The sequence below is a fragment of the Anoplopoma fimbria genome, chromosome 17 (assembly GCF_027596085.1).
Source record: "Anoplopoma fimbria isolate UVic2021 breed Golden Eagle Sablefish chromosome 17, Afim_UVic_2022, whole genome shotgun sequence".
NCBI classification, from domain to species: Eukaryota; Metazoa; Chordata; class Actinopteri; order Perciformes; family Anoplopomatidae; genus Anoplopoma; species Anoplopoma fimbria.
This window is the reverse complement of record NC_072465.1, coordinates 15,369,465-15,491,360: the sequence shown is the minus strand read 5'-3', so window position 1 is coordinate 15,491,360 and position 121,896 is coordinate 15,369,465. Positions and strand designations below refer to the sequence as shown.

Sequence of the window (121,896 nt, the reverse complement as noted above, 5' to 3'; positions counted from 1 at the left end):
CTCTGTGAACAAAACTCACGGTCACAGCAAACACGCTTCTCCAACTCCCACAGCTTAAAGCAGGACTGCACACCATGGCATACTGAGCAGATTCCTGATCCAGCATGAGTGGAGATCAGCGTTATCTACACGTTATGGTGTTGAATGAAATCTAAATCTATAAAAAGGAAAACTATTTGATAATGTTCTTGTCACAATAATGTATGCAAACTTTGTCTCATTCAACACTATGCAGTAGTCACCCACCAACTTTATGTTCTTTATTCCATCGTTCAACTTTTCATCCTCCCACTCTCCAACAGGGCTGCAGATGCTGAACCTGGCCCTCATTCCAAAACAGCAGGAGCTCGAGTCTCCCAGCTCATTAACACACAGAATTGCCTCCCACCCCCAAACCACATTTCATTCTCCTCAAACATGCACACAGAAAAACAGAGAGAAACAGATGAAGTTTTTTCCATAATTGCTTTATTAAATATACATTGACTGGCATTTGATAAACACAATGTGGGAATAATTGGACGTTAGTGCCTGGACAGAAATGAGCAGCAACACAATAATGGATGAGCAGCTCCGTTGCAAACCCTGCTCATCGTTAGTCCTTCACTACTGGTCCTGTAAGTGAGCACACACAAAAAAATCATGAAATACGACGTGTAACCAATACTCGTTTCAAATGCGTTTCAGCCTCTGCACTCACCTTAACCATGTTGCCGTGAATGAGGTATGGTGACTTAAAGTCATGCTGGCAGTTGGCGTATCCCATTCCAAGTCCCAAACCTGAACCAAGGGAGACCGGCCATGTGCGACCTGGGTGGGGGGGCATTCACCAGTAAATTATGTTTTAAAGGAGCACTTACAAAAAAACAAATGCATATACCAGTACAACTTAAAAAAAGCACTTACGTTTAAAGAGAAGTACGGAGAACACAACGCCCACAGCGAGGCCAGTTACTGCAGAGAGGAAGAAAAAAAAAATAAAGTATGTAAAGTTAAGTGACTAAATTACACATCCAAAAATGATTTAACTTTAGTACTGAGGTAATGTGATCATGTCTGATCCACTATAAAAACTGGCTGGCATAGATGCAAATCTGTTGTAATGAGGTCAGTGGGGTGCTGCTATTATGTCTGATGCAAGAGTTGGTAAATAGCACAAGTTAGCACAAGACATTGCTCATTAGGAAAAAAGAGGGAGACAAAAAGCAGCAAGAAAGCACAACTTCCCAGAAAGAGCGAAAACAGTAAAAGGGGTGCAAGAGAGGGGGGAAGTAAGTTAAAAGGAGCGGACAGTGTCCATGAGGTGGAGGGCAGAGGAGGTAATAGGTCAAAGAGTGCACACGTGTGCAGGTAAGCAATGTCTGGACGTTGTGTGGTCAAGCAGAAGGTTGGTCTCAGTGACGCAGATGTTGGGTAAGTTGTTTGAAGTGCTCAGGCCGGAGTGGGATCTTGAGGAGGAATGTGTTTGTTCGCTTAACTTAACTTCACCTCGCTGCAGGCCACACCACACCCAACGGCCGGCCAGCCAGCACAGAAAACACATTTGAAAAAAAAAACAGCCATTTCGGCCCCACCGACTCTTAATTGAATTCAGGGAGCTATGCAGCATGACGGTTTGCCCGAACCAGAAACCTCAGATTCGTCTCTTTTGCACAACTTAACAATGTCAAACAAGACCACAAAAGACCTCTCACAGCCTCACTATCAGTGCAGATCAACAATAAACCCTTGTTCTCTGGGTCCTTTTCAAGCAAAGATTAAGTTAAATTTAAGGTTCTCCGTCTGTTGCCGCCTCAGTCTTTCTTTGCTCTTCAGCCAGAGCAGTTTTGAAACCCCTGCTCTTCCACTGACAGTAATACAGCAAAAGCATTGGCAAAATATGAGGGCTGATCAGCATCTCATTTTGGCTTCCTCTCTCTTCGTCTTGACGTCTCCAAGGGAGATGGTTTATAACAAAAACATTTGTGCTGCAGTAGAATAAACTGAATAACCCACAGGCCACAAAATACTCAGTAGGTTTCCCAGAAAATGAAGTCCGGGGCCAGTTAATGTTATTGTTATTCATTATTTCAAGCATTTTTTTGAATATAGTGTAAAACAAGTACAACTTCAGACTTATAACTCACATTGCAAGTTCAAAATGATTGTGACAGCAGATTTCTTTGTAGAGCTAATGATGTGATGTTCCTGTGTGGTGGAGGAGACATTGCTCAGGATTTGCAGAGCTTGAGTGTAAAGAGTACTTTTACTTAATATGACAAGGTGTCATTACTGTAACTGTGAAGTAATATTAATAATGTTAATTCAACTTTGCAGCTCTTCTTACTAACCTGTACAGGCATTTATGGTGCCCAAAAGGGATAATTTGCAATAACTCTGGTGCCCTGACAATTCATCTAGTGCCATAATGAAGTCAAAATTTAAATTTGTGCCATAATTTGGTTTACGACCTAAAGTAGTGACATTCCCATCAGCCTCAACCTTTGTGTTTTGTGCTAATTAGCAAACGTTAGCATGCTAAAATGCAAAAGTAAGACAGTAAACAGGTAGAAAATGACACATGTTAAACATCAGCATGTTAGCATTGTCAGCATGTTAGCCTACATGTGTTGAAAACTATTATTGGCCTTTCTCACTCTAATATTGTCCCTCAAAATGTTTCCAAAAAAGACAGTTGTTTCCAGTTATGAAAAGGATGTTTCTAATTATTTTCCTCCCTGCCATCAATGCACATGCTTTCCTTTCACTTTTATCACTGGCCAGCATATATCTCCTCTCATCTTTTGTTGTTCAGTGCATATCCTTTGTAGGAAATCCAAAGTTTTACTATATAATCTGAAGCTTTGGAATTAAACATAAAATTACATAGAGAGGCAACAGAGGATACCAACCTTTTATGTAATTGTCTACTGTATGGTATTTCTAAAATGAACAATTTGCAATCATTAATACACTTGCACAATTAACACAAATATATGCTTAACAATATCTTCCTGAGAAAACATAAAAATTTACAACTAACAAAAAACTGAGTAGAACATATGCTGCAGACAGACTTCCTCTGTCTACCAGAGACACCTACACAGAATGAACTCAAAGAAATGCCACAATGCAGACGTTTTTCCTCCCAGCAAGAACCATATTTTATTGTGCCAAAGTTGACGTCATGAAGTGTCTTTTGGGACAGATTGTTTGCCAGTCTAAGTATTTAAGTGCTGGACCAACACTGTTCCATATACAACTGACAAACTCTGCATAAGGACCACATGGTGATCTGCTCAACACTGTAACTCTGTGTAGTTTCATCAGCGTAGATTTGTTGAGAGAAGGCCAGAGTCCATGGAGGAAACCTCTAAACCAGGAAACATCTTTTTTAATTTGATCCGACTTTCTGAAAATCCCTGTTATACTTAGCAGATGGTTTTGGCAGTAAATTCAACCACGTCTGCTGAGTAGTGTGTATTAGCTATATATCAAAGTAAATGTTACACATCAGCTGTTTTCAGTGCGAAATGAGTTTACAACAATAAAAACTTCTGTCTGAAGACAGAAAAGAGACTTGTAGTAATACTGCTCAGATTGGTCTTTTCCTTCACTACTTCTTCTTCTGATAAGGGGCTAGACAAAGCAAAATATCTCAAATATAATTTTAAATGTAGAGTGTATTTGTTGATCAGGGTTGTAGGGTGTATGCGCCATGATCAAATGATGTACAGTTCATTTGTTCCTGGATCAAAGCCCATGAAGCTGCTACAGATCTTATAGGTTTACAGGTTGTTTCTGTTTTCCAGTTGTTGTCTGAACTGCTGGTGCATCAGTGGCAAAGATTTATGGTTAGAACTGGAGAGGACTCAGAAATCATAACATCATATGCCAAACAAAAGTCCACACTAAACTGGGATATTCTGATACGGCACCTCAGTCTATGCTGTTCCAGCATTTGGTCTCCAGAGTGGATAAATCTGAAGAGGCTGGGAAATGTTGACAGGGAAAATCTTTTGGAAAACAATAACATATGTTTTCCCAGACAGGCCCGGAGGCTGGAAGGAAGGAAGTTATGAACCGTCCAATCTCTGAACCCATCGGCTATCAGTCTGACAACAGTTTAGAAAACGACATATGAACGCAGAATCTGTTTAATAGAGATAATGAACCATCTGTCACATAGCACAGCTGACGTCATTATGCTGTATTTACATGTATAAAACATGATTTCATGCTCAAGAAGAACAACACATAAATTAGAACTAATGTGTGACTTCAGCTGTATTAAAAACACAGAAAACAAAGAGTAGAAGGACTTAATAGTGATTAAACTGAGCAGAGTAACCATGTGGTCTGTCCCACTCATAGATTCAGCTGTTTTTGAAATGGTTTAGTGTGATTCCGGGGAAACCTACTTCTCAGATTTACCCAGTTTGTGGTCTGAATTGAATCTGCACCTTTTTTGATACATGCTTTAGTTTTAGGGGACAGAAAATCGTGATGAGACAGCCTGAATCAGGAGAATCGGTCCAAGGCTGAAAGTGGACGGAATGATCCTTCACGGTTGTGTTACCGATCCGCCATTCGTATAATCTGTTACTCTTTGTTCACATACTCAGTACAGTCTGTTAATCAAACACAGCTTGTGTCCCAACGCTATGTGGTCTTCTTCAATCTAATAAGTCCTCCCCCAAATAACCAAACCCGTTAGTTTGACCTATTTAGCAGGTTTACAGTTGACCTCAGTAAACTGTGCCAGGATGGTCTGTCAAGGTCTTTTCCCCCAAAGACCTTGACTGGCTTGTAGCACAGCTTATCAACCACGTGTAATATACTATAGAATACCTTATGGAAGCGATACATTATAATATGACATTTATGAAAAGTCATTGACCTGTTTTCACGGCTGTATCAGCAAGACAGCGGTCCCATTTTCGTCCATGTTCGTCTGCCATGTTCTCAGCTGTCAGGAAGCTCCTCAAAATATCGCGAGAGAAATGTGGAGTCACGTGAACTCACAATTTCCCGTTTTTTTCTTGCAGTTCATGTTTCTTTGCCCTACAGTTTCTTTTTTGGTTTTCATCTTTCATTTAATTAGGCGGCACAGGACATACAACTTGTTGTGTTACAAGGAGTCTAAACAGCACCTTCCTGTTTACAGAAATCACAGACTTGATAGGAATAACATGTATTAGCCCCCTAGATTTATGTTATGTAACTTTATTTTTCACTGTGTTAAAGTGTTAATCCTTTAGATAACATAATTAAAACTAATTTGCCGACTTTTCTTGCAGTCATTTTAGTAGGCTGTTCTATACTTCTCACTTTACCTGATAAACTACTGTACATTAGAACTTCTCAGTTGTTTTCAATGCTGGTGAAAGTGTCCCCAATATCACACAGGATATATGTAGGCACAGGAAGTGATGCATACATGCAAGTCTATGACAACCTTTGTAACAACCTTTTCTATATTTATTCAAGCATCCTTGCACTCTGCATTATTGCACTATTATCTCCATTTCATTGTCATTATTTTTAGATTTTATGTTTATATACTTTTGCATGTATCTTTATGTGTACAGTAGTTAATGTTTGTAGAGTTGTACATGACATATTAGTGAAAGTTTTCCACTACTACTACTACTAACACTTATTGTCAATAGGTAAGGTCATTTATTCCCACTTTCAGTAGTCTTGGTTAATGTCTTTAATGTGACTGGTTCTCAGGGGTTAATGAGCTCCCATGTATTTTTTTAATATTATCTATAGATATTTCTGATTTATTTATAAAATTCTCCATATCTAAGTTACCATGGCATTGTTCAAATATGTGTTTTGCCCCGGAGCTGCACGTGCATCCTGGATTGTTTGTGAATGGGCAACTTGCCTGTACACCCTTCCAACATCTGTATAATATTGACTGAGAGGAAAACAGCATCTTACAGCATCTAGTCTGCTGGAATTTCATAAGAGGAGGAGAAATCTAGCTACAGTCTCAAAAATGTTTGCTATTATGGACACAATATTGTGTTTTTTGCTAAACGAAGATGAAGATGTGGCTCAAATTCCTTCTCAAAAAAGTATATCACAACTAGATTATCTGTGAGGCAAAACATATTCAAAGAAAAAAGGTGCTAATCAGGTGTTAAATGGCTACTGTTAATGCCTGCATAGCACTACATTGGAACTCCTAGTATGTGCCATATTATTATTATATTCCTTTATTGATCCCCATGGGGGAAATTCGAGTGTTGCAGCAGCTCAACTACACAGACACAGACAATAAATACACATACTATACAACTACACAGACAATAATAAAAATAGCAGAAAAAATACAAAAGTAGCAAAGCTGGTAGAGAGCTGCTGCGACAGGCTGCCGACCTCTGGCGCCATTTTAGATGTAATATAGACTGTATGGTATGTGCAAACTTAAAAATCAAAATCAGAATCAGCTTTATTGGCCATGTATGCGTTGCATACTAGGAATTTGACTCCGTTTTCTTTTGTTGCTCTCAACATCCATACACAGAAATAGACAAATAGAAAAAAAAAAAAACAGGACAATAAAGAAGAACAAAAGTTGTACATTTAACCACTGAAAGTCATGAGTCTGCAGCTCTATCCAAACAGAATTATGACTCACTAAGTGGTGGTTAATCCTGAGGGAGAAAACCAGCAAACCAAAACATTTAATTTAAGGGCAGGGGAAAGAGTTGGGTATTGATTATCGGGGCAATCAGCAGTAGACATCATTTTACATTACAAGGACTCATTTCATTCTGTTTTAATATTTAAAAAATAGCATTAATGAACCACCAGTTAACCATGATTGATCATTACCATCAACACATTTAGGTATTGTAAACATCTACTACATCATAACACATGCTTGTATACTTGCATCAATGTGCATAATGCAAACAATGGAACATTATATTCCATTCAAAACCAATCAAACTAAACCCGAGGGAGTCTTCAGAGTATAAAATAAAAATCCAGTAATAGTGACCCGATAATATTTGTAAGTAATTGATTACGTTATTTGACTATATTTATGACAAAGGATATGAAACCTAAATGTATTATAATTACACTTAACACAGAATTTATGTCAGACGATATGTGTCTATTAAAAGTATTAGAAAAGATATAGATGCAGAAAATAGTAATATTTTTTAGTAATATGAATACATTATTTTGTTTTCATAACTCCTCACAAAAACAAAGTTAATGAAACGAGTAAAATGGAATATGTACAGTACCAGTCAAAAGTTACTTTACAAAACACAAATAATGCCTGAGACTCTTTGATTCTAATAATATATACAATGTAAAAGTGTAATTTACAGTACGCATGTCTGTAGTAACAGTATATAAGTGTTGTGAATAGTTGAGGTCTCTGTTGAATGATTAAATGGATTTGTGTTTTTATAAACAAGTTCTTACTTTTTAAGAATACAGTTGCTTTATGATATGATACAACCTGTGGCTTTGATTTGAGTTTTAGACGCTTAAATAATCAAGAAACAGTTAAGTTAAATTTTCAGAAAGCCACATTTGAACATGAACTCTATTAGTATAATCCTACAAACCCCTTATAAAATGCTCATGTAGAGATAAGATCATGAAATCACATAGTCAAGCATTATATAAATATATATATATATATATATATATATATATATATATATATATATAAACTTTTGACAGTACCAGTCAAAAGTTTGGACACACCTTCTCATTCAACTACTTTGAAGAATCTAAAATATAAAACATATTCTGGTTTGTTGAGCATTTGTTTGTTTACCACATAATTCCATATGTGTTCCTTCATAGTTTGGATGTCTTCAATATTAATCTACAATGTAGAAATAAATAAATAAAAACATTGAATGAGAAGGTGTGTCCAAACTTTTGACTGGTACTGTAAACATTACATTAACAGCAGTTTCCAGTCGTTGGTGAAGCAGGGATTATTTTTGTTTTCAAATATATTAGGCCTATTTGTCTTTCTGCTGCCCTCTCTGAGTGCATATTTTCTGCACCACTCCTCTCTTTCCATACTTGGCAATGCCTTACTTGCTCCTTCGCTATTGGCTGCTGCAGAGAAAGCCCGGAGTGACCCGGATGTGCAACGGAGGCCTGTGTTTTCTGACTGCTGCCTCCTTCCTGTAGCCCGGTTGAGGAAGTGAATTTCGCTGACAGGGCTGGGTTCAGAGAGGGAGAGGCGAACAAAACATCTTCCGCAGGGGACTGTAAAAACAACACAACAAGAAGAGACCCCGAGGAGTGACTTGTTAAACCGTAGTGAAGCTAAGGTGTACAAGCATCGGTGAAATCGTGCTCCCCTGCCCCGCTGAGACCGCCGCAGACATGGTAAGGGCCGCGGCAGAGCTGCAGACAGGGACGGGGGTGAGAGGGCTTTGGTGGGGCTGCAGCTAACAGCTAAGGGTGCTAAGCTAGGCTAACGCTAGCTGGAGGTGTTGGCTGGTAACCTGAGAGCATAAATCACCGACGCACATCTAAGTTGCTGTGTTTGTTAAACTTCCTCCCCCCCCCAACCGAAGACGAATGAATTAGCTCCGATGCTAAGCTAGCAGCTGCTTCTTCCTACTAAGTTAGCTGGCAGCTAGCAGGTAGCCAAGCTAGCTGCCCCGTATGCAGAAAGTTAGCGCAGGATGTTTTGGATTTGACAAGATCGTGTCTAGTATAAGTGGGGAGTCTTAATATAAGGTGTACACACCCAACCCCCCTTACCCCGACACACACACACACACACACACACACACACACACACACACACACACACACACACACACACACATTCCTCCAGTCGTGCACCACACACGCACACGCAGGCTAATATAGTCAAGCGCTGGGTTGCCTGTAGCTAAAATAAGACTTCTTGCTCCTCCTATTCCTAACCATGACAAGCCGTCAACCTCCTCTCTTAAGATTGTACTGCCTTGCAAGATTACTCTTAACTTTGCAAAAATTAAATAAAAAGGAAATATCAAGCTCTGACATTCCCTTCAAATCATAGCAGCAGTTATTATTTACTCATTGCATGTTTTAGAGCATTTTCAGTTAATATGACAGTGACATCACTGTGGTTGATCGTGTATTTATGCTTGAAAAATAACATTTGACTTGAGCTATTCTAGCATAAATGGTGCACCATTTTGTACTCGCATTGTGTATAAAAGTTTGTTTTGCAGTGCAGACTAAATTGTCTTATTCCTGAGTTGGGAAGAGCAGCTGTTTTTTCTCCGCAGTCGCCCACTCTCTTTGGCCTCACCTCATCCATTCTGCTGGCTGAGCCTCAGCGCCTCTCCTGACCCCGGGGGTTGTTGGTCTGAGCTGGTGTTTACACAAAGACAGGAGCACTGTTAAACACTGTGTCAAGGAGATGCAGGTGTCTGGTGGTGCAGACTGATTCATCAGCTGAGAGAGATTTTAAGACAGGCAAAAAGCAAGGAAATGGCACTGGAGACATTGCCTAGAAATTTCTGTTATGTTAAGGGTCAACCTTAAGGAAAGTGTTTATAGGAAAAGGGTTCTCTACTTTATAACATGCCGTTGTCCTTTGACCAGCGAGCTGTTGAATGAGTGTACTTTGTTAGGCTTTTGCACTTAAGAGGAGTGACTTCATAGATAAGCCAAGGGGGAGAGTATTGTCATCATCGAAAAGGGAGGTGAATATAAGGAATAAAACAAAGGAATAATGTAGTAGGGCAAAAAAACATTTATATTTCTGGGCTTTCATGCCGATTGGGACGTTTGTAATGATAAGTCTATGTTGGTAAATGCAGTTATACAACATTGAATTTAGCCTAAATCCAGGTACTGTAAAATGTTATCTATGGTAGAAGTGACTTCTAAGGCACTGTCTGATAATTCTCAGATAAAAATGATTGGGGCATATACCTGTTATTGTTAGCTTGATTATGTGTTTGTCCCTCTAGTTTTACTCAACTTCCTACATCTTCTTACACATTCCCCAGAGTTTCATGTTGTGGCTGGTCTGGTCTGTCCTGCTCACTGCATATTTAAGGGAGGGAAACAGAAACCCTTGGGGGAAGGCCATTCCATGTAGTCCTGTCTTTTCTGTGTCTTCTACGGCTGTCATTATGAATACGTTTATTTAGTCTTACTTGACTTACCTGCTTAAATAAAAGTGAAATATTTTCATTTAATTCATCCTAAAACTGCCGGCAACAAAGAGACTGTTTTTTTTTTTTTAAAGGAATGTTTCCTCCGGGATAAAACATACAGGAACATACAGCCAGCTGCTTCACAAACTGTAGTTTATTCGGGGTGTTGACTTAGTACATAACAAAACAATCCCCAGTTAACAACTCAAACGTGTAACCAGAAAAGCAAATCAAAAGTCTCAGGTTGTATTGTAGATTGTGAATTGATTGTGAGCTCATGTTATGATAGTGACACAGTGACACATAGTGACTTATGACACTTTACAGTATTTCTGACCATTTAACACAACCTACCATCAGTTCCTTCATTGATATAGTCAGTGTTTCACATTTATAAATTGACTGATAGATCAGTTATATTGTACGTTTGCTTTGCAGTAATTAATCAGATCTTCCGGTCACAATGTCAGGGACGGCCAGGTGGTACTGTGTGAGAAAAAACGCAGGACAATGTATTGTGGGTCACACACCACCAGGCTGAAGTTAGTTTGATAATCACATGTGGCCATGTTATACAGATGTCCTGTGAGAAACCTTGAATCTGATGCCTTCCAAGCCCTTTGTTCAGTCAGTTTATTCCTCTGTGAATCTGTCAGCTTGTTCTTGTTCTTCAAACACAAGTGACGGTGTTCACTGTTTGGGAAGACGTTGAGGGATCATGTCACTGCGACTACTGGTCGGTCAGGATGTCTGGTGGAAGGAGAATGGATCAGAGATTGATACCCAAGTCAGTGATATCTGAGAAAATGTTTTCGGTTCTTTGCGTTGCTCCTGACAACTCGGCTGCCGCGGACGATTAAGTTTTCATAGGAACTAAACTGAAGCACTTAAACGTCAAGAGTCTGTTACTTGAATTGACAGCTTTGTGCAGCAAGAAAACAAAACACCTCGCCTTCCAAGAGCATGATACATGCGTTAAAGTCTTGTTAAGATTTATATTTTACTTGTTAACTTGTCTGATGCAAAATTAAAAAGCTACTCAACTGTCTTTTTACTGGCAATATATAAAACCAGGCGGCAGCCTCAGGATCTGCTGAGTGAATCTGATGCACAAGTTTCTTAAAACTTGCATTCTCTCTACTGACCAGCAAGGGGCGACTCCTCCGGAGGCAAAAAAACAACATGGCAACGGCCAAATCAACGAACTAGAAGAGTCATAGCGGCACTCTGCAAATCAACGGGTGACGTCACGATGACTACATCCACTTTTTAAAAACAGTCTATGTATAAAACCAAAGATAAAATTGAAGTCTGGCTTAAATTACAGTTGTGTTGACATTTACCCCTCTGCCACACTACCTGCTGCCGTTTGATGATAAGCTGATAGCGATAATGTGCCTCCTGTTCTTTGTGACACACGTCTCACAGCCAAATGAATACATCCTTAAACAGCTCATGCACAATATCTCAACTGACCTCCTTTATTTGCATATGGTCATTTGTGCCACACATTAGTTAGTTAGATAGCTTTCTGCACTGTGAAATTCAATTTGGTCAAACGTTTGACTATTTGGCGGCAATTACTATTTCATCTCTACCAGCTTTTTGCTTTGCAAATTCTCACATGACAATTCATGAGTGCTGTTCAGTCTGTTGAGCTGGAAATGTTGTTTGTAGTCTCACAGTGCAAGGAGAGTTTGCCTGCAAGGGTGTGGATATTTTCTGCACAGCAACTCCTTTCATACCCTCATACAGAATGTAGCAGGCCTTTATCATTGGGCTGTTTTGGAGATGGGAAGGAGCTTGTAGTGGTCATTTCTTATAGAGAGCATACCAATACTGAGTCCTGATCCAATACTTGTGTATATTTTCCAACATAATACAACTGCACAGCGCACACTAATTCAGAGCCTGCTTCAAAACTTCTGAGTTTTGAAAGTAAAGCTATAACCTCATTAGCGTAGCAGGGCTTTTCTTTAAAGGATAGGTTCACATTTTTTCAAGTGTATCTTTAAACAATGGTCAAATTTGCCATATGAAGGTTTTGTCTGATTTACTCATTCCTCCTGTTTATACCTCTTAATGCGCTTACAAAGTAAATGATGGGGAACAAAATCCATAGTCCTCATTCTGTGTTAAAATGCATTTCAGAGTTTAAGTCTTAGTTAGTCTGAGTATTTTTAGCACAAAAGTTTGTTTTCTCAGGCAGTGTTTACTTGTTGAGCTGCAGAAAAGGGATAGGAACTCGAAGAGGACATTTTGTCCTCAAAAGGAAGATACCCACTTGTTTTGACTAACAGACTGCTGAAGCTTTATATTATACTCGAGACAAGACAGCACCTCAGGGGACCGTGGAGACCCCCTGCTCTAGTGTTTTCTGTTGTTGTGGCAGGAAGATTCTTAATCCTCAGCATAAACATAATACTGAAGTGAAACAATCAACAGTAGAAGTTTAGAGATGTGGCAATATAATCTACAAAATACTTTTTTTATTTGTACTCAAAGTGGCTCTACTTGGTGTCACTGAGGGTAACTTCATTAAAACTGCTTGCAAATATATGATTTTTTTTGCCACTCTGTGTTTCAAATGCTTGTCAGGCTCCAGTGTAAATCTGTGTATTTTGGACAACTGGCCATTTATAAAAAAGAACCTACAGGAATTAGATTCGGCTTAAAATGAAAATAAACAATACAGATAAATTACATTATAATAAAGGCCAGGTGCTATAGAATGTAAACACTCATTGAGAGCAGCTTTTTTTCAGGACATTACAAACCACTTAAATGTTAAACCAATTTCTTAATTATGATGAAACCATTAATATTGTTGACTTACATAATTACAGCTAGGTCTGTTGGCTTTCTACTTCAGCTGTAATAATTAATAGTGTTGTAACTTTGCCCACAATTAAAATGTATTGTTGTGCAAGCACAATAAGTTTTACCAATTATTGAATCATCAACATTTGCCTTCAGCAGCTCTGACATACACGGTTTAACACCACAGAATGTTTTATGAGTTATTCACTTTTTGCATCTGCCTTTAGAAACAAAACAAAATGACCACTTTCTCTAAATTTTCTTTCAATGTTGTGAATTTAAATTCTTTTTTCTTTCTTCATAAATACCAATTTCATAACTCGTGTTGCCTCACAAATTACACATTGTTATAACTTTTTCAGTTGTTTGAAACATTGTAATATGGTGTTATAAATTACTTTTTATTACAGGATTTGTAAAATAACAAATGTGTGGATTATTTTAGGAGCTAAAATATATATTTATTTCTGTCTTACTTTTATAAATCAATGATATATATTTATACTTTGCAAATTGAAACATACCAGTAAACAGTAACACACTCAATGTGACACAAACTGTTTAGTCTGTAGAAAAGCTGCATGGCTGCGGAGCTTTGAACTGATGTATTTAACTATAATCTGATAGTACAGTGTTATAACTGTTGTCTCTTTGTTTTCAGAATGACCAGCAGCTGGACTGTGCCCTGGACCTGATGAGGCGTCTGCCTCCTCAGCAGATCGAGAAAAACCTCAGTGACCTCATTGACCTGGTGAGTTACTGTCATGTTTAACTATTGGAGTGTAGATGTCGCTGATGTCACCGTAGCTATAAGTGCACTGGAGGTTCACCACATCACGCTTGTGTAAGTTCCATATTGGACCACAATGTGCTTCTTAATAGGGCTGGGTGATCATTCAATATGATAGCTTATCGTCTTTCAATGGAATCATATCGTGATGAAATCATATTGCAAGATATAGAAATAAACACTTGTATAATCTTTTCTTGTCATACATTTGCTCAGTATACCTTTGTGATAATAAATATTATGCATTTCCTACCTTACATATTTTAGGAGACTGTCTATTTTCACTGATTACTGTTATTGATTTCTCACAATCATTATTAATGTTTTACCAAGTGATATTAGGAAAACAGAAATCATAAAACGTGTATATATATTCAAAAATGCAAGTTTAATGATTTCTCTGTTAATCTCAACAATTATTTGAAAGTCATACAATATCAAAAAAAAAATCCAGCTAAAATCGCCAGGTAGATGGTATTTATTTTATTTATTGAAGTCATTTAGGTTTGATCAAATTTGGGTCAATTTCTGCTTAATGCAAGAAAGATATCAAGTCATAAGTAGGGATGAACGGTTATGAAGAAAGTTCCTCAACCATTTTTTCCTTCCCAATATTATTATTTTTATTATTATTATTATAAGGTAATGCGTGGAACAGGGTTTTTTTATCCTCTGCACACATCCGATCTGTTAAGAGACACAATCCGCACAGATCCCGACCAGCAAACTGTCAACTTTATTCAAAGTAGTAGCACAGTTATCATGACTTAGAGACAAGGACAGACACCGTCTCCTGGGAGCTCTTCTCTTCTGTTGAGCAAATACAGCTGGAGAGCTTCAGAGCGCTCTCCTTCTTACCCACTGTAGTGGGAAGTTAAAAAATGAAGTAGTTAAAATGACATTGTTCCATTTCAATCAAATTTAAATTAATTGTTAAGCCCCAGTCATAAAACCGTATTACACTCAAATTGCAGGTTGCCTAGTAAACGGTTCTCCACAATTACAGTAACAGTTGTGCTGTGGTTTGTGTTCTGGTCTGTGTTTGGTACATGTCAGAATTGTATGTGTGTGTGGTTGGGTTGGGCTCTTGTGGTTTTGTTCTTGTTACAATATTTGTTACTGTATTTGTTACTGTACATCAGTGTGACATCTGGGTCTCTGAGGCTATTTTTAGCATTTGATGAGTAAAGGTTTTTTTTCTAAGTCTTCAGTGCAACAATTCTGCCTGTTAATTAATAATTTCCTTCCTTTTCTACATTTTTCTACATTTTGTTGAAATTGTTAGACCTGTTTTGTAGATTTTAACAGAGCAGTGCCTGACAAATTAAGCTTTAATCAGACACAAATCAAATCACACTTTTACCAGTTTGCATGGCACCTTGTTTTTTTGGGGCACACCCAGACCCCCCACCTACTCAACTTCCTCCTCCCTCACCTTTAACCTCTCTCTACCCGGGCATCGGCTCTCTCCTCACCCATTTCACTGTGTCCGGTTGTTAGCGATTATTATCACAGCTGTCAATCACCTCCACTGCCGGGCCCTTTTTGGCTCCACCATCTCTGCTCAAACTCTTCCTGGTGACACAGAATCACCTGAAATCACCTCTTTCTTTCCTGTTTGTCCCACATCTCTCCTGTCTCCTCCCCTCTGCTCTCTCCCCTACTTCACTCCCCCCGCCCTTCCCTTGTCTCACCCAGTCTGGGCTGCCAGGTGTGTGTGTGTTCGAGGGTGTGGGGGATTTTTTTCTTTTTAGGGAAACAGTGCCTCCTTTGTGTCTATACTCTGATGTAGGAGGACATAGAGAGGGGAGCCCATGTCAGTCTGTGAGAAATAATTTGTACCCCCTTATCCTTTAGATATTATGTTTCCTGTTCATATTTCATTCCAGCTCCACTCAGTAACCTCTGCTCATTGACTGGAGCTGGAATGTGAAAGACATGAACTTCCAGTTCATTGTTGACCACAATGAGAGGATTACATAAGTTATTTTGTTTCTACTCTGTTTCTACAATCCTGCAAGTTTTAGAAGTTGGCATCTCATGTTACGTTTGTTGCTGACACTCAAGACAAACAGAACACTTTTACTAACTTGGCTGAGGAGTTGAGATGTGTTACAAACTTTGCCAGAAATGTCTGCGTCTGAGCACATTTAAAGTATCTGTGCTGTGGAAAACGCTGTGTTGATGTTGAGATGTTGTTTGTGTCCAGGTGCCCAGTCTGTGTGAGGACCTCCTCTCCTCTGTGGACCAGCCCTTGAAGATTGCCCGGGACAAAGTGGTGGGGAAAGACTATCTGCTCTGTGATTACAACCGAGACGGCGACTCCTACAGGTGGAGTTTATTATGCATTACCATCAGTCCATTTGTCAAATAAACCAAAGACAGTGACTGAATCTAACCTTTTAGTTGGCTTTCAATGAGTTTTGTAATTTCCTTTTTTTAATACACCAGATCCCCGTGGAGTAATAAGTATGAACCCCCCATTGAAGACGGTGCAATGCCTTCAGCTCGCCTGAGGAAACTTGAGGTCGAAGCCAATAACGCCTTTGACCAGTACAGAGACCTGTGAGTTCACAGGAAGCAATCTCATGGGATGTTTTTAATAAGCGGTGAGTGTTGCCCTCTTGTGACCTCTGATATGTTTTTCAGGTACTTTGAGGGTGGCGTGTCCTCTGTGTACCTCTGGGACTTGGATCATGGCTTTGCTGGAGTTATTCTCATCAAGAAGGCCGGGGATGGATCCAAGAAGATCAAAGGGTGCTGGGACTCCATCCATGTGGTGGAGGTGCAGGTGAGAATCCACTGATATGAAATAGGTTGACATTTGAATTTTATCCCGCCCGGTCTTTTTTTGTTTTCTTAGAGGAAGTCAGAACGGGCAACGACAAAACCATGTGGTTTAAAACTTCCAAGTTTAGTCTGGAGTGTTGTCTCATTGCTTGCTGTGTCTGTCGTGCGAGCAGGAGAAGTCCAGCGGTCGTACTGCGCACTACAAACTCACCTCCACCGTCATGCTGTGGCTCCAGACAACCAAGACCGGCTCCGGAACCATGAACCTGGGCGGCAGTCTTACGAGACAGGTACGTGTTGAACTAAACATGAAACCACTGCTGACACGGCCAGCCTCTCTGTAATCATTCATGGACTCAATTTGTCTCACCCTTTTTTTAACAGATGGAGAAAGATGAGACAGTTGGAGAGTCCTCACCCCACATTGCCAACATTGGCCGCCTTGTCGAAGTCAGTATATCGGCTCATTTTCTGCTTGTTTAACTTTTTTGACTGCCTTAGCATTGATTCAGCTCACCTGCAGTAAGATTACTGCATTGTTTTCTTACTCGAAAAAAGGTCTCCTACACAGAATTCTGCAGATCCTCATTGGGGTTTAATAGTTACATATATTATATTATATCTCCTGTCTACACCAGAAACAAACTGAACTCCTTCTCACTCACAGTGAAAGACGAGATGTTTGGGCTGGTTATGAAACGATAACATTAACATACTGCTTTTGTATGATCGGCACAGGAAAGGGCTGTGTAGTGATTAAACTCTAGCTGGTTTTATTGACATTATAGATCAACAAAAATGCAATCCAGAATTTCCTACATTGAAATAGGATGAGATACATTCAGTTTATTAGGTACAACTAGCAGAAAAAAGGTTACGTTTTTGTAGAAGTTTTAGAGGCGTTTAGTGGCGACTTCATGATCATTTTGAAGGATGTAGTTTGTGGTGATATTGATGTGTATTGTATCATAATAACAGGTATTTCTAAGTAGCAGACCACATATCTGTATAATATAATACAATAGGGCAACACTAGTGGAGAAAAGCCTCATGTTCGTCCTGTTCAGCACATTTCACACGCCTCCATATCTAGTCAGTGAAGTAATTGTCTGAAAATGTTGTCGTTGATAACCGGAGAATGGAGGCGGACTTTAATTTAAGAATGTCTTGATTTTCGTTCCAGGATATGGAGAACAAGATTCGCTCCACACTGAATGAAATCTACTTTGGGAAGACCAAGGACATCGTCAACGGCCTAAGGTAACGCGACATGAGTGGTTTGGATGACTTGTCACCCTCTCTTCTTTTACAGGACTTCCTGTCAGCGGGATCTGCAGAAACTCTGTATTTCTGGTTGTGCCAGTCTTACTGAGAGAAGAGTCCCTTTACTTCTTCGTCTCCGTCTGTTGACCTGTCCAACTGTTATTTTCTTACATCTTTTGTCAATTTCTGTGATTGTTTTTATTTGATATTTCATTTAAGCCTACCTTTGCTTCCCCTCTTTTCAGTTGATTTTTTTTGTTCCATATTCATTTATTCCTCCTCCTGTCCTATGATTCAATCCCCTATCCCTCTCCTATGATCCTATTTTTTTTTTTTTTACTGCCTTCTGTCCCACATTTCTGCTGCCATTCTTCTCACTGTCTGTCCTCCTGTCAATCCCTCTGTCACCTCTCCTTCCCCGCTGCCTCTCGTCTGTGCTACAGATCTATTGAGTCTTTGCCTGATAACCAAAAGTACCGGCAGCTCCAGAAGGAGCTGTCGCAGGTCCTCACCCAGCGTCAGATCTTCATTGACTAGGTTCAGAGGTACAACCTCGCATGTGTGTGTTTGTGTGTATTTTAGTGTGCATCGGTAAGTACAAAATTAAATGTTGCATATTCCTCACTGCTCCCTCCATGGTGCTCCTCTGTGGTGCTCACCTCAAACTGCATGGGATTAGCATAAACTGGGCATGTCTGTAAAGAGGAGACTAAGGTACTTATAAAACTCATTTTCATTAGATATTTTGAGGCATGAGGTCAAGGGACCCCTCTGAAATAATATTGAGTTTAACATCAACACTTGAAAATGACAAGGTGCAAGCTATACTTTGGTGTTTCATTTTTACCTTTTTTACATAAGAAAACTTTTTTTTCCTTCTTTTTACAAAATGTAACAAACACACTGGCAACGTGGAAGCTCTTGGGTGAATAATACATGAGAGAGAGAGAGAGAGAGACACAACACTGAATTGAAATGCTATTGACTCTTTCAGCCCATGAAGAATTCATAAACAGCCACTGAATGGTTTGGGTTACCCTTAAACAAATTGCTCTTTTCCTGGACTGACGACAAATTAAAAAAAAAATAAAAAATGAAAACAACTAAATACAGACAACTAAACAATATTAACCAAAAGCAAAACATTTAAAATGATCTCTGCCCTCACCGAAGCCCAACTTTGAAGCGTTATTCAGCTTCCTAACCAACAAGCTAACAGCTCATGGATGGTACCAATGGATTCATAATGTCGTCTAGCTTCAAAACTGAGGCATCAAAGAGCGTATGTCCTCCAGGATCAGCAGCTATCCAGCGGGGTCTCAGATGGTTAGATGTATGTTATGTGCTCGTGAGGGTTCAGGCTCCCAGGTGACTCTCGTGCGTGTGTGTGTGTATAAGGGACTGTATGCTTTATGAATCCATTTACATGCTCCTCAGAGTGTTGATCATTGAGCAGCTGTGCAGCCATGTTGTGCATGTTTTGTTTACCTTGTAGTCTAACAGACGATCCCTGTGAAGGAGCGACACACAAACCATGTCAGTGTTCAAAGCACTCACCACCCCTGATGTTTTTGCAGTTTGTTGCCCAAATAAGGTTTTCTTAAACTGTGTTTATTCTGAGTGCAGCTCTTTTTCCTATCAGAAGAACCAGTGGGTGAAAGCACTGCATTGTAACAATACCTGAAACATCTGATTCACATTAGTATTCACACCCCTCTGTTTAACAGAATGATTTTCTTCATAAACTCAAACTGATTTAAGGTATACTTCACCCACAAAATGACCATTGTAGCCCCTTTTACTTCAATGTGAGGAAAACTGTTTCCTTTAAGATTTAAAGAAACATGGGATTAGTAATTGCTAAACAAATAATCCTTTTGTTGCTGAATTATTCCTAGAGAGCAAATAGTCACCTTTTTGATTTTATATTGGCACATCAAATTCTCAGTTAATTATACAATTTAAAATAACTTTGTTCAACAAAATGTAAAGGATTGTGAATCCTGCTCCAGGAGAGATTAGGAAGGTAAAGCACATGATTCGACTGCATGACATAAAGTAACTAACTGTTGGTTTTTATTTGCCTGATATTAATGTTTGCAGTGTGCATACAGTCAGTGTGTGATATTACGTATTCTTCACCATCTTCTCTGCACACAGGAGTTGGACTAACTTTGCTCCTGAATTTACAGACGGTGTTTCTGTCTCGCTGGAGGAACTTTTCCAGTCCCTCTCGCTGTATTTTCACATTTTGATCTTGACACTGATCGTGTCTTCTCTCTTTTTGTCTTCTCTCACACAGGAGTGTTCAGACTCTGGCTGACAAGTCAAAGCAGGAGGCTCTGAAGGTCGACCTGGTGGAGGCACTCAAACGCAAACATACCAGCTAGAGCTGCTACTGTTTTTTTTTGTTTCTTTCTTCTGTCTCTCACTCTCTCTGCCTCATCTACGCCATCTTTTCTCTGTTCCTTTACTTCTCTCCCTCCACACCTGTTTCAGTGCTGCACTCTTGTTTATTTGTGAAAAAACAAAAAAAGGAGAAAATGCATAGCTTTTTAATTAATTTGTTTTTTCTGTCCGTTTTTTGTTTTCATGCATCTCATCTGCCATGAAGCCATTCACTCACGCTCCCTCTGTCTCTCTTCACCCCTCTCTTCTCTCCCATGTTATGAATATAATGATAGTATTACCACGGTTAATGATAATCTTACAGTGTGAGGGTCATTGTAGTAATAATCCCTGATGTTCTCACAGCTGATGTGTCCTTGGTCAGGTTCAAATGAGCGATTTTGGCCCAGCTCTTCCTCGGTGTTGAGGAAAAGGACACTGTGCTGTAGGTGGAGTCGGCTCCACGGGGCTGTCATTATTATGTACATCAAATTTATTTCAAGCACCTACTTTTGTCTACGGCACCCCCTGATATATTTGTATAAAATTATTACTGTTGGTGTATAACTGTCATTCTTCTGGTTAAACGGTGTGTAACCACAAGCTTTTTACTTTTTACTCAACTCTGTCCGCATGCATGTGAGCCTGTGTGGGGCTGCAGTGAGTGGAAACGTGGACTTATCAAACATGGGGATGGACTGTTATAATCACCGGGTGATTACACCCACGTCGTCAACCCAACCTCCCCCCCCCCTCCCCCCCCCCCCCCCCCCCCTACACTGTGTATAACATGACATGCCTCCCCCTCTGTTCAGCTTATTCAACTTTTCTCTCCTCACCTACTACGTCTTTGTTGGGGGTCACAGTTTGTCATTGTGTCTCAGTGGAAACCTCTGTCTGTTTCCATTTTGGAGGGGAATCTTTTTGTTGTATTTTTGTTTTGTTTTTATTTTGTAAAGCTTATGATTCATATTGTATTAGAGCCTCCAGCAACAATAAAACAGTAAAAAGCTACTCTTATTTGTTTCTTCTTCATTTTTATGAGGTATGGCACAGTACAGCTAGTGGACAACATTAAAAAAAACTACATTACCATATCAAACACTTTACTATTAATCCCCTTAAGCATTTAAAAGCAGAGTATAACTTTTTAATTAATTGTGTATAAGCACAATTGTAATTATATAAATATATTTATAAGATTAGTTATAATTGTTTGTAAATACTGTACATTAATTAACTCTTTAAAAGTAACAATGATTCCCATATGTCCTGAAAAATCCTGGAAAAAGTTGACCAATTTTCAAATCATTGAAAACAGAGAGAACTATCTAATATCCTCAAAAATCATTAGAACATCCTTTGTTCCTCCGGCTGAGAATGAACTCCTCAGAACGCCCCAAAACAGATCACACTGCCATCTAGACATTCAAATAGTTAGGGGATGAGAGTATTTTGATCAGGCTGTTACGTTGTTGAAACGCTGTTAGTTATAAGTTGGTTAGCATGTTCGGTTGTTAACTTAACGTGATGTGATTCATCTCTGCATAGGTGCAACAAGGTTTTAAATATGTGGGATGGGATTGTAAAGACAGATGAATAATGAGTGGGAAGCTGGGGGGAACTGAAGAGTCTAACTCGACTAACTTTAAAGTGTACAATTAGCTAACGTTATGTGAAGTTTAGTCTGCTAGTAAGTCTGCTACTATTTGTGTTATTGGTGTTCAGGCAGCAATGCTTAATGTAATTGATAAGAAAAAAGGAATTGATGGCCTGTCTACCAGCTAAATCATCACTGAAAACGTCTAGACCCTGGTTAAATGTTAATAACTAAATTATATTGGGTCCATTTAAAAGTTTTAAAATGTTATTTTACATCTGTTATTGGACCTACACTGTATTTTTCAGACTGATGGAATTTTAACGAGACTAAGACTGTACATGCTCTCTGCTCTGTGAGGCTTTAATGAGGTAAATGCTGGAAACATCTTCACAACGACGTTAATGTTTAGCAGGTGTAAAGGCTCACCTGCTGAACAGCACCATATAAAGTAAATAAAATAAGCCCCACATTTATGAGCTGCAGCGTTTAAGTTATTCAAATACACAATTATCTTGGTATAATCCAATATCATACATTTTTCTAAAATGGGCCATTCTGCAAAGTACTTTTAACTTTATTTTGATGGTGATACCTTTGTACGCTACTTTTACCTACTGTAAAATTACAAATGCATGACTTGTTTGTAACAGATTACTTCTATATTGTGGTATTGCTACTTTAAATATCTGAGTACGTCCTCCACCACATAATAGAGATACTGTACACTAGATATCTGATCAGCTCTAATATCTGACTTATCCCTATAAGATGGTTTCAACTTTAGACTACTTTTCCTCTTTGTTGTTTAAGTTCGATATTTTGGGAAATTTTAGATTCTTAGGTATTGCTATTCTTTTTACGTCCTCTAATGTCTTAAGAGGTGCAGTTAACTAAAATGTCACCTTCTACATAAACTGGAAATTTTCCTCCTATTTTACCAAGAATAACATCTCTAAACTCTTATAATCAGATATCATTAATCGAGAGAGCTGTCGGTTAAATGATCCTATTTGCCTTTATTACATAAAGATGAGATGGAAAATGATTTATATACTAGGGGAAAGTGGGTGATGCTATTTAAACAAATCAAAGTAGGAAAAAACATATTTTAAATTAACATTTTTATTCCTATGCACACTTTTAAGAATCATGACTAGCATAATTTTATCCATGTAAAATATTTTTTAAAGTTGGAATTAGTCACATATTTTCTTCAACTTTGATGTTCTTTTCACTTAAGTCACATCACTATAACTTAATTACAATATTCATTTTTTTTCCATTCCCGGGTCCCAATGTTGTTTCCAAGGTCAAAAATGAAAGAAATTGCTTTTACCAGTTTTGAAGTTGATCATGAAGTCCTTATAGTGTTCAGAAAAATTCAACATCTATCAGTGACAACTAGGAAAACTTCATCTACTAATGAAGATTATCTGACAGAACAGTTACTAAATGGACTTTGTGTTTGGATTGTTTTTCTCAGTAATCTTTTCATTATAAGACCAGATGTAGCATGCAAGGATCACCTAGTAGATTTATTTTTAACTGAGTTAAAGAAGAGCCTCATTCATTCATGCAACACAATGTCATCATGGACATACTGTAGACAGACAATGAGCAGCACAAATCATCACTGTGCTGGAAACAGGCCTCTCAAACTGTGTGACTGCCGCTTGTCCACTAGGTGTCAGTGATGCTCAGCACATCAACGTCCTTTATCAAATATTTCACTTGTCTCTACTCAATCTAAATGCAGTTATATGCTTTATTCATAATGTATCTTACTCTAACAGAGTTGACCTCATACAATTTTTTTTTTTACAGCTCCCGTTTTGAAAATAGAAAAGTGTTCTGAAAACAAAGGATGAACACAAAATAATGTAATTTTTGTACTAAGTTTAAATTTAAAGTTTAAATTGTCCTCTTTTCAAAGTTTTCTGAACGCTTTGCATCTGGTGAATGAACAACTTCTACACTGTCATTGTGTTGGTTTAAAAACAGTCCCCACCTACCATTTGAGGAATGTCTGCCAGTTAATGAGTAAACCCTTTGTGGTGATGAGAGGTGGTGGCTAAAGCATATAGGTGAAGTTACTGATGAAATAATAGTGGTTTGGGATTGTTATGTGCTGCCACAGAGCTCACTCTTTGCCATTTAAAGTGTTGTATTTTCTTGGACTATTAAAAACTGAAATAAAAGCAAAATAATGTAAATATAACGCTGGCGGTGCATACAGCTGAATTATTCAAACATGGCAAGAAATAAGATAATTAAATGCAATGTTTTCAAGTCAACTATATGAAAGTCTTGCTTTTGCTGCTTTCTGTTCATGAATGAAGCTATTTAGGAAGTTACCATTTATCAGGGTTATCTGTCAATTCCTTGGATCCCTAAGAGCTGTTTCTCTCTCTCTCTCAAACACACACACACACACACACACACACACACACACACACACACACACACACACACACACACACACACGCACAAACGCACACACAGGTTTATGATAATGAGGAGCCTCGCAGGGGGAGCTGGAGCCATTTTCACCATTCAAGCGGAGTTACGCGGATCGAGCGGAGGTGCTTCTGCTGCTGCTGCTGCTGTTGTTGCCGGTGAGAGAGACTGAGTGTGTGTGATCCGCTCCGGACAAGGTGACTGCGGGTTTACCTCTTCAAACCAGCCGGAGTGACCGGGAGAGAAGTGCGCCCGCCGAGAGCATGGCTCTTCTGCAACAAAGGGAAACTCACAGGCGGAAAGTTTAACGGAATAGGGACCTGCGGAGATTCCCACCCGGAGACCCGGTTGAACACAAACTGAGGAGCGATGCACTTCGTTAAATGGGATTTGTTGTTGATTTTCTGGTGGTGTGAACTGGTTTCGCTGGCGCGCTCTTACACCGTTCACATCAGTGAGGATGCGGGGCCAGGGACGGTGGTGGCCGGCGCGGAGCGGCGCGCACGGTGCACTTTGGATCAGGTACTTGCTCCCAAATTCACGGAGCTGTTTCTGGGGACGGACGCAGCAGCAGCGGGCAGTGTGTTTGTTTCGGACTCGATAAAGTGCGCCTCGCTGCGCTCCAACCCCTTCACCGTGTACACCGTGGCCGACTGCACGGACTCCGGCTACAGGCACCTCCTCACCAGCCAGTACGACGTGCATGTCCACGGCAGGAACTGTTCAAACAAGCGCAAAAGAAAACCTCAGTGGGACATGGAGGTGCTCAGTGTGTTTAGCACCCACAGCCACCACCGCTCAGAGTGCCACCAAGCAGGCTCTGCTTTATTTGCAGTGGGGGGTCTGCTACCCGGAGCCCCGATCCGCTGCAAAGTCACCAACAGTCGGGACTTTTACTTCTCTGAGGGGGACTTGTTTGTGTCCGAGACGCTTTGCTGGAGGCAGGAGACCCTCCTGGAGCTGGACCTGCTCTGTGATGTGCTCACAGGAGAGGGACAGAGCGCTAAAGTCAACCCCATCTCTGTCCACTGGCGTGTGGGGCAGGGCCCCTTCAGGCAGGACCACTTAGGGAAGCTGTTGGAGAAGGCAGCTCGGTCTGATTCAGGGATTGTGAGCCGGAGGAGGAGAAGTCCCAACAGCAGCCCTCAGTTTCAACCTCCAATGTACCAAGTCTCTGTGGCAGAGAATCAGCCAGCTGGGACTTCGGTTGTTGTTTTGAAAGCAGTGGATGTGGATGAGGGGGAGGCGGGGAGGCTGGAGTATTTTTTAGAAGCTCTCTTTGATAGCCGCTCCAACAATCTCTTTGCAGTGGACCCGGCCAACGGTGTCGTTTCCACAGTAGAGGTGCTGGACCGGGAGACTAAAGACACCCATGTGTTCCGTGTGACCGCAGTCGACCATGGCACGCCCCGGCGTACGGCCATGGCCACCCTCACTGTCACGGTCAGAGACACCAACGATCATGGACCCGTGTTTGAGCAGCAGGACTACAAGGAAAGCATCAGGGAGAATCTAGAAATAGGCTATGAGGTGTTAACTGTGAGGGCCACAGACGGGGACGCACCTGTTAATGGTAACATCCTTTACCGCGTCATCAACAACAACGGGTCCAATGATGTGTTTGAAATTGATTCGAGGTCTGGTGTAATCCGCACCAGAGGGCTGGTAGACAGAGAGGTGGTGGAAGCCTATATGCTGCTAGTTGAGGCAAATGACCAAGGTCGTGACCCCGGGCCCCGCAGTGCCACAGCTACTGTTCACATTGTGGTTGAGGATGACAACGATAATGCTCCCCAGTTCAGTGAGAAGCGCTATGTGGTCCAGGTGCCAGAGGACATGACGCCTAACACAGAGATCCTGCAGGTCACCGCCACAGACCAGGACAGAGGGAGCAACGCCGTCGTTCACTTCAGCATCATGAGCGGAAACACCCGGGGACAGTTTTATATAGACGCTCAGACGGGTAACATGGACCTGGTGAGTCAGCTGGATTACGAGGCGAACAAAGAATACACCCTAAGAATCAGAGCTCAGGACGGAGGACGGCCCCCGCTCTCCAACATCAGTGGTCTGGTCACGGTGCAGGTGCTGGACGTTAATGACAACGCCCCAATTTTTGTCAGCACTCCATTCCAGGCCACCGTGCTGGAGAACGTGCCACTGGGCTACTCCATCATCCACATCCAAGCCGTGGACGCAGACTCTGGCGACAACTCCAGGCTGGAGTATCGCCTCACTGAAACCACGCCAAACTTCCCCTTCGCCATCAACAACAGCACGGGCTGGATTCTAGTGGCAGCCGAGCTGGACAGGGAGAGTGTTGATTTTTACAACTTTGGAGTGGAGGCCCGAGATCACGGCTACCCTGTCATGTCCTCCTCCGCCAGCATCAGCATGACTATTCTGGACGTCAACGACAACAACCCCGAGTTCACTCAGAAGGCGTATTACATGCGACTCAATGAGGATGCAGCGGTGGGGACCAGCGTGGTGACGGTGTCGGCTGTGGACCAGGACATCAACAGTGTGGTGACCTATCAGATATCCAGCGGAAACACCCGCAACAGATTCTCCATCACGAGTCAGAGCGGAGGGGGGCTCATCACACTGGCGCTGCCTTTGGACTACAAACTAGAACGCCAGTACGTCCTCACCATCACCGCTAACGATGGCACACGACTTGACACCGCTAAAGTGTTTGTCAACGTCACTGATGCCAACACACACCGGCCCGTGTTTCAGAGCTCACATTACACCGTCAACATCAACGAGGACAGGCCAGTCAGCACCACTGTTGTGGTCATAAGTGCCACGGATGAAGACACTGGCGAGAACGCACGCATCACCTACTACATGGATGACAGCATCCCTCAGTTTGACATTGACGCCGACACAGGAGCTGTCACCACACAGATGGAGCTGGACTATGAGGACCAGGTCTCCTATACGCTGGCCATCACTGCTCGGGACAACGGCATCCCACAGAAGTCTGATACCACCTACCTGGAGATACTGGTGAACGACGTCAACGACAACTCCCCCCGCTTCCTCAGAGACCACTACGTGGGCTCCGTCATGGAGGATGTGCCGGTGTTCACCAGCGTGGTCCAGGTCTCTGCCACTGATAGAGACTCTGGGCTCAACGGCCGCGTCTTCTACACCTTCCAGGGCGGTGAGGACGGCGACGGGGATTTCATAATTGAATCCACCTCTGGAATTGTCCGCACATTGCGCAGATTAGACAGAGAGAATGTGCCTGTTTACAGCCTGCAGGCGTTTGCTGTAGATAAAGGTGTTCCTGCTCTGAAAACACCAGTCAACATCCAAGTGACAATCCTGGATGTGAATGACAACCCCCCTGTGTTTGAGAAAGATGAGTTTGACATCATGGTGGAGGAGAACAGCCCCATAGGCGTTGTGGTTGCACACGTATTGGCCACAGATCCAGACGAAGGCAGCAATGCACAGATTATGTACCAGATAGTGGAGGGAAACATCCCAGAGGTGTTCCAGCTGGATATCTTCTCTGGAGAACTGACTGCATTAATAGACCTGGACTATGAGACATGGTCTGAGTATGTAATCGTGGTCCAGGCCACCTCCGCGCCTCTGGTCAGCCGCGCCACAGTCCACATCAAACTCGTGGACAAGAACGACAACGTTCCCATGCTGAAGAACTTCCAGATCATCTTCAACAACTACGTGACGGAAAAATCGAGCAGCTTCCCCACTGGAGTGATCGGACGCATCCCCGCACACGACCCCGACGTCTCGGACCAGCTCCACTACAGCTTTGAGGTGGGTAACGAGCTGAACTTGGTCCTGCTGAACCAAAGCACGGGGGAGATCCAGCTGAGCCCGGCCCTGGATAACAACCGGCCTCTGGAGGCCTCCATGAGGATCTCAGTGTCAGGTGAGACCGCTAGATAACTCTTTGTTATTGCTCCACCCAGTGAGTGACACATAATGCAGTGAGAGGAGAAGGTGTGTTCCTACTCTATTGCCATTAACATGTCCTGTCTCTTCATTTGCATTTTCGCTTCACTTCACCGGATAATGGAAGTGATGACGACTTAACTGTCTTTCTTGGCTTCAGTGGTCCAGAGTGATTTCCCTATAATAGAAATATTCATGAAGGAGGATTAATTTTCACTGCATATAGGATTTGTAAGCCACTCCACTCCCCCCCCTGTCAAAAAAAATCACTCGGAGCACAAATTCACAGAGATGTGTTTAAGCATTTAAAGTCTGTTAGGTGAATTCTGTCATTTGGTTGATGCAGGGGGGGGGGGGCTCTGTAATTTTTTGGACCCTCACTGAGGAGCTTTCTTGTTTACACAAGTCTGATTTAGCTTCGTCTATTGAGCAGATTTAAATAGCTGTTTGTCTGAGCATGTCTCTTATCCTGTGGGATCCACACTACAGTGGCAGACTGATAGTGTCCCATAATCGCCCATCATACCCCCTTGCTTTTTCACACATACAATGAAAGACCTAATTTAATAATGCTCTATTTCTGTCACTTGTTTAGAGGCAGAATAAAAAGTCCATGTTCTTTAAGTGTTGTATTGTTTGGCTGGCTTGTTTTTTCTTGTTCTAATTGGAAAGCAAGATAAATTGTCAGCTGTCAGTGTTCCCCGCTCGAATGTTGCTGAGGATTCTGGTTTTGAATGAGTATTTAAAGATAAGAGTTGGTTGTTTTTTGGTCCACTGTTTTGGGTAAACAAGCCTGGCTCTTCTTTTCTGTTCATCCTCAGTACTGGTGTTGTCTCTCCTAACCTGCAAGTCTTAAACTGCCTGCGTTCCTTCTACCTTTTAGTTTTACATGCCAGCACAAATTAGAGAGTTTTATTTTCCCTAAAAAATGTGACTGAACTTGAATTACACCCACTGAGAGTGTGTGTGTGTGTGTGTGTGTGTGGGGGGTGTGTGGGGTGTTGTTTTAGCCCTCTGTTGGAGTTTATTTGACGCAGTGTGAACCGCTGTAAATCTGCCTTCACTTTGACCTTGGCACAACCCGAGAGAGCGGGAAACAGAACCAGGGAACATTATTAAGAGGTTGGTTTAAGATGAAATCAGATACGAAAGGCGAGGATTAAGGCTGGTAGGAAGCTTAAGATTTCTTTGATTTTACTGAATGAGAGTGGAAGTGTTTTCGTATTTATTGATGAGTTGACACTAAATAGCAGATACTGTATGGATTGAGTGAGTAGTCGTTATAGTAGATTGGAGCTGAGCTTTGCCTCTCTGGAGAACAATAGTGGGTTGTCGATTCAGGGGCTACAGCTCATACCAGGCCGTGGTTGGGGGCAACAGCTGTGACTCCACCAAGGACCAATTAGAGGCCGTGTCTCCTCAGCGCGTCCAACACCTGCTGGGGTTTATGTGTCAGCACCCCTGCAGGAGACAGAAGGAGATGGAGGGAGGCAGGAGGACAGAGGGGGAAGGGGGTGGAGGGTGAGGTTTCAGTTGAGTAAACTGGAAGCATGTTGGAAAATACAGTCGTACTGTAACAGAGCAGGAAAGCCTGTAGACGGGCTGTTGGAGGAGGAGATGGTGAGGTTGATGAGCTCCCCCAATAGATGCTGCTGACCCCAATTTTCAAAGGCATTTTCCCTCCAGGGACCTCCCAAGTCTTCCTATTATCTTTCTCTTTATGCCGCCGTTTAAGAGGCCCCTTATGATGGACGATATTTGATGGGCTCTTTTGTATGTTGTTTGACTGTGATTAACATCGTTTCTGAGCACCGCTCTTGAAACTGAAATAGATGCAACGGTTCAAATGTAACTACACGTTGCTTCAGGTTTAAAGAGTGTCCAATGCAGTAGCTTTGGGAAGGTGACCTTTAAATAATCCACAGACTTGATGATCTTCTTAAAGTTGAATTCAGGAATATAATCCATTGTATTGCCCCAAGTCGTTGATTTACAGTAATTAGTTTTCAGATACAATAAGATCGATTTGGTTAAAAAGTTATTCAGTTTCACTAAAATTATTATACCTAAACATCGTAACTAAAGTAACTATATTGTTCATGATTTATTTTGTAAACATCAATACAAGGATGTAATGTGTTGTCCTATATTCATCGAAATACCTTATCAACATGTTCAACATATAATGCTTGATACTGTTGTCAAAACAACACAGACATTTAATATCCTGGGTAATCTCAATATGATAAATGCAAGTCGTATGATTTTAAATGTATTTAAATACAATAAAAAAACTATTTAAACTCCAAACTGGTTAAATAGTTTGACTAATCCTCTAAAACAGAATATTCCAGTTCAGATTGGCACTATAACCATTCAAAAACAATAAGCAGGAACTAAAAAAACACATCTGACAATCACATAACGCCGGATATCCTGCATATTTACTGTGTATTAGCCGTGGGCAATGCATAAATTAATGACTATAACTATTTAATGATGTTAAGGAGTCAGATTTCCAGCAGTAGTATGCCGATGTTGGGACTGCCTCCTTCTAAGTGTGATGAAGGAGAATGCTAAACTCATATTAGAGTGATGTGTGAATTAGTTTGTGTAATACTGAAACTGATTCCAGATGTTTGGGATCTGTTGAATTATAGCTCGCATTTCTCCCATGTTGACAACAAAACCACCATATGTGATGATAGTAAGAGAATTGTGGTCACACTGCAGAATTGAGAGGCTGGTTGTCGTCTGAAGGATTAGATTTGCTGCATCTGTATCCTGGGATCTGTCGGACCCCTGTTGACATACTCAGGAGCTGATCTACTGCTCCCAGGCAAGCGTGAGCCTGCATTAATAAGTGTTTGCATTTGATGGCAAAGAATTTCCCCCCGCCCTGCTTTCCATTCATCCCTAAAGCCTTGTTAATTTCCGTATAGAAACTATAGCTAATCCTTCATTATCCTTCATTTTGAACATGTTATGCTTTTTAATTTGAATATGAGGTCAATTTATTGTCTTTTGTAGTTTTGTCATTATTATGGTGATGTGTCAGTTCCTGTTTGCATTATACAGTGACTGTAGGAGCGATACACTGAAATTTGAGCCTCCTGGGTGGAAAATATAGAAATGTATACATTATCATTACTATGTCACGAGTACACTTTGTCCTTGTTTTAATCAAATTCTGAATCCAAGCCAATACCGTGCCCTGCATGCTTACTTTGCAAACACCAATGCAGAGATTTAGCAGACAAACACGCCTCCAGAACTAATGATGGCAGTTTGATTCAGCTCACATCACACTGCAGGTTGTACAGACGCTCAAATTACATGGTGGACAGGAGGTATTTTCTCGCTCTGGTCACAGTGAGGAGGGGAGAGAGACCCTTTAAAGTTTCAAGTGTGTGCGTGTAAAGTGGCTGTCGACGCTCCAAGGTTAAACCACTTTGTTGTCAAACTTGCCTGAGCCAAACTTGCCTGAGCCAAACTTGTTGGCGTTCATCCCAACTAACTGGAGCGAACAATGAATATGATTATCAAGTTTTTGTTTCTCAAAGATCATTTGGTGTTTTCAAAAAATATTTAGATGCTCAGTTTTTTCACCAATGAGATACAGTATAGATGCCAGTATTCTTTGTGGTTGAATGGGTTTTTATATTTTATTAGACCCCCTTTGCCATCCTTGCATACGATTATGCTACAAGACTGGAATTTTATTGGAGACTCTGTTTAAGTATAAGAGCCAAGACATTCACAGCCAGCGTAATTTCATTATAATCCATTAAACCTTTAGGCCGTCTGTGGAGGGACTTTCTCAGGGGCTTGTTTTCTGTAACACTAGCCCTTCAAGCTGCACAAATCTGGTGTGTGTGTGTGTGTGTGTGTGTGTGTGTGTGTGTGTGTGTGTGTGTGTGTGTGTGTGTGTGTGTGTGTGTGTGTGTGTGTGTGTGTGTGTGTGTGTGTGTGTGTGTGTGTGTGTGTGTGTGTGTGTGTGTGTGTGTGTGTGTGTGTGTGCGTGTGTGTGTGTGTCTTCCAACAGCTGGACCTATCTGATTGCTTTTCTCCTCGCCATCATATAATTATTTCACCCAAGCGGAGCGCACCTTGGATTTGTGTGTTCTTAATGGTTGATGAATTTCCTGTTTGCCTCATGGTTGATTCACAGGATTCAGAGTCGCAGCTTGCAGACGCTCGCCCGTGTTCAGTGCAACCGGAGTCATCCGTAATGCGCTCTTTTCATTCTTCGTGTGCCTCCCAGGATGGCGTTAGTCACACTTGCAGCCTTGCTTGGAATGTTTGTAGCATTGTTTCTCTTCTCTTTCCTCCCTTAAATGTCACCTATCACCTTGATCCTGTTTCTCCTTCCCTCTTTTTGTCTGCCTGTCACCATTCCCCATTTTTCTCCTATCTACCCGGGTCTATAGCTCTCACCCCTGCAACCTCCAAGGTTCCCTCCCATCATTTCATGATCCTCCACCCTCCCTCTTTACCCCTCTCTCTCTCTCTCTCTCTGTCTCTCCCTCCTTTGACTGTTGTCCCCCCCTCTCCCCTGTGAAAGGAAGAATGCCTAAGAGAAATGCTTTGTTAAGCACCCAGTTGTCATGGTGAACCTAGCAATGCCTGAGAAATTCCTTGTGGGTGGGGACGAGGGGTAAGGTCCCTTTTGTGAAGTGAAGATGGGGGGAGGGGAGGCACATAAAGTTCTAAAGAGCGACTGTCCCCCTCTCCCTCTTTCCAGTGAAGCATGTAAGGCTTTCTCTGGACCTGTAATGCTCCGGGACACACTGACCTGTCCTGCCGGCTGCTTTCACTCTGCAAGCGTTTTTACAGGACATGCAGCAGGTCAGCCGACACCTGACCGCACATAGAAACTTTCCATATGCAGGATAAAGTCTAGTCTTGCATGTGACAGATGCCAGAGGCCCCTTGTTTTGAAGGCTCCCAAGAGTTGAAAGCTCTCGGTGATATGATAGTGTCGTCTTTAAGCTCTTTGATTTGTGACACAGATGTGCTCAGAGGGTATCCGATTTCTCTCTGCCGCCTTGTTCCTCAGCAGCAGAACATCCTCCTGTGGGCCTCTACGCTTGGTCGCGTTGAAGTCCGGAGGAGCTGAGGTGGGGTGCGGGTGATAAGGGGGGAGGATGACATCATCTAAAACGTTAGGAGGGGAAATCGTGTTTGGGATTAGGGTTGGTGCATCGCTGGGGTGAGGCCATGTGGTGCTTGCATATATCTCAGCGTTGTCCTGCATTGTCCTGGCTATCCCAGCAGACAATGGGAGTGGGCTTCGTCTGGATGCACCCACCACCCCCACCCCCCGTCTTTGTGTCCACTTGTTTTTCCCCGGTGCTTCTGTCTTCATGACAGTTTCACCGGACCTGCTATTCATCCGTGAACTATCCTACTTACTGTACAATCTCATGCAGGCCTCTTTTAAAGTCCTCCCTTCAGTGAGTCACTAAATGACAACATGATGATGATGATGGAGCTCTAGTACAGTGATTCCCAACCAGGTGTTCTTAGACCTCAGGGGGTACATGGAAATATTGTGGAGCAGCCCTAACTAATTTGAAAAAGTAAAGAAATTATGCTTTGACTAAAGAAATAAACACATACATTGAGTCTGCTGTAACTCCTGAAACACTTGTTTTTGCGATTGAGAGTTTGAAGAGAAAGCAAGAAGAGAAAACTAGATAGTTAGATAAAAGTATCGGCTAAATGGATAAATGGTTGAAAAACTATGGACATGGTTGAAGTATCGGCTCCAAATGCAGTGTGAATGCAAAGAGTAACAAACCGACCTAAAGACGGACAGTAAATTGCAGAAGAAAAATCTTAAAAATATCCACTTTTATATTAAGTAATGATGTTTAATAACCTCCAGCTTAAAGGAATACTTTTGGTCCCCAAACTTTGTCGATAACTCACCCAGTTTTTCCAGGAATTCTTGAAGAAAATGTAGTTTCCATCTCATGCCACCACGGTGAATGAAGAATCCAAAAAACTAGAAATGTCTTTATGAGTTGACGTTAATGTGGGTTGCTTTTAACAACAGCATAACTTTATTAAAATTTGTTTACAAACTCACACAACTCGTGCAATATAATCCAAGTCTCAAGTCGCATCTCACTACTTCTTAAACAGAGGCAATAAACCTTACTACTAAAAATCTTTGCTGTGAAAAATGGCCCCCGTTCACTTCAATTCATTAAGACTTTTCTCCTTTTTATGGATTCTTCGTTCACCGCGGAGGCACGCAAGAATTCAATGTAAAACAGGGTGACTAATTGATTTTTAAAAAAGTATCATTTATGGATGAAGTATTACTTTAAAGAGTTAGAGTGTGATTAACCACTTTTGCAACATGACGTTTGCCGTTGTTGAAGGCATCACTACAGTACATGCTTCTCACAATGTGAATGGGACGGAACTTTAACAGGCCGTTACCTTTACGCTACATTGCACTCATTTAGCACTGAGATTTCACAGTGACCTGGTTCCATGTGCAGACTGTCAACATTAGGCTGTTAGACAGGAGGAAAGAGGTGTGACTGGTAGAGGTGGTGAACCACGACGTGCAGGAGTTTGAGATGTTTCATCGACGTCTGATTTTATATTAATACTGACAGGAAGGCGTCAGGCTAACCAAACAAATGGTTTCGTCGTCAACAGTGGTGTGATTGTGCTTTCACTGTTTGGTGGCACTCAATGATTGAGAGCGACTATTTATACTATTCACTAAGATGAGGTGGATCCTGTTTTATTATTTTTAACTTTCATCACTTCTGTTTTTATTGTCTTTCCAAAAATAACTTACTTGTGACCGTGTTCAAACATTAAACTGTCAGGATTAGTTAAAATGATTGCCCTTGAAGGTTTTTTTTAGGCACTGGTTTCAAACCTGGAATATGACTTTGAGTTATAGCCTTCTGTTTTAAAGCTTCTTAATAAATCACAATGTCATTATTGTGCTGCTGGTTGCTAAGTATCCAATATCTATCAAATGACTATTGGTATGTTTGGATAACGGCCTCATGCTTGGTCACATCTCTGCATGCTAATGTCTCTTTACTATTGCGCTGACAGCAGTTTTTCCTTTGATATGCAAATGATCCTATTGGAGGAGTTCAGGTCCTTTTCTGTGGCTCTAAAGCTCCTTCAATATAGTGGAAGAATCTGAGGAATGTCCTCTTCTTGTGGTTTTCCGATACAGCAGAAAAATGTCATCAGGGGATGCTGTGGTGGGATCCGCAAATGAGTACGAATGGCCTCTCTCCGACGTAGTCAGCTTTCCTCCTGAATGGAGGAATCAGGGATTGTGGGTTTGCTCTGACTGCCCTGGATTTAAATCCTTGGGTTGACATTGAGCTACAGCAGCATTTTTCACTATTGACTTCACAGGCACTGTAAAGAATTAGGTGTTGCTGTGTTGTGGTTATCATTAAAGCTGATCTTTGTTCTTTTTGCTAACTACTAAAGCCTAATTGCTCTGCAGAAAAGATAAAACAGCAAGCACTGTTTGATTTATTCAATTATTACTTCAAAAACAAGGTCAGAGATGTATGAATATTTATTTAACCCTTTTTATTCTTAATTTGTGAAACAAATGAACACACACAAACATACACATACTTGCCGTAGTAGAAGAGCACATTGTGACGCTCTGTGTAATTTGTGTGTTGATGTAACATCATTCAGATACAGATAACAGCAGATCTGCTGCGTGGGAGTTCGAGCATGCTGTCTATTCCCTCCTTGTGAGATTTGCAAGTTCTGTTTTACGCGAGCTGTTAGTGTTAAGACGTGTTTAATTTGGTGTTACTGCTTTTTCCCAACAATTAAACCAACGACACAGTTCTCAAACTGCTAGCGGTGAGGAGCTTTATCCCGAATATACCACATATCCGTTGCAGTTTGAATTCATTGTGCTCTGAATTTTCCCCAAGCATGAGTTGTTGAAGAATGTTTTTGGTGATTAGAAAATATTTAACATTGTCTCAGCCCTCATGGCATGTTTTACCCTCTGGGCTACTAATTTTGTAACAGCCTTGGCTTCTAAAACGAGACAGTATAGTGTTTAAATTAGAGTGGATAATAGTAGATGGTAAATATTGTTGTGTATTGTAAAGAAGCAGTGAATAAAAAAAAAAGTTTTTCAAGTTTAAATCTTATATCACTGTTTTAAACAAATTAAACAGTTAAAGCCCGGCTCAAAGTCTGCAACAAAAATGGTAGACCAGATAAGTATAAAGTAAATAATATGCCTCATTCCATTTACCTCGTAAATCTGAAGTCTGTGCTGGGAATTACTTCACACCAGAGTTGACTGTTTCTGGTAAACATTGCATAGTATAAAACCTAATGGGTTTTTTCTCCTTCCACGTTAGCCATTGTTAACCATACGGTTGACGCTGGTAGTTTGGCGCAAACTTGGACAGCTGATTTAATTTGACACAAGACTGAAAGAAACGCTAATACTGTTTTTTTTTTTTACTGTTGACGCACAGAGCAGCCATCTTGGATTTTGGGGTAGGAGTTTGTTGGGTTCGTCTGACTTTCCGAAACAGAAATCCAACTTCCGGCGGTATTCCAGTTGAAATTTCCATCTCTAAATGGAGCGCAGCAAAAGTCTCTTCCTGTTAAACATCAGAATATTTTTAATGACTCATCTTGAACTCTTGCGTTTAAAGATAAATGTATCCAATAAAAACTGATGACCAGTTAACCCTGACCATTACTTTGTGGTTCTGAATAGTTTCAAGTTTGGATGATGGCTACTAAATAATTATTCTAAGTGCTTAGGAGGGCTTTGCTGGGGGAATTTGGACTCATAACCTGAGTGTTTTTTAAATAAATCAACAGGAAAGCATGTTGTAGTGATTGAGCCTTGGTCTTGATTTCTTATGGTGATGTGTGCTGCTGTCGGTTGGAGGCCTGACGGGAGTCGTTGGAGTGTTTTATTCAGAGCGTGATGCTGATGGTGGTGGTGGGGTGTCAGCGTCGACCGTTGCTTGTCTAGTGGGGGTCAGGAAGAGAGGGGGAGGGGTCGGAGGGGGTATCGGGGTAATGAGATGAAAACCTGTCCCTTTGCTCTACTCGGCCTCCCTCCCCCCCAAACCAGTCATCAGTCTCCTTTCAGGCAGCAGTTGAGTGTGTTTCACCTTTCAGCGCTGGTTAATTCAAGCCGGCCGTCCCCCCTGGGCCACATTTTACGGCTTCCCTTTTGATCACCAGGACTTGGGATTCCAGCTTTTAAATTAAATCGACACCAAACAGAGTGCACTCAGTTTTAATGAAGAAGGCATCTGATAAGATCTACAATATATGAGACTGTTTTAAACACTGAGCCACAGAGCTCCGACATCATGCTAAACTTCTGCTCTTAAACCCACATCAGCTCTCATTAGTGTCTGATTTTTTTCTCTTCATCCTCTACTGGAGTGTTAATTCAACCTCAGCTGGTCGACTGGTGATGAGGATTAAACATGCCGTCCCGCTGGGTGCTTTTTGTTCCTGTAAGTCCACAATCAGGTGGAACAAAATCTTGAAGTTAATTCACATGAAAACGCAAAGAAGCAAAGAAAAAACCCTTTAAAAATGACTTTGGTTATATTAGTCTTTTGTAATTTTTTTTGGCTTTTTTTTTTTCAATGAACTTTCATAGAAATAGTTTGGATTTCACAAACATTACAGAAGCTACACTTTTCTTTTGTTTAAGTTGGTGTGTGTTTGAACAGATGTGGCTCCAGTTGTCTTCTGTAGTCTTAAACTAGTGTTTGAGCCTCGTCTCATTTCACTCTTGACCAGATTTACAGTTCAGTTGACGGGTCCCAGCACCTGTAAGGTTTAATCTCAAACTGGCCATAAACGTGTCAAGGTAACTACATAACTGAGCTGCTGAATGTGGAACGCTTCAGAAAGAAATGTGATACATTACTCAGAGTCTCAGACACAAACAGCAGCAAAGCACCAGTAATTGAGGTGTGTGGTTCTCAGGCTGATCCAGGGGCAGAGTATTTAATAGTAATTAAATTAAACTGTGTCCTGTTGTCGTCCCCACAGGGACGTACTCTCAGGTCACGACTCTCTGGTTTGTTTGGTTGGTGTGTGTGTGTGATGTGGATGTGTTGTGTCTCTGTGACCTTGTGTGGAAAAGGTTGTGTGGTGTTTGTCAGCAATATGCAAACATGATACCTTTGACAGTAGCTTCAGACTGTAGTTGCTCGTTAACATTGTTTCTTTCTGTTAATAACTACTGCAGGGACGGCTGTTCTTCCAGTTATAAAAAGCATACAGTGTTACAGAATAAGGTCCTTTTAGCTAACTTTCCTCATTTGATTTCCATATTTGAAAGGACGTGTCGTTCTCCTGATGTGCAAACAACAGAAATAAAGCAATTATTTTATTTGCATTCACTTTCAATACATATTTATTGTCTGCAATTGTCATTGCGATACTAATTTCTTATTATTCTGTTTTAATTATATGTTCCCTGTCAACCGGCAGCAGTTTCCTGTGCATATCCTGTGTTACTGTGCACCTGCAGACAGACTTACTTGTAGATATTGACCCCTGCCAGAGGCTTATAGTTGTCAGACTGATAGTTGATGGGTTTCAATATTGCTGTACAGACAAGTTTCTTAAGTACCATAATTGCCTCTAGAGCACCTGTTCCTTTCACCTCACACAGCAGCCTCCTTCAACTCTTAATATATCACTCTGCATTACAATATTATTTATTTCATGTTAACTTGTACTAGAAATATAAAGGATTTTACACAAACAACAAATAGGAACTTTTAAAGAAAATTAATGTGCATATGTTTTTGCATATTCGTAAGTAAAATCTAAGGATTTTTTAAAGGAGGAACATTACGGCAGATGAAGGGTAAAATACTGCCTCTGATTGGCTCTGAGCAAAATCAATCATGTGATCACTTGAGAGCTGCTCTTGAAGGTTACTCTTACTCGTCACTGTGAGTAGGAGTATGTCGCTTTATAAATGCATCTATTCTTCACTGTCAGCAAATCGTATTTTCCCCCTTCGTCTTCTTAGAGCTTTTTAAATGTAGCTTCTAGCAGTTTGAGCCCCGATCTCACTGAATCCCTCCTGAAACAAACAACCACACAGGAAGTAACACTCTGCATTCCCATTCTGAATCATAAACTCATTAAAAGCTTGCAAGTGCACAGCGGCTCTCTGGTTGGAGCTTTAAAGGCTGTGAACTGCAAAGACATCCACAGGCCTTATCCCTCCAAGTGATTTTTAATTTATGATCTCCCTATTGATGGAAATGGGACCCCGGCTTTGCGCTCTTTGATGTAGTGAGTACTCGGTGCGTGCTGCACATACTGTAGTGTACTGACGCTGAACAACTAAGACAAGCTCTGCTCAACCTCATTACCTTCTTACCCGGAGGTTTCCCCCCATCATGACACACTTCTGCAGAGAAACACGCAGCCGCCTCTCGGGGAGTATCGGCCGCTCCGGATCATAGAATTAACGGTGTTTTGTTTGATTGTGGCGTTCCTTACGTGGAACCGTTAGACATGTGATGAATGGCTGCTTGAGAGAGCTGCTTGAGTGCGATTATTTATCCTCTCTCCACTGTCATGATGATTAATAGTATTTTTATAGTGTCTGTAATGTGTTCCCCCTCCCCACAATAACTGGAAGGTGTTTTCATTGGCTCTGTGTTTAACCTGCACATCAGGAGGCGGAGCAGCCAGGTTTTGAGGTCTTGTGTTTGTGAGCAGCTGCCCTGTTGAAGGAAATAGTTGTAAGATAAAAGTCTATTTATGATTAGTTTGTTGCATTGCTTGTTTACGTTACAACTCGTAAACCGGCTGTCATGGATTAGATTTTCTGCTGTTTTCCAACCACTTTCTCTGTCATTTGAATGCAGCTTTCCGATTATAGTTGATGACGACCACTTCAATGCTCCAGTAGATTTTAGTCTCTGTGAGGCAGGCAGCAGAAGGCAGCATAAACCTGCATTGATGCTGTGTTCAGTTCTCTGCAGGCTTATCTTAAGAGGAGGTGCAGGTTCAGCCCACTAACCTTCAGTCCTCTGAAGGTGAAGCTGCATCCTTTGGTTGCTCCATCCTGGATCGGGACACAGTTAATGAGGCCACACAGTTGTGGTTTTCAGTTCAGACCCCTCAGTCTCTTTCCTGTCTTGTTGTCTCCATCTTTCTTTAATTTTCTTCTCTATACACGAACAAAAAGCAAAAATCCCAATATAATCTAAAAACAGAGAGAGAAGAGCATAAATAACCTGTGAACTGTCACAGGCAAAGCTCTGAGGGTCAGGGTTTCTGTCTGTCTGTACTGGGTGATGTCTCTGTCCTCAGTGATTTGGTCACGCAGTCCTTTCTGATCTTTGTCCACAATGACTTTGTTGACATTTTCTGGGATTCAACTGGGGGATCCGATGGTAACATTGTGGTCTAATTAGGCCAGTCTCCCTGATTAGTTCTCTCTCTCTCTGTCTCTCTCAGCAGTTTATTAACACCAGTCACTAAGACCCCTAGTAGGTTTTAAACAGGAATCAATACATCCTGGTTTAACTAACTGTTTTTATAGCAATCAATTCATCCCTACGGCTCTCTGGGTTTGTATTATTGTCAGTAAAATATTTGTTCATAATTCTCTTGGCGGTTGAAACTGGGTTTCATTAATATTTCAGAGATAAAAAGCTGAACACCTCCCCTTGTCAACCCCCTGGCTGATAATTTATGTTCTCTGTGTGGAGCCTCAACCGGCAGTCAAACATGGCTTTTGTGTTTCTCCGAGTTGAGAGATTCTTTTTTTTTTTCTCTGTAAATCATAATGACTCAGCTTGTTTACAGGCCTCAGTTTGTTATCACAGAGGTCTTGAAGGATTTCTTGGCTCTGCATCAGCATGATTTCATATGAGGAAAATGAACCTTCAGAGCATGCTGAAGCACAAAAGCACAAAACTCACTAAAATCAGTGAGCTTTGAGCTTTTTCAATGAGTGATCCCAGTCTTTAATACAGACTTAGCTGTTTAAATTTTAACGTCATGAAACTTGTTTCAACTTCGGTGATGACTAAACCTCCACGGCTGCAATGTACAGTCTCTTCTGTATTGACGTATGGATCATCGCCACCACCCACCCACACACAAACACACACCCACAAACACACACACACGCACACAGATACAATGCCGTACACAGTCTTGGCAGTTCTGCAGCCACACTGTGTGTTTAATCTTTTCCCTGGCGCCACTTCCTAGCTGAGAGCATTCCTGGCACCCAGAGGCCCGGAGGGGGTCGAGCTCTGGGCTGAGAGTAGTGTCACACTTCAGAACTGGCACCTTGTCTCGTCACCAACTAAGCATCCCCCTCTTCCTCCTTTTTGGCCCAAAACGCTCCGCTTACCCTCCGTTCCTGAGCGGAGGATCCTTCCGTGGAGAATGACCTCTTTGAAGGATGGTCTGGTTCTTTTCAGACGAGATTCTCCTCGCGCTCAGTTTCCCAGCGCTGCATCTACGTCTGGAGCTCTGCCCGAGCTTCAGACCAAGAATTCGTATTGGCAGAGGAGATAATTAAGGCGATGTCTGTCCTTATACTTGGCCTAACCTTTAAGAGCCCCCGTTCTCTGAGAGCTGTGTGTTTTCTGGCTACTGTTGCTGCAGAGTATCGGTTATAATATGAGCTGAATGGATGAATAGAAGGCTTGCAGAGGGAGCGATTAGATTTTTGTTGGTTTGTTTCTTCGAGTTAGAAAGGATTTCAGTGCCTTCAGTCAGTTTAATGTTGTGTAAGTGTAATAACAACGCTGCGTTACTGTACAGCAGTCAGTATTATATTTGTCTTCCATGAGGCTCAGCAGTTGAAACTCTCCTCTGTCTGAAACCTGGAAAAAATGATTACAAAACAGTTTTCACAGACAGACTGAAACTGCATGTTGAACTCACCTTTATTTGAATTAACCTTTATATGTGTGTGAGTGTGTGTGTGTGTCATATGTGGCTGATTAAGACGCTTTCATGTTAAGGTCATTAAGGTCAATGTTTAAATCTGACTGATCATTCACAAATATGAAACCAAAGTACTGTCATCCACAAGGTTTATGTTGTAATTAAAGCCAAAGTGATTAGTGATCAGTCAATGGACAGAAAATATTAATAATTGATCATCATTTGATACCAAAATGGAAAATATTCTTCCTCAGCTTCACAACTTTTATTATTTGCTTTTTTTTGCAGTTCTTATGTTATTCAACTGAATGCCTTTAAACTTCTGACTATCAATTAACAAAATTGACTTGAAAAAATAGTCGGCACATTCATCCATAATTAAATGAATCAGTTGCCAGTTAAACACATGTTGAGTTGTGATTAGTGCCTAGAAAATGAATCAAGGAATCAGTTTGCTTGAGTTGTAGATTTCTCCTCTTTTTGGAAGAACTATGGACTGCTCTGTCTTTGTCGTGTCTACCTGTTATGTTCTCCCCTCTTATATGCAAATTCTTTCTTGTGTACACAGGTGTGTGTGTGTGTGTGTGTGTGTGTGTGTGTGTGTGTGTGTGTGTGTGTGTGTGTGTGTGTGTGTGTGTGTGTGTGTGTGTGTGTGTGTGTGTGTGTGTGTGTGTGTGTGTGTGTGTGTGTGTGTGTGTGTTTACAGTAAAGTGTGACCCAGCTCGTCTCTGTACTTTGATTCATCCCCACTTCCTCTGCTAAGGCCCTTTATTATTACTGTGCTGGAAGTGCTTGACTGAAAGCAGAAGGATTAAAGCCGTGTCAAACATGCTTCTGTCTCTTTTTCTCTATGACCCCCCCACACACCTCTCTTCCCTTTCCTTCCCCTTCCCTTGGCACTCAGTGTTTAAACTCGCCCAGTGCCAAAACAGGGATCTGGTAACTTTGGGCCGTGCTGTTTGTTTGTGCGAGTCCTGCTTGAAGGTTCTGCTCTCTGGCCGGCGTCCAGATGCCCCACAACAAAGTGTTCATTGATTATCTTCGAGGTGGAGGCTTTTTTCTGTGACACTTTTTATTTCATTAAGCCTATTTTGTGTTTGCTCTTGAGGCGACAGAAAACTGCCGACATAGACAAAATTATATAGTTCTCTCTGTGACCTCAGAGTGAAACTAACTTCTGAGAAATGACAAAATCCTCCACTTACAAATAAAAATATTAAATTGATTCGCAATAAAACCCACACTATTTGCAGTTCATTATACTCAGATTTATATCCTGCCAGTTAAGTAGTAAAATTCTGTTCAAATAAGTGAATTTATCCTCTGGAAGAAACTTTAAGGCCCTAATGCCACTTTTCTCCCCTGACCATAAACGCTCCGTCCACAGATGAGGAGATAAACATTAGATTACTCATTATGAGAGAATGAAGTTAGGGCTCAGTCTGTGAAAAACATCTAAACAACAGGAATTGAAATAAACTGGGATATGACATCAGGTAAAGGGAGGCATCACTTTAGACTGTTTGTTATGTGACGGCCGGACGACTCTGTCTTCTTGTTGTGGGGCAGAGAGCTTTTATATCTGTGGCTCAGTGATCCAGGTCAAGTTATACATTTGTTGCAGACGTTCTCAGTCTGCTGGAAACAGACTCCGAAGTTTTGTGCTTGTTAGCAACATAAAGAACTTCCCTTTGTGCTCTTTGTGATTGGATGGTTTAGGATCGAGTCTGTTTTCATTATAATTTTACTCCTCAGTGAGCAGGACTCTGACTGCTGCTGTCAGTGACTTTCAGCTGATGAGCAGTTTTTTTTTTTTAATCGTAAATGTGGTCAAAGTAGAAAAACAAGCAAAAAAATAAGCTTGACTAAATTGAAATAAATGGGCCACATAGGCTTTAGGACACATAATTAAACAGAATGATTTTGTTTTAATCACCAACAGCAACATCTAGATTACGAGGATGACTCGGTTGATAAAGATTTAACACGGGAATTAATGATTGTACAGTCAAGAGCTACTGTATAATAGCAGACAAAACATTACATGTCTTCTGTCAAAGCCAAAGGACTGAATGTATAGAAGATTAAACATTAACAGGATCCAAACGACAAGATAAAAGACAAGGTTTGCTGAGCTGAAAAAAATGCTGTAACCGTTGAATTTGAGACTTAAGGCTTTCAGTATAGCATGTATAATGAAGTAGCATCTCCGCTTCCGGACAAAGAAAAGAAGGAGGGAGTTGTGAATACAGGCGTGAAATTGCTGATTAGAAACTTGGAATGTATTGAAAGAAAACATACACTTGGTCTTGGCATGCGTCTGTTATCTTTCTGGCACATGAGAAAAAAAACAAAAAAACACTTGTCCAAGCCAAGAATATGAGCAAAAAAAGTGTTGAAGTGTCATTTGTGTACAATTCGGAGCTGTTAAATCCTTCATTACCAGCTGCAGTTTTACAGTAAAAACAGTGTTGTTGAACTGAACCCACTGATACGGGAACAGCTGTTGCATGAATCCTCCACCATGCCTGTACCTGCATCCATCCTGCATTTACTGTTGTAGCAGCTGTCACGTGTGTGCTGATGCTGCAAACGCTGTTTTTTATTGCCAGACTCAAGATTATCTCATCTTTTAATACAATATCAAATAAAAACACTGGTGATATTCTATATGTTTCTAATTATTAACAACTCCTAAGACCCCAAAAGGCCAAAACCAAGAATTTATTCATCCCACTAACAAGTATTGACTGTGTTTCCAAAGCCTGACATATATTATATTTTAATCAGGAGAGACAGATTCAGATAAAGAAAAGATAGATTGTTATTTTTAAACAGATGATGTGTCACAGAGACTTCACACCATCGAGTCCAGAAACTGGTGATCGCTGATGAAGCTGATGAATATGCTAATGCTCGCGTGTAGCAGCAGCCTGAATGTAGTGAATGCAGATAAACAAACAAATTTAAATAGAGACTGCACCTAGATGATAGGCTAACAATTTAAGTTTGTCACCCTGTTATTGGATAGAAGAGACCAGCTGATCAGAACAGCTGATATCATGATTGACAGCCCCAAACAATGACAGCAAGGAAATTATGAGTGAGCATATGTGAGACGAGTGAATGGCAGATGCATGACAAACAAACTACAGGCCTGCAAAAGAATAGTCTTCCTGACTGAACTTATGCTAGAGCTTCATGTCTCCGTGCCATAGAGCTCTGTTGTTGAACTACATCTATTAAAAACACATTAATGAGCCACATCAGTGTAATGAAGGACATGTTTATTAATTGAGGAGTACATCTTCATCCCACCCATCATCATCAAAGGTTCACCATTGTCCTCACTACCTTCATATAAAATACTATTTTGGTCCACTAGCTAAGAACTGTCCAAATTATGAAATAAAATGTCCATTTGTCTGACATTCTCTTTTCCTTATGGTCTTTTTCAGATGGTGTCCACTCAGTATCAGCCCAGTGTCTCCTCCAAGTCACCATCATCACGGATGAAATGCTGTCCAACAGCATCACGTTGAGGCTGGCCAACACCTCCCAGGAGCACTTCCTCTCCCTGCTGCTCGCCCAGTTCCTGGACGGTGTGGCCCGCGTCCTGTCTGCGGCCCCCGAAGACGTCGTCATCTTTAACATCCAAGACGACACGGACGTCAGCGCTCGAATCCTCAACGTCAGCCTGTCGGTGGCCGTTCCTGTGTTGGGGGACGGACACCAGCGGCCCGGAGGCCTCAGCCACGCAGGGGACCGACCCGGGACAGCGGTCGAGAGTGGAGGTGGAGGAGAGTTTTTCGGCTCGGAAGAGCTGCAGGAGAGGCTGTACTTGAACCGCAGCCTCCTGGCCAAGATCTCCTCACAGGAAGTTCTTCCCTTTGACGACAACATCTGCCTTCGGGAGCCGTGTGAGAACTACATGAAGTGTGTGTCCGTGCTGAAGTTCGACAGCCTGGCGCCGTTTGTGGCATCAGACACCATCCTGTTCAGACCCATCCACCCCATCGCCGGGCTGCGCTGCCGCTGTCCCGACGGCTTCACAGGAGACTACTGTGAGACGGAGATCGACCTCTGCTACTCCAAACCCTGCGGAGCTCACGGTGCGTGTCGCAGCCGAGAGGGAGGCTACACCTGCGAGTGCTTTGAGGACTACACAGGTGAGAGCCCTCATTTAGCATCAACTAATTACTGATGAAGCAGGGCTGTTTTTTTCAGTTACTTTCATCCCTTGGCTTCATTAACCACTTGACCTTCCTTAGTTACTGTTGCTATGACTGTCGAAGTTTCCAATCTCATATGGCACATGATGCAGTTTACAATAATAATAGTGATTGATTAAAAAACAATCTTTGGTCCTTGATTTCACACAGAGGTAGACAAAAGCAGGCTTTTGATTTCTAGCGGGAACTTGTCAGCTGAAATGACAACTGTAACTAGCAGATGTCACGAACTAGCTGGCTAGTTGACACTAACCTTGTTAGTTGGCTGAAAAGTTTATCTCCAGCTGACTCATAGAAAGGTATTAAATACTCAGCTGATGGATACGTGATATAATTTTAAAAGAAGCTAAAGTTTACACGTCGCAAGATAAAAATCAGCATCCTCACCAGTTAATGATCCATGAAGAAGATGCAACGAAAGGAGCCGCAGTGTTCTCGTATTGCAGTGTAGAGCTTTATCATAATATATGAAAAGTAAAAATGTCAGATCAGACTTTAATAATTAATTTTTTTGGTTTTCATATATATAGCAAATGCCATGTTTTTATTTTATGGGAGTCATTGAACACAGGCCTTTAGGTGGCAATCTGAATCACTTCAAGGGTCTGTTCTCTGCCCCCCACCCCCACCCCAGTGCAACCGCAGTGCCTACATTGTCTCTATTTACGCCCCTGTAGTAAGCTAGATAGAGCGGATTATCATAACATCTATACAATCCTTACATTTTGCTGTTGTGTTTCCGGTTTTGGCCACATGCAAAGTGTTTTGTGGAGAAATCCAGAGCGGTTAGCCCACAGTTTTTTGAGCTATGATTGAACAATCAGTTTTTGAGGCGGGGGGGGTTGCTATCTGTCCCTTGTGAGTTCCTCCTGAATAATTTTCCTGTCTTCAAACGTCCTTCCACTAGGAGGTAAAAGGGCACAATTTCTGCCAAGCTGTGTCCACATGTAGCCTTCAAAATGTTAATTTCTTCTCCTTCACAAAGATCCCATGGGGACATTAAAGTCTACATCTGTCCCACTCACTCCCCTGCTCAGCTCTTTATTGAACCTGGCCCTTTTAAAAAAAGCAGACTGTCCTGTACGCTGATGACTGTAGCTCTGCAGACAAAGGCTGAGTGATGAGTTATTGATCCGGTTGTCGGCCACAGCGGAAGTAAACAGTTGCTATGCATTTCCGTGAATTTAAATGTAGTTTGCCCTAATTGGACCTGAACGCCACATAAGTTAAGTCTGTTTGTTTGTTCTTTATCTGGTTCATTTACCAGATCAAGTTAGAGCGGGTTCTATTTTTAAATACATTTAAATTATTGTATTCTGAATGATGAAAAACCTTGTTTTATGCTATTTATGCTACCGTTGAACTACGTAGTTATTCACACCTACACTCAAAACTTCACCCTGAGCTGTAGGAGAGGACTGTGTTTCAACGAACAGGAAGAAAGATGATATAAAAAAAAACCTCTGTTTACTCTCTGATGTCTATTTGGTGACTGGGGATTTCAGAGAAATCTTTACTTTGTGAAGAAAAACACAGCAGTTGTATCGCTGAATGGCTAAGGGAAGTAAAGTATTAATTATAGAAGGCTGCAGATGGAGAATGTCCCCTGGCTGTAAAATGCCCTGTGGTAAAAAATACCTGAGATAAAAAAACATATCACAAAGCACACAATATGTTGAGACGGGAGAACAGAAGCTTCCATTTGCAGCGATAATGAAGAATTAATTTATCACTGTTGGCAGCAGAAATATTAACCGGTTGAAGGACTTGTTATTCAGTCTCCAAAAATGATTCAGGTCCTCAAAGGGTTAAAGTCTGTCTGCTCATACATTTTATGGTTAAGGGGAAAAGGAAGAAGTTGAAAAAGAGTTGAAAGAGGAAGCAAATTAAAATATGCTGATTTATACAGTATGCATATTTGGGTAGTTGCCCCATCTTTTTGTTGAGAGGTTAAGTGGGTCAAACCTTGACTTTTAAATGCGATTTGGAGTTTCATCTTGTCTTTGAAGCACAGAGCTACTTGGTTTATTAAATTAAATGATGATAAGTAACGTAAAGTACATTTTCTCAAGCACTGTACTTAAGTACTATTTTGAGGTACTTTACTTAAGTATTTCAGTTTTATGCTACTTTATACTTCTACTATTTAAAGGTCAATATTGTCATTTTTACTCCACTACCTTTATTTGACTTGAGTAAATAGTTACTTTACAGATTCATATTGTTTATTATGAATACAGTTATCATACTGATTGTTAAGATATAATCAACAATTAAATTCAGATGTAATATTATAGATTGTTTTACCAAGCAGTATATAACCTGGTTACAATTAAGTGTTCCTTACACATTTTAAAGCCTGATTATAATCCAGTTTTTATAATTTTCTGAAATGATGTGTACATTTACTTTTTGTACTTTGAATACACTTTGCTGTCAATGCTTCTCTCCTACTTAAGTCAACTTTGAATGCAGGACATTTAAGGAGAGTATTTCGAGAGTATTTCGAGAGTATTTCGACACTATTGTATTGGCACTTTTACTTAAGTAAAGTGCTTCATCCACTTAAGATTATTGAAAATTGAAATAAAGTGCTATGAATTAGGCCATATAGTCGTGAATAATACATATTTATTTTCTTATAATGGTCGTTTGACATGATACTTGAATCATTTTGGAGCAGAATTTTTACGTTTATGTGCAGGTGTTCAGCACCTGTGACTTCATCTTATATAAAAGTAGAAGTTCCACATTTAAACAATTTACTTAAACTAAGTCTACAGTCACATTTGCTGTAAAAAGAACCCCCCCGGTATAATAAATATCTAAACTAGAAAGCAGAGAGTGCAGATATATTCACGCTGTTGCCTTTGTGCTCTCTGTAATGGCATCACTTCCATTATTCCTCATCAAACATTAAAAGGTTTTTTCACCTATTTATGCCGCTGTTTATGAAGCCTGAAATAGTGTCGGGCATTTGAATGTGTGAGCTCAGCCACTCAGAGTCCGGGTTGAGTGACACTTACATATTCTTATGCACAGCTGTGGGTGTTGGAGCTGAACTATAGGTGCTTTTAACGTGAATCGGCAGAGACAGAGGGAGAATGTGTGAGTGGGTGAAGTGGGCATATTTTCATCCTGCAGCAGGGACCACAAGCAGCCACTTTAATCTCCATCAGAAGAGAACCAGTAGAACCAGGTGCTGTTAGATCCAGTATGCAGGACTTGTCGAGCTATGTGAGAGTGAACGTGATTATGTAGCTGATGATTTAAGATGTTTGAATCCTGCTGTCAGACCGTCTGATCACACAAGGTCGTGCAGACTTCAGGTTTTTATTTGATGTATTTTCCTCTGTGATCTACAACTCCCACTGTTCTGCCTCAGTGAGCGTTGAGTTCACCGTTCTCCACACCATGCTGGGGCCCGGGAGGTGTGTGTGTGTGTGCGTGTGTGTGTGTGTGTGTGCGTGTGTGTGAGTGCTAAATTGCTCACTCTGTGTGATTCGGTTGGATAGCTAAGTGCTGAAAAGCTGCGATTATGCTTGTGAGAGAGTTGGATGGACAATCTGAGGAATGTTTATGTGTTAATGGTGCATGGATGGATGTGTGTGTGTGCGTGTGCGTGTGTGTGTGTAACTGTTGGACCGTAGGCGTTGCCAGATGGTGGTGGGGAAAAAAATATATATATATATATATATATATATATATATATATATGTATAACAGCCATCATATTTGGTGTTTTTCAAAAGGACAGATTGAATGATTTGCCTCGGCTGAGTCATTCTGTAGATGCTGAACAACAAGATGTCATCCTCCTTTACTTCTCATGTTTCTCTTACTGTAAAACACACAGCTTGAGCTGTTCACTTTTCATCCATTTGTATGAAAATAAGTGAATCGCACCATCCTGCATGTGTTTGTGATGATCATTCATCAGCTATCTGCTGACCTGTGATGAGAAAGACCCTTTTTTCCTCTGGTAATTCATTGAATTATCAAGAATGCATTTGTGGTGTTTTAATGTGAGGGCATGCTTTTGCAGCAGGAACTGCTGAATTCTTTCACATCACCTCACAAAGATATTTGAATGATCACATGGAGAAGCCCTTGTCTCTGAGAGATGACTTGAATAGACAAACATTGTCAGACACATTCAGTAGCAGCCACACAGATTCCTGAACCAGCACCAGTAGTCTTTTTTTTTTCTCAAATTTCAAATCTGTATACCTCACCTGTGAATATTTTTAAAGTAAGTGACATGGCTTGACATAATGATGGCATGAATTGAACTGAATTTGGATCGGTCACATCTGGTGCGATACCATTCAGACGATAGAGGTGCAGGGATGACGTATTTCTGTAGCTCAACACAGAAGTTAGCATCGAACTGGTTCCCTCTACAAAAAGCCAATAGGATTTTTAGACAAAGACCTCAAGCCGCTTTGCTTCATAATTATAACTGCAGTGGTAAAATCAGTTCAATCATTTGCTTTTAACACAATACTAAAACAAACAAACCACAAACAATATAACAGTATAAAACAGAATCAGGTTTATTGACCAATCGGTTTTCACATACTAAGAATTTGCCTCTGTGTTTGATGCATAACAAACAAACATAGTAATAGAACTGAAAAAGATAAATCAAGTACTGCAAAGTCAAGAATCTAAAATAGAAGAAAAAAATTATAAAAAAAACTGTAAATGTATCAAAAAGTTGTATCAGTTAATCCGTGCCTTAGAATTATTCTAAAGTGTCGCTGTGTTTCAGTTTTTGAGTGTGTTCAGTCCTCAGGCTCTTGATGACCTGCGAAGTGGCAAGAAGATTTGATCATAGATAAAGCTTGAGGTCATGTATCTATTTTGTTATTGATCACCTTATCTCATCATTCACCGTTATAATCCTGATTATTTGCTCTTTCAATATTCTCACACTGACCTCTTGGTCATCAAATGTATTATCTGTGTTTGAACAAACTGAGGCTGTGCTGTAGTGAAAGAAGATTTTCTCTCAGCTTCGCTGAGCTTGTTGTCGTGTCTGAAGGGATGATGATCACCTGTAACCTAGCAGCACAGACACACCTGTAGATCTCTAAACAAACACAGTTTGCACACATGAGTGGTACACTGTGACACTACATCTTTTGATTATCTTTTGATTATTCTATTGTCAAGTCTGATTATTATTGTTACTGTTCTCAGATTAATAAGAGCTGCTTTTTTTAATGTGATCTTTGTAGCAATTGTTTGAAATACAGGATGTTGTTCATTTAGCAAATCACTCATTTATTACGACTATTTGTCCCATTTTGTCCATTTAGTTTGTTTGGTGTGTCTGTGTGTGTGTGTGTGTGTGTGTGTGTGTGTGTGTGAGGATCCTCTGGGATCAATTATGATTGACTGAAAGAGCAACAAAAACCCATTTAGCAGATAAATTATCATCTGCTGTTTTTCATTGTGTGTTTGAGAAAAACAAGAATAATGTGTAGGCAGAGGTGTAAATATCTAAATTTATATTCCGTGTTATAATTGGCTTTAATGCATGCAGTAACTTTTTATTCTGTTTTACAATTTGGTGGTTATTAAGTGGTGTTTGCCGGATTTTTGAATATGTCCTTTATTCAGCCTCACCTAGATTTTCAGTTTAATTATAATTATGAGGAGAAATGTTTATCCACAGTCAACGCCTTTTTATATTCAGTTCATATAATGTCATTATATGTTCAATAAAGTATCAAATTCATAAACCAAAAACAAAATTTTAAGATCAAAGCACTGAAGTGTCTCTTCCTGTCTAAATAAAAACAGGATGTGTCCCCTGCTGCCTTAATGATTCATGCTGGCAGCAAACACCGTGTGGGCACTGGGATGGACTTATAGAGGGGTGAAAATAGAGCAGAGGAGACATGTTTGAATTATTGATCAGGATATTCTGTAGAATTGTGACTGCGAGCCCATTACCCGCCCCGCTGTGCTGCTCACCTGGCAACATAAAGCTGTTGTGGTGGAGACGTCCCACAGGGATCAGCTGAACACTGAAAAGCATTTTGCAGGTATCAGTGAGGCAGATCTGTATACATTTGCACCTAAATGTACTGTTAAATATGTATTTTCTACAGTAAAGCACAGTGTTGTTGTGACTAAACCACCTGAGCAGCTCTGTTTATTACAGCTCTGTTTGCTGATGCAATGTTTGACCACAGTGGCTGCTTAAAGGAACACAAGTAGTTTATTGCCTACAGCGTGTTGCTGAATTAATAACAAGGCAGACAACCCTGTAACAAAAAGGCTTTATTTTGCAGCCGGCTGGCCAGCAGAAGCTGTTTGTCATCAGCGAGAAGTAAATTGTCATGAGCTGACAGCGTAGAGCTGCTATTACGCTCCATTTTATTGCTTCAGGAAGAGACATGGCACCCTGACATGTTACAAGGTTTTACACCACTTTAGAGTGAGGTAAACTTATAAAGTTCTCAATAATGGCTTCAGGTTGAAAGACAAGTTATTTGTTTCTTACAGATCAGTAGTCATTATATAGCATAAAAGTACCTTTTGGGATGTGAGGAAGTGCACATATAAGTCAAAGGAACCCCCATTTATAAAACCTTCATATATCAAAGACCATTTTTGTCTTAGGGGGACAAAAGGTCAACAGATGGAAGAGGTATCTGAAAGCTGGGAACCTGAATATTAATTTGAGATGCTGCTCAGTGTGTCAAGCTGTTATAGTCATTAATTAAAATAAATTGTGAAAGGCTTAGAACAATATGATTGAAATATATGTCAATTCCCCAGCTCAATTTTTTCTATTTTTTCAAAAGTTGTTGCACCAATTTTTGGGTTGATACCATTTATTACACAGATTTAGTGCTAGATTGAACAATTATTGAACACACAAAAATTTTAAGAATGATCAAAAATCCCTCCAAAATATCACATTAAGACAAGAGCTTGAGGACCACCATCAAAAAATGCAACATTTTTAGATTTAATCAAGAATTGCATATCTCTGTGATTTAATTACAAGCGCTTCTGTTATAGAAACTGCTCTGAAAACTCCTTTTTGTTAATATTCCTATGAAAGCCATACATCCTCTGAATGTCTATCGTCTCTAGTTTATGCTTGTAAAGTTTCATGAGGCTGTGATTATCCTAGATGTCACAATGGGTCATTTTATACAGCGATAACGTATGAGTGCAATTGGGATAATTGAGTCTCTGCTTTCCAGTCATACACAATTTTTGTCATTCCAAGGCGACCCAAGTATGCATAAATATTGAATTACACGATAAAAACGGGAAAAATAACACATTTATACTGCATGCTCAAAACTGCATGTTTTTTGCCCCAAAAACTGCATGAGTTTATCGTAAAGTTGGCATGGGGAGACTGTTGGGTACATATAAAAGCTCTTTTCATTCACATATCTTGAGGTGAGATGTCAAGGGACCCCTTTGAAAATCACCATCCTAGTTTAACTCTCCAAAATATAGCCTAACTTTGGAGAGTTATTCAGCCTCCTCATCAACATACTAGCATGACACTGCTGGTACCAATGGATTCATTAGGTCGTCTAGTTTCAAATGACACCAGTCACTCTAGCTTGAAGACTAAAACCCCTACAGCCTCTTAAAGACAGTAATGTCTGCGGTTTCGGAGGGTTAACAATCAGCCATTGATGCTGCAGTTATAACTGTTAGTAAATCTTTAACAAAAGGTTTTGGGCTGATACTCTGCAGCTTTCCTCTGGGAGGTCAACAGTTCACGGGAGGAATTCTTCATGAATTAAAGATCTAAGCAGGCAAAACAATCTTGGTAAAACGTTGGAAATAATTTATTTATTACTCTAAACATAAAGTAACAATTTAAAGTACTTAATAATTTGTGTCACCTTGTTGTAAACTGCAGCCGAAAGTTTAATCACTGTCTTCTAAATGAAGTTTTTTTCTTTCTCTGTGGTCCAAAATGATCTCTTTAAATCAAAAGATGCTCAGCTTCATTATCAGCAACTTCTACTTCTCATCCAGCGTCTCTTGACTTCACTTTGACCGAATCAACGTAACTCAACAACAGCGAAAAAACAAAGAAACTTGCTTTCAGCGCACTGTGAATAGAGTGATTAATAGTCAAAGAGTAAATAAAAGGCCTGTGTCTCAGTGGTGTTGAAGGACGATTTGGTGTGTGTGTGTGTGTGTGTGTGTGTGTGTGTGTGTGTGTGTGTGTGTGTGTGTGTGTGTGTGTGTGTGTGTGTGTGTGTGTGTGTGTGTGTGTGTGTGTGTGTGTGTGTGTGTGTGTGTGTGTGTGTGTGTGTGTGTGTGTGTGTGTGTGTGTGTCAGTGTTAAAGTATTCTTTCACTCTGCTTACTGAGTAGCTTTGACACAAATTCCAGCTCACACATGGGAGCGTACAGTCTCGCCTGATCAACTGCTGCAGCCTCCCCGTCCAGAGGATCCAGACAAACGGCTCATGTAAGCCGGCCGGCAGGGCCGAGGAGGGCGAAGACCCGATAGAGACACAGTCTCTTTGTCTGTGCTCGTCTGGCTGCTGTACTGACCTTCCCCTTCAAATTGATAACTGTTTTGTTAGCCTGGACAATTGTTGTGTCTCATTCTGCAGCTTAACTCGATGTGATCTATTTTTTATAATTGATTAACCTGAGACTTGATTCTTTTTTCGGTTAATCAATTTATTGTTTTTTATCAGAAAGAGGTCTTTTTGCCGACCAAAAAACCAAAACCCAAAGATGTAATTATCACAGAAGATAGAAAACCCCAGAAATGCGAATCTCTCCATGGATCATTGCGATATGAATATATTGTTTGGGATTCAGTTAAAAATGTCTTTGAACTCATTAACGGCTCAGTGAAATATAAGTTTACATTTATTCCATTTTATCTGATGGAATAAAATCAGATTTAGAAAGTCTGATTATAAGGAATCACATTTATAAACATGATGTCGTATTTTGGTTTGGTAAGAAAAAGGGTTAAATGACCAGATGTCAGGGTCAGGACACTAATATTAGCATCACAAATAGGCAATGCGTATTTATATTGTCAGATTGTAGTGCTGAAATTATCAGTTGCAGAATTGATCAGCTGATCAACACAAAGCTTCTCAATTGTGCATTATTAAATTGCTTTATCAAGAAAAAAATGAATCAACTATGTATTTATATAAATAATCTTTAGTTGCGGTCCTAGTCTTTTATGAAAAGCAACAAAACACTTTTGTTTTTATTTTATTTTTCTGAGATTCTCTGTACATTGCAGTACAGATAAGACTGACTGACATTGTGTTTTGAAACAAACTCATCAAATGTCTGTAAGGAGTGAAAAAGCTGAATGTAATCATCATGAGCCACCACAGTCTGCAGAAACTGCAATAATTGCATAATAATTGACGTTTTCAGAGTCTGAATGCATAAATACTTCCAACTCACTGCTTTGAGACACCAAGTTGTTCCCCTGAATGTGTATGCAGCACAAACTGCAACCATATTCCCAAAGGGAGGAGGGTGAGGAGGGGGAGGAGGGGGGAGACACGCTGGGTGTGACACAGAGGAGAGAGAACTAACTGTTCATAATTCTGAACCTTCTTGTGTCGGTCAGAGTTAACAATGTCTTAATGTAATTTTCATCCACTCCTGTATTTGTGAAACTGTACATCTGTATAATGTTCAAGTGGATTATGTTACATCTGTAACTGCACATATAGGACTGCTGCAGTGACAGAAAACAAGCATTGAGCAGTATGGAGTCCCTGAGGTGGAAGCTACAGGGATGACAGAGGTGATGCTGCTTGTCACAAACAATATTAATCCTCATTTCTCTTCACCCTTCTCTGTTTCCATCCACCTCTCTGTGTCCAGGAGAGCGCTGCGAGCTGTCATCCCGCTCAGGCCGCTGTGCTCCGGGAGTCTGCAAGAACGGAGGCTCCTGTGTCAACCTGCTGGTCGGCGGGTTTAAATGCGAGTGTCCGCCGGGCGGCTATGAGAAGCCTTACTGTGAGATGACCACACGCAACTTCCCCCCGCACTCCTTCCTGACTTTCAAGGGCCTCCGCCAGCGCTTTCACTTCACCCTCTCTCTCACGTAAGCACCTCCGCCTCCCTGCAACAAGCTGCAGCTCACCTGAATCACCTGCGCTGCTCCATCGCCTTTCAGCAATCTGTGTGATTCACTCTTCATCCACCCCCACATGCTACTTCTGCTCGCTCTCCAGCTATTCCCTCCACTGAAGTGTGCTCCCCCTCACCTCACATTTATGTAACCATAATGCTGTTTAATAGCAATAATGGGCTCACTGAACAGAAGCCATCTCCTATAGAGTCACTGTGGTATCAGATTATAGTCACTTAGCTGTAAATACAGAACCAATGCACATTAGATGCATTGGTTTATCAGTAGGTTTTAAAGTTGTCTGGAAGGTGAGCTGAAGGAATTGTGATTTCCGAGAGATTTGCACAACATGAGGAAGTCAATCCTGCAGCCAAGAGTGAGTCTGATCTTATTACAGTCAGTGTCAGCGGTCACTTTGAGCTGTGAGTCAGCAGATGGCCTGTTTCTTCACAGCCATTCTCTAAGGTGAAGCCTGAGTGAGGCTGTCTTTAGATGAATGTGCAGTGATTATATATGTATGCAACATTGTTACTGCAATATTGCTATTGCCAACTTAATTTGATAGAGACCACTTGATTCCATATTACACTCATGAAAACACTAGCAGACTGAAAATAAATCTCAGTTCAGACTATTTTCAGGACTTTTTCTCTGAAGGTATTATGACATGAGATGTGTAAACAGCGATGTCATTGCTAAAGCTGGCACTTTCTCTGAGAGCTGGAGGTGCTATCTCATGCCGCAATTAGCATTGAGTAAAAATAGCAAAGATCTAAGCCTAAGGTTCCTTCTTTTTCCGACACTGCAAAAAAAGAAAAACCTGCAAACGGCTCATTTTATCACAACTGTTTTAAAAGTAGGCAGTTTTACTTATAGTATATCTGTTTTTTTACCTTATGGCAGTGCCTCTTTACATAATCATGGACATCATTGTGACGTTTTTTATCATAGATGAGTATTTTTCTTGTTTTGTGTCAGTATCAATTAGTATGATTCAGGACAAGATTTTTGGGAAAATGAAGCTAGAGCATTTAATATGTGTGGTTGATTGTTTGATGGTGGTTTGTGGAAGAGGAGGAGCTTTAGAAATGAGCAGATGAGCAGTGAACACTGAACACATGCAAAGACAGCGGGACCTCCAGTCTGCATGATTTCTCCATGTGATGAAATGTGATCAACGATAAAAGCCGTCTGTTCTGTTTGATATCTGTCACAACAAGAGACAACAAGTATCACCTCTCAGATGGTATCACAGGGAATGTGTCCTGCCATTTTGCTTTTCTCATTGTGAAACCTGTCACCTTAGCTGTGTTTGGCAGTATGGACACTCACAATGGCTCCCGGTGAAATAATATCCCCCTTGTGAGCTTTATGGACTCTGCCCTTCTTTAAATGAGGTTCAGATGACAGTCCTTTTTTTTGATGGAGAACCGCTCAAACCAGTTTTAAAAGTGGTCTTCATTTCACTAGCAGGTCACAGAAGCTGTGAATTGGCTGCTGTGTATGAGGGGCAGATACTGAGAGCCTGAGGCAGGTGAGGTCAACAAGTAGCTCTGTTACCTGAGCTTGCACTGATCAGGTTCCCGCAGAAAGAGCTTCTGTTATGATGAGCGGCTTAGGATGTGATCCAATTCACTCAGAGTGACGGTTAATTTTAGGTCTCATTCTCTCACTGGCTGTTGAGCTCCGCAATTAAGGCTGTGATTTCAAAAAAGGTACAGAGTGTTTTTGGATCAGAACAAACAAGATTGAATGTCTTTAATCTCTTTTATGTGACTGAACTGATGTTTAGGTCATAGTTCATCTCATACAAGAGCATGTGTTGATCCATTACTGTTATGAACATATTAGGAGTCTGACAGATCGAGATAAACAGTTGCTGGCGCTAATTCTCCAGTCCTGTGCCATTTAACAATCGCAAAAGTAGATTAAGAAACAAGATGAAGTAATTCACAAGAGTGCTAGTCAATCCTGAAATAATGGAAAACGAATTTTAAAATGTGATAGAAATATTAGTTTGTTTTATGTATTCATTTAAAAAAAATGATGGTTACCTCATTAGTCCACACAGCTCTGATCTTTTACGTCTCTTCAATGACGCTTTAGTCACATAATTCAGTTCTCAGTTCTTTCTGTTTCTATTGCACTTTGTCACATTTTGTTTTTATTGATATACCCACTGCCATACAAGTGCAAAAATATTAATGATATATATTTGATTTATTTCCAATTTATGTGCATAAAACAGGTGGATGGAAACAAACCTTATATGCCTAAAGGAACAGTCAAGGGATCTCCAAAGTAATTAGGATTTATCCCCTGACAACTATGAATGACTGTACCAAATAAACCTCATAGCAGCTTTTGAGGAAATATCAGGATCACCAAGTTCAGTAGAATTCACCCCCTTCGTACAATGCATGTCTGTGCAATAGTTGTTGAGAAATGTGTCAAAGTGTTGAATCAACCTACTGACACTTCCATTCTCAAAGATCTAAAATATACTTATACTAATTCATTAAGTCTTCTCTTTCTTTCCCAGCAGATCATATACATTATATAATCAAACAAAATTGTATATCTTTATTCCAACCTTTAGCTTTAAAAATCAATAATGGGCTCATCTTTTTTCCTCCCCGATGCACATATGCAGCATGTTAGCATAGCGTGACACGGCCCCCCTACATAAGGGCAGACTGGTTGTTATTTTTACTGATGGCTGCCTAATGTGACACGCAGTGATGCCAGTCGAGTCAGTATTTAGCTCCGGTTGATTACTCTCATAGTTCAGAGGGCTCAGTGGGGCAATGTGGAGAAGCCTTTTAAATCGATCCGTCAAAGACTAGACGCCTTAGGAAGAATAGGAGACTCTAGATCATAATCTTAGATGACGTTCTGGATATATAGATGTCGTCTGACTGCTCTGTCTCTGCTGTTATTATCAGCTGGAGCATCGGCATCCCTTTTCCTCTGAGGTCACGATCAACCCTTTTCTCAGTAAGCAGGTCAGTGGTGCCGTGCCCCCTGGCTCCTCTTTAGCTCAAGAATACTGCAGAAACAGCATCATGTATAGTATACCCTCAAACCCTGAGGACTGACAGAGGGGGGGTGGGCGGCTGCTCATGTTGTCTGAGAGCATGTATAGATATTTGGATGTATAAATAACATCTCCTAGAGAGAAAAAAACAGCTGTAGCTGTAAAGAAGTAAGTCACACTACCTTTGTGGTTTTCAGTATTTCAGAGCCAGTTAGTGATTGATCTTTTTGAAAAAACAAGTCTTTAGTCCTTTTTAGGAAAATGAAACGTCATGTCAATGTAATAAATGTCCAGAAAATACCGATCCACTAAACCACACATGCCTCTGGGTTGGCAGATGTGCACAGGAGACTCATTGTTGGGTCCCCTGTGGGATGGATAATGAGGTAATCCGTTAGTTAGTGCTGGATTTTTTTTTGTCATAACACACCTTCACACATCCCACTGACCCATTTCAACAGGATCAGATTTACGACCACAGACCACAGTTGACAAGTAAAGCGTGATATTTTTAAACCATACGCTCCACCACATGCTTTGATCGAAAGTGAGGCAACGCCGGCTACCTGATCCCAGAGTTTGAACCATGTGTGTGCACAGATATACACTGAAGTGTGCATTAATATGCGAGGATCATGCAGCATGATGGCCCTGGGAGATCTCGTTTCACCATCAAGGTGCAAAAAGAAATCTAAAACTGAGGCTGTGGTTACAGCACTGGCAGCTGTCTGTGTTCTCCTCCATGACAAAATATATTTATTTGCCGTTACTCAGAACTGTCTTCTTGTGTGCTCATTCTTTACTTGCGGTAATGTGTTCCCCCACATGCTGCTTTGACATTGCCCCAGTTTTCTGTCTCTGTGTTGTAGTGTGTCATGTAATGAGGCTCTGTGATGTCTTTTCATGGCAGAGAGATTCTGTATTCCTTCACTGTGTCCGAAAAATATGATTTTTTTTTCCTTCCTCTGACTCAGCCTTGTGTTCACGATTAACCTCATTATCTGTTCAGTGATCTTTGTCAAACCTCGGCATTGTTGAGTCTTTAGCCTGTCTTCAGGATAGTGAGTTACACGTCACGCTGTATTACTGCAGCACTCCAGTGTGAAAGGAAAGCAAGGTGAAAATGAGGGAATAGTATGGATATCTTTAAATAGGTCACTGCTCTCTTTCTTTTCTCTGTTAACGGGGCGCATGGCCAACAGCAAACCTTTTCTTACAGTAGACATCAGTACTTGTGTCATTTGGTATTCATAATGTTTAAAGGCTGGTGTTTTAGAATATTTTTCTTTATTTCAACAAATTCAATGAAAAGCCCAACACCAACAATGTGTTACTCCTCTCAATACTTCTCTATCCGTCTGTGACTCAGTCCCAATCCAATTTACACAGTTATTTATATGTAAGGCGGCATTTTTATAATAACACAAAAAAATTATTTTTAGGCTCAGTCATTTCCTGAAACAGCTGGGCACTGTAATTTTAAGCAAATGTTGATAGAACAGGAGTAAATACTGTATTTGTTTCAGACTATTTTCAGCCGCGGACTAATACTCTTTCTGTGCTCCTGTTAGTATAATGTGGGATTGAGTTAAAATAAATTACAATGTCCTGGTTCAATTATAGCAATTTAGGTCTAAGGCACAGAGGAAAAGGCTATATCAGGCTTTAACTACATTTACTATCCTTGTTACCATGTACCATTAATTGTTAGTTTTGGTCTTTTTCATGGAATTTTCTAACAATAACAATAATGTAGAATATCACCAGCCTTAACCTTTAATTTATCGGGTGAATGTGGATACGAAAATACAGGAACTAAACAGAATTGTGATAAATGCAACTAATTTAAAATATTGTCTGTTTGACTGTTTTTTAGATTTGCTACCAAAGAGCCCAACGGTTTGTTACTCTACAATGGCCGCTTCAATGAGAAACATGACTTCCTCGCCATGGAAATCATCAATGAGCAGATACAGCTCACCTTCTCTGCAGGTAAGACAGTTATTTGTTAATTCCATTCTTTATTATTTAATACTATTTTTGAGTGTGTTGCAGTCATTCACCTCCTGCATTGTTTTCCAGGTGAGACCAAAACTACCGTTTCACCGTTCATCCTCGGGGGAGTCAGCGACGGCCAGTGGCACGTAGTGGAGGTCCACTACTACAACAAGGTAAGATCCAGAATAAAGGAACAGACAAGTTACTCCTCATATACCTCATAGACACAAGAGTGGTATCAGTCTTCTCATCTAACTGTCTTCAAGAGAGCCAGTGTATTTCCCAAAACCATTCAAGAGTGATCTTGGTGAAAACTCACTCTGTTCTGATGATGTTTTTCATTTCCTTCTTTTAATTGTTACACAATAGCTGACATACCTCTGGTTAAATCAGTCTGCCGCTGCGCCCCTCATCAGGTGTGGCGGTAAAATACCAGACATAGTTACCGAAGATATTCAGAGGGAAATCAGGTCACAGGTTTGATTTGCTACAAGGGACGGACCGTTTAGTTTTATTGCACTTAAAAGCTCTGCTTAAGCACATCCAACTGTCGTGGATCGAGTTAGTTGTGTAAGTTAGTTGTATTGCCTGTTTAGCGCTGCTGCCCTGTCAGACTAAAGAATTGCTGATGATGATCTGGAAGAGAGCCAACATGCCAACTAGACACCGACGGAGGGGGGACAAGAAGGGTGGGGTGGGGTAGAATGAATGAATGAATGAACACCAGTGATTGGGAAGTCAATGTTTTTCCAGACGTGGTCAGATTGGACTAAATATGCTTTGACCATTTCTCTGTAAGAACATCACAACAACTCAATAACTCAATCTGTGGAGGAATGTATGGAGCTGTTGTCTCTGCTCTCAGTACTTTACCACCCAGGACCAACACACAGGATGTCACATTTTAGTCTATTGAGGAAGTCACTTTGCATCATAAAGATGTTGCCAGGCAACACCCCCGCTGCTCACATTTTCTATTCAGTGTCTATGATAGCACGGCCGTGTCAGATTTTAGCCAGAAGAAGTGATGAAGGGGGAATTCTTGTCGACTTTTGGATGAAAACTAGTCGTTTCCCAGCCAAGAAGACATTATAGTCTCATTAATCACTATGGTACAAAACTGTCCTTTGTTGTTCCACTGACCTGGTAGTTTTACATCTGTAAGTGTGCTGCATGTTTGAAGAGGACATTTTTCTGTTAATGAGATATTTGCACGTACAGTACAAGTGCAACATATATATGTTTACATCAGACCACCAGTTTAATAAACACAGCTTCATATTTGCGTGAGAAGAGGTGCTGGTTCTGCTCTGAGGCTGATTTAGTAGCATATACATTTATGTATGAAGTTAACTTTCATTAATTAATGATCCATTAAGCATTAAATTATAACACAAACTTGTAGTAACTGTTTCATTTCTTAATGGTGAGAAGTAGTAATTCATGATATATCCTGCATTAAATAACAAGGAATGCTTTATATATATATATATATATATATATATATATATATATATATATATGTTGTATTATCATATTAGATTTTATAGGTTTGTACCTGTATACAATGTAACTAGTGTACTCATTACATTGAATACATATCTTACTTTGAGTACTAAACGTCCCAGGAGTGTCTGGGGTCCAACCCCCAGCTCTGGCTGAACTAATCCTCCCGTCCTCCTCTAATGTCCCTCATCCTGTGAGTCGCTGAGGTAGAAACGTGGCTCCTCCCTCTGGAGGTATCCCACAGTGGCCCACTCTGACCCGTCCCTGTCCACGGGGGTGGGGCAGGGTGAGGTGGGGAGGGGGCATTTTAGATTGAAATGTGGCTTTCAGGATGGTGGGGGACTGTGGAGAATGGCAATGACCGCTGCCTTTGTGTTTGGCTCTGCTTCCTTTGGGACCATGGGCAGTGAATGATGCGGCCCCGGGGAAGGTGCCCCTCTCTCTCTGTTCTCCAGTGAGGACAGAAAAGCGGAGCAGAAGAGGAGCGAAAGGAGGGTAAAGAAAAGCCGAGAGAAGTATTGACTCGGGCTTTGAACGGGGACGCTGCGCTTCAGGGCCGACCCCTCTTGTTGCTATGGTTTTTCTAGTCAATCTCAGATCCCATATTTGTGTTGCTTGCTGCCATGCCCCTCCAGTGCAACCCCTGTCTCCCTCTGTGACAGGGAACTCATATTCCCATAATCCCCTGTAGCGGCGAGTTAGAGCAGTGTTTAATGTGGTCTTGAGCAAATATGTGCACTCCAATCAGTGCTGACAGGATGAGGTTTTGTGCAGCAGAAAGACGTCCTGACAGACAGTCATTATGGGAGAGTCAACAGCCGTGACTGATGACAGCAGAGGTCAGTGAAAGGATCGCCAATCTGGAGCGCTGCCTGTTTCAGAGCTTTCACAGCGAAGGGAAAACCGTGGAAAAGAGCATGTCGGGTGATTTCACCTTTGGCAATTCAGACCGAATGTTTGCTTGTTTCATCATCCACAAATTTGTAACAAATTGGCCTCAAGGACCATCAAATGAAAAGTCAAAGCCACCTTCAGTTCCTGTTTTCCTTCTACTAAACATTTCAGAGTTGAACAGTGAGTTACTGTTTCACAGTCAAGAAAATAAGAGGACTTCCTGTGGGAACGTTGCTTGACAACAGGGCCAGTCGTACAAGAAAACTTGTTAAATGTTTCTGATATCTTTGTACAGCTCACTGCCAAAAGAGCTTCTCTGAAAATACTTATCTTCTGTGACTCAACAGCTTTCAAGTGGGCTTGTGAATCTTGGAAACTGTGATTGAGAGAGATTTTACTTGACTTCATGGTTCAGTGAACTGAGCTGACTAGCATAATTTACTTTTTAATGGAACCAAAATTATGCTTATTATAAAACCATGAGCATCCTGATAGTTTGGATCCTACTTTCTCCGACTGAACATGCAATGGGAATTTTCACAACACATTTTTACTAAGTCAAATATAATAATCAACTGTATTTCTTTGTTTATTTTAATGGTTTGAGTTTTTAAGTATTTTATTTATATATTTCAAAAAGTTTTCACTGAAAATACCCCAAGGTTTTTTGTATTTCAAACATTTAATCCTACTTTCTTGGGGATCTCTGACTTTTTTGATTTGTGTAAAATGTCTTGACAACTTTTGGATGGACTACCTTGACATTTTGAACATACATTCACTTATTTAAGTTTCCTACTCTGGTTTATGAGGCAAAACTAATGGCCATCAGCCTCAGCTCTAATTTGTGTTTAGTGCTAATTGTCAAATGTTAGCATGCTAACACGCTAAACTAAGATGGTGAACACAATAAACATTATACCTGCAAAATGTTGGCATGTTAGCATGCTGACTTTAGCATTTAGCTCAAAGCACCACTGTGCATCCTAGCTGCTGCTAGCTGCCATCTCTTAGTCTTGTTCACTAGTTTGTTTTGAGCCTTGATGGTGTTTCGTTACTGCATTCTCTCCTAAATATTACACTTTTTTGTGCTCTTGTGGACAATTAGGATGTATTATATCCCTCTATTCTACGTCACACATATTTCATAGTAAACACTACCACAGCTGAATGAACTGACATTTGTGTTTCAACAAGAATGACAAAGTGTGATGTTGTGAAAACAGACAGCCAGGTGGTTTAGAAATATAATTGGTCTCATCTCTTTCACATCACTAACATTCATCACACTGATCACAAGACACAAAGTGAGTGCAGGAATGTAACCGACTACAGCCTCTCAGTGACAGAGTCCTATTATTAGAGGCTCACAGAGATATAATCTAATCTACCCAATGAGAAAATCATGAGAGAGAAATGTAATTGCAGCAGCCATATTTTTTTCCTTAATGTATTGCTTGATGTGTTTTGTATCTTGAAATTCACCTGATAGAGCTGCCAAAGATGTTTCACCGGCCAATGAAATCTACAGTTTATATTCAGCTGGTATTGTTTTTAATGATCTTTTAAATTAAAGGATCAGACAAGCCATCAGTAAAATTATAATTCCTGATGCTCCTGCAGACACTGGCGGGGATCTATTTTAGTTTAACTTGTGTAGAACTAAACTGCCAGGCAAAAAATAAAACATGTCATGTGTTTTCAAGGCATTAGCATAGAGCCAACTCTTCATATCATCTCTGCACATGAGACGAGCTAATTCCTGCTAAATCCTGTCTGACCAGCTGACGGCTCAGCGGCCGTCCTCGCCTGCAGGCAGCCCAGTCGGTGGGATGTGAGCGGGGAGTGGTCACTGCTCGCGACACCAGCTTGAACCTACACTTAGGGTTAACATGAGCTCTACGTGACCTCAGAGAAACGGGCCGTTATGAAAAGGGGTCGCGACCTCATACTGACAGGATCATCATTCTCCCCCCCGCAGACCCCTCCTCCTTTTGTTGCTTCCCCCATTTCTTTCTCAAACAATGAAGATGATCCTTTGTTGACAGGGATGATGTCCTGCAGAGAGCGAGCTCATCTCCTGTGTGTGTGTGTGTGTGTGTGTGTGTGTGTGTGTGTGTGTGTGTGTGTGTGTGTGTGTGTGTGTGCGTGTGCGTGTGCTTGCCAACCGCTGCCTTTTAGCTCTTGCTGTTATGATATGAATTATTAAAAATATTCACAACAGCAAGCTAAAGCTGCACGGGTAACGAACCAAGACTATTTATTTGGTTGTTGTTTCCCAGTTTAAAAGCTCCAGTTTTTAATCTGGCTCATAAAGCTTAGTACTGGCTGATATTCCCCAGAAGTTTCTACACTGCTTCATGGATTAATCCAGTGTTAAATGCAGCAGAATAATGAGATATTTTCACAACAACCTATTTCTTAGTCCTATTTATAAACGCCAAAATACCAAAATACTTCAGCGTCTTAAAAATAGCAGCACAGACTTTGTTTTATAGTTTTTTTTTTTCTTCATCTTTATGCTGACAAACCTGAGAATTCTCAAATGAATATGATTCTATAGGACGTTTATGTTATTTTTTCTGTCCATCTAAATCAAGAGTTTCTAATTTGCATACTAATGAAAACCTCTTAACATACTTGTGATATTATTCTGTAATGAATTCTCTCAAAAAGCTAGATTGCTTTGTTAAATCCCCAGTTGGATAGAAATAAAAAACATATCCAACATTAGAAAGTTCTCAAGTTTTCACAAAGACTTCAGTGCACAACACAGGCGAGTCAACAAGGCATTATGAATTCCTAATCCTCATTGTTTTGCCCAAAGCCTCCCCTTAAACATAAGGCAGGCGCTCTATCATTTATCTTGATATTCATGAGTTTGTCCCTCGATCCACAGCCGATACTAAACCAGGCCGGCCTGCCGCAGGGCCCCTCAGACCAGAAGGTCGTTGTCGTGACGGTGGACAACTGTGACGCCTCCGTGGCCTTCCGGTTCGGTCACATGATCGGAAACTACACCTGCTCTGCTCAGGGCAGCCAATCAGGATCCAAAAAGTGAGTCCACAGGAATAACATCAGCCGGATTACATTTCTGTTGTTACTATGTGGAAGATAACAGGTTTTTCATAAAAAACCTTTTGCTCTCATCTTCCCTCATTATCTCTGTATTGACTTCAGTAATTAATCTGATTACTTTTTTTGTGATTTGCTCATTAAGAGAGAGTAAATGTGTTTTGAGATGAAGTTCCACATCTCCAGGGTGTTAGCTAAGCTTTGCTTTTTTCCTTCATTTGGGATGTTTACCCTTTTTCTGTTTTCATCTCCAGGGCGAAAAATAACACTGCAAAAACCTCTGTGATCAATTTTTCATACATGTTGATGATGTAAAGGCAGAGCAAAAACCCTGGATTCGTGAATGTTCACCGGTTTTATGTTTTCAGATCCCTGGACCTGACCGGCCCCCTGCTCCTCGGAGGGGTTCCCAAACTCCCAGAGGACTTTCCTGTTCGCAACCGGCAGTTCGTGGGCTGCATGAAGAACCTGCGTATCGACAACCAGCACATAGACATGGCCAGCTTCATCGCTAACAACGGCACTCTGCCAGGTACGCTTTGAACTGCTGATCGGCACCAAAAGATTATCCTTTACTTCATCCCCTGAACCTGTGACTGTTTTACAGTCAAACAATGTTTTGTTGTTGGACCAGCCAAGTGAGAGAGAAAATAACAATGACTATAATGAGCACAGCAGGGGAGTAGAGTCATTGGGAATGATCATTGTACCTGCTATGAATATTTTATTACCCTCTGACTCTTTGATGAAATAATGAGGTTGGACGGATCAAACGGGTAAATCAACCTCTTATTTTCTCACCCTCCTAGGATGCTCTGCCAAGAGACACTTCTGCAACAACGACCCGTGTCTGAACGGAGGAACCTGTGTGAACCTGTGGGGCTCCTTCAGCTGTGACTGCCCACTCGGATTTGGTGGACAAAACTGTGAAAGAGGTGAGTTAAGTAGAAAAGTGCAGTTTAGTCATGTCGGCCGTTTTGACCCGAGCCCTTTCCTCGTCTTTGTGACGCGAGACTCAATTTGGCATCAAGTAAGAAGCTAAAGCTGTCATCTATCAGGTCAAATTAAAAACAAAAGCAGAGTGGAAACGGCAACAGAGACTCATTTATGCAGAAATCATTGGTGTTTGTGAAATCAGTCACAGCTTTTTGGGAACACCTGACTTCATTTCAAACATGCACAGCCATAAAATCATTGTTGATTACATTACAGTAGTTTCAATGTCTGATTTATGACAGAATTAGTATCATTTGTGAGAATCAAGCTGTTTGAGCTTGAGTTTTCTCTTGTTTAGATGATATTGAACCGTTAAAGTCTAATTGCTTTTCGTCTTTTGAAGTCATACAGTACATTACTTATGTTTCTGTCCCCGTGTTCTCCAGTGTCTGTTTTTTTTCCACCTGATCCGCTGCAGCTGTTAGCTGTGCTGATTTATGGTTTACAGCAATGTGAGAAGAGACAGAGACGAAGAATGAGACCTGTAAACGACTAGACAACACCTCTTTTTTTAGCTTGAAGTAGAATGATAATTTTTTTTGTAGATCAGATAAAAAGGAAGTAGAGATGGATATTCATATAAGGGCTGGTGTGTAAGTCTGAGGAAAAGATGGGAGTGAAGAACTGGGACATAATGTAGCGTGATCACATGTAACTGAAGGAAATTTAATGAGCTTTGATAACTTGACTTTATTGTAATCAACAACAACTCGGAGTAATCATCGACATCAGAGGTGCCTTTTTAAAATGCAGTTGTTTACATTTGTACGTGAGTGGGAATAATGTAAAGCTGAAATGATAATTGATAAAGGTAGTGGATCCAGCTTCTCAAATGTGAAGATTTCCTGCTTTTCTTTTGTCTTACTTGATAGTGAACTCACCATTTGGGGGGTTTTAGACTGTTACATATCAAGCAATTTGAATCTGCCACTTACATCTTTGTGAAATTGTGATCGTGATTTTTTATTATTTTTTGTAATTTGGTAGACAATAATCTCCAATATGGTGTGTGTGTGTAAAATATGCCGCCATAGATGTTGATCTATTGGCATCTTCTGGCCACATTTATACATGAGTTGTGGTTAAACTCCTGCATTAGCTTTTACAGAACAATTAATCTGGCATTTTTTGTTGTTTCATTTCCAACTTATGTTTGTATCGTTTTGTGTAAATGTGAACCGTTTGAATGAAATTGTGCTGCAGTTTCACTCTTTGCATTTCCCTCCTCCCTCCAGCCAACGATGACAGCCACAGTGCACCAGGTTTATTTGCCATCACTAATCGATAATTTCGATCAGGTGCTTTTCATTCGCTTTGTACACAGACTGCCTACTGTGAAACGTTTTCCCTCTCATTACGCAGAGTGTCCTTTCCTGTCACTTTGTTTTCACGTTTGGAAGAGCCGGAAAGCTTCTCAGAGTCGATGCATGAGTGCATAAACACATAACTTCCTTCTGATTCACAAACTACAAAAATAAAACAACATTTTAAATGATTTCATATCAAAATTTAACTGCTACACTAAAAGATTTAGAGTAGAATATGGGGTTATTAAAGATCCCCTTCAGACACGTTTTAAGACGAACACAAATACTCTGCTTTGAATAATAATTTATGTCTGATATGTTTTTTCAAAACAAAATTTCAATTCCCTCATTAAAAAGTCTTAAAATAACATCCACTTTATCTGCCTCATTGGAAAATACAGAATCTGTGAATATGCAAATATTTTCAGTTTTAAATATTTAAGTCCTGGAAAGTTCAGTTTCAGGGTATGTGCACCGGAGGTTTGCATATCTGGACCACATTGGCCTTGCGGTTGTGATAAATTGTCATAAATCCGGTTGATATCGCCACGTCTTAACCTCAGATTTAAGGTGAGCACAGAGAAACGTTCCCCCTTCTGCAGTTGAGTGCGAAAACAGCCTTTTAGTGTCAAACTCTGTACACAGATCATTCTGCACAGTGAAGCTCAAACATCACATTCCACGAACAAGAAGAAAAACACATTTTCAACTAAAGGGGGGATTTAATCCAATGTTTTTTATATATTTTGACCTCAATTTCCTTGTATCTTATTACTCTGAATTACCAGCACAGTTTGCTTTCAAAGCCAATGATCTGGGCTTTCAGGGAACACCTGATTTGATTTCAGACAGTTTTTTTCTGTGATAACTTGGAAGTGATCAGAGAACATGCTGGACTTGCTGGTTGACAGTAATGACTCACTGCGAAACACTCTCTCATTTATCTTCATCACTTCTTCCAATTTTCTACTCACTTACTTTCCTTACATTTTATCTGCTTTTTTACCATCTTTCTACTCTAGTTATGGCCAGCCCGCAGCGTTTCCTAGGTAACAGCCTGTTGCAGTGGAACAACATGGCAGCGGTGGCGGCCTCCGTCCCGTGGCATGTGGAGTTCATGTTCCGCACACGTCAGGCCAGCGCGACACTGCTGCACATCTCTGCCGGCCAGCAGCACAACCTCACACTGCAGGTGAGATCAACATATAGTTTCTCTTTTTTTTTCTCACTGCACGTGGAGACTATAACACCTCCTGGCTACATTCTGGTCTCCTTCATACATTATTTCTCTCCACAGACATTATGAAATTCACCGAAATGTTGCAATGCATGGCAATGTCAATTTATCCTCAAGGAGAAACTTTATTTAGAAAGAAAAGTAACATTTTTAAGAATTTCTAGGTAATTTCCTCTTAATGGTCACTTAATCTGATCAGCCAAGATCAATAACTTTAATTCTTTAACACGGAGTGAAAAAGTAGTTCATATATTTTATAGGTGTAAGGTCTAGTGTGAACATGTAGGCAGTCTTCACCAAGAGATCAAACATTTAAGGATTGAGGCTCCACCTGTTGGCCATCTTAGTTGCAGCACGTCACTGAATATCAGAGGAGGTTGAGACAAAAAATCCAAATGATCAAACTCTCATTGTAGCATCTATGTTGGGCTACTTGTTGAGCTTCTCTTTGGCTGACGCCTCTTTGATGTTGCATAAATGTACGATAATCTATTTCCAGCTATTCCAGGTTTGAACTTTGTCAGTCAGAGCTCTCTGTTTCTGTTCATCATGTGATGCTTTGCTGATTCTTGCTGGTCTTTTTTTCTCCTCTGTTATTGAACATCGGTTCCATCTCCCTCCTGCTGTTTCCTCCCTTTTCCTGGCTCTCTCTCTCTGACTTTGTAGCTGCGTGGGGGAAGCGTGTTGATGGGGCTGCACAGAGGGGAAGACTCAACTCTTTCCCGTGTGGAGGAGGTGCTGGTGAACGATGGAGACTGGCATCATTTGCAGCTGGATATTAGCAGTCTGGGGGGAGCAGCGAGCCACCACAAAGCAGTGTTGTCTTTGGATCAGGGGCTCTACCTGGTGAGCTATCCTAGTTGTTGTAAATCACCATGAATTAAACTACTTTAGTTTGGCAGCCATTAAGTCTGTCATGCAACTTTTCAGGCCAGTATGGAGGTGGATGGGAAGCTTCGAGACTCCAAGCTGAAGACCGTGAGCGTTGGTGGTTTGGCAAGGCCTGATGGGAAAATTCAACATGGTTTCCGTGGCTGTATTCAGGTCCGTCCCCTCTATAGACCCCACTTATATCAGCATTTGTCCACATGTATAAATGTAGATATCAAAAGCCATCTATACATTTAACTGAATATATACATTTTTAGATGTGTAGATTACATATAAATGTAGTTTAGATGACTATATTACAAGGAGCAGAAAACTATTTGTTGAAATAAGTAATTACAAAATTGTTGAAACCTGTCAATAAAAGAAAATCATTAAAATCCCTTTCTTTTTGAGCTACTTTTATCCCTTCTTTTCTTGCCCTTTGAAATTAAAATAATGCTCACTCAGCAGTGTTTGAAAAAGGTTTTAACTACTTGAGCTTTTGATGAGGTGCAGATAGACATCTACTAAAACTATAGCACATAAAATTTAAACAGACAGGCAACACATAGTGTTTTGACACACCCAAAACAGTAACCTCTTTGTTTCCAGTAATTCCTTTCACTTACTTTGATCGTCAAAGTGTTTCTCGCAAATACATAACCATGCTGTGTTGCCGTGGAAACGTAAATGTATTTGTTTGTTTGTTTGCCTGCAGGGTCTGCGTGTGGGTGGGGCTCTGAGTCTATCTCAGGCGAGGAAGGTGAACGTGGAGCCCGGCTGCAGCGTTCCCGACCCATGCAGCTCCAGCCCCTGTCCTGTTAGCAGCTACTGCAGCGACGACTGGGACAGCTTCTCCTGCACCTGCCTCTCTGGTCAGTCTGCTTACTGTTCACAAACCGAAAACCATGATCAGAACATTTTTGCAGGGCTGGAAGGTTACTTAAAATCGTACTGTAGATATTACTTCAGCCTACATAAAAGTCTTTAATCACTCAATTAAAATGCATTGTATTCCATCAAACATACGATAAAGCAACACCAAGGAAAGTATTACAGTTATCCTTTATTACATAATCCTTATCGCTACTTAACACATTTCACCATGTTGCGAGAGCACAGCAGCTTATTTTTCTTTTCACCTTTGTTTCACAGGCTACTATGGCACCAACTGCACTGATGTCTGCTCATTAAACCCCTGTGAGCACGAGTCGACCTGCACCAGGAAGCCAAGCTCCTCTCGTGGTTACACCTGTGACTGTCCCAGCCACTACTTTGGCCATTACTGCGAGAAAAAGTAAATGTTTTTCACATTTACGTAAAACTGTGTATGTTTTTGTGTGTAGATCCTGGCTCTTCCTGTGTTGTATTGTTTTATTACTCTGCAGGTAAACTGACAATGTGTTATGTCTACAGGACGGATCTGCCGTGTCCCAGAGGCTGGTGGGGTCATAAGACCTGCGGTCCCTGTAACTGTCAGACGGACAAGGGCTTCGACTCTGACTGCAACAAGACGAGCGGAGAGTGTCGGTGCAAGGTGAGCGTGTGAGGACCTGCAGCTTTGATTCATCGCTCTGTGATGAATTCAATTCAATTCAATACAACTTTATTATTCCACAAAGGCAATTTGATTCTTGGCAAGTAAACAGACAGGAAACAGGCATATACATAGACAGACACAAACAAAGGAATGTTTAATACTATGTTGGGCTGAAAATACAAATATGAAATAAAAGTCCTACAAATGAAAATAAAATGTATGAATAAGGGAATAGTTTTAAAGCTTTAGAGCTGTGAGTCAAATCCATTCAACATACTAATATCTGTGGGTATGGCAACATAATTGTCACAGTTTTCTGTATTTCCAGTTTACAATAAATCAGATCTCAAAAATGTTTTCCTTTTGAGTTTTCAAGTTGTAATTAAGTTCTCTGCATTAACGTCATATAGTTCATTAGGTTAATCCTTTTTTTTAAAAAACATTTTCTTTTTCTACCTTTTTTGATTTCTTTGTATTCATTCAGAGTTTATTTTGTTCAATTTAGATAAAGTGAATCCACTGATATAAGATAAAGCTTTGGTATCACAACAGACTTAACTATGAAAATGTCTCTCTCGGCCATTAACATCACCCAGTCTGTAAGCGATGGCACAAACGCTGCCTTCAGCTGTTGTACAAGCAATCTCCCAACGTTCAAAATAGAGGTCAGAACTCATTTACATAGCATTGAAGGAGTAAAATTTTGACATTTTTGGCATAAAGTTAGTGATTTCACTATACACTACACCTGTTCAGAGTCTGGATGTAGTACAGCATTGGGACACAGCTCAGGCATGACTAGGAAAACATAGGTGGGGGACATAATTGAGAAAGTCGTCCAGATGTTTTTGAACAAGCAGCTGCAGCAGATGGAAAATGTGCTGACGTGTGTAAATGAGGAAGGCTGAAAAATATATATTGTTATATATAAATTGTGTATATAAATTGTTAATCAGCAACTTCCTCTCTCCAAACCCGTTTCCAGGACAACCACTACCGTCCCGAAGGCAGCGACACATGCCTGCTCTGTGACTGCTACCCGGTCGGCTCTTTCTCCAGAGCGTGTGACCGAGAGAGCGGCCAGTGTCAGTGTAAACCCGGCGTCATCGGACGCCAGTGTGACCGCTGTGACAACCCCTTCGCTGAGGTTTCTCCTAACGGCTGTGAAGGTCAGAATACATCAGATTACTGTCACATTACTATAATGCTTTATTTATAATCGCTGCTTCATTATAGCTAAAAATATATTAAATCATTTTCCATTTTTATCCTCATCATTTCTCTCCTTCCTCCTCGCTCAGTAATCTATGACAGCTGCCCTCAGGCCATCGAGGCCGGGATCTGGTGGCCCAGGACTAAGTTTGGTCTCCCTGCAGCAGTTCACTGTCCCAAGGGAACTCTCGGTATGATGGTTTTTCAGGCAGCTCATCAAATTACCATATAATAATGGCAATATATGAAACTTGCCTAAAGCCCTCTCTCAGCTGCAGTCTACTCCTCAACTCTCATGTGATAACTCTCTCTCCCTCTTCTCAGGCACAGCGATCCGCCACTGTGATGAGCACAAGGGCTGGCTGCCTCCCAATCTCTTCAACTGCACCTCTGTTACCTTCAGCAAGCTGAAAGCCCTGGTGTGTAGCTTCTCCCTCCGTCAGTTTTAAAAGCAACCTTGAAATTCCCACAATAACATCCTCATTTGTGGAGGCAGAAAATGATTTAAACAAGAAAAAGAGCTTCGGTCACCATGTTTTTTCTAGTATTGTTGAGATATTTCAATCGGGTTGAAAATATATTTTACTAACAAAGCATCAATTGTTACTGAATGTTTATCTTTTCCCTTCTCCAGTCTGAAAAGTTTTCCCGTAACACATCGCTCCTGGACTCTGGACACGTTCAGCAGACGGCCGCTATGTTGGCCAACGCCACCTCTCACACAGAGAAGTACTACGGCAGTGATGTCAAGGTGGCTTATTGGCTCACGCAGAGTCTGCTGCAGCACGAGAGCAACCAGCAGGGCTTCAACCTCACAGCCACACAGGACGTCCACTTCACTGAGGTGAACAACCACTTAGTGTATATCTACCCTGTGAACTTCATAACACAGCATGAAACTAATTAAGAACAATAGATTGTTGCAGTTTAAGCAGTAAAATAAATTGGTTTATTAACAACAAGCCAGACTTCACAGCCTTTCATGCTGTATCTGCAGGAAATACATCACACTTCATTCACTCTCCACTGAACTCTCTCTGTTTTCTGACAGAATCTGGTCCGTGTGGGCAGCGCCATCCTGTCTCCAGACACACGGACTCACTGGGAGCTGATCCAGCACTCGGAGGGTGGCACGGCGGCGCTGCTGCGCCACTACGAGGAATACGCAAACACACTGGCACAGAACATGAGGAAGACCTACCTCAGCCCCTTCACCATCGTCACACCACACATAGGTGAGCGTTTTACCTGGGAGCACCAGATGGGACATGCTGACAATACTTAAAGGCTACAGAGCTTCTCTGCTGGGGATCCATAAAATGTTTTGACAACGTCATTAAAGTCATTAAAGAACAGAAAGCAGAACAACCGTGGGCTCATGAAACAAATTAAATAAATCAAACAAATTAAAGAACAAATAATATACAACTTGAATAAAACAAAAATGGGGCAGCACATTTTCTGATTAACAATAGTAAGAATATTATTATTATTATTATTATTAACCATTCCGTTTCTTTTTTTTTTACATACATTTTAAAAAGTGGTTCCCTTGATAATTGTTAGAACAAATCAGAGATTTAAAAGGGAAATTTCTGGTATTAATTTCTCTGCATTTGTTTGTCTTTCTTCTTAGTCATCTCTGTGGATCGTCTGAAAAAGATGAATTTTGCTGGAGCCAAACTCCCGCGGTACCAGTCCCTGAGGGGCCCTCGTCCTGCGGACCTTGAGACGGCCGTCACACTGCCCGATTCTGTCTTCCAACCACCGATGGACACCAAGGGCCACAGACACCTGGATGTCTTCCCAGAGTCCTCGCTGAGGAACCGCTCAGCCAACAGGAAGAAACGCCACCCTGATGACAGCCAGCCGGACGCCATCGCCAGTGTGATCATCTTCCACAGCCTCGCCTCGCTGTTACCAGAGAGCTATGATCCTGACAAGAGAAGTCTGCGGTAAGAATGATTAATAAAGCACTGTGACTTCAAAATTAATTCCCCTTAGAATTGTCTTAAAAAACTGCACTTTGATTACATTGAATCCAAAACATTAAGCCATCTAGTTTTGTTTGTAGTAGTTATCTTCCAATCAATATCTTAGACTCAAAAGAAAACCTTTATCCGAAATAAACAATAATTGTTTATGTACGGTGAAAAGTGTTATAGGTGATTCCTCTGTGCCATAGACCTCTATGTCATCCCAAACACATCACTGAGCCACACTGACGCGTATGGTGACATGTTCCTTTGTTAACATCAACATGGGCAATGTAGTTCATTTTCAGTCACACATGCACATTCCTGCTGCTGTAAATATATGATAAGATACGTATTAATCCACTGCTGGAAATAGTCCCCACAGCTATTTACTCGTTTGAGTAACACTTTAGTGCCAATGTGTTTAAATAGGACACTTTATATATATATATTTTTTTTTTTTTTGGAAGATTCAAGTGTTCAGTGGGAACCAATTCTTGTCTTTAATCGTGCAAAAAACATTTTCTCATTGTCTTCAGGGTGCCAAAACGTCCGGTCATTAACACACCGGTTGTCAGCATCACCGTCCACGACAACGACGAGCTGCTGCAGCACACGCTGGACAAACCCATCACTGTGCAGTTCCGCCTGGTCACCACTGAGGAGCGCTCTAAACCCATCTGTGTTTTCTGGAATCACACCATACTGTGAGTACAGCAGCACACTCAGAATTAATGATGAAGCGTTTAGTTGTGGTATCCTCACATTGTCCTCTGGTCTTTGTGTTTTATATATCAGGGGCGGGAACGGTGGCTGGTCAGCGAAGGGCTGTGAGGTGGTTTTCAGAAACAGCACCCACATCAGCTGTCAGTGTTATCACATGACCAGCTTTGCTGTCCTCATGGACATCTCCAGGAGAGAGGTGAGTAAAGCAAAAACATCTCACTTCACTAAAGCCACAAATATTATTCTGTTCTCTGACTCGAACGTTTCTCTTCCAATCGTGATGTTTGCGTCAGAACGGAGAGATTCTACCAATCAAAATCCTGACGTGGAGTACAGTGGGGGTGACGATGAGCTTCCTCTTCCTCACCTCAATCTTCCTCCTCTGTCTGAGAGCCATGCAGTGCAACAAGACGAGTATAATCAACAATGGAGGTGTTGCTCTCTTCCTCTCCGAGCTCATCTTCATCCTGGGCATCAACCAGGCAGACAACCCGGTAATCAATTCTGTCTTCCATCTGTTTGACCTAATTTATAGTGTTTCCTTTCATCTCTTCATGTTTTAATCATCCCTCTCTGTTTCCCCCTATTTTTTGTCTGTACAGTTTGTGTGCACAGTCATCGCCATCCTGCTGCACTTCTTCTACCTCTGCACTTTCTCCTGGCTTTTCCTGGAGGGTCTGCACGTCTACCGCATGATCAGCGAAGTGCGAGACATCAACTATGGACCCATGAGATTCTACTACCTGATTGGCTGGGGAGTGCCGGCCTTTATCACAGGTACGAACCCCCATATTATCACAAAAATGAACCTGCTGTACAGTGGAGAAGCCTGGAAAGTTTCCTCATACAATTTGTGTCTTGTAGTATTGAAATCTCTAGCAGCAGGCCAAAACTTTATCTCATCACTGTGCCAGTTATGAGAATCTACCTTAAGACTTCAACTGAAATATAGAGAAAATTTGTTCACCTTTTATTTTTCATTCACTCAAAGCAGGGCTTAATTTTCTGACCACATAGTTTGTTATTGCTTTTTTCATCAGTGAGTAGACCTCATCTGGTGGCATGGATCATACAGATACATACAGATCCATCATTATCAAACACGCTCGTAGTCTTATAGAGTGATAAGCGTGACATATTAACTCTTGTCACACTGTTCTGACCTCAAGATGAAAATTTCAGTCGGAAAATGTGAGACGTCTTCCAGTAAAATCTTATCTTGTCATCTTTGCTTAACTGTAGTAAAAAGTCCAAATTAGGGCTGACAACTGGCTACTTTAGATGAGCAATGTTCTTGGCCAACAGAATGTTTACACGCTCACAAACCTACTGATAGTACTGTAAATGTACCTCAGCAGCTGTTGTCTGATGCTACCGTCTCTCCTTCTGGGTTTGTCTGCAGGTCTGGCGGTGGGTTTGGACCCTGAAGGCTACGGGAACCCAGACTTCTGTTGGCTGTCCATGTACGACACTCTCATCTGGAGCTTTGCTGGACCCATTGCCATGGTGGTGTCGGTGAGTCCCTGCAGATCCCTGAGATCCAGACTGTTGTTTAAAGGGGACCTTTATAAACCCGCTGCAAAGGGCCGACTCGATGATGACCTCATCAGAGCGGCACTTCAGAAATTTCACTGTTCACTCAACAGTTAAGAAAATATTCCGACAGAAAGATAACTTTGACGTTAACTCTCACAATCTCCTGCTTTGTTGTAAGTTGTGAAGCAGTTTGATATTGTGTCCACAGATGAATGTCTTCCTGTACATCCTGTCATCCAGAGCCTCCTGCACAATGAGACACCACAGCATCGAGAAGAAAGAGCCTCCTGTGTGAGTGTCCCAGCGTTTTCATCAAATGTTAACACTGCTGAGATGCCTGTCTAGTGGAGGGAAATTCCCAGCCTGAAATTGCCATCTTTCCAATCAAACCAGTAGAACTGGACCAACAACAATTTAAAGAATGTTAATAATGATATCAAACCGTTCCTTTGATCTGTTCCAAAAATAGCGCAATACTCTGTCCCTGTTGGACCGACCGGATGACATAACAGAGAAGCTAACATTAATAAACAAGAGTTAAATAATAAGTACATTTATCAATTAGTCAATTTAGTGAATAATATAATCAAATAATTGTTTCAGTAATTTTTTAAAGCAAAAATTGTGAAGAAATGCTGCATATTCTCAGGTTCCAGCTTCATGAGGCAGCTTCTCTTTGTCATATATAATAGTAAACTAAATACATTTGGGTTTTGGACTTTGACCCAGATCATAACAGAACACCACAGCTGAATACGTCACTTTCGGCTCTTCAGTTATTTTTTTTACATTTCATAGACTTAACAATTGATCCATTATGAAAAGATTTGCAGATGATAGTGTCATTCACGCTATGGTTGCCATTCATGTTTCATTACAGTTCTTCTCTTAACAATGTGCTGCTCTGTTTCTCAGTCTCAAGTCAATGAATGTGTAGAAATCCTTCTCACACCATCTCACTACCTTCTCATGTGATTCTGCAGCTCAGGCCTGAAGACCGCAGGTGGCGTTCTACTCCTGATTTCAGTCACATGTTTTCTCGCGCTCCTCTCCGTCAACAGTGACATGATCATCTTCCACTACCTGTTCGCTGGGTTCAACTGTGTTCAGGTGAGCCATCCGTTTCCCCCTGAATCACTTTGTAAGGTTGATTTCTGTATTTTTTGCTTAACCTCTTCCTTCTTCTGTTGCCATACCACAGGGTCCATTTATTTTCTTCTTCCGCATTGTCTTCAATAAGGAAGCAAGGAATGCCATGAAGTACTGCTGCAGCCGCAAGCGCCCGGATCATATGATCAAATCCAAGACCGCTGTGAGTCCCTCGCCACAAACTCTGAGAAACTACTCTTTTTCAGTCAAATACTCTCTAAAATGTAGAACACAGCTTTAAAAAGTTGCATCCGTCAGTTAAGATATTGATATTATAATTCTGCATCTGTTCCCCAAAACATGAAACTATTAAGTGTATAGCAATGTGTTGATATATTATCTCCACCTTAAAGGCTGGAGATTTTATATTATTCATATAATAATAATAATAATAATTAAGCCTTTATTAGTCCCACAATGGGGAAATTCAGTTCTCTGCATTTGACCCATCCCGGAGGAGCAGTGGGCTGCAATGAAGCGCCCGGGGAGCAATTTTGGGGTTAGGTGTCTCGCTCAAGGACACCTCGGCATGTTGCCTGTAGAGAGGTTCGAACCACCGACCTTGTGGTTACGGGTCAAGTGCTCTACCTCATGTGCCACAGCCGCCCAACAAATCCCCAAAAGACCAAAACCCACAATGAATTGGGCCACTAACAAGTTCTGCCTGTGCAGACAAAGCCTGTAATATCTTATTCCTCTGTGCTTGGGGCGGCTGTGGCACATGAGGTAGAGCGCTTGTCCCGTAACCACAAGGTTGGTGGTTCAAACCCCTCTACCGGCAACATGCCGAGGTGTCCTTGAGCGAGACACCTAACCCCAAGTTGCTCCCCGGGCGCTTCATTGCAGCCCACTGCTCCTCCGGGATGGGTTAAATGCAGAGAAATAATTTCCCCATTGTGGGACTAATAAAGGATTGATTATTATTATAAAGAGCTCCATTGTTGTTGAAAAACTATAAAAAGTACAACCATGAGCCAGTCTGTTGCTAATTTCTCACTGGTGCATTAGTCTGCTTGTTCAAATTCATCTCCTACTCTGTTTAAGCAACATTTGTTAAAAAAACAAAACAACAGTGCATGTTTCAATAAGCAGCTCAACTGCACAAGATCACAGAAACCACATACTCCCTGTTCTATATATTTGCTTTTTAATTCTTAAGAAGCTCCACTTCCTTTCGTCTCTAACTCTCTTTCTGATTTCAGGGCTACAAATGCAACACAAACTACATGGACGGCAGATTGTACCACCTTCCCTTTGGAGACTCCAGCGTGTCCCTGAACGGCACCATGCAGAGCGGCAAGAGCCAGCAGAGCTATGTGCCGTTTGTCCTCAGGTGATTAAATGAGACGGAAAAAATATAGATTCATATGCTGTGTTATATCACATTGACAGAAACAGCTGTAAACTGACTTCTTGTGTCTTTTCAGGGACGATGGGTTGAGTAACAGTCAGGGCCACATCGCTCTGAACGACCATACGTCCCTCTTCCATGAGACTAAAGAGCACCCCGATGGTATTTCTCTCATTCAGATTCTCTCATTTAGTTTAACTGCACTGATTGGTACGACTCTGTAAGACTCTCCCCTCTGTCTGTGTGCAGATCATGACAGCGATTCGGACAGCGACCTGTCTCTAGAAGATGACCAGAGCGGCTCCTACGCCTCCACACACTCCTCTGACAGCGAGGACGAGGAGGGTCCACTCCCCCCAGAGGAATGCTGGGAAAACATGGCGCCTAATGTGGCCCAGAGACCACAACCACACGGTACAGATGCTCATCTTAATCAGGCCCCACTTTGTGCCGCTCATTATCATTATTATTATCAACACTTACCAAAGGTATCTATAAAATCATCAAGGACTCTTCAAACCATCTGGATGAAAAATCAATTGCACAACAAAAACATTTTTAATCAAGTTTTTCAATTTGCCACTCTTTTTCGATCTCCAAATACAGGTCAAAGGTAGCCGGAATGACATGCATCCTTGATCATTTTTTTAAGCCAGATTTTGAAAGTTGTTCTTAGTTATATTGATATATATCAGTGTTTCTTTTCAATATCTTATATTTTCATACAAAATCATGTGTATAATTTGGCTTGTGTTTCTCAAAACAAGGTAGAACATAAGTCATTTCTGGCTACCTGGAAAGGGAATAACAAAACAACTTGAGAAAAAACTTTTTTAGTTGTAAAATGGATGGAATATTTTTTATCTAGATAGTGAGAAGAGTATTTGAGGATTATAGAAATAATTTGAGAACAGCAGCATAATTAGCACTGTGACTAGAATGTAATGCTAATACATGAGAGGCACAAACAGGGACTTGTTTAAGCCAATGACACTTAACCTATGTGGACCAGGAATACGCATTCAGAAACCAGGAATACTGATAGATGTTATTGCCACTTATGTTCATTAACATCCTAGTCGAGTGTAGACCCATCCCCACTGTCTATTTAGGTTAATCCCATATAAAACTATCAGGATTGAATATGTCAAAGTAACTGAGTTACATGTGTTTTTCCCTCATTTCATGAAATCTTTGTTTCTGTTTTCAGACAACAGTTTGAATAAGATGTTATGGCCTGGAGATTACACGGCAGCAGTGGGTGACGGCGAGCTCACAGGTACAGACAGAATGAAGCCGGACACTCAGACCAATCCAGAGCCGAGTCTCGGCTGTGACACACGGACATTATCAGATGACCGGAGGCAGGATGCCATGACAGTCCTCCTGCCCAGTTTGCCAAACATCTATGCCCACCCTCACAGAGGTAAAGTCTACTAAGAGCTGCAGGAGATTAAACAATACGTACTGAATCAGTTGTTTTACATATTGTTGAGAACATGTCGTAAGCATGTGGTCTAGTTTTTAATGTACTTCAACTTTCAACATAACGTCTCTTTGTCTTGTTTCAAGATAATGATAAAAGTATGTCATACAAATGCATAAATTATCATAGAAAAAAATAAAAATTCATGAAAAATTTCATAATACAAAAAGTCAGTATGGAATGTCATGAAGAAATCATAAAAAGTCATAGTAAAGTATAGCATGAAGAAGTAATAAAAAGACAGTATAGTGAAAAAGTCATCATAAACGACTATGCTGAGTCTTAAAAATAGTCACAGTATAGTATATCTTTAAAAATATCATTGTGTAGTATGTCTTTAAAAAATCTAATTATATACTGTCACAAAAAGTCATAGTATAGTGGTGCATAATATAGTCATAATATAGAATGTCACAAAAAGTTACAAAATGTCATATTGAGGACCGAGAGTATAGTATGTATATAATGTAAAAAGTTACAGTGTAGTGACATAAAAGGTCATAGTTTAGTATGTTGTACAATATGTCATTTCTAAAGTATAGTATGTTACACAAACAATCATAGTTTTATATTGAATAAAAAGTCACAGTATAGTTTGTAATAAAATATGTCATAAAAAAAGTCATAATATAGTAAAAAATTGCAAAAAATCATATTATTGTATATCATGAAATGGTCATATCAAAATGTCATAGAAAGTGATAGGATAGTATGTTATAAAAAAAGTCATAAAACGTCATAATAATGTCACCCAAAATGTCATGGAAAAGTCATGGCATTGTATGTTATGAAAAAGTAATTTATAGTTTGCATAAAAAGTTCATATTGTAAAAAAATTGTCATAGTGTACTATGTCATAAAAAATGTAATTTGAAAGGCATAGTATAGTAAGACCTTGTACAGTTTGTCAGAAAAAATATCACATCAAAAGGCATCATATAGTATGTCTTGAAAACATCAGTAGTGAACCTACAAAAATAAAATCCACTATATTATATCATTTAATTTCCAGAATTATCATGAATAAATCCCTTTTTTCAGATTTCCACCTGTCCATCATTGTGTGATCACATCTTGCTTTCATCTTTCTCAGGGATCTTAAAGAAGAAGCAGCTCTCTCCTATCGTAGAGAGGAATGGTTTCAACCGCATCCACAATGAACTTTGTGAAAACGCCTCCGGCACGGCGTCTCCGCAGGGATCGTCCTCAAGTGACAGTCGATCATGCCGAGCGAAAACCGGACCGCCAGATCAGCTGAATGGAATCGGCGTGAGCATTAAGGCCGGGACGGTGGACGGCGACTCGTCAGGATCAGAGTGAGTATTAGCAAAAGCCAAGACCTTTATAGCCAGAGGAAGATGAAAAGCAGTAAAAAAAAAAAAAAAGAAAAGAAACTTGTTTTGATGTCTGCCTGTTATTGTCTCCATCGTGTGTCACAGAAGTCATTTAGTGTTTCGGTCTTCTGTCTGAGTCAAACCACAGTTTGTGCTGTCGTCAGTGATTGTTGTTCTCATTTCCACTTAATTATCTTAAAGGTAACGTTAAACCAAATGAAGACAGCACCCATACTGCTATAACCCACAGTATGAAGGGGTCCTAGACTGGTTTAATGACGCTGTGATTTAACTTCAAACAGCGACTCCAAACGTAGTTCAGAGTGCTAAAGCAACACGAACGGCTATTTTAAGAACACAACTTGTGGGATTGTTCACTACAACTGGTGCATCCACTCATGCAGCTGATATTTCTATTTTATACTCACTGCTCATGTAGCACATGGAAACAGATGTTTCATCCTCATTGTGGACATGCAGCCCCAACTTTTTTTAGCATTGTTTCTATGCTGTTTAAACCTTGATGCAACTCTAATGTTCCTGTTTAGTGTTTTTAAAAAAGAACTAATTAGCACTAAACAAGGCTGGTGGAGTTTCCCACACTTTAAGCTGCAGATGTCCAAAATGAGGAAAATGATGGCTCACTAAAAAATGTAAGCTTATCTTCTGTATGATCAACTGCATATGGGTGGTGAGTATAAAGTAGGGACAGACTTGCTGAAGACACAAGAGGCACCGGCATGTGTATATTTGTACGAAAGGCTCTTTAAAATGCTCAATTCTTGAAATATAGCAGGTCTTTTAATAAAAATATAAATTGTAGGTAACTAATTAACCTTCTTTGCCCCTTCTCTTTCCAAAAATCATAGATTTTTATTCTTTAATTTTATCCCATGAAGCTCTGATCCTCATTAAATCAATCAGGATCAGCGTCTTCAGATTGGTGCATCATTTTTATCATCCGTCACCCCGCTCACAGTGTGTTTGTATGTTCAAGTGTTTCATTGCCTCGCATGTTTATTTCTTGTGTCTTTTTGTGTTCTCATGTTGTGCTGCATTCATCTCCAACACATTCCTCTCCATCCATCCTGAATCCACCCACCTCCTTCTCCATGTCGTTGTTGTCAACCTCCATCCACCACCCTGATTCCCAGCAGCCACTGCAAAACCTCCATGTGACCGCGCTGATGAAGGGGTGTGTCTTTGCAGGTCATAGAGCATCCTTCCTCAACAATGAACGCAAACCAGAAGCAAAGGACTTCTCCTTAAAAAAAAAGTGGAAAAAGAAAGAATTCCCCCTCGTCATAATGATCCTCTGAAGGTGTGTGTGTGTGTACGTGTGCGTGTGCGTGCGTGTGTGTGTGCGTGTGCGTGTTCATGTGTGCCAAACCTCAGGAGTCACTGCACTGGCCCAGGCTCACGCACACTGAGAGAACGAGTCTCACTCTCCCTTTAAAGAAATCATTTTGTTTACATACTTGAAGCAATGCACTTTTTTTAATTTGCTGCCCAAAATTTGTTGGCGGTCGAATTTCTTATTTTATTTTTGAAATTTGTTTTTTTTATTTTGTTCCAGGACACATATGTTGTTGTTTTTTTAAAACTGTGGAACAATATAGAGGTCATGTTTTTTTTTTTGGGATGGGTCATTTAGTTTTAGACAAATATTCAGGGAAATTCCTTTTTCATGCATTAACTACTTTGTGAGGACTTCCTGGTTTGCCTGCTTCTGTTACGGTTCCAGCTGTTGGGTGTTTGTGCCATTCTGAGTTTGTTTGAGGAGTTCAGACTCAGGTTATTGAGTTACTTCACACGCCTCACGTGTCCAAGAGGCACAGAGCGGTCTAGTGCAGGCTCTTCATGGATTTCTGAATTTGAAATCAAAGAGGAAAGACTTGCTGCCTGTCAGTGGATGCTCCGTATAAGCTATTTCTCTTTAATGAAAGATGTTTCTAGAGGCGACAGCTTCACAGACTGAAGGCCTTCTCAGCCTCCGAGGGGGCAAATCTGCATGCGCAGACCTAAAATGAATCAAAGGACTTTTGATTAATTTTTTTTCACTGAGAGCACATTTTTTATGGACGTTAAAAGTGCGCTCGTTTTTCCATCGTTTTATCTGGAGTGATAAATGCATTCATTCAGTTCAGTGACTAAAACAGCTGTATTTTATAGATTAGCTATGGAGCTTTTGTCGTTTGTAAAATAATGCAAAAATTGTGCTGTAATACTATTTGAGCTGTAATCCATTTTTACTGTACAGAGTGGCCTGTAAATGAATCAAGGAGAAATCTTAAAATGTAAGTTAATATGTAAAACTTGCTTAAAACACTCAGAACCTGTTTTTAATAATCACTCTTGATCCTAAAGAGGAAACCTCTTTTATCTTGGTTACTACTTTCAGTCAAATAATGTGATGTTTGTGGATGCCATTTTACCAACAATATACATTGAATGTATAGATTTGATGCCATAAGAAACAACACTACCAGGTCAATCGTATCAGTTCTGGTATCCCATCAGAGAATTGTCTCTTTTACTCTGCCACTTCCTGTTTTTACTGATTAAAATGTTTTCTACAATTTCAATCTTGCCTAAATTTGTTATCAGTCCGAAGTCAAATTTACTGTTTCACTGTGTGATGTGTTTCGTATATCTGCTGGTATCAAATGTACATCCTACAAATGCACAAGTGAAATAATCAAAGCTTCACTATAAAAAGTGATGTGGTTACAAACCCTTATGATAAAAGCCGCAGCCTGATTGTGTTCTCTTCAATTAAATTAATTTTTTGGTTGTTTTGCAACTAATGGTTGAAGCAAAAGTTGAGCATTATGAGAAATACACATATTTACATTACTGCTTTACATAGTATAGTATGTAATTAAAAGTCTTGGTATAGTATTTTATTAAAAAGTACTAGTATAATATGTTATGAAAATAAAAAAGGCATAAAATAGAATGCCAAAAGAAATGTCCAAAAAAAAGGCATAGTATATTTGAGTAATCTTGGTATAGTATGTCATAAAGAAATTCATAATACAGTATGATATAGAATTTTGTGTTTTAATTATTGAAAAGTTTGCCATCAAAATGCCTTAAAAAATCTAAGTATAATTAAAAAGTCATAGTGTGTCATGAAAACTGCCATAAAATTTCATAGTATAGTATGCTGTTAATAATTTTTTTTTTTAAAGGTCATAGAATACTATGCCAATAAAGATGTCATAAAAGTACCTGGTTTGGTATGTCATAAAAAGTCATCGTATTTAATGTTATGAAAATGTCATGAAAATTATTAGAATAAAAATAATAAAAAGTCATAGTATAGTGTGTCATAAAAAAGTCATAGAATGTCATAAAATCTGCAATTCAGATTCATAGTAAATTAAGCCATGAAACTGACAAGTCATAATATGATATACTTTTTTTTTTCTTCATAAAAATGTCAGAATAGTATTACATAAAATATGTTATAAAATAGTCCTAGTATAGTTTGTCATAAGGGTCCTAGCAATAATGTCATAAAACAAAAAGGCAATAAAAAGTCATGGTATTGAGTGTTGTGAAAATGTCCTAAAAACATCATAGAATAGTTTGCCATAACAAATGTCATAAAATAGTTATGGTACAGTATGTCATAAAAAATGCCATAACTAGAATTACCCCATTGAGTATTATTTTTTCGCCAACAAGTTGCAGTTTCATCACTTCATTATTTTATCCTTTTAGACATTTCTTATATTGTCATATTTATTCATAACTTATTAATTACACTTATAGGTCCAGGTGGATGTTTGTGCCTAATAAGGAGAACAACCGTACATAAGTACATACGGTTGGACGGACAGACAACCCAACACAAAAACATAATGCCTTCCGCCACTCATAGTATAATATGTCATGATTCACATGATCATGTTTAATTTCCACCTTTATCTTAAATGTTTATGTTTAACCAAATGAAGACAGCACCCGTCCTCCTCTTATCAACAATCATCAGTGTGGAGGGATCCTAACCAGTTTTAATGATGCTGTGATTTAACTGGACCCAAAATAATGAATCTAAATGTAGTCGAGTGGACATGAACAGATATTTTTAGAGCAGAATATCTGACCAATAAACTGTCCTCACATCTACTGTATGCGAGTACTTATCTGTTGATATGTTATGCTTTATAATTTCAGTACTCATCTTTGAGTGACACATATCAAACCTTCTCTAATCATCATAAATCTGTCATGAGCAACAATTTGCTTACATTACCTCAAGACATGTTTGACCAAGGAGAGCGATAAGGCCTTTAAAACTCACTAGGTGGTGCTAAAGCTTCTCTTTGGTGTTCCTTCCTCATCTACGTCTTAGTCATTAACCTTTCTCCTGAGCTCCAGCTGGTTCTGAAATGGAAACACAAAGTCAAGATTTCATTAAAGAGCTCTCACAAAGCATGAGCATAGTGTGTATAATGAATACTTTCATAACTAATTTATAAACGTCTCATCTTTGATTCATCAACTAGTCTTTAACTGTAAAAAGTGCAACACATAACTATATAGGTAATAAACCGTCCAAGAATTCTTAATACTGAATTATAAATAATTTAGTTTAAGTGTTTTGAACTAGATGTAACAGTAGAAAAGCTGTACTTACAATGAAGAGGAGGCTTCAAGTTCTCCTGATTTGCCATCTCACTGAGATACACCGCTGTATGTGTGCACGATTTGAAACATAGTTTGCAGTGTTTCAAAAAAAAAAAGGTTTCTACTCATGATATTACTTGAAACTTCCTCAAATGTGCCATTTCCAGAATTTTATCAGTTAGAGCAGTGATTTCCAACATGGAGGATTTACAAGATAAAAAAAACATTATTCTGCAAGACAAAACTATGATTATGTTTTTGTAACCCTTGTGATAAACTGAAAAATTCTGTATCTTTAAGCATCAAAAATATTAAATTAGGCGGGGCGGGACAAATCACTTATTGTTTTAACTGGTCACAACCAGTGTACACATGCAACCAGTTCAGAGGAGCTGCAAGTTGACATGTTTTAACTTGCAGTTCCTGATTTACAAAAATAATATAAAAACTTTCTTACCTCAGAAACCAAAACCACCAGTATGATACCATTGAGTTGTAACAGATCATTTTATTAAAAAAGATGTATTTGTATAGATGCAGACATGTTCAGTTTAAATACAATCTAAAATTAATCTTTTATATATTTATATTTTTTTATAACACTGGGAATGGACTACTTTTAAAACAATTTGCATCTAGTAACAATCCTATGACCAAGAAGCAATTAGCACGGCAACTACCACAAAAGCATGTTGAAGAGCTTGTATACAAATGCACAAAGCACAAACAATAAAACACACATATTTGCAAACTTCTGATCTGTATCAACTTCTCATAAATAATGTAAATCCAACAAAAGGAGGACAGCTCGAACATTATTCATTGGTCACCTGTTCATCTCCGTACTTCATAAATACAAGAAAAATAATTTCCTGATCAGAGTCCCTGTCACACGTTTGTTAGTTTGTCTGGAGTGTTTTCAGTTTGAGTCGTCGAGGCTGCTTCTTTTCTGTTCCGAGCCACAGTTGCAGAGCCGGACCACGATGCTTTGCAGGCTGGGCTCCACAATACCGAGCAGGGGCCTCTGGGAAGGGTCCCCGTTCCAGCAGGCCTCCATCAGCTGCCAGCATTCCTCATCAAAAGTGGGCAACCGTTCAGGTCTGGCCCCTGGAGACAACGTGGACACAAGTGAGCCAACAGACAGAATCACAGAGACAAAACAAAACAAACAGCAGATAGTGCTCTGATATTAAACATCAATGCTTCATATCTGAAGACTGACATGTTCCGAGGGAAGGTTGATTACATTTTAGGTTGTGAATTAGCCCTTACGTCATAGAGACAAGAGTCACGGTGCTTTAACAGCTGATCTGGTTTGTTCGGATCAAACCAATCTGGTGCAACCAACCACAAGATTGTTTTAAAATAACGTGTGATTTTAACATGAATTCAAAGCTAAAATACTTTTAAATCCTTCTTCTGGACATTTACTGTCAAGAACACAATCTTAAGGAATACTTCACCCACAAAATGAATATTTGTAAATCAATAACTGACTCCATGTGTCCTTGAATTCTTGTTCCGTCGTGCAAAACCCTAACACAACTTGTGCAGTATAATACAAGTCTAATTTATTTAGTTGAACTGTCACTACTCCCCAAACACATGCATCTTCAACTCTTCAGACTCTTTGATGAGTAGCACACCTGACCAATAATGTGTATGTGGAAGTGTTTTAGGACTTTTCTCTGATGTCTGATCCTCCCTTTACCGTGCAGGCATGCAAGTTTTTTTTCTTCGATACTCAAAATAGGATGTGGCGAGTAATTGAAAAACAAATGGTCATTTTGTGGGTGAAATATTCCTTTAAAAGCTATTTAGAGTAATGAAATTTAAGTAAATAAAAATAAAAAGTAAACCTCTTTAGACTCAAACACTAGGATACATAGTGATCCACAGTAATCATGATATTATAGTTTCAGAGACCTGTTTTTCATGTCCTTATTCATAGCATGAGGTCTTGACTAATACTCATAATCAGTTATTTCCTTGTGAATTTGTGACATCAGAAAATAGTAATAAAAGCATTAGAAGCATTGAAGTGTCCCAGGAAAACAATTTCCCTGCACGGATCCATATAATACCAAGAAAATCTCCAAAACGCTCCGATCAGTGAGTTCCCATCAGTTTGTATAACATGTTTACTGCTCTCGGTTTCTATGTAAAAAGGTCAGTGTGAACAAAAACTGGACCCAAAATATCTATTTTCATTTATCTGCACTAAACAAAGCAAACTGCAGGTTTGAAAGAGTTTATTACCTTTTTTAACGTTATTCCAGAGCTGGTCCTTACTGGAGCATTTCTCAAAGGCTTCTGGGAGTTTAACTGAACCAGTGCAGAGGTACCAGAAAAGGATCCCGAAGGCGTAAACATCAACTGAGTTATCATACTTTCCTGTAAGGAGAAGGGTCACAATGGACAGGAAATCTTAAAAAAAAGACTGATATATAGCATCCTGTACAATATTGTATAATTCTTTTGACATAAGATGTGATGACAAATCCCAGTTCTGATAACATTTTGTATATAAAAAGGTCTTACTAAGGGGTTCTCTTCTCAAGTAAAGAAACTTCTTCAGACATTTCTGACCTATTAAACTTATTAAAGTTGTACCTCAGGAGTTGTTTCGTGATGAAATGATAGACCGTAAGACTGCACAGTAATGTTACCTGTAAAAAGCTCTGGAGCCATGTGGATCGGGGTTCCAACGATGCTGCCAGACATCATGGCCTCTGGCTTACAGAAGCCCAGATCGGTGATCTTTGCACGATTTTGTTTGTCCAGCTAGAAAAGAAACGAAGGACAGCAGACACCAAAAAAGAGGAAAGCGCTTGTAAGATCGTTGTACAGTGCACCCCGGAAGCATTGTGATATACAGTAGCTGCTAAAATACACGCACACACGAATAACACCTTAGAAGTCACAGACTCAAAAAGTTTGCTGAACTTATAGTTGGTCTGAACTCACCAGAACATTCTTTAGCTTTATATCTCTGTGTAAGAGGCCCTGGCCGTGCAAGAAGCGGATCCCCTCCACCACATCCAGGGCGATCTGAAGTCTCTCTCTCAGTGATAAACCGGCCTGGTGGAGATGGAGACAGAAAGGAGACTTAAATGGAAGTAAAGAGGGACATTTTACCTATAAAACAATAATATGTCTCTTTTTCCAATCTCTGCATTGCCAAGTCACCTTCAGGCCTGTATAGAGGTCTCTGTGCAGCCGCTCCATGATGAGCAGCACAGCGATGCCGGAGCCGACTCCGTAGGTGTGATCGATCACAGAGCCATGCAGGTCCACGAGCCGCGGATGCTTGGGCAGCGACCTAAAGCAACACACGTCCTACTTCAGTCATATGATCATAAAAGTAATCACTTTTTTGTGAGAGTGGCAATCTTTAAGATCTCACTACAAATATATCAGTTTTGCAAAACTATAACAGTGGGCCTTGGGCTCTATCACCATTCCTTCAGCGATAGATACTGAATAAACAGGCATTTATTCAAATGAAAATCTTCAAGATGCCTATCTAACTTGAAGTCACAGTACATTGATATAAGACATGATGTAAGACTTGTTTGTCCACATAAAGAAGTTTTCCCGCATTCTTTTATTAGAAACGTTCAACATGCTGAGTCGTGCACAGAATAGCCTTAAGGCAAACAGTCAAAACAATTTTTCTCATATAATGGGTGGAGTTTGGCCTTTATAACAAGGCAAATGTCATGTTCAATGAAAACATTTCTGCACTTAATGAATGCAGCTGCTCCAGAAACTGTTCCAGCCATTTGGAATTTTCCACGCTCACCTCAGCTGTGAGGAGTATTGAGTTTTGTACCTCCGGCTATTTGTTGTGAAAACTTAAATAACTCGACACAAACAGGATTGCTGATGAGATCATGCCAAAGCAGCGGTCTTAACAAGGCAATCTGTGTTTGCAATGTTTTTAAAGTCACTCTTACTAACTCACCTTGTGTAGTGAAATTCTAAAGCCAGGTCGTTCCAGTGTTTATCATCAGGTGGTACCACAGACTTTAAGGCACACGGGTAGTGTCCTCCCCAGCTGTCACATAAGTACACAACTCCGTACTGGCCCCGACCCAACTCTCGGCCGAGCTTAGGCTTGCCTGTCATAAAACAAACAAATCATTTTTTTTACCTCAAATTAAATAAATAAAAAGTTTTGCAAATTTGTATTTGTATTTGGCTAGTGGATATATGCAATGATACCAGAGTCACATGTGCAAAAGATACAATTTGAAAAGTGTATGTTTTTGCAGCGATTTGGTGTGTGAACAATGGGAGGATTTGGTGGTGACTCACCGTGCAGCAGCACATCCCTGAGGGAGCGGCTCTCCAGAGACAGGCGGGCCAGCCGGGGGGCGTGGTCCTTCCTTACACGCAGCCACAGGTCCTCAGTGCGCTCAAGACGACCCGTGTGCCCTTCCTCCAGCTACAAACACCAACACATGACATAATATCTCATGGTTAGCATCGAGAATAGCTGCTAGATGACTAGTTCCATTTAACAGTCATTCAACAGACTTCACACTCCTAAAGCAACGGCTAATGGGCCTGACCTTTACTGACCTACTTTTACTGAGGACGCCTGGCCTCAAGTTCTCAGTGACTAAAGGCCAGTTGACCTCTGTGGTGATGTAGTCATTTATCAAACTTGTTAATGCAGAGCGCTCGGCCAACACAGTTACTCCTTGATGTATTGCATATTTATGTGATGAGGAGTGATGAGAACTCCTGTTTGCTTTGTGTTCAGCTGGAAGTTTTAAGGCAACATCAGAACATAATGTTAAATTTGCTAGAATGAGACACTATTTTTCTTTAATAATCCACATTTAAAAAGGTTGTGTTCTGTTGTCTGGCATATTGTCTAATAATAGTTTTCATTTTAAAAACTACAAAACCCACTGGGGTTCACGATAATTCACAGAGCTTGTTGTGAGCAGTGTCATGTTGGATCTATTTTTTTTTATACTGAACTACATCCGGCAACCATTTCAATGTGCAGACCAAACATACACTCACTATTAGGCAATTAACTTCAGCAATTATTTATCAAATAGTTGCAACATCAGAGTGAGTGCTGGGTGTCTTTGTCATGTATTCTTTTCAGGACCGAAAAAAGGACCCCTCTCTTCTAAATGCCTATGTGACCAGGAAGGCTTTATTTCCCTCTGATAATAATCCCTACTTTGTCTTTGCAGCACAGTTTTGCATTCATTACATCTTCCTCCATATCAAATGAAATAACAAAAAACTGCAGACCAGAGTTCCTATCTCTATATTTCTTGCTCGCTCTACTTGTGATTCCACATTTCTAAAAGGGATACTACAGAGGAATAATAATAGTTTATGAGGTTGACGTGTTTGACCTTCACTAAATCAATCAATTATACAAATAACTAAAGTAAATTAGGATATTTCTGTCCATCAAAAGCCTTGAACATAAAGCATCACAAAACATAATATCTTACATAAATATGTGTATCACTTTAGGAGTGAAGAGTTACAAAGCATGGAAATGTAGTCAGTGATGTGACCCACACTGTCTGTCATGTGATAATTATCATCAGAGCAATTTTACTTGAACTGATTTGTAGGGGACTTCAAGGACGGAGTCGGGCCTATTTGCACACTGGAGCTTAAAAGGCAAAGCAATTCAAGTGAAGAGGAATGAATTGCTGAACCACGAGCTGTGCACGGCCTGAGAGCCGATAAAAGCCGTCTAGAGATGTAATTGAAGTGATGAAGATGTGGATTCAGACCTGTTAACCTGTGCAAATTCTCCTTGTTTTATTAGATAAAGGTGTCCTTGGAGATCATTTATATCAGGAATAGGTTCTTGCCACATTTCAGCCAGTTTGTCCTCCATCATAGCTACATACACTTCTTTACGGTCACCTTTTTTACAAAGCCCTGTTTTTTCACCCACCTTTCAGACCTTAAGTATCTCACCGTCGGGCTCAGTTTGCCCCTCTAGTCTATGTGTTTTGTTAACTTGGAGAAGGCGGGTGAGGAGTCCTTTGAGGGGTACGGGGACATTGTTTAAGACCATGTTTTTCTGCAGGAAAACAAGGGATTGTGCCTCTGTGTTGGGAGTGAATAACGGCCCCAAGCGAAGGACTTGATCATGAGTGAGTTTAACAGGAGCGTGAGATGGACAAGCGGTTTCCACGCGGTGTCAGCAGTGATGAGGGTGTTTTTCTAGTTTGATGAAGAGATGGTGAAGAAATAACTGAGCCGGAGGGCAAAACTCTGGATTAATAAAAAATCTTGGCATGAGTAGTTTTAATTATAAATTATGCAGGTCCTCTCAAAGACGTGGTTGTGCAGCCAGCTAGATTTTAAGGACTATTTTCAGCATGGATAGGTGATTAAGATTTAATCCACCATATCTTGACTTAATATCCACTAGTGGTTTGATGGTAGTGAAAATTATTTTTAGATGGAAACATCAGACTGTGAGAGACTTAAACCTCCAAGTATACCGAAAGTGAAAGCAACTGTCTTTTTTTGTTATATATTCAAGATGAAGGTAAGAAGGCAACAGAGTGCAGTGACATAGGAATGGAGAGAGAAAGATAAGAAACAAAAGAGAAAGGCAGAGAGAAAGAGAAAGTTCACCTGGCGCAGAGATGCTGCAAAGGCCTCATGGGAGCTGTTGAGCCGGGTTCTAAACTGGGAGCAAATGCTTTTGGCCAGTTTGGCAGCACTGAGACTTTCTATGGCGTCCTGGGCCACTTTCCGCTTCCACTCCGGAGTGACGGCAGGAGGGTTCACGAACGTTATCCTGTGGATTATCTAGAGTGAAGACACAAAGTAGGAACCCTCCGTCAGAAGTCACATATAACCTTGCGGTTTGAAACGTTTGTTGATGAATTGATTAGACACTGACCTGTTTGATTTGCTCCCAGAAGAGTCTTGAGACAGAGGATCCTGAATGAAATGTGACCTCCACATGATAGGCAGCATTTAATAACTGTGGCAGATGAGAAGAGGGAGTAAATATGCAGCAAATCCACTTCCTATGATATCAGAATGTTGTCTGATGGTCTAAAGGTTTGTGGCACTGAAGCCAAGCAGAATTGACGAAGGCTAATGAAGGCTACGCTTCATAAAATGTCACATGTCTATGTTGGAAAAACACTGTTTTGTATTATTTGTACTGCTAATAAGTGTCTGATCCCTTTTTTTTGGTTTGCTTATTTACAAACTTTCTGTGGGTTCACACTTAGGTCTAAATGATGAAATGAACATTAGACTGGGACACCAAAAACATTTGTAATCTACTTGCAGACTTGTCATATTGGAGCCTCATTCAGAAATCACTTTGTAATTGTATATTACTTTTCTTAACAATCGTTGTTTTTTTTTATATTATTATTATTTGTAGAAGTAGGATCTAAAAATGCAAAGCTTATAAGAGATTAATAAATACGCTCATACTGCTCACATTTTAGCATCTTCACATTAAACATTCTGGACTAACAAACTAAATAAGGTTCCAGATTTTCACAAATTCCTGCCCACCTGTTTGAGGTGATTGGAGGTGATATTGTGGACAGAAGAATCCATGTGTGACTTCTCCAGACTGTTGAGACATCGCTCCAGAGTTCCCACGAAGCTCTCCCTTAGATAGTCCACAGAGCTGATCAGCTTATTAGCCACGGCCTGATTCAAACGAACCACTATCAGCTCCTGGATCTGGTGGATGCAAGATTTGATCTCCTTCGATGTAACAGGCTCTCCATTAGTTGTTACGATGATGTCTGCAGTTGAAAGAAAATAGTTTGTCAGGGTAATATGGGATGCATCTTACCAACAGCACAGCATTCCTGATTAATTGATGCTTTCAGATATTAGTATGAGACAGTCTTGATGTTGAAGATGCAGACAAACCAAGTGTCTCTGGAGGGTTGTGGTAAATTCTCTATACTCTACAGAAACCTACCAATGCCATGATGATGATTACGTCATGTTTTTAGCTGGAGGCAAAACAAAGGAGAGACTAAAGGCAAACTGGAATCCCCTCAGAGCAGTACGCTAAAGTTACAAACTGAAAACGTTAAAGGAGTTAAAGGACTGTGGCTCAAACTTGAAATTGTACTGCACCCTTTGAGGTCGGTGGACATTGGATTTATAAAAAGGCCAATATAATCACGATTTAGAGTAGAACAAAGCTGATTGCTGATTTATGGTCCGACACTTATAAAGACTGAAAGTGCTTTATACATGCAAGAGATATCTTTTGTGGAAAGAAAGAAACTGAACGGTCTATTCTTAATGGATTTGTGTAAATGTTTACGATTACTTCGTTAAAGATTCACAATGTATTTTAAAGAGGTGGCAGATGGAGCTAAGAGTTATGGACACAAACGAGGAAGGCTCCAGAAAAGTAAAGAAGAGGGACCCAGATATGCCATACGAAGAGACGCCATGGAAAAAAAGAGCTTCGTCTCAACCTGGCATCTTGTAGCAGTATGACAAATGTCAATAATACATTTTTCCCCAGACATCAAAGCAGAGCGCTGTTTAGTACCTTTAATCAGTTTGGAACAGCCTTCATAGAAACATTAAAGTCATCTGTAGCAATCTCCATTTTTGTTATTGTTACTCCTCGGTTCCAGCGCATAGCTGACAACAGCGTCTGTCCGACCCCTGGCACTGATTAACTAAATTAGTCCCTTTTCTAAATAGAGAAACCCCTGTTGCATGTGCCAAGACAGATTAGTCCATGGACTTGAACTTGGTAGAGTGAACGGATACAAAGATCTGCACCCTGACAAGTTGAGTAAAACAGCAGAAATGCAGCTGGTTTAGCCACATCTCTGCAGGTCTGACTGAAGTCTGAAGACATAAGAAACTGGCTTTGAGTAACTCAGGCTGCTAAATAATAAAAAAAAAACAGGCCAGTTAGGACAAGTCAGTTTTCGGTTGTGTCTCCCTCAGAGACACTCCGGCAGTATCACAAACATTAGATTAAATATCATGGATTAAATAAAATAATCTGGAAGGGTACCACGAGTCAGCCATCTTTTTAAATAGAGAGATAATAAAGAGGGAATCCTTTCTCATTAAGTTGAAGATTTCAAGAGCGAGATAAACAATGCTGTCATTTCTGTGTTATCCAATGTGAACCCACAGAATCAAGTCTACGGGGGTCTATGACAGAAAATCAGATTTCCCACTTCCTACAATTTAAAATAAGATCTGCAACCAGAGAGTATGGTTCCAATTTTATAAACAATACATCTTTCTTTGTAGAAAAACTTGTATGTTACGATTTAGTTGAACACAAGAGTAGAGAAATGCTACTATTCATAAATTAAGATAATTTAATTGATTCCACAAAATTATCATTTTCAAAAAAAAAACCTTTGCATTTTAACTGTTACTTTTGTCTGAAGAGGAAATTCACTTTTTCCACAGTTATTCAGTTCACTTCTGGACTGAATCCAAACACGTTGTCACAAATTACAAAAAACACAGCACATGATAAACTATCTGCTGATATTTTCAAAGGATTTGTAATATCCATTACAATTACAAGCTTGTACATACACAAGTAATGTACTAAATCAAAAAGAGCTAATTAAATTAGATGTACACAGATAGAAAGATCCCGGTTGGGGAACAGTCCAAAATAATAATTTTGAGCTTTAGTGATCTTTACAGTAATATGGTCTCAATACTTATGTGCACATTGTAAAACATTCATTACACTTAACTACTTTTGTTTTTGTGGCAGTTAGAAAACTATATGGACTATAACCACTATTTTCATATAAACAAGCTTCAAACTGAAAGACCTTCAAATCTTCAGTGTCAACACAACCTTTCTATTTTTCTTAACTCTTTAAAGGTTGCAGTTATCAAGATGTTTCACAAACCCTCTCTGTGTTATGAAAAAGTAGTTCATTTTGGTTTAGTTCAATTTAAACAAGTTCAAATTTACAAGCAAATGTATCATTATTCATACATCAACTTTTGTCGTGTATTTCTTTGTGCGTTCCACCACATATAACAAGATATCTTCTTAAATAATATAACAAATCTTGGCAAAACGACAGAAGAGAAACCCTGCCTGCCTTGTGGTATTTATCTGGGTTGTGTATTCACTAACCTGTAAACTCCAGATTGGCAGCATCCTCCAGCAGCTGCTCTTTCATGCTGCCGAGCGTTTCCACAATCATCTCCTTCATCTCTTCCTGTTTACGGTTAGCGATGGCCATAAGGGAGGTGAACAGTTCACCCTCTTTCTCACGGGTGTACTCCAGCCTGCGGGGCGTTATCTGCAGGTCCCTCTGCATGTCAAAGGCCTGCAGGGAGTTGAATCAGAGAAAATAAAGGTCTGACGGGGATTTTTCATGGGCATACTGGGTCATAGTAGACTGAGATCAATCAGTGCATCCAAAGGGAGTAACAACTGTCATGTGTATGAAGCAGAATAACAATCACAGACATACAAATTAAAAGAGATTCATCCTCTGACCTGGTTGATGAAAAGATCTAGACAGCGACAATGAACCCCATTAAGCAGGTTTGCAGCCTCCACCTGCTGATTTTGAAGCACCTGGCGAGCAAAAGGAACCAGTAACCGATGCAGCCTTTCGAAAGCCTCTCCCAGCACGCTCTGGGGCTTGGCACCCGGGGCGGGTGTCTGTGTGGGGGCGCCACAGGAGCAGTTTCCTATTGGGCTGGTGAGGAAGCCGAGGGACAGCAGCTGCTTATGGAGGGCGCTCTTCTCCCTATCCCTCTCCTTTTCCCTCTCCGCACGGCTGACGGGTTCTGGGGAGGCTGCTGGCATTGTGTCGGGGATCCGAATAAAACAGATGGGAAAGGGGAGCATCTCTTTGACCTTCCAGAGCTCCGCCACACGCTCTGTGCTTAGGGAGTCCTGGTTGATGGCATAGAGTATGATGGGGATGACAGTGCGGGTGAAGTCTTCCAGGGCCTCTTCTATGGGCTGGACACTCGGACAAGGTACCACCATGACCTTTGCTTCCTAAAGACAAACCACCAAAAACCACAAGCAGGACACCACTGGATTTAGTTGCCACATTTTTACTGCAATATCTACCACAGAACCAAAAATGGAAGTCAAAGGAATTTAAAGCTGCTATAATTATTATTTTTTTTAACAATAACAATGCATCAAATTATTATGTGTAATGTAAAAGGTGTTGCTTGTGTTGACAAATCCACAGCTTATTAAGAACCAACTCTGCAGTTCCCCTCAACTCAACGGAGTCTCATGGTGTCTTTCAGCTAATTGTTTTTGGTTTTACAGTACACAACTTCACTGTTGTGCTTCACACATAGTGGTGCATTTAGCAGTTAAAGAGAGGGATTATTTTCCTCAGGAGTTGGTGTGGACTAAAAACAGAACTAAAGGCTGAGTGACTATTGGTCTTATATTCAACAGGTGAAAAAACTATGGCCCCCATTACATAAAGCTTTCAAGGAACTTGGAGCACAGTGTTCAACTCAACAACCTCAGCTGCAAAATGAAGAAAACACACTTCCACACACATCACATGCTCCTTCTATTTCTGAACACCGAAGGGCACATGAATATTTGTGGTGGTCCTGGGAATATCTGCGACAGGGCAGGAGAATGACACAAGTAATAGGTTTCTTAACCCCTTGATGAATAACAACCTTCACAAAATAGTCTCGGAGAGGCTGATGAGAGGGAGACCATGACGGGGGATTGAGCACAGCCCGAGAAAAGAGGCAAAAATGACCAACAGCTTCACAAAGGAGACAGTCAGTCCTGTCTCCAAGAAACAAGCGCAGAGCCCATCTGAGCAGTCTCTTTAGAACAAAGATAGCCTACAAATATTTGTTTGCAACCAATCAAAATCAACACAATGTTTCAACTGATTTATTGCAGTCAGTTTTCAACAACAACCCGTCAAGAGTATGTCTGTTAGCTATTTTGAAGTTACTATTTTGTTTTTTTGTTTTTCTTATGGCTTTAAGAAGTGTGTGAGTTCAACAAAGCAACATAGTCAAGACAAAATGGCCATGTCGGAAATTAAGAGTTTTCTTCTACAAGCATATTTTAAGTGTGACTGCTAATATAAGAGGCCTCTGTTAACACCAGACTTGCTTTTGTGAATTCATGGAGCAATGAACATAACAGAATTTGTACCACAAGAATGTTCTTAACATGGCGATAGCATATCACCCTGTATGTCCACTGTGTGTTTAAGTTAAGGTGGGAAAACTCTGGGATGAAGAGAAGGATAATTAGCAAGTTGGCCACTAAAGCAGGTTGCTGTGATTATGGCAGCAGTGTGTGAATACCGCAGTGAGAAGAGACATTCTGTGTGTTTGTGTACTCAAACTTAAAACACGTTGTTCTCTTATTCATTCAGCAGGAACCTAAAGAGAAGTGGCACACTGCTTTAGTTTGTGACAAACCTATGTTCACAACTATCAACGTTATATGTAAATAATACATTTGGTTGTAGATTATTCAATTTGATCTGAATAGGAGCATACATCACAATTGTTCTTTCAGTCTCTCATCTGTGATAATGTTTGTATTATTTCTAGGAACAATAACTCAGCCGTTAAAGCCTCTGACCTCCTCACAGATGTGACCAACTTTTTGACCCAAATAAAAGGACTGCAGATCCCACACCTCTCAGTCACACTGGCTTTACTTCCAGCAATACGTTTATCTATTTTTTTGTTTTTGAGATAAGACTGTGGGATCTAGATGCAGCAGTGACAAATAGTTTTAAAAAACTATACCAACACAATATTTGTTGATCACAAACGTATAATGAAGACAGTAATACAAATGTAATACCATGTTTTTTACCAAACAATGTACAGTCACGCATTAAAATATAATAACAATAGTCAAACATTAACTTTAACTAATACAAATTCTCACAAATCAAGTTATTCCACAACACTAACACAGGAGAGAGCACTGGTGTGCTTTTGTCACAAACACATATCTTGAGGATTTATTATTCTTTTATGTGTTTAGTGTGTGTCAATATTTGTACAAATTGATTTTCTCAGGAGAGATGCTGAAAATGAGAAAGTATGGAAAGGTCTTTCCTATTAGCACAGCTAACACAAACCACAACAAAAACTATTTACTTTTATTACTATTTAAAACACAATAACGTTTTTTGTAACGACGAGAACAACCAGTGTCCTAGAATTCATTTGTAACCATGGCAACTTCATCACAGCCAAGGGTTTGGGATTTTTTAACATGACCTAGTCATGTGAAACGCACCAGACCAGTGGCATTACGTAAGGGGGCCGAGCGGGTGGGCCGCCCTGAGGCCGAGTGAGGCCTTGTTTCTGAGCCTTGGTCTAAAGGATTAGGGACTAATTTCCACGTGTCGCACATGATAAGGAATGACTACAATCCTCACACCATGCCAGATCAATTCACTCTCATAAGATATCGTGATTTTCAGCTCGTACTGGCTGAAGACCAGCATGACTGTTCCACTGTGTCCAACGATTTTTTTCCTTTTCCACGTAACCACAGTAACCTGTGAATCTGTTTTGTGCTTAAAAACCTGACAAGAGAAATGTGACTGGAAAAGAAAGTATTGTATGAAAAGTAGCACAAATCAGGGAAAGAAAAAGACTGAACAACACAGGAAATAATCAGCTCTCCTTAGTAATCTGTCTGTGAGCTGAACAATGAGGGAACACAAGGTTCAAGCCAGAGACAAGGATGAAAAAAAATCAATCCATCTTTTCTTTAGGACTCATGAGGAAATGCCACCACACACACAAAAAAAACCATTCAGAACTGGGTCATATGTTTGTAATCAATGACATAACTAAAATAATGTTTTTTTTATTGTTGTTGATGTTGGGTACAGTTAACCCCAGCATGACCAGCAAAATCAGAATACTATATGAAACTAGAAGTAGCTCAAATTTTCTCAATTATATCCTTAAACTGAAAAGTTATGAGACAAAAATAAGAATTTAACATTATTATTTCATCAAAATATTAATTTTCAAATGAATGACTGTATTGTCAATTAATCTGTTCTTTTCAAGAGATATTCACAGACATGTTCAAAGGAAATGGAGGACCATGGACAGGCTTCAGGTCCACTTGAAGTTTCCTTTCCAAGTACACGTGCCAATATTCTCCTAATCATGAGTGAAATAACTGAAGCCCCTGAATACTGCTCATCAGTCTGCAGAGACATCCTCTCTACTGGCCTAACAAAGGATGGGTATGCATATCCAACAAAAAAAGGATCTTACAATGTCAAATCTAAGAGCACTTATTTTATAAGTGTTTATTTATTAGTAAATGATCCTTCTTACTTCAGAATGTGATACAACGGGTGCCATGTATCACATATTAGACAAACTAGTAACGTCCTGACGCCAAGATTTTATGTCATCAACTTAGTTTTGCTCAGGTCAGTTCTGGTAAAAGCTTCTGCAGAGGGCTTTAGAGAGCTTTCTGCCATAAAACAACAACACCCACTTTTCCTCCAAGCACACAGGGCCTAATCATCTCACCTTTATTCTACGTCTCCTTATAATAAGGTTAACAACATTATGACAGGTCCTAAACAGACACCTTCAGCTTTATGAATCATCCATTAAGGCGATTGTGCCCAGTGCCAGAACACATTTAAAACTCCTGTTTTTTAGACCGGGCGAGAGTTTTCCTGTTAAGGGTAAAACGACACGCATGCTGAAACAAAGGATTAGTGAGCACAAGAGCTGCATCAGGCGCCCTGATGTTAGCTATCCATCATACGTCATTTCCATGAATTCACACACCCTATCTCCTCTCTTGAATTCCAGGGCTATGAACATATTGAATCGCAAAGAGGGAGAGATATGGAAAGAAAGAAACAGAAACAGAAGCTTCTTTGGATTGTCAGCCGACAGGTATCAATATGAGTGATATGCTATAATTCTGATATGGGTGTTATGCTGTAATCCAAGTTACTTAAAGTAGAATTTTGGATCTATTTTTTATGACGGCCCCTGCCTGAGCCCCCTTCATTGCCCCTTGTTCTATACTTGTTCAATTTTTGTTTTAGGAAACAATCTTTGATTAACGATGCCCCCCCTTATTTAGACTATGAGTGGACACTACATGGAAAGTAGATCCAATAGGTTTGACACAGAATCTGCTGTCTGTGATTTAAAGCCTACCTGTAGCAGTGGGTGATGTAGGGTGATCTCCAGCTCTGCTAGCCTGTGTGCTGGGTCCTCACATTCCTCATGGATCTCCAGGTCTTCCCGGGGCACCGTGTCCCACCGACCACAGTTAGCCGCCAGCTGATGCACCAGCTCATACTGGCCCGGCAGTGCCAGGCTGAGCCGTGTCTGTCTCCCATGGGTGAAACACAGCTTCCGCCTCTTGCAGGCAGTGCCCTCGACTCCTTCACAAGCCTCTCCGGCCTCTGGGCCCAGTGGCAACAACCTCTCCCCTAGAAGGCAGTTAAGCAGCTGGTAGCGGGCGGCACAGTCCTGGCCTAGTACCAGGATGTACGGGGCAGCGCCCACTGTGTTACGCAGAAACTCTTCTTCATGGCTGGGGAAAGAGATGCAGCTGAGCTGGCCTGAGGAAACAGACAGAACACAAAGACGTTTATGATGTTGGGAGGCGGACCTTATTAAAAACCTTAAGCAACCCTGTTAAGTGAGCTTTTTGTGGAGTTTTTGATCAACATTGTAAACAGAGATGAGGCATTTAATATAACACCATCCATTGCATCTGATCATTATTTTCAGAATATACAGAAGATCCTTGTTCATTGTAAGAGATGTACTTTTTTGACAGTCTGATATTATTCCCTGGGCTATTATTTCCCGATCCAGCACTAAAACGTGGAACACACACAGAACAAGCAATATAACCTTATTATTGAGGGTATCAGATACAGGCCTAATCCTCAGTGTTGCTTAGTCACAGTCTAAACAGTTATATAACAAGGAGAGGAGAGAGCACCATTGGCCTACTTAGTAGTAATATACATGTATTTACATATATATGCCTTTTTTTAATGGTTGTAACTGTTACTAATCTAGCATCCCCATACTAGTGTTCACCTTGACCTAATATGACGCATTAAAGCCTATTGTTACAGACGGACCTGTGCTGAGCACTTGACCGCATGATCCCTGCACAGTGGATAGACTAAACAGGCAGTCAATGCATACCTATGCATAACCTCTACCAAAACATTAGATTAAGCACTATTGAATGATTTCTCTGCATCATGTAATGCACATTTGCAAGATGAATCTAGATTAGCCTGTGAAGACATGCTTTGCTCGTGAAAGGAGGCATTATGGTTCTTTTCCCCCTGTTGATTACTACTAATCTTCGGCTTAACATTGAGGAAACTTATTTTGAACAGCACACCGGCTCTGAAGAAAGTCCCTCCTGCAGATGTGACGCCATTACATCTCCTACCATTACTCCTTTGTAGTTCAACAATTCTCGTGACATGTTAGGATATATGGAGTTGTGATAAACTTTTTTATAAAGCATTGATCTCGGGGTGTGATGGGGGGAAAAAGTGATCCAATATCAAAAGGAGGGTGAGGTATGATCAATTTAAAGTTGGACTCAAAGGGTTTTAATACATACCTAACCAGTCACTAAATCACTCACACAAGTAACAATTAATGTAAAATAGAAGAATGTGTGTCTGATATTCCAGGCTCTAGGTCAGCAACAGAGTTTAGAAATCTCAGCATATTTGCACCACTTAGTCTACTCATGCTTTTCAGAAGGGGGGTTAATCCGTTTAGTTTTCCCAAACCCTAATGATGCCTTTTTTTTTTTAAGTCTATTTGTTGGTGAAGAAATATCTTGGCAGCAGAAACGACATGGCTTTTTGTTTTTCCTTTATTGATATTAGGATACAGGGATGCTTTAATACTGACTCAGCACTGTGACACGTCGGTGATGTGCAGCATGTGTTCAAACCTACCTGCCTCAAAAGAAGCTGAATCCGAGCTCATGGTCGATGCACAAGCATTGCTGTAGTTTTGCCTTATTTCCCGGAAGAACGCATTAGTCTCCTTTAAATTCTTCTTTAGTTGAATGGTGTGTTTGTTGTAGCTGTTAAATATCCTCGTCAGTTCACGAGCCAGAGGTGTAGTCTTCTGTTGCTGTACGTTTCCCTCCATGGTCCACGGATTGGTCCTGTTGTTGTGGTTTACAAGCTACAACAGGTGCTTAAACCCCAAAACTGGACGTCTTAGTGAAGCTGTTGAAATGTCAATCAGTCCTGTTACACACCTTGTTTTCCTTGTGTTCTAGTTAGTTAGTGAGTTATTAGTAGTCACGTTTGTTCACCCATCTGCTAGGCTGTTAACTAATGAATTCACTCGTGCTCCGTTTGAACACGAGCATTGGTGTTGTGCTGGACAGACAACAGTCCCTGTAGTGGTTTGTGTCAGTGGCGTTTACCTTTTGTTGTTGTGCTCGCGAGCCTAATGTGGTGCCTCGCGTGTCAGATCACTGTCAGGGTTGTTTTAAGGGTTAACTAACGAAGCATACTTCTTGTCAACACCGACCGTCTGGCTGATTGCAGACTGTCTACCAAACCTAAACAACGTGGATCTGACTAAGGTTAGCGCTGCTAGCCTGAAGGCATCTCCAGCCCTGCCTCGCCTCGGCCTGGCACCACACACATAGCCGTCAACTCCGCGTTAATCCCGGGCCGCTTCACAGCCATACGGCTCCGTGTTTACAGAGACAGACGGCAGCCGCTGAGGGACAACCCGAGTACACCACGGAGACGATGGCGTTGGCGTTTTTTCTTGACGAGGCTTTTCGAGGGGGGGAGATCTTCCTAAACTGGCTCAGGCCCGGAAAAAGCCAGCGGACATCTTCCACCCTGGAGAGCGACGGGGCGACACTACAGTGAACTCTTCTTCCCTGTCAGTGTGGATGAGGAAGATGAGGAAGATGAGGAAGACGAGGAGGGGAGTCTCAGTGGGGGTGCAGGACGAGGTGTGTCCAGTCCGCGCCAACTCGCATAGCTGAGACCAAGCAATCAAATCACTGCAAAACAGAAAGTCCACACAAACGAAGTTTAGGGAGAGGAAAGGGCGGGGTCCGGGATGACGCACTGCACTGTGGGAAATGTAGGAATGTCCGTCTAGGATGGTCAGGAGCTGGCTGCTGTCTAGTGTGCTGGTGGTTAGTGCAATGTTAGTGTTTCCCATGGCAAAACAAGCCTAATTCCACCAAGAAAAGAGAAACAAATTGATGTCAGGTTGACAGAATTATAAATATTTAATTAAAAATACTGGGGTTTTTTATTGCTCATTTGCTTATTTATAATACTTATTTTGATCTTGTGTTTTTATTTTATTTACTATGTCTCTTGTTTTGCACTATCCTCTTTGCTGCTGTAATCCTGTAAATTTCCCCACTGCGGGACTAATAAAGGATTCTCGTGGAACATGTAAGGAAAAGGAACAAGAAACATCCATCTTGTCGGTTATATGTATCATCAGCATGTAAATATTATTTATGTGGCTAATTGGGGTCATAACTGACCATGTGCACTGGAGGAGATCTAGTGCTTGTTTTTGCCCACAGACTATAATTAATCCACTTCCCCTTCCCTTTACCATTTTTTTTTCACCAGCCCCAAAAAGTTTCACAACCCCTGCCGCCTAAATCACTCAGATCTCATACATATATACTCATACAAATTTCTGTACCTCTTGGTTTTGTATTAATAACGCACATATATCAACCTACTTTAGAAAGCTAATACTTTTTTTTTTGCAAATTAACTAATAATTTGTAAATATTGTAGAGACAGTTTGAGGAAGGAAACAAGATAACCACTCTGGGGCAGAGACTCAACATGACTAATGAGCCCCCTCTTCTGGCGGATATACTGAATTACATAAACAACACATTCCATTTGTTTGTCTTTGATTTCATATTTTTTCTCCTAGCTTGTGTATTATTATTTTCTAAGTCTCATCCTTCCAAAATGAAGTGTGAATTTAATTTTAATTACATTTGCTCATCCTGTCCTAACTTCACACTCACCGGCTGAGTCTGTAACAATATTACAGTAAATGCTGAAAATACTAGAATATGTTCTTTATTAATATGAAATTTAAAGGTCCACTTGGAACAGAGACACTGTCTGTTTCAGGATGTCTGCAGCCCACATCTGGTTATTGGTGACTGCATGCTGATCTCTAGTGGACTACATCTGTAATGACACTAATAATCCAACCTCTTGCTCTTTTCTAAAAGGTTTTTCTCTCAGGTCACTAGACTGACTGCCTATTAAGGTCAAATTGGACTGATGGTTGAATACATAAACACATATTCTAGCTCCATGAAGTCAGCTAGGTTTTGAAATGCATCTTCTCTACAACCCAGCATTTCATTATTACCGATGACAAACATGTGGATAATGCTCTGTTTGTTAACAGGGAGTTTTTCCTCTGTGTAAACTTAATTACAATGTTATATAATTTGAAGTATTTTCACATGATGACACCAATTATCTCTCTGAAGGACTGGGAGAGTCATTGCATGCAACTGTTACTGTGTTATTCCAGTTGTCTTAAACGGGTAGATATACTGTAGGTTAAGTTGGAAAAGGAAGCTCCAGCTCATTAATCATTATTATGTTCAAGGAGATAATAATAATGTCACTTAAGTAGAAGTACCTAAGAAAAGCATGCAAAACTTAAGCTATCAAAAGTAAAAGTACTCACAATGCAAATGAATTGCCCTCTAAAATGCTATACTATTATATATACCATTGTTAGCACTGATGCATCAAAATTTCATATACGATTACTTTTGGATAATTTTATTTGGCATGTCTTTGTTTAGTGTCTGTTTATTTGTTTCTTTAAATTTGTTGCTAACCTGTAAAGCAACTTAAGCTAAACTCAAATGAATGTAGTGGAGTAAAAAGTATTATTTCCCTCTGAATTGTAGTGGAGTAAGAGTAAAATGACATTAAATAGATATACTCAAGTAAAGTAGAAGTACATCTAATCCCTAAACACAGTACATTAATGCAGGCTACTAAATTACAGCACATAATTAGGCTGCATATTGCAAATATATTTGCCCCACACTTCATTTTGTGGTGCGCTTGTTGTATATATCCGCGCACACCGATTGTAACAACAGTCAAGCTGAGATCTGTATAAAGTGCTCTAACTTGGCCTACCTACTACTAAATACCATAAGCCTTCTATCACGAGTACTAGTCTACTATAGCTATCCGCCTTTAATCATTACTGCTACTGATGTTGCAGTCTGCTGTTTCTACCATCACTGTGAATAACACACCACTTTAAAGCACCATTGAACTAAAAATCGGGTTTAACGTGGAGGCTTGAAAACATATACAGTACCAGTCAAAAGTTTGGACACACCTTCTCATTCAATGGTTTTTCTTTATTTTTATTTTTATTTTTTTCTACATTGCACATTAATATTGAAGACATACAAACTATGAAGGAACACATTATGTGAATTGTGTGGTAAACAAACAAATGCTCAACAAACCAGAATATGTTTTATATTTTAGATTCTTCAAAGTAGTTGAATGAGAAGGTGTGTCCAAACTTTTGACTGGTACTGTAAATAAACAAACAGACATTAACAAGAAAGTAACACTAAAACAAATTGACCCTCTACACAGTCTATGCTGTTACAATTACCGGCGCCGTCTGGTGTCACAAACCCAACGCTCCTCTGTGTACCTGAACCGCCCCCTCCACTATTTGACGTGTCCGGCTGCTGGCTGCGCTCCGCTAGTGTCGCAGCACGCTGAGTCCCTGCAGCTACACAGTCAGTCAGACAGACAGTCAGTCAGACAGACAGACAGACAGACAGACAGACTTTTGGTTTCTGTCTTAAACTTTTAGTTGTAGTAATCTGCTGCACAGTCTGGTGAGCTCCTATTCACACGTTTATCTGAATTGTAACCTGAGCACCTTTGGGAGCAACCGGCTCCATCAACAACAACCACAGAGCTCCGCGCGGAGGAATGCACTTTATCTGCGAAAGAAAAACACGCCAAAGAGAAAAGGACCACCGCGTTGAGTCAGGATGGAGGGCTCAAACGTTGCCCGTCTCTTGTCGACCCGCTGGCCGCCTGTCGGGGCACTTTCCCCGGGTGAGAATCCTCCCCCAGGGAAAGCTCCGACCCAGGTGACCGTGAGAAGACAAGCCGTGAAGAGACACCACCACAAACACAACCTGAGGCACAGGTACGAGTTTCTGGAGACCCTCGGGAAAGGAACCTATGGGAAAGTGAAGAAGGCCAAAGAGAGGTCCGGTCGACTGGTGAGAGGACCTATATTAACATTATTGTATTCTTTATTTGCCTCGATCAACGGTGTCCACATCTGTGTTGGCATCTGCTCTCCTATCGGCCACCTGTTGTTTAGAGATAGAGAGCTATTTATAGAAGTCTGCACACAGGTAGTCCACAGAAGGGTTTTAATCTGGGGGGACATTAACCATCCAGGATTAACCTCAAATGTATCCCTGTAAGGAGTTGATGTGCCACTACTAATATGTAAACTAAAGTGTGTCTGCTGCTGGTGTGTCAGTTAAAATAAAACCAGCATACGTTAGACATTAGGGGGGGTTGCTCTTATTTCTCTGTGTTTTCTAAACTATGCATCCAGTCTGTGACTTTGGCAAAATCACTGAATAAGCTGTTTTTAAAGTCTTGTGAATTGCAACCCATGTATAGTAATATTTCTCATAATGTGCATATATCAATTTGTTTGCTAACAGGGTTTGAAAGTACACAGTCCTATGATAAATTAATTAAAAATGATACATAACACTTATCTAATTATAGGTATTTTCACACCAGTTGCCGCGTCTGTGTCTGTGGCACGCACAATATCTTCACAAGTAATTTGTGATGTATTAAAGTAGATCATTTGGCAACAAAATCAATACTTTATGTGAGGTGATCCTGCAAAGACCGAAACCTAAATTGATTTCTGTAACTCTGTCACTACGCAAGACGTGTTACGCAGTCCCCTCCTGTTGGCTTAAAGAGAAGTAAGCTAAATGGGTTTCTTTGGAAAGTCTGAGTGACTGTATCCTAGCAGGAAGTTTAAAACAGGAAAGTTAGGTAACTTTCTTTCTTTTGTGGAGGGAGAGGGGGGAAACCGCAGCTAGCCTTTCAGGTGGATTCCAGCTCCCTGTGACCTAAGGGGAAATAGGAAGTATCTAAACTAAACAGACTGGACGGAGATAACCCTTGTAACAGGAGCACAGAGCATTTTGCAATCAAATGGCAGTTTAGTTAAAAGATAATATTATTTCTCTCTAGTGTAACCCAATATGAATGTGTTTTTTTAAATTAGATGTTTCTATTCCTAAACGCCAACAAATGAATGATGTGCCAATTTATATGAATGCTGGTAGCCTTAACATTAGAAGCACTTCAGTATAATGCAATACAATTGAACTGCACCACAAATGACAGCCTATAAAAAGGCCATAAAGTTGAATCAACAACTTTCTAAACCAGTTTTAACAAAAACGAAACACAATAACCTTCATGAAGGTTAACTGCAGGGCTCTTGCATCAGACTGCATTCAGTTTACTAAGTTTCACCTACTAAACTGGCAACTGAGTGTATGTTTGTCTACATATTACAAACTGTGTTCTACACCTGATAATTAGCTTTCTGCTAGCTCCTTTTTGTTTGTTTGTTTCCATAACTTCATTTATCCAACATTGAATCAAGAACTTGTTGGCCAGCTGTCAAAAACAAAAGGCAAACCCAGAGTGTAACTGCATTTTGTTGCAGCTAGATACCTTCAAAAATGGTGACTCATCAAAAAACAACAACACAGATACTTGGCCTAGAAGTGAACTGCCTTTTGTCAGTAAGTCTGGTTCAGCGGCCGAGTCATCAGTCATCAGAAATGCTCTTTGTTAAAAGATCAAAGGTGTTATGATAGAAGTCACAAAAGTCAAGTAAGTTATTCAGAAATTCCCCTTCTGTACCTGCAGTAAACAGGTAATGAAACAAGTTCAGCCTTGTTGTCCACACACCGATCTCTGCTCTGACACTGTCTGACATGACTTAGTGCTGCTACGCTTAGCTTTTATAGCATATGAGTCGCTGTCTAAACGTCGTCCCTGCAGCCATCTTCCCGGCCATCATGCCTCAAACCCATGTTCAAATGTCAAAATACTGATTAGCCCAAATGTATGTTTTGTATTTGGTTCAGCTCAAACAGCAGTTGGCATGCAATGGAAACAGGAGAAACATTCATTTTCTTTGTTTTTATCTACCTACCTGTTAGCATTGACAACACAATGGACAAAGACATGTAATTAGACACGGGGAGTGACCCTGCAAAAAGGATGGCTTCAGCTGTTCCCATTATCTGCATGCATAAGTTTGAATACACTACCCATTAACGTGGGTGGTTTCAGTACACATTGACTGTAGGGTAGACCTCACACTGCTGGACATGTATGTTGTATGTGTGTCCACAACCAGATATTCATAAAGCCATTAATACGTTTGTGGGAAAAAGTCTGAGTTCTGAGTAGAAACCAGTTTCAAACTGGAGATTCACTAAACCAGGTTGCACCGTTAAAACTTAAGAAATGTCTTAGCTAGTGAAGACTTGCGTAAAATTTTAATTTATTTAAATGTATTTATCATGATTAATGAGTCGTTTTGGCCGAGCTGATAGATATTATCTCAATAAAAAAAAAGGAATATAATATTAAATTTACTATCACAAAGGCCAATCATTAAATCTTCAGAAATGAGAACCTTGAGCTAGGAAATGTTTCCACTTTTGCTTAAAAAAAATGTCAAATCATATATATTTTATAGTTACCAATTAATTTTCTGTCAATCAACTAATCAATTATTTGTTTAAGCTCGAATCCGTATTGCTGTCCAATCAAAAGCAATCAACTATTTAAACAAGAAGTCACTGTAGCATCAAAAACTTAAACATAACTTTCCACAAATACAATCTTTAGAGGGGCAACACATTATAAACATAACTGCTAATCCTTGGTAAATGTTTTTTTTTTTTTAATGTATACGTACATACGTGGACCTGTGTATGTTTCAAAGCTAGCTAGTAGTTTTCCTGCAGTTTAGAATGAGTGGGAAATGTCCAATTAAGCTTACCTTATTTGGTCATTTAAGTTAACATTGTTGAAATATGTTTGCGACATTTTTGTGTTATTTTTGTGAAATGTAATGTGTCACATGTGTGACTTCTGTTGTTTTTCACTGTAACGGGTCACTTATAAGTCAGTTGTTTCAGTAAGCCATGCAACAGTAACACCCGAAAGAGGAACTCGGTGTTAAATATAAAATATTTCAACCCTCGGTGCCTATTGCGTGGAACAAACTGAGTAAAAAAAAAGGCCATACGCACACCAACAGATGACTGCACAGGGTTGTGAACTCATCATGAGTGGGAGTTCAGCCCATCTGACAGCTATGCACACAAACGCAGGAAGCCAAAGTTCCCAGAATCAGCAAAAGGGTCTGTGTGGTGTGAATACAGTGCTGACCCGGAGGAGCATCGAGGACAGACAGTGACTCATGATGGGAGACGGTTGTGTGCTGACACTGATATGAGAGGTAGCCGCTTTACTCACTTCCCCTGTGTCTGTAGCCTCAAGGATTAGCAAGGATAGGAAACAATGACACCCCACCACCTAGAGCTTATCGGGTGCCTCATGACACCCTTCAACTTGGGTCGGACTGATGACGCACTCAGTGCACAGAGGAATCTCAGGCATCTGAGCTTCGTGTAGACAAACGCAACATAAAGACAGACGTGTCCAAAGCTTGTATGTGATCGGCCCCAACAGATACTATTCAGATTTAAATTCCCTTATTCCACAAGTCTCACAGACATACCAGCAGACAATAGATTTCTTCACAGCAGACACTATTTGACCCGGCGATGCCTTTGCTTTGTTAGAAACAACATGGCACAGTTTTCGCTTGGCTGCCCATTGTTACTCTCAAGATGACGAGCTTCAGAGGGAAAGACAATTCTTATTAACATTTTGTTCTTCTAGTATATATTAATTTACCGACTTGTATTGCAAAAGCAGTTCAGTTGCTGACTATTGTATTAATGTTTTCTTTATTACTTAAGCGAGATTATGTAACTCTTGAAACAATAAACACCTTATTCTTACAAATGAAAAGTTTTATCATAACTTGTAAAAAATACTCACTTGCACATTTCTAAACACTCAGTGGTTTAGCTGCTGCTGCCTCACCTGGTCTTGTATGACTCAAGCTTATGGTGGCTAATGTTGGCAAACTGTGGAAAATAAATATCGCTCCGTAACTGACATTATAGAGTCTTAACTTGTGCTCCTGTTACACTGTGTTTCAATATTTACCATTTTCCACTAAGTGTCACTTAAGTCCTCAGCAGCTGCTGTTCATCAAAAGTTACATTTTAAAAGTAACTATTTGACTCCACTAACAACTGTAAAGCTTTATTGTTTTATTTATTTGTCTCTGGAGGCAATCTCACTTTTCTAATAATCATGCAAAGTAAAATACATTGCCAAATATTTTTTTTTTAGGTTGCCATAAAGTCGATCAGAAAGGAGAAGATAAAGGATGAGCTAGACCTGGTTCACATTCGCAGAGAAATCGAGATCATGTCCTCACTCTGCCATCCGCACATCATCACCATATATGAAGGTACAGTATTTTATTTTTTTTGTTGGGGTGTTTGGGTTTTAGTTTCATCTATCCCCTTTCAGAGGTGACTTGATCTCCTACATGCAGCAGGAAACGTGATACCTGGAAAGAGACAACTCTCAATCGGTCTCTGTTTGGAGACTCAGAGTTTGGTTACGCAAGTCTTTTGTGCTGAAGAACGATGCTATGTTACATAAGTGCTGGTGCCCCGTCAAACCCTGAAAGGCGCCGCAGGAAAATGTGCAGGCCCTTGTGTCTTCCAGTGTCCCTCACGCCTGATGAGATGGTCATCGTTCAGTGTTTGTCCACCTCAGTGCATGTTTTTAATACGGTCATCATGGGGCCCAGTTTGTCCTCATCAGAGTGAACTAGAGGCTTCACAAGAAGATCTATAATCCGTTTTCAATGCAGGCCTTAATTAAAACATGTTACTTATGTGTTTGCACTGTAGAGATGATCTAATTCAGTTCCATTTTAGTGATTAAGTTGGATATGAAACATTTTAATTAAATAAGTTGTCATGTTTTTTGATCTTGCAGTATTCGAGAACAAGGACAAAATAGTGATTGTGATGGAGTACGCCAGCCGAGGGGACCTGTACGACTACATCTGTGACAAGAAGAACATCTCTGAGCGGGAGGCCAGGCACTTCTTCAGGCAAATTGTATCGGCTGTGCACTATTGTCATCAGGTGAGTAGTCCGTCACAATCCAACGCCTTCACACAGAACATATGAGGTTGTTTGTTTTGTAGCTATGGTAGAGTATCTCTGCCCTCTTCACGCATGGCTGCTACGTCAGGGCCAATGACACAGAGCTCCACTCAGACTAGCTGCTCCGCTCGTTTTTGGGTTTTTTCCCAGGGCACTGGCACCCCCAAAGTTACATAATGGGCATTATTCACTGTGAGCCTGCTGATCTGAATAGGGAGGCTGTGAGAATGATGCAGGGGGAAATGAACAGTTTGTCTGTAGAGAGCTAGCGTCAGGGCTAAAGGCCAGCCGTCCAAACAAACACACACTCTTAATGAGGGTGTGATGGAATAGAAGGTCTACACACACACACACACACACACACACACACACACACACACACACACACACACACACACACACACACACACACACACACACACACACACACACACACACACAAAATCAGTGGTTGCTGTGTAATTACAAACATTTACAGCACATTATGTTTTAGTGTAGCTGTTCAGCACCATGCAGAGCCTTTTAAAATGTTTGCTGGACTGTATTTACAGAGTGAATGGCCCTGCAATATTCGGTGTTAACCATCTGTTTTATTGAGTGCTGATGTCTCATTAAATATTTACTTTTCCACGTCGAAAGCAGTCAGGAAAAAGGTCATGGTAATATTTTTTTTAAATAGGTTTTGTATGGTTCAGTGATGAATTCTAAGGGACTGCACTCAATAGTTTCTTCATAACTACATTCTTAACAATAAATGAATGCAACATTACACAACCTACAATGTGGTGTCCATTCGTAAGAAATAATTGACCTGCATGTTTGAAAGCAAAACATATTCAAACTGTGCCTGAGTCAGAGGCATGCCCCCCCGCAGAGTAGGGGACAATGAGGCATAGCTGACGTTCTACAAAAAGAACGAAAGAAAGACTTCACTCTGACAAGAATGTGTTCTGACCCAGTAAAAACTATTCCTTTTATATAATATATAAACAACCTTCTGAAAACTGATGAGTAATAACCTGGGTGTAAAATATTACTATGTTTAAAAACATCTTTTTTTTCCCCCTCTCAGAATGGAATAGTACATCGGGACCTGAAACTGGAAAATATTTTAGTAGACGGCAACGGGAATGTGAAGGTATGCATATGGGACATGTTCACACACACACACACACACACACACACACACACACACACACACACACACACACACACACACACACACACACACACACACACACACACACAAACATATGGCTCATGGGCATAAAGTCAGCAGTTTTAGGGTATTTGATATTTGTATGGTTTGGATTATTAATGACCGCAGACTTTTGGTTCTTTCAAATGTAATAAAAAAAAATGTTACAGATGATTTCATTGCTTCTTGCACAAGTTCTTGAGAAGGGGAAGAAATTCACTATGCAATCTTTATAATCACAGTAGTTCGTGTTCTGGATAATCGTTGATTCATGGTGATGTGTATTTTATCAGGTTATTTATTTTCTGCAGTAATCTGATGATGATGCAACCGATCTGACTGTTGCTCAACTTGACGTCCCCTTGTTGTTGTTGCAGATCGCAGACTTTGGGCTGTCAAACCTGTTCCATGGTGACGAGTACCTACAAACCTTTTGTGGCAGCCCTCTGTATGCCTCCCCAGAGATTGTCAATGGACGGCCGTACCGCGGGCCAGAGGTGGACACTTGGTCTCTTGGCGTGCTGTTGTACACTATGGTTCATGGTACCATGCCATTTGATGGAAACAACCACAAGGCATTGGTCCAACAGATAAGCACAGGAAACTATCGTAAACCCAGCAACCCCTCTGGTGAGCCTTTCAGTGCAACTCTTCTTTAAAACATTATTTTCAGGTAAATGTTTAGTTTCCCACTACTTTTTAATAATGTCAAAAAATGAATCGTGTTTGTTTCTCTGTTGCTCTCTCTCTCTCAGACGCATGTGGGCTTATCCGTTGGATGCTGATGGTAAATCCTGAGCGCAGAGCCACAATAGAGGAGATCGCAGGACACTGGTGGCTCAACTGGGGCTACCAGCAGCCTTTACTGGCTGAGACAAAGAGCTGTCCAGTGGAGCAGACCGCTTCACCAGCCTCTCCATCACATCCTGCCGGGCTGGCCCTTGTTGGTAGTTGGCTGCGCCGTACATCCAGGCCTTTACTGGAGAACGGCTCTAAGATGCGCTGCCTGCTCCGCTCACAGGGCGGTGGAGGCGACGTAGTCCGGCAGCGCTCTCTGCGGAGGTCGCGAAAGGAAAATAACGTCTCCCAGACCGTTCATGAAGTAAGCACCGACAGTCGCCCCTCTAAGGGTATTTTAAAGAGACGCAACAGTGGGAAACAGAAGGCAATGAGTGAAGTCCCTGCTGTAGGTGTAGTAGAGCCACAGAACATTTTGGGTTTGTCTGCACCGGCTAATGAACCTTCAGCTGCTCTGCAGCCTCGCAAAGGTATCCTAAAGAAGCGATCAGAGCAGGAGTCGGGGTACTACTCCTCCTCTCCCGAGAACAGTGACTCTGGCTGGGCTCCAGCTACCAAAGAGTGCCCTTCAGCACCAACTCATATGAAAGGCATCTTGAAGCGCAATGGAAAGTTCTCCTCAGGTAGGCTGCAGGAGTTTGGTTCTCTGGATCAGCTGGCAGCTTCTTTGCCCTGCGGAGGCATCAGGTCGAGACCGGGTGGGGCCATCAGCGAGGACAGCATTCTATCCTCTGAGTCCTTTGACCAGCTGGATCTGCCAGACCGTGTAGGACCTCCAGCACAAACAGATAAACCAGCAAAGTCAAACATGAGAGGATGTGTGTCTGCTGACAACCTGCTGGACATCACAGAGGACGGGATCCTCGGGGCCGGGTCGCTGAGGCCCTGGAACTGCTACAGGTCTGGAGTGTCTGACAGTGCCTTTTCTATCACAGACTGTGATAATGTAACAGAGGACTACAAACAGGCCATGGTTATACGAGGTTCTGCAGCGAGCTGAAGACCATGAATAGGTGAAGGACACTAACTAAAGACTGCTAAACTACTGAAGACATGTAAGCCAAAGTGTATTGAGTGACATCACCAGCACACTAACTTCAGGAACTGCACAGTACCAAAAAGACAGGACTTGTTAAAAGTCTGATTGTATTTTAGATCGTGATTAATGTCTTTATGACTTGCTTGTAATTTTGAATTTGAGTTAAACAGGCTAAAAATACTCAGATTACACAGTACTTTACAAAAATGCTGCAGTTTAAAATGTCCATTTCAAATTTCCTCAGGAGAAGAGAGCTGCTGTTGGTCAATCAAGAGCTCTTAATTTTCAACACAAGAGCTTATAATCAAAAGTGTAGTTAAAGCAAAAAGTCACCCTGAAACCAAAACTTCTTCCGATTTTAAAAAGGAAAGTTTGTTGAAGATATTGCTCGGTGACAATAAACCAGGAAACTGACATTTAGTCACAGTAGGACTATTGTTTGAACATTGCTTCAGCCACAAAGTCGGTGTCTTTTATTGTCGACGGCACAGCTTGAGAAAGTGTTTATGACATAATGGTCAGATTGTATCAGCGTGAGAACTGATCATGTGTCATTATATTTATCTAGGAGAACAGCAATAACGCACAGGTTCAATGTTAAGATGGCTATACTACAGCTTTTACTGTGCTTCAGGATGTGGGGAAAATGACATTTCATGGATACCAAAGAGTAAGTTTTCTATTGTCATTGGATTTTTTTTTTTGTTTGTTTCTTTATTTAAAAAACATCAGCAAAAAGTGCCAAGAGGATGTTTGTTTGTAACAGGGACTCAAGAGCTTTTTTTAATTCTTGTTTTTTTCACTGGAAATTACTTGTTCTAAGTTTGGATAATGACTTGAATAATAATAAAGACATATGACTCACATCGTATAACCAGTAGAACCTGCTTTTGCTCCCGAGCCTGCGCTGACACACATGCACAGGTGGCCTTCACTCTGTATGCAGGTGGAGGTTTCACAGGAAGAGGTGGGGCTCATTATGGTTTTTTGAAGGTCACAAATTCAAATTTGGAAAACAGTGTGTCGTGTTTTAAAGCAAACAATACGCCCGAGCTGACTACTGTATGCTGCGTAACCTTTCTACTGAAATTTCAAGATCAGTCATGGAGCTCAATTGTATTGAACTTTTTGATTTAAAATATCTAGACACCTAAGGTGGTACAGTATTTCACAGAGAGGATTTAAAGTTCAGCCATTTAACAGTTAAAAAAGTACTACGTTTATCCTGATTAAAACGGTGAAACAAAACTTTACCAGTTTTAAAAGTAAAATTGTAATCATTCTAATGATATCTGGTTTTCTCCTGCTTTATGAAATACTAATCAGAGAAATTTAAATAAGTCTGTTGTTTCTTCCTGTCTGAAATGCCATTCTGCACACTGGAGTTACTTAATTGGATCGGCATGCTGGCATTGAAGTAGAACATTTTATCAGACCATCAAATCCACATCAGTCATCATTTAAATTTTGAGTTCTTGTACGGAAAGTTGCACAAGGCAGCAGCGAGGCTGCAAAACCATGCTGGTGTTCAAAAACTGGAATTGTAAAAAACGTTTCTTTTCAGTTATTTATGGTGATTTTTTGTCACACTATGAGGCTTAGCAGGAATTTAAAACCTATACGAAAGTAAATTAGGAATTGGTTGATTTCAACTGGACATTTTTGTCATTTATTTGTAATCTGTCACAGACCTGATCTATTATTCAAGTGAGACAGAGGAAGAGGGGTGTAGAATGGTATCTGTTTCATCGTACAATATAAAGTGCATTTCAGCTGTGTTTTGTTTTTTTTCTCTTCAGCTTGTCCCAGACATTGCAGGTATGCAGGCTCTGTTCATATTTAGTTTTCTTTACCAGCAAAAAGAACCATGTTTGCCAAAGTTACTGGGTTTATTATTTATATGACTGTGTGATCTGCAATGCTGTTATGACCGGGATGAGGAAATCAATAAAAAAACTTCAGAGAACTAAATTGCTGACTAATGTCGTTGGTGACCTACATACAAATGTTTTATGTCTTTTAACAGTACCGGTTTATAGCCACAATGGAATTCATTAAGGTGTTGAAACTATGCAGAAACATCTATTCAAATGTATCAGAACTGTCCAAATATAAAGCCAACATAACATTTTCAATGAATTGCTAATATATATATATATCAATACATATGTGTAGAATATATAACATTTAAAAATGTGCAAACATTGCTATTAGGATTCAGTGCAATTCAACTATTCAATATCATAAAGTCAATGTATTATATTCTATCTTTCAAAGCTGCCTAGCAGAACCCTTTAAAACGAGCAGCAACAGGGTGGACATTTAAAACCAATCTCAAACTGTAATGGCTCTACATATCACGGAGGGATCTCCAAAAGAATCAACTTGCCAAGAACAATTAAGATTAAGGAGGGATTGCATTGTTCTGTTTCACGGCTGTACATTTACAATTTAGGCATTCGTGTCAGGGAGGAGTGTTGTTAGCTTTAATTCATCGGGTGATGTCACTGGTGTCAATACAACATCCTGAAAGTCAGCAGGGGTGTAGCTGATCTCTGAGCTGTGTGCTCCTGATCTGCAAACAGTGGCCTGGAAACAAGAGGGCAGGCTGAGCTCCAGCACACTCCCTAGCTGTTCATAGCAGAGGAGGACAGAGCTCTGTTCGGGATCAAGAGGAAAACAACCATAAGTTTATCAGTGGGTCATGGACAGACTCTATGACTCTTAACCAATACTCCGTGTGCACATCTGACAGTCTGTTTGTTCTTTTTCTCAAGACTGTTTAAACAGGGAACTTTCTAAAATGATCACAAACATGCCAGTCAATGTTGACAACAGGGCAAAGTCAAAGAGATATTATCTAAAAAAAACATCAGTTAAACATTACCCTTACCAGATCAATGAGCAATAGGTTGGCCAAAAACCTCATCACCGAATCAGAGGAGACGGCAGCGTCCACTGACTTTAGCCTCTGCAGGGCCATGCTCACGCAGGCACATGCAATGGTGGACGGCAAGAACACTGAAAACCTGCAGTCTGACAATAAGAGACGAAAGATCACTTCTTCTAAACATTAAAAGAATCGTATATAGAACCATGTTTCCTAACAAAGGTGGCCACTTGCAGTTCACTTTAAGTACTTGTAGCCTATTGCAACAGTGAGAAAGACACAAAAGGCTCGATGTAGACAAACAAACGGATTACACCATGCTGACACACCCTGATGGACAAAAGCTAGTACTCAAAAGCAGACATTTCCCAAAACCTGATAAGCTGGAAGAATATCCTAATTGCTTCAGGCAGGAGACGCGCTGAGACAAAAAGTCAGACATTCAATCTATGCTGAGACACCTTTTTGAATGAGTTACGATGACAGAAGCCTTAGAATTCTCCTAATTTTATGGGCTGTAATGTCATAGTCTGTCTGAAACAGCACTAACTGACTGTATCCCCGTGACCTGTTGCCTCGGGCAACACCACAGAGTTGCGTGGGAAATCAGCCAGCTGAATAGTCGGACGGAGGTCTTTCACAGTAGACAATACAGGATTACACAAACTCAGCTCCCTGTCTCCTAAATGAACTGCTGACACATCGCAATCAAAGTTACGGCCGCTTTGTGTTCATTGTTCACTGTGTGGAAAGTCGTTTCATTTCACTGTTATGTTTAACGCTCACTAACCAGGGATATAAAGTAGCTGCTTTTACTGAAATGGCGTAATAAAATAGCTTTACAATTTAGCAAATAAATCATTAAACACAAGAAAATATACAGTAAAATGTCTTTTTACTTATTTGTATCCATTGCCAATGCACATTGTCTTCTGCTGTACTTACTTTGGGAAGAAAAAAAACATTTAATGTATTTGTAACTAAGTTATATAACTTACCAGTGGCTGCCAGAGCAACGTAGGAGTGAACATGCCTGCGTATGTGAGGGAGGTGTTGGGGTCGAACAAAGGGGAGAGCGTGAAGAACTGGCTCCAGGAAGTCAGAGGGCACCACAGACGCCAGACACCAGTCCAACCTGGAAACCACC

General features: G+C 40.5%; 5 protein-coding genes across 5 annotated transcripts; 3 read left to right on the top strand and 2 right to left on the bottom strand.

Annotated features, from left to right (window-relative positions):
- Window positions 1–459: 459 nt before the first annotated feature.
- LOC129105483 (MICOS complex subunit Mic10-like) lies at window positions 460–4,988 on the bottom strand. The gene is made up of 4 exons (XM_054616531.1): window positions 4,880–4,988; window positions 907–954; window positions 701–810; window positions 460–615 (listed from the first exon to the last, which is right to left on the bottom strand). Exons 1-4 carry the CDS (start codon window positions 4,938–4,940, stop codon window positions 607–609), a joined length of 228 nt encoding a protein of 75 aa, XP_054472506.1. The 5' UTR covers window positions 4,941–4,988; the 3' UTR covers window positions 460–606.
- A 3,155-nt stretch (window positions 4,989–8,143) lies between these two features.
- On the top strand, window positions 8,144–20,959 carry capzb (capping actin protein of muscle Z-line subunit beta). Its single transcript, XM_054616511.1, has 9 exons — window positions 8,144–8,367; window positions 13,627–13,716; window positions 15,965–16,086; window positions 16,207–16,320; window positions 16,405–16,546; window positions 16,719–16,835; window positions 16,930–16,995; window positions 17,729–17,805; window positions 20,111–20,959. The coding sequence occupies exons 1-9, from the start codon at window positions 8,365–8,367 to the stop codon at window positions 20,196–20,198; spliced, it is 819 nt and encodes a 272-aa protein (XP_054472486.1). The 5' UTR covers window positions 8,144–8,364; the 3' UTR covers window positions 20,199–20,959.
- Window positions 20,960–24,625: 3,666 nt separating this feature from the next.
- Window positions 24,626–86,270, top strand: celsr2 (cadherin, EGF LAG seven-pass G-type receptor 2). Its single transcript, XM_054616477.1, has 34 exons — window positions 24,626–28,169; window positions 45,607–46,317; window positions 56,252–56,474; window positions 61,415–61,530; window positions 61,621–61,709; window positions 66,836–66,993; window positions 67,380–67,543; window positions 67,821–67,946; window positions 70,337–70,506; window positions 71,218–71,397; window positions 71,482–71,595; window positions 72,140–72,296; window positions 72,577–72,718; window positions 72,838–72,958; window positions 73,947–74,130; window positions 74,263–74,364; window positions 74,498–74,592; window positions 74,808–75,017; window positions 75,225–75,408; window positions 75,810–76,128; window positions 76,689–76,856; window positions 76,948–77,071; window positions 77,169–77,369; window positions 77,478–77,652; window positions 78,278–78,390; window positions 78,620–78,702; window positions 79,395–79,521; window positions 79,613–79,723; window positions 80,763–80,893; window positions 80,988–81,073; window positions 81,161–81,325; window positions 82,122–82,337; window positions 83,491–83,713; window positions 84,886–86,270. Exons 1-34 carry the CDS (start codon window positions 24,626–24,628, stop codon window positions 84,908–84,910), a joined length of 9,057 nt encoding a protein of 3,018 aa, XP_054472452.1. The 3' UTR covers window positions 84,911–86,270.
- A 2,587-nt stretch (window positions 86,271–88,857) lies between these two features.
- On the bottom strand, window positions 88,858–106,471 carry dstyk (dual serine/threonine and tyrosine protein kinase). Its single transcript, XM_054616480.1, has 15 exons — window positions 105,837–106,471; window positions 105,355–105,633; window positions 103,565–103,974; window positions 98,877–99,389; window positions 98,508–98,703; window positions 95,915–96,153; window positions 95,280–95,363; window positions 95,009–95,185; window positions 92,690–92,819; window positions 92,337–92,493; window positions 91,559–91,691; window positions 91,337–91,450; window positions 91,039–91,153; window positions 90,629–90,763; window positions 88,858–89,476 (listed from the first exon to the last, which is right to left on the bottom strand). Exons 2-15 carry the CDS (start codon window positions 105,551–105,553, stop codon window positions 89,289–89,291), a joined length of 2,790 nt encoding a protein of 929 aa, XP_054472455.1. The 5' UTR covers window positions 105,554–105,633; window positions 105,837–106,471; the 3' UTR covers window positions 88,858–89,288.
- Window positions 106,472–109,191: 2,720 nt separating this feature from the next.
- nuak2 (NUAK family, SNF1-like kinase, 2) lies at window positions 109,192–119,830 on the top strand. The gene is made up of 6 exons (XM_054616494.1): window positions 109,192–109,715; window positions 113,992–114,112; window positions 114,652–114,803; window positions 115,897–115,962; window positions 116,400–116,652; window positions 116,778–119,830. The coding sequence occupies exons 1-6, from the start codon at window positions 109,479–109,481 to the stop codon at window positions 117,818–117,820; spliced, it is 1,872 nt and encodes a 623-aa protein (XP_054472469.1). The 5' UTR covers window positions 109,192–109,478; the 3' UTR covers window positions 117,821–119,830.
- The last annotated feature ends 2,066 nt before the right edge of the window (window positions 119,831–121,896 follow it).

Excerpts from the sequence above, each read along its gene's own strand:
- nuak2 (XM_054616494.1), top strand. The coding sequence starts at position 109,479 with ATGGAGGGCTCAAACGTTGCCCGTCTCTTGTCGACCCGCTGGCCGCCT. Across the intron at positions 109,716-113,991 it reads AAGAGAGGTCCGGTCGACTG|GTTGCCATAAAGTCGATCAG; the intron begins GTGAGAGGACCT and ends TTTTTTTTTTAG. Across the intron at positions 114,113-114,651 it reads CATCATCACCATATATGAAG|TATTCGAGAACAAGGACAAA; the intron begins GTACAGTATTTT and ends TTGATCTTGCAG.
- celsr2 (XM_054616477.1), top strand. The coding sequence starts at position 24,626 with ATGCACTTCGTTAAATGGGATTTGTTGTTGATTTTCTGGTGGTGTGAA. Across the intron at positions 78,703-79,394 it reads GAGAAGAAAGAGCCTCCTGT|CTCAGGCCTGAAGACCGCAG; the intron begins GTGAGTGTCCCA and ends GTGATTCTGCAG. Across the intron at positions 79,522-79,612 it reads CTGGGTTCAACTGTGTTCAG|GGTCCATTTATTTTCTTCTT; the intron begins GTGAGCCATCCG and ends GCCATACCACAG.
- LOC129105483 (XM_054616531.1), bottom strand. The coding sequence starts at position 4,940 with ATGGCAGACGAACATGGACGAAAATGGGACCGCTGTCTTGCTGATACA. Across the intron at positions 955-4,879 it reads TGATACAGCCGTGAAAACAG|TAACTGGCCTCGCTGTGGGC; the intron begins GTCAATGACTTT and ends TCCTCTCTGCAG. Across the intron at positions 811-906 it reads CTCCGTACTTCTCTTTAAAC|GTCGCACATGGCCGGTCTCC; the intron begins GTAAGTGCTTTT and ends CCCCCCACCCAG.
- dstyk (XM_054616480.1), bottom strand. The coding sequence starts at position 105,553 with ATGGAGGGAAACGTACAGCAACAGAAGACTACACCTCTGGCTCGTGAA. Across the intron at positions 96,154-98,507 it reads TGCCAATCTGGAGTTTACAG|ACATCATCGTAACAACTAAT; the intron begins GTTAGTGAATAC and ends TTTCAACTGCAG. Across the intron at positions 95,364-95,914 it reads CCTCCAATCACCTCAAACAG|TTATTAAATGCTGCCTATCA; the intron begins GTGGGCAGGAAT and ends CATCTGCCACAG.
- capzb (XM_054616511.1), top strand. Across the intron at positions 16,321-16,404 it reads TTTGACCAGTACAGAGACCT|GTACTTTGAGGGTGGCGTGT; the intron begins GTGAGTTCACAG and ends TATGTTTTTCAG. Across the intron at positions 16,836-16,929 it reads GCGGCAGTCTTACGAGACAG|ATGGAGAAAGATGAGACAGT; the intron begins GTACGTGTTGAA and ends TTTTTTTAACAG.